At 35.6% G+C, this 141779-nt stretch overlaps 9 protein-coding genes, 6 long non-coding RNA genes and 3 other non-coding genes across 52 annotated transcripts; 13 read left to right on the forward strand and 5 right to left on the reverse strand.

Moving 5' to 3' along the window:
* Positions 1–18924: 18924 nt before the first annotated feature.
* Positions 18925–28364, forward strand: LOC112289860 (uncharacterized). 6 transcript variants are annotated; one of them, XM_090254927.1, is made up of 23 exons: positions 18925–19086; positions 20184–20459; positions 20700–20779; positions 20886–20978; positions 21290–21391; positions 21512–21634; positions 21958–22019; positions 22266–22346; positions 22738–22792; positions 23117–23185; positions 23371–23559; positions 23825–23876; positions 24137–24179; positions 24657–24753; positions 25143–25367; positions 25520–25654; positions 25816–26037; positions 26263–26444; positions 26592–26691; positions 26952–27011; positions 27133–27219; positions 27366–27485; positions 27765–28364. In XM_090254927.1, the coding sequence occupies exons 2-23, from the start codon at positions 20417–20419 to the stop codon at positions 28071–28073; spliced, it is 2529 nt and encodes an 842-aa protein (XP_090111053.1). In that variant the 5' UTR covers positions 18925–19086; positions 20184–20416; the 3' UTR covers positions 28074–28364. The 6 variants fall into 6 exon arrangements, with proteins under 6 accessions (XP_090111053.1, XP_024391291.1, XP_024391296.1 ...); XM_024535523.3 differs by having other exon boundaries at positions 19020–19275; XM_024535528.3 differs by lacking the exon at positions 18925–19086 and adding an exon at positions 19103–19275 and having other exon boundaries at positions 22266–22350.
* Positions 28365–36971: 8607 nt separating this feature from the next.
* LOC112289323 (serine/threonine-protein kinase STY8) lies at positions 36972–45480 on the forward strand. Of its 2 annotated transcripts, XM_090254924.1 has the most exons (14): positions 37028–37786; positions 37913–39086; positions 40451–41045; positions 41313–41387; positions 41887–42021; positions 42210–42403; positions 42548–42640; positions 43125–43223; positions 43468–43525; positions 43767–43895; positions 44089–44150; positions 44367–44438; positions 44764–44866; positions 45090–45480. In XM_090254924.1, exons 2-14 carry the CDS (start codon positions 38713–38715, stop codon positions 45171–45173), a joined length of 2073 nt encoding a protein of 690 aa, XP_090111050.1. In that variant the 5' UTR covers positions 37028–37786; positions 37913–38712; the 3' UTR covers positions 45174–45480. The 2 variants fall into 2 exon arrangements, with proteins under 2 accessions (XP_024390227.1, XP_090111050.1); XM_024534459.3 differs by having other exon boundaries at positions 36972–39086.
* Positions 45481–55814: 10334 nt separating this feature from the next.
* On the reverse strand, positions 55815–56255 carry LOC149988040 (uncharacterized). Its single transcript, XR_016505821.1, has 2 exons — positions 56145–56255; positions 55815–55926 (listed from the first exon to the last, which is right to left on the reverse strand). It is a non-coding gene; the product is annotated as an uncharacterized LOC149988040 (long non-coding RNA).
* Positions 56256–57194: 939 nt separating this feature from the next.
* LOC112289955 (peptidyl-prolyl cis-trans isomerase CYP40) lies at positions 57195–61752 on the forward strand. Of its 14 annotated transcripts, none has more exons than XM_090254934.1 (10): positions 57195–57587; positions 57967–58243; positions 59004–59382; positions 59624–59748; positions 59855–59942; positions 60068–60120; positions 60307–60487; positions 60828–60865; positions 61063–61138; positions 61432–61752. In XM_090254934.1, the coding sequence occupies exons 2-9, from the start codon at positions 58046–58048 to the stop codon at positions 61114–61116; spliced, it is 1116 nt and encodes a 371-aa protein (XP_090111060.1). In that variant the 5' UTR covers positions 57195–57587; positions 57967–58045; the 3' UTR covers positions 61117–61138; positions 61432–61752. The 14 variants fall into 14 exon arrangements, with proteins under 14 accessions (XP_090111060.1, XP_090111056.1, XP_024391497.1 ...); XM_090254930.1 differs by having other exon boundaries at positions 61436–61752; XM_024535729.2 differs by having other exon boundaries at positions 61495–61752.
* A 3254-nt stretch (positions 61753–65006) lies between these two features.
* Positions 65007–67715, forward strand: LOC149988041 (uncharacterized). 3 transcript variants are annotated; one of them, XR_016505824.1, is made up of 4 exons: positions 65048–65410; positions 66229–66305; positions 66786–66964; positions 67382–67416. It is a non-coding gene; the product is annotated as an uncharacterized LOC149988041 (long non-coding RNA). The 3 variants fall into 3 exon arrangements; XR_016505822.1 differs by lacking the exon at positions 66229–66305 and having other exon boundaries at positions 67382–67715; XR_016505823.1 differs by lacking the exon at positions 66229–66305 and having other exon boundaries at positions 65007–65410; positions 66786–67416.
* Positions 67716–68337: 622 nt separating this feature from the next.
* LOC149988042 (uncharacterized) lies at positions 68338–68898 on the forward strand. The gene is made up of 2 exons (XR_016505825.1): positions 68338–68473; positions 68677–68898. It is a non-coding gene; the product is annotated as an uncharacterized LOC149988042 (long non-coding RNA).
* A 615-nt stretch (positions 68899–69513) lies between these two features.
* Positions 69514–72664, forward strand: LOC112289719 (uncharacterized). Of its 4 annotated transcripts, none has more exons than XM_073537790.2 (3): positions 69514–70996; positions 71739–71831; positions 72035–72664. In XM_073537790.2, exon 1 carries the CDS (start codon positions 69818–69820, stop codon positions 70895–70897), a length of 1080 nt encoding a protein of 359 aa, XP_073393891.1. In that variant the 5' UTR covers positions 69514–69817; the 3' UTR covers positions 70898–70996; positions 71739–71831; positions 72035–72664. The 4 variants fall into 4 exon arrangements, with proteins under 4 accessions (XP_073393891.1, XP_024390970.1, XP_090111063.1 ...); XM_024535202.3 differs by having other exon boundaries at positions 72123–72664; XM_090254936.1 differs by having other exon boundaries at positions 69589–70996; positions 71469–71831; positions 72035–72440.
* An 11652-nt stretch (positions 72665–84316) lies between these two features.
* LOC149988043 (uncharacterized) lies at positions 84317–87347 on the forward strand. Of its 2 annotated transcripts, none has more exons than XR_016505827.1 (2): positions 84317–85186; positions 85352–87347. It is a non-coding gene; the product is annotated as an uncharacterized LOC149988043 (long non-coding RNA). The 2 variants fall into 2 exon arrangements; XR_016505826.1 differs by having other exon boundaries at positions 86214–87347.
* Positions 87348–88314: 967 nt separating this feature from the next.
* On the reverse strand, positions 88315–92164 carry LOC149988044 (uncharacterized). 2 transcript variants are annotated; one of them, XR_016505828.1, is made up of 2 exons: positions 88598–92164; positions 88315–88409 (listed from the first exon to the last, which is right to left on the reverse strand). It is a non-coding gene; the product is annotated as an uncharacterized LOC149988044 (long non-coding RNA). The 2 variants fall into 2 exon arrangements; XR_016505829.1 differs by having other exon boundaries at positions 88315–88406; positions 88598–90887.
* Positions 92165–95857: 3693 nt separating this feature from the next.
* LOC112289321 (uncharacterized) lies at positions 95858–100951 on the forward strand. 5 transcript variants are annotated; one of them, XR_016505830.1, is made up of 5 exons: positions 95859–98419; positions 98546–99052; positions 99184–99367; positions 99823–100072; positions 100709–100951. XR_016505830.1 is itself a non-coding variant. In XM_024534457.3 (4 exons), exons 1-3 carry the CDS (start codon positions 97010–97012, stop codon positions 99337–99339), a joined length of 2064 nt encoding a protein of 687 aa, XP_024390225.1. In that variant the 5' UTR covers positions 95858–97009; the 3' UTR covers positions 99340–99367; positions 99823–100169. The 5 variants fall into 5 exon arrangements, 3 of the variants coding, with proteins under 3 accessions (XP_024390225.1, XP_024390224.1, XP_090111064.1); XM_024534457.3 differs by lacking the exon at positions 100709–100951 and having other exon boundaries at positions 95858–98419; positions 98555–99052; positions 99823–100169; XR_002971831.3 differs by lacking the exon at positions 100709–100951 and having other exon boundaries at positions 99184–99447; positions 99823–100169.
* Positions 100952–112019: 11068 nt separating this feature from the next.
* On the forward strand, positions 112020–117187 carry LOC112289290 (uncharacterized). Of its 3 annotated transcripts, none has more exons than XM_024534392.3 (9): positions 112020–112794; positions 113493–113658; positions 114120–114251; positions 114456–114542; positions 114778–114991; positions 115480–115611; positions 115707–115804; positions 116225–116345; positions 116587–117187. In XM_024534392.3, exons 2-9 carry the CDS (start codon positions 113626–113628, stop codon positions 116724–116726), a joined length of 957 nt encoding a protein of 318 aa, XP_024390160.1. In that variant the 5' UTR covers positions 112020–112794; positions 113493–113625; the 3' UTR covers positions 116727–117187. The 3 variants fall into 3 exon arrangements, with proteins under 3 accessions (XP_024390160.1, XP_024390159.1, XP_090111065.1); XM_024534391.3 differs by having other exon boundaries at positions 112181–112794; positions 113481–113658; XM_090254939.1 differs by lacking the exons at positions 112020–112794; positions 113493–113658 and adding an exon at positions 113819–113951.
* A 3533-nt stretch (positions 117188–120720) lies between these two features.
* TRNAQ-CUG (transfer RNA glutamine (anticodon CUG)) lies at positions 120721–120792 on the reverse strand. Its single transcript has one exon. It is a non-coding gene; the product is annotated as a tRNA-Gln (tRNA).
* Positions 120793–121443: 651 nt separating this feature from the next.
* LOC112289676 (uncharacterized) lies at positions 121444–125369 on the forward strand. The gene is made up of 7 exons (XM_024535096.3): positions 121444–121880; positions 122315–122440; positions 122892–123273; positions 123630–123768; positions 123898–123959; positions 124237–124375; positions 124786–125369. Exons 1-7 carry the CDS (start codon positions 121568–121570, stop codon positions 124984–124986), a joined length of 1362 nt encoding a protein of 453 aa, XP_024390864.1. The 5' UTR covers positions 121444–121567; the 3' UTR covers positions 124987–125369.
* Positions 125370–125539: 170 nt separating this feature from the next.
* On the forward strand, positions 125540–126287 carry LOC149988045 (uncharacterized). Its single transcript, XR_016505831.1, has 2 exons — positions 125540–125691; positions 126112–126287. It is a non-coding gene; the product is annotated as an uncharacterized LOC149988045 (long non-coding RNA).
* Positions 126275–128828, forward strand: LOC112289482 (photosystem I chlorophyll a/b-binding protein 2, chloroplastic-like). 2 transcript variants are annotated; one of them, XM_090254941.1, is made up of 4 exons: positions 126275–126494; positions 126922–127100; positions 127388–127914; positions 128156–128828. In XM_090254941.1, the coding sequence occupies exons 1-4, from the start codon at positions 126436–126438 to the stop codon at positions 128168–128170; spliced, it is 780 nt and encodes a 259-aa protein (XP_090111067.1). In that variant the 5' UTR covers positions 126275–126435; the 3' UTR covers positions 128171–128828. The 2 variants fall into 2 exon arrangements, with proteins under 2 accessions (XP_090111067.1, XP_090111066.1); XM_090254940.1 differs by having other exon boundaries at positions 126294–126494; positions 126919–127100.
* On the forward strand, positions 128726–128828 carry LOC112290080 (U6 spliceosomal RNA). Its single transcript, XR_002972043.1, has one exon. It is a non-coding gene; the product is annotated as a U6 spliceosomal RNA (small nuclear RNA).
* Positions 128829–130114: 1286 nt separating this feature from the next.
* LOC112290081 (U6 spliceosomal RNA) lies at positions 130115–130217 on the reverse strand. Its single transcript, XR_002972044.1, has one exon. It is a non-coding gene; the product is annotated as a U6 spliceosomal RNA (small nuclear RNA).
* On the reverse strand, positions 130115–132527 carry LOC112289979 (photosystem I chlorophyll a/b-binding protein 2, chloroplastic). Of its 2 annotated transcripts, none has more exons than XM_024535798.3 (5): positions 132406–132527; positions 131919–132098; positions 131673–131710; positions 131018–131544; positions 130115–130787 (listed from the first exon to the last, which is right to left on the reverse strand). In XM_024535798.3, the coding sequence occupies exons 1-5, from the start codon at positions 132462–132464 to the stop codon at positions 130773–130775; spliced, it is 819 nt and encodes a 272-aa protein (XP_024391566.1). In that variant the 5' UTR covers positions 132465–132527; the 3' UTR covers positions 130115–130772. The 2 variants fall into 2 exon arrangements, with proteins under 2 accessions (XP_024391566.1, XP_090111068.1); XM_090254942.1 differs by having other exon boundaries at positions 131018–131562.
* Positions 132528–141779: the final 9252 nt, after the last annotated feature.

Raw genomic sequence — 141779 nt, forward strand, 5'->3', positions numbered from 1 at the left:
GCAAAGCTGAAATTGCTCTGGCTTCAAGAATGTCATACATTGTTGATCAAACGCTGCTTCTCCAACCTTTGGTACAAGATACGATCTCCTCGATAAGGCATCAGATAGTCCTTGCTGCTTTCCAGGTCGATAAGTGATAATAAAATCGAACCTAGATAGCAACATACTCTATCGAGCTTGACGTCGATTTAAAACTCGAGTCGACATGAAATACTCCAAATTCTTGTAATCTGTGTATACAGTCACTGGATGTGCAGCTCCTTCAAGAAAGTGACGCCATTCTTCGAAAGAATCCACTATAGCAAGAATTTCCTTATCGTGGATCTCATAATTGATTTCAGTAGCAGAGAACTTTCGAGAATAGAATGCAACCAGATGGAGCTTCTTGTCTTCTCCCATTTGTGAAAGTACAGCTCCCAAAGCAAAATCCAAAGCATCAATTTCTAAATAGAAGGCCTTTGTAAAGTCTGGATGTACCAAGATTGGAGCCGTAGTAAATGCGGTCTTCAGGTTTTGAAACGCCTTCTCTGCTAGAGGTCCCCATTCCAGCTTATCCTTGCATGTCAATCGAGTGAGAGGAGCAGCAACTTGAGAGTAATTCTTGATAAAGATCTAATAGAAGTTGGCAAAACTAAGAAAGCATTGTACGTCTCTAACCGTCTTCGGAACCTCCCACGACACAATTGCTTCCACCTTCTTGGGGTCCATCTTCAAGCCTTTCGTAGTCGCAACGAACCCTAGAAACTCCATCTCTATTTGGTGAAATAAACACTTCTCCAACTTGGCATATAGTCCTCGCTCGCGTAGTTTCTCCAATACCAAACGAACGTGTTTTTCATGCTCTTCCTCATTTTTGGAGAATATCAAAATATCATCCAAATAGATGACAACAAAATCGTCAAGGTACTCTCAAAAAATGTCATTCATCATATGTTGAAAGATCGCTGGAGCATTGGTAAGACCAAAGGGCATGACATTATATTCAAAATAGCCATACCTTGTACGGAACGCTGTCTTCCACTCATCTCCTTCCTTGATTCGTACGAGGTTGTAAGCTCCCCTTATATCAATTTTTGTAAAGATCCTTGCACGTCGAAGTTGTTCTAAGAGACCAGAAATCAAGGGTAACGGGTAACGATTTTTCTTTGTTACCTTGTTGAGGCCTCGATAGTCCACTCACATCCGCAACGAGCCATCTTTCTTCTTCACAAATAAGATGGGTGCTCCAGCTGATGATTTTAAATGACGGATGAAGTTCTTGGCTAGATTCTCGTCGATGTACTTCTGCAACTCTGCCAACTCCATCTGCGATAGATTGTAGATTGGGCCAAAAGGTGGTTGTGCTCCTTCCTGTAAGTCTATGGTGCAATCATATAGTCTGTGTTTCGGTAGCATGTCGGCATTTTTCTTTTGAAACACGTCTTTAAAATCCTTATATTGCTCCGGTATACTTGCTGTCGAGATCTTCTCTCCGGTAGTTGGAGCCGCGTAAATGACAAACGATGTGCCTCCCTTGGACAATCTTATAAACACTCTTGCTCCACTAAATAAGGATTTCTCTATTCGGGATTTTCTACTAGGCTTGCTCTTGGGTGGTTTTGTGGGAAAGGTCATCTTCCGCAAGTTCCAATCTATGGATGGATTATGCTTTTCCAACTAGGAAAGACCAAGAATAACAGGATTTGATGGGATTCTAATAATATTGAAAATAATATGACTACTATGGTCCTTAAACGTCACTTCTATAGGTTCTGATTCATCGGTGACACTACCAGATAATAAAGGTCATCCATCTATGACCTCAACATGAACAGGTTTGGATTTTTGTACAAAAAGGATCTTATGATGCCTTGTGAATTCTTCGTCTAAGAAACAAGCAGATGCTCCTGAATCTAATAATGCTAAGGTTCTCAGTTTTTGAGGGCCAATAAGCAAAGGGATTGTAAAACAAAGGGCAGGTTGAGCAGAAAGAAAGGAACCTGGTTGTTATTACAATATTTCACTGTCTAGCCGTACGGTTCTTATTGTGGCTGGGCATCTTTGTTTTCCTGAATAAACGCACCCCTAGTCTTGATAGTACGTTGATTTTACTTCTTAGGACAGTTTTCAACTTTGTGGCCTTCTTCACCGCAATACAAGCATAAACCTTCCTCTATACGCCGCTTTTTTTCTTCTAGAGTAAGAGATTTGACACGTACCGCATCAATTTGCATGTCTTCTACCTCTGAATGTGAATTCACGTTGCTTGCCGACATAATTGGGGTGTGGCGAACCGTATGTTGTCTTAAACGTTGGTCTTGGCGACGTTGGAATAGGCGGTTATCGCACTTCACAGCTTGGCTAATAGCTTCGTTGAGCGTTTGTGGATCAGGAAGAGTTAACAACAAATCCTTCACATCGTCCCTTAAATCCCAATAGAATTGACTCATCAATGCTTCTTCGTCCCAATTGATGTCGCATGCTAATTGCCTGAAGTCCGATGCATAGACTGATGTAGAACGCATCCCTTGTCGTAGTGACCGGATCTTTGTTGTAGCCCATCGAACCTTGTCGTGTTCACCAAATGCTTCCGTAAATGCCTCCAAAAAGGTTTCAAAGTTGTTTAGTATGGACGATCGTTTTTCAAACAAAGGAGTAAACCATGATAGAGCTTGTCCTGTAAGTAAGGTTCCAACAAGCCCAACACGTGACTCCTCCGTTGGATAGCGTTCGGGCTGTAAAACTGTTATCAACTTGAATTGGTTGATGAATCCTTGAAACTTGGAACGTGTACCATCGAACTTGTCCAGAAGGCTAACTCGGGGTTCCTTATGTTGTAGAACCAGCGGTGCTTGTCGAACCTGAGGCAAAGTTGCTTCTCCAAGTGTAGAAGTTTGAGGCTGGTGCAACTTAGATTGTGCCATCCCAGATGCTCCATCATTATGAAGCCTTGCCATGACTCCTTCAATCTCTGCAGTTCTTTGTGATAACGTAGCGAGGACATTCATGATAGCATCTAACTTAGACTCTGAACTTTTCGTCATACTAATGTCTTAGCCCTCAACCATTCTAAGAGAAGGACAGGAATGACTCTACAAGAAGACAATATTGGTTTAGAGGAGGATACTCCGCAACCTCTAAAATGCCTTAAGAGCTTCAAGAAAAGGAGTAATCCACTCTCTCTAAGAAGAATAAGACTCCAATATTGTAACAAAAGAAGTATCAGTTTAGACGAGGGTAATCCACAACCTCTAAAGTGCTAGTACACTTCTAAGCAGAGGGGTAATCCACACTCTAACAAAGAAGAAACTAGCTCTGATATCTGAGGTGAGTGAAGTCTCGACAAACTGTCAGGGACACAAAATACAGACTTGATATCTACCAAGAAGTTCAAGAAGAACTGGCAAGAACTAAATTAATCAGATGAATACAAGAACAACACCAGAGAGGTGAGCTAGAGCTCCCAGAGATGTGTTGTCGAGACTGAAGAACTCTTCAGCCTCGATTCTAATATATACACCTATTTAGGAAGCTTCTCAAGCAACTTCTACCAACTAGGAAGCTTCTAGAAGGTTCCAGAGACTTGCTTCTAGAAGGTTCTAGAAACTTATCTCTAGAAGGTTCTAAGGACTATGTCCCGAACATCTTCTATCAACTAAAAAGCTTCTAGAAGGTTCCAGAGACTTGCTTCTAGAAGGTTCTAGAAGCTTGTCTCTAGAAGGTTCTAGAAACTTATCTCTAGAAGGTTCTAAGGACTATGTCTCTAACAATTGCACAACTTTTTGGCATAGATTCTGGACTTCTTTTGTATGTGTAAGAATAGTACTTCTCTGATTGGCATTAGTGATGCATGAAATTTCCATCCTAAGAATATTGACAAGAATATGAAGATTTGCAATAATTGCAAATCTATTCTTACTATTTCTAAGTGTAGCTTCCATAATATATATATTTTTATTTCAAACGACTTAATAAATCTATAAGTCAAATTAAAAGATGATAATTTGCAACCTCTAATATCAAATGAAAATTTCTACACTAAAAGTTAATCTATTATCTTTAAGAAAAAAATTTATATGTGAAACTAAATGTTAGTTCAAGGTAGATAGTTTGCAATCTTTAAAATATAATAATAGAAGTGAAATAATTTATATACTTCTAAAAATAAGAAAAAAAATAATAAATTATTATTCTTATCAATCTATCAAAGATAAGTATTTATAAATAGATATATAAATAAATGAAATAAATATCAAAAAAAGTTGAAAAAATGATAGTAAGTATATATATTTAAGAAGAAATTAGAATAGGTATTGTGAAAGACTAGAAATCTAGCATCTTTTGAAACTAAAATAGAAGCAAAAAAAGAGTTGACAAGAGTAAAGAAGGCTTTATTCTTTCATTTATATATATTATCTACATAAGAACTACATAACAATGTTTTAAAGGACATCTAACATGTGTCCAATTTGTGAGACACATGTCTTGACTTGCAACACAAGTTTCTTATATATATGCTATATTATTAACATGTACTATAAGCTATCAATACATACAATATGTAGTTAACTTGTTGATCAAGTTTCTAACCTATCAATCATTCATATATATATATATATATATATATATATATATATAGAAAGATGAAATTACATCTATGAAGCTTCTCTATAAGATATTTTGAAATTAATCTATTTTTATCTACTTCTATTTGTTTATATTATCAAAATAACTATTAGAATAAATATTTGTATCTATAATAGCCAATTCCAATATAAGTTCAAATGCTTGATTGTATGAAAAGATTAAAGACAATCAAGTAAGAGAGAGATTAAGATATTAGCTTAGTTTTTTTGATTTATGAAACAATTGCATTGAATGAAGGATAGCAGTCAATTTTTGAAGATCAATTAGAAGCGGCAAAGGAAGAAGTTGTATAATTGTTAACTCTTGGCAAGATTTAATTGATGGTGTGTAGTGAGATGAGTAGATTCATCAAGGTTGAATGTGAGTAAGTTGAAGATTATTAGTGATTAATCAAGAAAAAATGTAGTATATTGAGTTTTTTATAAGTACTTAAGAGTTAATTCTTTTTTATCACAAAATAATCCAAAAATTATAATGTAAAAGCTCTAATCTATTGAGCTTTGAAAATAAGAAGATGGACTAATTTTAGAGTAGACAATGCCCCTCAAAGTCAGAGATACCAACTTGAAGGGCATTCTTGTATGTGGATTTTTTGCTTTATTTTGTGAGAAATCTTTGGCTCTTCTCATTTATGTTTTTTTGCTCTTGAATAATGGTTGTTGATAATACAAATTCTATTCTTGAAGAGAAGCTATGCTGGATTTTTTTTGAAGTCATGTTAATATTTAGCTGCAAAAATAGTGTCATAGACACATTATACAAGAAACCAAATAAAAAGTTGAACAGAAGAGTTTCAACAATAAAACTAACACAAATTTGATCAAACTTAATAAATACAAGATGAATACCAAAAGAGGTGAGGTAGAGCTCCAAAAGATGTATTGTCAAGACTATAGATTCCTTCAACCTCAATTCTAATATATACTAGGTATTAAAAAGCTTCATAAATAGTTTCTATATTATCTAAAGATGAAGCAATCTTAAGAAGTTTTTCAAATAATTTCTTTAATCTTCTTAAAAATTTTGAGAACCTATTAAAATATTCTAATAATCTTCTAAAATTCTTTTAGAAATCTTTTTAGAATCTTTTAGAATCTAATAGAATATTTTAAAAATATTCTTAAAATCTTCTTATTAGATGTTTGTAACATCACCTCTCTTTTTAACTCTAAGTTCTACAAAGAGAATTGGTTTCATATTTTCTTTTTTTGATACATGCAACATTCTAGTAGTAGCTTCATAAAGAAGTCATCTTAAACTAGATTTAGATTTTTGAAGATAGCATCAATAAAACTTTTATATCTTTTGTAATATATTAATTAAAATTTTTACTAGTTTCTCTATATGTTCATTAATATTATAGTTGCACCAATGAACAAAATATTTCAATTTTTATTTTTTTGTCAAGAATCAAGGATCTTTTTGACCTCATATTCTACATGATTATTTATTTCAATGTAAGGTAGTAATAATTATATTTCAATGCAAGGCAGTGATAATTATATTTCAATGCAAGGGAGTATTAATTGTATTTCAATGCAAGGCAGTATTAATTGTATTTCAATGCAAGGCAATATTAATTGTATTTCAATGCAAGGCAGTGATAGTTGTATTTCAATATAAGATTGGATGCACCTTCATAGATGTAGGTAGTTCCAATCAATAAGCCACTAGATTGATTTTCTTTTGAATACAAAATGGCTCTAATCTTTGATAGTCCAACTTATCTCAAAATCAATTAGTCTTGATATTTTGCTGAATAAGCTATATTTTATCTCCAATTTAAAAAGTAGAAAATTATTTTTTAAATTTTTCTAAAGATGTTTTATAAGAATCTTGAGTTTCTTGTAATTGGAGCTTCAAAATTATCTAGAATTATAATAATTAGTTTACAAAAACTTTAGCTGCTAGATTTTCATCTTTTGGTCTCCCTATCAAATCATGCTTTGGATGGTAATCATAATTGAAGTAAAATGATATTTATTAAATTGAAGCATGAAAGATATTATTATAAGTAAATTATACTAAAGATAAATATAAGGTCCAATCATCTTATTGATAGTTGATGATACATTACAAATACTACTTCAAAACTTGATTGATTTGTTTTATTTGACCATTTATTAGAAGATGAAAGATAAAAGAAGGTTTTATATTCATCTTCAATATCTCAAAAAAAGATTTTTAAACTTTGATATAAATTGAGGTCTTCAATCAAAAATGATGTCATCATGTAGGCCATGATATCAATATATATTATCAAGAAAGAACCTTGTCATTTCTTTTTTATAAATTATTTTTTTGCACAGGAAAAAATGTGCCATTTTTATAAGTTAATCTATAATAATATAGATAACATCAAATATAGTTGATGGCAGTAGATCAATGATAAAATCTATTGATATTAAAGACCAAAGTTGCTTTGAAATCGGTAGTAGCTATAAAAATCCATAAAAATGATGTCGAGAATTCTTAGATCTTGAATACATGTCAAATGAGAGAACAAAATCTTTTATGATCTTTCACATTTGATGCCACTAGAAATCTTGAGAAATAAGCTTCAATTTTTTGTTAAATCCAAAATTTCATACAACTAAAAAATCATGATAAGATTGAAGAATGCAAAGTTACATTGGTCTTCTTAGAATATATAAATGATCTTCAAAATACAAAAGATCTTGTACAAATTTGAATTTTTTGTTATTAGGACATTGCTTGATATTAAAAACTAAAGAATCTTTAGTTGATGCTATACAAATTTATTTAAGAAAACTTGAATCAATAAGTGTAATTATAGAAGTAGCATATAGATGGAATTATTTTGGCTTCAAAAGAATAGTATATTGTTGATTAAATGCTACTTCTCTAGCCTTTGGAGCAAGATATGATCTCTTTGATAAAGTGTATGATAAACTTTGCTACTTTTTTGATTGATATATAATCACAAAATCAAAACAAAATAATGACATATTTCAATAAGCTTGGCAATAATTCAAAATCCAAGCTGATATGAAATACTTCAAATTTTTTGATTTATATATATAGTCACACAATATATAGTATCTTTTAAAAAGTGATGCCATTCTTAAAAAGAATATATAATTACAAAAAGGTCTTCATTATGAATCTCATAATTGATCTTTGTACTTAAAAACTTTTTAGAATAAAATACAATTAGGTCGAGTTCTCATTCTTTCTCATTTGTGATAGTATAGTTCTTAATACAAAGTTAGAAGCATCAATCTTTAAATAGAATACTTCTATAAAATCTAAATTTAGTAAAATTTTAACTATAATAAAAGCTACCATTAAATCTTAAAAAGTTGTTTGTGATTAAGGTTCCTATTCTAATTTTTTTTGGATGTCAATTGAGTGAAAAAAGTAACAAATTGGGAGTAATTCTTGATAAATATCTAATATAAATTAAAAAATCTAAGAAGACATTATATATTCTATATTATCTTTGGACTTGTCCACTCCATTACAGCTTAAACTTTCTTATGATCTATCAATAGACCTTTACTAGATATAATATATCTAAAAAAAATTATTTTTGATTGATGAAATATAAACTTTTTTTAATTTGGCATATAATCTTGCATCTTGTAACTTTTACAATACTAATCACATATGTTTTTTATATTCTTTAGGACTCTTAGAGAAAATTAATATATCACCAAGATAGCAAACAACAAACTTGTATAAGAATTTTTTAAAAATATCATTCATAAAATACTAGAATTTAACTAGAGTATTTTTCAATTCAAAAGATATGACATTATATTAAAAATATTCGTACCTTGTCGAAAATATTATCTTCTATTCATTTCTTTTTTTATTCTATACCAAATTATATTTTCCACAAAGATCTATTGTAGTATAGATTTTAGTTTGACTAAATTGATCCAAAAGTTCTAATATCAATGGTAATGGATAAAGATTCTTCATTATTAATTTATTAAGGCTACAATAATTAACACACATTTGCAAAGATCCATCTTTTTTCTTCACAAAAAGTATTGATGTACTTATTAGAAATTTAGAATGTCAAATAAAGTTTTTTGTAAGAGTTTTGTCAATGTAATCCCTCAATGCCAAAAGCTTGTTTTGTAATAAGTTGTAAATTGGGTCAAATAGTGATTGAGTCCCTTCTTAAAGATCAATAGTACAATCATATAGTTGATACTTTGGCAATATGTCAATGTTCATCTTTTTTAAGATATCTTGAAATGCTTTACACTGCTTTAACATAGCTACTAACAAGCTTACTTCTTTTTGAGCTGAAATTGCATAAATAAAAAATAGCATTTCTTTCTTAGTTGTTTTTATCAAAGCCATTACTCTTAGCAATAAGAAATTTGATGTAATAACTTATTGATAGGTTTTACTTGAAAGAATTTTATAAACAATTCAATCTTATGATACCTCCAATCTACAGATGGATTATATCTTTCTAACTAAGAAAGTCCTAAAATGATAAGATTTGACATGATTTTAATAATATTGAATATTATTTTGCTATAATAGCCTTCAAATGATATTTTTAGTAATATGGTCTCATGAGTAATATTGCCTAAAGATAAAGGTTGACCATCTATTATTCCTACATGTACAAATTTTGACTTTTATACTAAAAGAATTTGATGAAGTTTAAAAAATTCCTCAACTAAAAAGTAAGTAGATGCTTTTGAATCTAATGAGACATTTGTTTGAAGTTTTTATAAGATAAAAAATAAAGATATAGTAAAATAATAAGTAGATTGAATAGAAAGAGAAGGACCTTGATGAATTTGAGGTATTGAAATGTCTAGCCATATGGTCCCTATTGCAGCTTGGTATTTTTTTTTTTTTTTTTTTTTTATATGTTTGAAGCTTTTTAGATACACTATAGCTTGGCTATAATAGGGACCATATTGTTAGAAATATGACTTGAAGGTCAAGCTACAATAGGAACCATATTACTAGATATATCATGATCATACTTTTAGTCTTAGTTGTATGTTTTTTTTGAATAATTTCTAAATTTGTGACCTTTTTTACCGCAATATAAGCATAAGTCTTATTGAAATTAATACTTCTTCTCCTCTACTATAAGAGGTTTGAACTATACTATATCAATTTACATATCTTCAATTCCAAAGTATAGAATTAATATACTTATTGAAGCAACAAAGATCTAATTTTTAATATGTTGTTTTGTTAAAGTCCATAAGCATTGATCTTGATAGAGTTGAAATAATTAATTGTTATATTTTGTAACTTAATTAATAGTTTCATTGAATATTTGAAGATCAAATAATGATGGAAATAGGTCTTTTATATCGTTTCTTAGATCCGCAATAGAATTATCTCATAAAAGTTTGTTCATCTCAATTCATGTCACAAGCCAATTGTCTAAAATTACATGCATAAATTGATGCAAAGCGTGATCTTTGACATAATAAATAAATCTTTATTATTTTCTATTAAGCCTTATTATATTTTCTAAATGACTTTGTAAATGCTTCTAATAAAGCTTCAAAATTGCTTAAGATTAAAGATTTCTTCTCAAATAAAGGAACAAACCTAGGTAATGCTTTTCTTGTAAGCAAGGTTCCAATCAAACCAACTTACAATTCTTTTGTTGGATAGTACTTACAAAGACTCAAAAAACTATTTTAATATTGACATATTTTAAAAAAAATAGTGTATTACAAATGAATTATAATAAATAATGACATGTAATTTACATAGTAATAAAGTACTCATTTATAGCTACTAAATGAGCTCAAGTTGAAAAGAATCCAATGGATAATTGTGGAGCTATGAGTAATCTAATTTGAAATAGTATTAAAATATTATTTTGAATATGGTATCTAATTATATATCAATACTTAATAGGACCTCTTTTGGCCTTAATAACTACTTCCAATTTCCTAGGCATATTTTTTATTAACTTTTGGCACAAAATTGCTTTAATATTATTCTATTTTGTAGTTATTCTTTTCCATAAATATCAAATTTCTTTTAGTTTTATCTTCTAAGTGTTGAGCTGATATTGTTGTGTGATAATATAATTATATGGTAAAAAATAAAAATACAAATGATGTTATAGAAGAGAATAGTAGGAAGATGTAATAGAAAAATAAAGATAAATAATAGAAAGGCAATAAAAGGTTTAGTCATAATGTTGTCTTTTAAAGAATGAGCTTCTATTTACTTTATAAGGACATAAATATCTCAAATCAAAGTAAATGAGATAAGTAATTCATATCGACATGTTTAGAAAGAAATTATCAATAGGTTCAAGTAAAAATTACCTCAAATTATCAAATATTGATATCTAGAGTGGACCAATTATCAACCTAGGTTGAAATCAGAGCTTGAGGCATAAAACCATATATCTACAGGAACTCCGGGGTTCTTTGATAGATTAAAGAGTAGAATTTAAGAACAGACTAGCAAAAAAAATTTAAAAAAATTAACATTGGTTTTATATCAATTAAGTGAATATGCAATTTTTGGAGTAGATTTTAAAAAATAAAATTATGTTTACAAAATTGAGGATTTCTTGAGTTTTGTGGTATGTATATGGATGAATTTTAGGCAATATACTATTGTTCCAATTATTAGTATGTGTGAAGATTTTGAAGTCAATCAAACAATTAGATCAAAGTGTGAAGATTTTTGTGGGTTGAAGTCTCAAAAATTGGAATTTGATGGTCAATGAGAATTTTAAGATCTTTAGTAATATTTTGATTAGATTGAAGAGAATATTTTTTGTGTGAAGACTAGACTTGATTTTCCATAGTTTAAATATATTTTAGAGGTAATTCAATAGTTCAAGAAGGAAATATTAGCACTAAAAGTTCAAAATTCTTATTAAAGTAGGAGGCTAATCAATACCTATGCAAAATTTAGAATTGATCTTCTATTTGGTAAGTTTAATCTTCTTCAAATTTTGAATTGCTTGTTGCTAACTTAGTTGTTGAAAGGTATATAAAATCTTAAATAAGATTAATAGTATAATTGATAGATATTGAGGTTCTAAACTACTTTAAGGTTAGGTTAATTTTATTAGGATTTGGTTTAGGATTTAAAAATTGGTTAGGATTTAGGATTTATTTAGAATTTAGTTAAAATTTGACTTAAGATTTAAGTAAAGACTATTAAGATTTCAATTAGGATTAAAGTGATATTTGATTAAAATTTTATTTAAGATATATTTTGGATTTTATTTTAATACTTCCTTTAAATTTCTTTAGGATTTTTTCATGCTTTTTTTGTAATTTTTTTGAGATTTTTATAGATTGATTAAAGCTTGATTAACATTTTTAAGATTTAATTAGAATTATTTAGGATTCTATTAGAATTAAAATCTTATTGTTGCAATATTCCTTCTATCTTCCATGGTTACGTCCTTAGTGCATTTTCGAGAAAGGCTTCATGTAATACAACATCATTTGAGGTGCTTCCAAAGATATTCAATAGAATTAAGATGACGAGATTGAGTAGGCCAATCTATTACTTTAATCCCATAATAATCAAACCACTTCCATACTAATTTTGAGTTATACTTGGAATCATTATATTATTGAAAAATCACATCTTCCTCAAAAATATCAAATTCTTCAATATTAGGAAGTAAGTTTTTTTCAAGAATTTCTACAAATTGCTTGGCATCCATCCTCTTCTCAACCTCTGCCATCCTTCAAATCTCATTCTATTCCATACAATCTCATAACATTATATTTTGACCTCCATACTTAACTGTTTTTTTGATCTTCTTGTCAAGCAAAGACGAACACTTTTGTTTCCACACCTACTTTTTGCCATTTGACCAAAATCTGTTGATTTTTATCTCATCTCACCAAATAACTTTCTTCCAAACTTCCATAGTCCATTCCTTGTACTTGAGTACAAAATCAAAGCATTGTTTCTAATGGTGGGTAGATAATAGTGGCTTTTTTTTCTTCACCATGGCTTTTGTATTCTATTTTTTGAAAACATTTCAAATAGTTTGGATTGTCACAAGATTACTAATAATATTGTTAAGGTTTTTAGCAACCTCAACAACATTTTCAGCCTTCCTAGTATTGATTTGGTAAGTGATTGTCCTTTCATTTACTGTAACAAGCTTCTTTAGTCTGTCTAATTTATGGTTCTTCTTATTAAAAGTAATCTTTTTTTCTAACCTAGATATTGTAGCTTTATTATAGCCAAGTTCAAAAGCAATTTGGCTATAAGATTTTTGAGAATGAAGAAGAACAAAGATGATGTTGTCTTAGAGAGAGTAGAGAATGGGTCTCATAGTTGTTCGAGGAATTGTCAAGGATACAAAAATCTAATAAAGAAATATATGAAGATTAAAGATAAAAAAAAATAAAATTCATAGCAAAAGTGGTTCCAAAGACTATTATTTATACTATAATGAAGGTTACAAAAGTTTATGGTATTTTCTATGGAAGTTTCTAGAAGTCTAAAGAAGCTTCTAAAAGTCTAAAGAGACTTCTAGAAGCCTATGGAACTTTTTGAAAAGATTGTGAAAGATTCTACAAGTATTTAGAAGGTTCTAAAAATTTGTAGAAGGTCCTAAAATGTGGTAATTTGGAATATGTCCGTGCAAAAATTTTAATTAAGAATAGTAATTTTATAATTGTTAATAAGCATTAATAATGTCATTAGATTAGTAATAATATTATCATAGTAAATTTGATGATGATAGAATGCTATAATATTAAGTAATTGATAGAATTCAAAATTTAGACACCACATTCAAATATTATTTTAATACTATTCCAAATTAGATTGGTCATAGCTCTGCAATTACTTAATGGATTCTTTTCAACTTGGACTCATTTTATAGTTGTAAAGGAGTACTTTATTTCCTATATAAACCACATATCATTATTCACTACAATTCATTTGTAATATACCATTCTTTTCAAAATATGTCAACATTAAAATAGTTTTTTGAGTCACTATAGATTATAGAAAAGTTATTAATCAAATTTAATTAAGAAATCTCTATAATTTTGAATGTATACCATCAAATTTTTCTAGAAGACTAATCTAAGGCTCCTTACATTATTGAATAGGTAAATTTTCTTGTTGAAATACAAGTCTCATAGTTTCTTTGGATGTAGAAGCTTAAAAAAGTGATTGCATCATAAGTTGAGCTACTCTAAGTCTATCACCATGAAACCTTGTAAAAAACTCTTTTGTAGTTCTAGAAGCTAAAGCATTTAGTGTGTTCATAATAACATCTAACTTAGACTCAAGAGACTCAATCATGTTAAAATCTTCACCTCCAACTATTTTAAAATATATATATATATTTTTTTTTAAATAATACTAGTTTAAAAGAGGATATTTTGTAATTTCTAAGTACTTAGATGCCTTCATGAAGAGGAATAATTTACTCTCTATTAAGAAGGATCAAGCTCTAATATTAATAAAAGAGCAATTTTGATAAATTGACATAGATACACTATAGAAGAAACCAAATAAGAAGTTGATCAAAAGAATTTCAATAAGAAAGCTAAGATAAATTTGATTAAACTTGATAAATATAAGATCAATACTAAGAAATGTGAGGTAGATTTTCAAGAGATGTATTGTCAAGTCTAAGGATCTCGTCAACCTTGACTCCAATATATAATAGGTATTAAGAGGCTTCTTAAGAAATTTTCATATTGCTTGAAGATGAAATAATCTTAGAAAGCTTCTTGAGAAGTTTTTCTATTGCTTAAAGATGAAGCAACTTTAGGAAGTTTTTCAAGTAATTTCTTTAATCTTCCTAGAATTTTTTAGAATCTACTGAAATATTTAAAAAACCTTCTAGAACCTTCTAAAAATCTTCTAAAAATCTTTTTAGAATCTTTTAAAATCTTTTAGAATCTTTTAAAATCTTTTAGAATCTCATAGAATATTTCTAAAATATTCTTAGAATCTTCTTATTAAATATATATAATAAGTAGTGAATAGAAAAAATTATGCTTATTCAAATGTGCATCAACAAGCCATTGAAAATAAGGAATATCATCAAGAAGTGACACTCTAGATGATTAGAGTTGGTAGTTGGTTAGAATATGAATTAAACCTCATTCATATATTGCTCTATAGTGTTAAAGTTTCAATTTGAAAGAAGAGTCCATGAACTCCACCTTTACAATTCTTTTTTTTAAAGAAAATCTAGATACAAACAAGATCTAAGTGTAAAGATTTAAAATTATGCAAGAGCATGGTGGTTGAGAAAGGTTCACTAGGAGCAAGAATATGCTTAACAAGATAGCTTTAATGCATCTAGTTGATCCTAGAATGAAGTATTAGATTAGCTTTATAAAATTTCAATGACATACCTAATGGAGAATTTATAGAGAATGTGAAGTAGGTTCCATTATATACTCTATTTAGATTTAAAACTAATATTTAGTATTCTCATGAGGATTATCTTAGAGAGAGAATTATATTGTTTGCAGTAGTTTTTTTTGTATATTGAATGAAGTCAAAGTAAAAAGAAATTTCTAATTTTGACACAATAAGAATGGAATCTGTTATGATTATGAGATATTTTAGTTCCGATTTGGATCTCTAATATTCATCCTAAGTTCTTCTATGGGACTAAATTACTAAAGATATAAGTATTTTTATTTCAATTGAGTTTTACTGTGTACTACATGTAAAACAATAGCCATTTTTGGTTTAATATTATACTATCTTTGAATAAATAGCTACTCTTTTTAAGTGATACAAGAGTGTATTGATGTTTGATTATTTGTATTCTATATCCTTGACAACTTGTGGTCTAATTTTTTAAATTATAGATTATTTTGGAAGAAATTTTTTAAAAATAAGAAACCTATAAGAAATTGTTTTTTATACATTTGATATATTTAAAAGAATCTATATGTTCAACATGCTTATTAGAAGTTTTACCAATATTTTTTGAAAATGATAGTATCTATGTAATAATGATATGATATTATTTTAATAGTATTTTGGTTTGAAGCTAAATATTAATAATTAGATCAATGAAATAATTTATCAATATATTGATTTATATGTTATTTTTTTGATAATTTTGCAAGTAATGGACTAGGAATGAATTTTTTGGCCATTGGTTCTTTATCTTATGAATAAATATTTAAGATATAATTCTTAAATTTATTTTATTATATTACATATTAATTTATTATTGATAATTTATCTTTGTTTTGAATAAAAGTCATCAATAGGAAGTGCAAAATCAGTTGTATATATTTATTATATTTTAAGATGGCATATATGCCTATTAATATCTCATCTATACCAATGTATAGGATTTTCTAATTTATTTTTTCATTGCTTTAGATTTGAGATCCTTTCTACTTTGAATTTTTAATTGTTCTCTGTTATAATTGAAAATATATTTAGTTTTTTTATTCTAATATGCTGACATACTATAAAATTTTGTAATAGATATGGTGAAAACATAATATATCTTTATTAATTATGATAATTATAATTTATGTGTAATTACATCCTTAACTAATCATTATTATTATTTTTAATAAATTTGTAAAATTTTGGATTACATTAAATTTGAAATTATAGTTATGAATATAGTTTTTTTATAATAATATTTCATTAAAATTACTAGTTAAACTATTATAAAAAAATGAAAGGATAAAAAATCTTAAAACCGCATTTTTTTAATATAATTAATTCATTTTATTAACATTGTGACAAAATATATCAAATTTGTTGAATAGTATTTCCAATGAGTTTTTGGGATGTCCATAATCATAAGTCATAAATTAATCATGATTCTCAATACTTATGAAAATTTAAAAAATAAAAATATTTAAATTTAATTAAATTTTTATTTTTATATTTTTGATATAAGAAAAATTAATATGAAGTAAATATGACATGCATAAATATGGATATAGAGTCTTTGTATAAAGATGTGGATGTGACTTTCTATGTAATATCGTGTCAAAAGATTACTTGTGGCAATAAAATAAATTTCTTGGAATAACATGGTTTTACTTAATTTTAAAATTTCTACTATATATAAATAATATATTTGACTAAAGCAAGGTAGAAATTATTTAAAATCCTTATCAAATTCAATCAAAATAATTTAAATTATCATATTTTTTAAAATTATATATATATGTATATATATATATATATATATATATATATGTATATATGACCAAATATATATAATTAATTATATACATATACATAGGATATTATTAATGCCACCATAAGTCTTGCTTCTACTATCTACCATTGACCACATGTCATTATAGTTTTTTCTAATATCACTACAACTTTCCATTTATTCAATATTATTTTAATCTATTTAATATATTTTTAATATAAAATAAACTTTAATTTTGATGTAAAATAATAATTATCATATTAACAAGAATAAGTTGTGGTTATATATATATAATTGTTAAATTGACATAAGCATTTACTAAATTGTTCTACCTATGATAACTATCATTAGAAAATAGATCATATCTAAATCAAAAATGCTTTGTTCCATGTTCTTATTTACAACTTTCACTTCTTTGTCCCTTATCATAACTTTCTTTATCTTTATTCCTTCTATCTCATCATCCTTCCTCTCAATCTTTCTTGTCTCTATTCCAACCTTCCATGTCCACATTTGTTTATATAATAAAACAAGATTTTATTATAATAAAAAATTATTTTATGTCTTCTTCTTTTTTTTCTTTTTTTTTTTGTTATTTTTTTTTAATGCAAAATAATTCTTATTTATTATGTAGATATTCTAAAATCTATTCTAATGATGGTTATAAAAGGTAGGTTTATTTAGTAAATGCATGGATCAATTTAATATATATATATATAAGATATTAATAATAAGGATTTTTATAATAATTATAGTATAAATAAATTGTGTGGTTTTTATAGATTTTATTTAATCATAAAGAATTCTTAATAATCAAAAAAATTAACAAATAATGAAACCTATTTTGATCAATTTAATTGACAATAAATAATTACATTAGTAGTTGTTTTAAATCTCAATTTATAATGGTTTTTTTTTTCAATATCAAAAATTTAGTATAAGAAGTTGCTATCATTTAACAAGAGAATTATCAAATTAAATGAGGCTTTTATGTAATTTTTTGTCCAAAAAGTTAGTCTTTTTCACATAGTATTGTTACATTCATGAAATGCTAAAAAATTGTATTATATATTGTTTCTTATCTTTTATAATATTTACTCTTCTATCTTTCATTGTATTTAATGTCCTTTTAATAATCCTTCAACTCCCAATTACCTTCAATACTTCTATTTTATATCTACTCTATCATTCTCCAAATTTAGATTTCAAATAAAAATCAAATATTTTATTACATTCAGATTATTTCTACTTATAATATAAACTTAATTATTTACAAAGTTAAATATATAAATAAACTTAATTATATATGAACAAACTTAAAGCATCAGATGAAAATTAATAAAAATAAAAACAGCTAAATTCAAGCATCTAACACAATATGATATTAAAGTGATACACAACACACACCATTAAAAATTAGTATACAAAATTCTTGCAAAAAGTATTTTCACTTGCAACTAACAGATTAATATATAAAGTCCTTGCTAAAAGTTGCATGCAACTCCAAAAGTTAGTCATTATGATTGAAGTATCCCAATTTAGACAACACAATTTCAACTTTTTTTAGGCATGAAAAATTGGACGTGGACGTGAAAATTTTAAGTGGATAAGAATATATGAATTGGACATCTGAATTGGACAGATGAATATATAGTTAAAGACAAACTCACATATGCTTACAAGCTCACTGCACAATATTGTCAAACTTCATGACATGACTTGTGCAAGAAAAAGCTCCTTCCAAATAATTCACGTTGTGTTTATTTATTTACTAATATTTTATTTCTTATTACTTTATATTCCCTTTCTAATGATCAGTACAATCATTTTATAGTTTTGCACATTGGTTTTGAGTACGCGTGCAGGCTTGCAACACACTTCGTAAGAAAACGTCGAGCGTTTTTGTGAAACAAACGTAGACAGGGATGTCGTGGTCGTACATGAGCTTGGTGAGACATCATCGCCGAACTGGTTTGTATGTGTCTGTAACGAGGGCCTCCCGGAGCAGGAGATTGAGAGAAACGCGTGAGTTTGAATTTTGATTCGAGAGTGTTGCGATTGGCTTTAAGAATCCTCGCAATCCGAAGGGTGTTAAGGTTCTAATCTGGGGATATTCGGGGAGATTGTCCTGTGCCTGAAGACCTGGCTGAAATTGCGGTCGTCGGGACTTCGACTCTGGCTTCGTGGCGAGGTCTCCGTCGTCGCGGTTTCACCAGCGATGATGAATCCCTGAGCTCCCTCTTCATCCAACTGGCGGAATCACAGTTTGCGGCACGCATCTCTAGGAGTGAAGCTCTAGAGCGTAAACGGTGGCGTGTTCTTTGGTGGTGCGGGTTCGCTTGCTCCCTGCCTTAGAGCGATCGTGAGTGAGCTCTAGTCGTCCAGTGAGCTCGGGTGGTGTTCCTCTGGGCTATTGTTGGCACGATGTGCTTGGCATGACTTTGATGATAACTTGGAGGCGGACAGGAGCATCTCCTTGTGTTGATTAATTGTGCGGGAATGTTCTGCTTACTATGGTTAGATTCCTGTTTATACTTCTGGTAGTTTCGATTTTTCTTTTCTTTTTTCTTTTCTTTTTTTTCTTCTTCTGTTGTATCTCTTGGCGATTCCGGGCATGATGAGTAAGGGCAGGGGATTGGTTTGGAGTGTACAATATGGAAGGAAAGGGGATTCATGGATAGCGTCATAGCTGTTGGAGCATGTCATCAATATGCTTCTCAAGTGCAAGAGGTAGTCAACAATTCTGAGAATTGTAAAGCTGGCACACCATTACGTACTTAATCTTGAAAAGTTTAGAAGGAGATACCAACGATTAGATCGCCAATTTTCATATATAGGACGGTATTCTTTTTGGCGCAGGTGATGGAAATGAACGATGTGAATAGAGCGGTGGCATAAGTTCTGAATTCTTACAACGTTTACATTGTACTTTTAGCTCAAGGTGGCTGAATAGTACATCAGGATACGTTTAATCCTTGAAGGACTGGATAGCATTGTATTGTTAAATTGGTACTATTTCGTTGAACAGGAAGTCGGATTGTTCAATGTCTCGCTAGCTGCTAAGTCTTTCAAACATTTGACCACTGTTATCAGTACCTCGGTACTAAGTGGGAAATCTGAAGTAGGATGCCGTGGCAATCTAGACCGAGGAGCACTGCACTTCGTATCCTGCATATGGATGAAGTGAACATGCCCTAATGCATACACTCAGTCCTGTTCTACCATACTTTAGCACCTTCCCTCTACTTAACAGGTTACTGCTTTTTTCACATTGAGTGCTGGCTCAAGTCGGTGCCTGTTTAAAAACTTGCATTCTCCTTGCAGCAAAAGTCTAGGTCTTACACTCCACATTGGTACATTAGGGAAGACGAACTCTTCTCATGTTATTTAGATATTAACAAGCTTTCTTTTATGTCTTTTGCAGATTATTGGAATTCGTGCTCTGGGCTCTTACTTAGGTGGATCTTACTATCCATGCAACATCACGACATGATACCAAAATAGGTTTCAGCCCCTGAAAAATTTACCATACCCAGGCTCTGGGCAAGGCCTTCGATTCAAGCTCTTACAGCGTATGAATTTGTTTTAAGAAGCAGATTTAGGCATTTTCATTTTGTGGAATATTTTTTGGCTTGAGGATTACTATACAAAGCCAAAATGGTCCACATAACTGAAATGCGAGTTGTCCTTCCACTGACAGGTGCGTAATAGTTGTTCTACCATTGCTCTATCAGGCGATCAATTCTACTTGTGCATGCATCTGCTATGAACTACAAACCATCGCCCTGCTTTGGTTGTGTCTCATACGGGGCCTTATGAACTCAGTAAAGCTTTGTCTTTCTTTATTTACCAGTTCTCACTGACGTGTAATAATTTGTTAAACAAGAGCACCTTTAGCTGTGCATACTCACTTTGTATTGAAATGGATGGCTGGGAGCAGTGGAGGAATTCAGGAGGGGTCAACGATTTGCCAACTTCAAGACTAATGAACTAAATACCTCTGAGGGTCAAGGCGGACAGGTGAGTCTCGCCTGCATCAGATTTAGCAATTTTCTCATGCGATTGCTCCAAGCTAAAGTGTCCAGCTTACGATTGTTTGCCTAAATAATCGAACTAATGTCCACAGCTTCTCTCAACATTGCCTTATGAACACGAGACATGGGGCGAAGGAATTTACACGCACAGTCTTTATCGCCTCGGAGACCGGTTGCCTGATTGGGTAAGTGTTCGAGGCTTGCTTCACCATGACATCCTTGTCTTACTATGAAACCCTTTTTTTGTGGATGTGGTGCAAACGTGAATGACTGTACCGGCTTCTATTTATTGTATATGTATGTTGCTATTTATACTTGTCACAAATCTTGTGTTGATCAAAAGGTTGTGTTCTGTATTTATCTGTAGCAAGCTTTGGTATAATTCTCCAACATTACTTGAAGTAGGTATTCGCTGATTTTGGTGCATTTAAACAGCTACAAGCATATGCAATGTTCCAACAAAACTCTAATGTATGGAGGGGTATTGCGGTGCCAGGTGACAAGGTTGATACCTTCGAACGCCCTGATACTTGATGAAAAGACCTGGATGGCATATCCATATATACGGACGACCATTTCTATTCCGTTCTTCAACAAGGTGAGTTTTAAAAGTTATAGCGGCAGAGTCATTGAGCTGCATCTGTTTTTGATTGGAGTACCACTTGTGTGTGCGGTATATCAGGGAAGATTAAAAGTTGGACTCTGAATTTGGCATCAGCTGAAAATAGAAATGCTCAGCATGCACGCAAACGACGATGGCTCAACGGAAAACATTCATAATCTTACGAAAACTGAACTTGCAATCCGCAAAGTTGACATGATTGACATAGCTTTTGACGATGTAAGTCATCTCCCTCAAATAATCACTCCTAGGTTGTTATGGGGTATGGATGACTTGAATTGGACTTTAGATGTGACAGTTCTGGTTTCGCATCTCAGGTAGGAGGGTATAGACACTTGAGGTAGACCGAGATAAACAATGTTCCTGCTTGCTACTAAAGAATATACCGCCTAGTTGGAGGGGTGCAGGATCGTGAAGTGTAGGATGGGTTCGAGGGTCATAATTAGGGCATGAGAACTTTTGGACAGTCCTCTAAAAATTTGATAGGCATGAAATAAGAAGTGTGCTCTGAAATACTTGCTTGACAATCAAATCTCATGCAGGTCTCGAAACGAGACTACCGACAAGAATTGGATCCAAAACTTTATGTTTCCAAGAAAACTGTGTAAGTTTGTTCTGTATCCAGTATGTTCTCATGTAATTTTACTAGAAAGTATGTGAATACATAGGGCTTGGAGGGGACCCCCTCGTTCAATTATCAGCTTGATAGTTTAATCAATAAGGAGAATTCCATCTTCCTAAAAGATTGGAAGTGTTATCGCCTTCGAGACAATTGGCTTCACTTTTCGGTATTTATAATAATTGATATTGGATTGATGTGCAATGAACAATGATTGCTGGATTGAAACAGACGAGGACCTCTCAGAAAAGGCTGGCGTGGTAACACGGTACCAACAATGTGTGCATACAAATTGGTCAAAGTGGAAGCCAAGTAGGTAACAGCTCCTGTCAGATCCTTGCCAACAAGGATATGATCAGCAGGAATCTCGCTTTGCAAACTTTCATAGACTTGCCATGTATAAAGTGTGTATGTTGAACTCAGTGTTTCAAAGATCAGGTAATTATGTTTGAAGCCTTTCAGATGCACTATAGCTAAGTCTGCATAGAAGATGTGGTACCATTTATATATTTTGGTTCAGATGTGGTGAAGAGACTGTTTTTGAGGATTTCGGTAGGATGTTTACAGATACATGTTTCCCATGCTGGTTGTTTGTTAAATCTTGTATTCTCTTTAGGAATCCATTTTGACAAGATTTCTGATTCTTTTTGATTCAAGTGTGCCCTGGATTTTTGTTTATGTTAAAGTCCTGTGCACTCTGCAGTTATTGGGGTGTACAGAACCGAGCTGAGAAACTGATGAACAATGGAATTCGTCAGGTACAGCATTCAACATGAATTGTCCCAAAATTGTCCCAAAATGAAAAAAAAAAAAAAAAAAAAAAAAAAAAAAAAAAATTGAATGACTTGACATTGGCTCAACAGACCCGCACTCAGCACTCAAAGTTATGCTTGACCTTCTCAGTGATTTCTTCTCTTGCTAAATATCTGTTAGCATAGGCTGATGTTTACAATCAATGTGTGCTTTATCTATGGAAAGTACTTGGTTGTTTCAGATTTTTATGTTAAGCGACAATTTCCTATTACAGTGTTGCGTACTGTAGGGCGAGACTTTCTCATGCACACGCGCCCTTGCATTTCCAGATCGTGCTTCTCACTCATCGCAATGCATTTTGTTGGCTGGATGAATGGTTCGATCTTACTTTGGAGGAGGTACTTCTCTTCATTATCACATACAAATCACAAGTATACCAAGAATTCCTTTTTAAGAGAATGTCTAATTGAAATTTGAGCTTATGTTCTTACTTTCCATTCCTCTATGAACTTAACTCTGTGCTTCTTTTTGTATAATAATCATCGATATTTTCCAATAATCAAAATTGAACTTTTTCACGCAGATAACTGCCCGAGAAACTCTTGGGCGCCAAAGATTAAAGGCAGCCGTAAAACAGCCGCCTATTATTGATCCTAAAACAGGCCAGGAAGTTATCATAGAGCCTGAAGGGCCGTCTACTAAAGACACTGATGGGCTCAGTGATACCAGTGATGAAACCAGTGACATTGAAGTTGAATATTTCGAGACTGAGGTGTGTATTGGCCAATTGACGCATGGTTTTGATTGGTGTTTCAGTTATCTGATTTCTCTTTTTCTGCAGAAAAGTATGAGTGCCGCTCTTAAACCAAATCGACACTCTTTCATTTCTTCATACAGAACATACAAACTGAATTTACATAGATGATGCAGCATATGTTCATTGCAATTTTTTAATTTCATTTGGATCTATTCTTATGGAATTGAAATGAATCTCTGATGTGCGTCGACTAATCGACGTGTCAACATGCATGGTGTAGATGGAGTTGGGTAATCAAGATGCGGAGCAGCTTGGTACCAGGCACATACCAGGTGTGCACCATGTAATGAATGAAATAGTTCTGTTTTCGGAGACCCTATGAGACGCATTATTGTATGTATAATTTACACACTTGGATCCACTAAAAATCTTTTGCTCTGTACAGTTGTAATTGAGATAAATGTTGTGTCTCTTTTTTCCCCTATGAAAGAGGATGTAGGCTCTATGATATTACGAGTGCTCAACGCATTATTATCCAGTTTCGTTATTGTTCAAGTTCATCATTGACAAGTGAAAATTATGGTGGAAGCAGGGAGCGAGACACTGTTCGCTCAGACTTCAAATATCCCTGACAGGTACAATACAGTTGCTCTTGAGTTGGTCGGTCGATAACATAATGTCCTTAAATTGCCTTCATCTGATTCACTGAATTGGAAACCATCCTCATAGGAATGTCGGAACTTAAAGTGCTGACTTCAGTGAGTGATTTCAAGCATGGAAAGCGCATGAGTGCAAACAAAGGATCTAGGAAATTTTCGAAAACTTCGTGATTGTATGAGTACTGAATGAAGCCAATGTCGATAAAAGCTATCTTATCGTCCATCAGTAGTTCCTTTCATGTTTTTCAAACAATATTGGGCCTCAAACTATGATGCGATCGAATTCATTTGACCAAATTTATTCATGGGCAGCATTTCTTCATGCCTGTGTTTGACAACGTCTGCTAATTGTTCTACATGTCATAGCCAAGAGAAACAATTTCAATAGGAATGTAATCAGCGATCAAGTATGACATGTAAAATCTTCACATAACTCCAGAATTGTGTGGGTAGATGTGCAGTATGTGCCACACGTGACATATCAAACTCGCCACCAGCTTTATTTTGCCTAACCTGCCAAGAATACTTCTGCCAGCAGTGTTTTTCTGATGTGAGTAAATGCGTTTTGCTTCACTACCAGAAGTATGGTGATCAGATAGTTATTAATTTGCAAGTGAAATTCCTCTGCTTGACAACTACAGGGACTCGTCATCTGGCGTAGATGCATGTGGTCTTCATTTGGCCTCATTATAAACCACCAAAAGCACAGTTTCAATTGGGGTGTACACGCCTCGTAGTATTCTAATGATAGTTAGGTGTTATATTTCATTCTGGACTTGCAATTCGTTTGCAGTTTTCTGCGATGCCAGTTTTTTCCAAGCGAGTATTCATTTTACGTCTTCTAGCAACGCGTGGCTGTTGACGCAGGGGCCGAGGATCAAGGATTGGTTGTTTCTCTTGATACTAATTCTTATCATACTTGTATTTCTAATCTTGCAGTTTCACGTCACCACAAGACTGAAGGCACACAACACACAGCATCTTTTGAATAGTTTGGCATCCTTGGACTTCAAAAGCATTACCCCAGCGGACAAGGAGCATCGAAAGAAAGATTCAGACCTCCGCCCGGCACATGGAATGCTTCAGAAGTCCGTTAGTGACGTGATACAGTCAAGTCACTCCTCAAGGAATACGCAGGAACCAGAGAATATCTACATTAGACAGGTTTGCTGCTGATAGATAAAAACTGTCAATGCGGCATTTTTTCTTTTCTTTTTTGGTTCTTGCTTGATTGCCTTCATTCTCCCTGTTTATTCCACAGTTTGTTTTGTTGATTTCTGTAGTGATACTATTGAGTTCTCAATGTGGTAATGCAGGATGAGAGGTTAGCTAATATTGGAAGCCCACCCAAAGAATCAGGAGTTGCTCGAACATTGTCGAAGTTTCGGTCAGTTAAAAGTGGTTTTGGTGCGCTCAACGCTCTCCATCGTATTAATGACTTGTCACTTCAGGTCGGTACTGCTTGTCCCACCTTTTACTATGTTCAAAGGTAGAATTGTAGAAATAGGATAAACCTGGCTGCAATTAACAACTAGATCGTTTGGAAGTGAGTGTTGTGGGGGATCTTGGTATAGTTCTTGGGAGCTAATATTTTATTTTGATTCTCATTTAGGACTACTCACAATCAGGTGCGTCATCTGTAAGAGGTGTTAGTTCAGATTCAGACTTGAGTGGTCTAGTTCACCGCCCAAACGAGCTGTCTGAAGAGCTTGTGCGGACTGTTGCTTCGCTTCATCAACGTGCATCTGAATCACATTCAACTGGTGCCTTAATTCGCACTACTTCCCAAGATTTTGGTTCTTCAATGCGAAAAATTGGTCGGCGATACTCACAAGTAAGTTCTGCCAGGAATGTTTTACCTGTTTGATTGACTGTCGAAAATTGAATGATGTGATCTTGTATGTCGCAGCTGTTTCTTAATGATGAAAATGATACTCAAAATCACTACTTGCAGATTCCTTACGTGCACTATCTTCAACTCGTTCGAACCTTTCGAACTCAAAAAGATATATCTTAGTGAATAACCGCATATGTGATTCTTTTTGGAATCTTCATGCAGGACATCACACTTCCAGATACCATGACAGAGCAGAAAGGTGAATCTGTGGCAGTGGATCCATATGGTATAAAAGAAGAAAATACTGCTTGGGATATTGGGATTTATGACGATAATTTGGAAGTGACTGTGCTCCCTACGGAATCTGAAATTAAAGCTTGTACTGCTCTCTATCAGCGATTGCAGTATGGCTTCCCACAGAGCTTTACATTGATTTCTTATTGTATATCATTGTATATCAACGCTTTTACATATCTATGAGTTGTACAGGTTTTCTTTTTATCTGTGCGTTGCCGTGCTGCCACTAAGCTCCCTTTCTTGGGATATATCAGATGTCTTTTGGAAATCTTGAAGAATGTGGAGCCGAAGTGTATGAACCATGAGCAGCGTTTGTCTTTCTGGATTAACATTTACAACGCACTCATGCTTCATGTAAATCTGAATCTCACTCTCTGGCACTTGATCATCCAGTACTTTTGTCGTTTATAAGTGCCCTCATTCAGTCTTTGGAACGCATCAGAACTAGAGGCGATGATACTTAGAGACGAGTATAGTAATGCTCACTTTTGTGTTGGTTCGTACACAAATTATTAGTGCAGGTCAAAGTGTCTCAACACCTATTGAGAGGCAAAACAGCTTTAAATGCTTTCTCATCTGAAATCTGATTGGAGTCTACTTATTGTGTGTATCAGGCGACTCTAGTACATGGAGTTCCAAAGAATCACTACAAGAGGATCACTTTGATGAACAAGGTGTGCTTTTTTTCTTGTGTTTCGATAGTCCTATTTTTTAGTCATTTCCATGCTGTCCAGAGCCATGTCTGTCAAAGTATTTTTTTTCTGTAAGTAATAGCTGCGTATCCTGTGTTGTCAGGTGACCTACATTGTGGGTGGATTTCAATATAGTCCTCTGATGATCGAACACTCGATATTGAGGGCTAATTCATACAAACCTCCATTGGTAACGTACATCGTTCCTTTTTCTGTAGTTACAATGTCCTACCAGGCAAATACGGTTCCCGAATTCTTAATGTATTTAAAACCTGGGGTTGAAAAATGAAACTTGTGGAATCTAAAATCGTATTTTATGATGGTGGGTGCTGTTAGGCAAATCTGTTCCCCATTCCGAAACCCAAGAAGAATGATGACCCTGCAGCATCGTCCCTTGACCAAGCAGAGCCACTTGTCAGTTTTGCTCTTTGCTGTGGAAGCAGGTCCAGCCCTGTTGTGAGTACTTCAGAACCTCAACCCTTTGTGTATAAAGCTGTCGCTATTGAGAACATTGTGATGTGATCCACTTGGTCACAGACAAGAGTTACATCCTTAGTATTTAGTGAGTTCTGGGTCTTGCTTTGTTCTGTGCTTGTGCCCGAAACTTCTATTGATTTTAACCAAGTTCAGATTTTCTATGAATAGTATCATTTTTACGAAGATTTCCATAAGGTCTCTCTAAATGGAACGTGCCACTGCAGTGCATATTCTTAATACTTGATTTTCATTCTGCAGTTGCGTGTGTACACCGCTGCGAACATCCAATCAGAATTGGACCAATCATGCCGGGACTACTTGATGGCAGCTGTTGGTGTGAATAAGAAAACAATTCTGATACCAAAGATCCTTCATTGGTATGCTCGAGACTTCTCTCATGATGCTGAGTCTTTAATTGAGTGGATCGCCGATAAGTTACCCCAGGAGAAACGAGCGGCTTTTGACGAATGTATCAAGAAACGGTCTGGGAAAGGCATCCGGCGGCGTATGTCTGTACAACCCTACGATTGGACCTTCCGCTATCTCTACGATCCAAAACTCTTGTAAGATTGTGTAGTTTTTCATGGTCATGGATACACTCTCAATCCCGATTCTGCTTGCCCTTGCTTTTTAATTCATTTATTCATTCAATAAAAATAAAAATAAAAAGCATACGCTTTGGTGTAGCATTGGAATTGCAGATGTAGCTGTGGGTGGTAGGCAAACTTTATGTATCTTTTTGAACACATTAACCTGTGTTCCTTTACTAGTACTGGAAACAGGTCTTACATTTTCTTTTGTAGATACTCACGAAGTTAATAAGATTCCAATAATCATTGTATGTTGCTAATTTTGTCACATTCTTCGCCAGAGCACAATCCTCTTCTATCTAATGCTGGTCCACATCAATTTACAGTCTATTGAGCTTGCATTCACATATGGATTTTTAGCAGTTTTCCTTGATGTGGTGTAGGGGGTGTAGTTATGATGAACTTCTCTCAAGTGCCTTAGATACATTGCCCGTCTTTGTTACATATCCATCATGCATGAAATATGAATCGCTGAAGCTGAAAACTGACCAAAGAGATTTTTCTTATTCTATTAACATATTCTACCGCATGAAAGTCTTATGGATTCATTAGGGGACAGACACCACTCCCTTCCTTCCCGAAAATCTCGTTGCGATGTGTGCACGCTATCAGTCAACAGAGATTCTCACACTTCTATTACAGACAATGGCACCACTCTTGGCGTTCAGAGGTCCACATTGCGCACTTCAAACCAAGGTTCACCCTCACGCATCCTCGCAGATCACCTAATTTAACCAGACGCCAAAGATGGAGAAAAAGTGCAGTACCTCTTACCCAACCCCATTAGCCGCAGCATCAATGAGCTCAAAAATAAAAGGTCCAGATCCGGCAAGAGATCATACAAGAAGATCCAGAGATGCTACAAAGATGCTCGGCCACACGAAAGCATGTTTTCGCTTATTTTCGGGAAGTGGATGACGCTCTGTTAGTTGTGAAGGGAACAAGGGTGTCAACGATTAGCAAGTTTTGGGGCATCGTATTGTGGTCATCGCAACAAAAATGAAGACATTCTGGCAATTCGTTACTGAGCATCTGGTACCTTTACCGTCGTCCCAATCCGGGATATGCTCCACTTTGCTGGTCCATTTGGTTCCTCTTTTCATAGATGGCGTCATTGGTCAGGCAGGCGCTGCTGGGTCCACTGAATCGGCCGACCACCCCGCTGTGCCCTTGAGAATTGGGATTGCCAACAACAGAGACAAAATTTCCATGTGCACCTGAACCTGCAGAGTCTCTCTCACAAATTACAATTCTGTACTTGCGGCAGTGTGCTGCAGTGAAGAATCATGTGGCTCTTGTACTGCGTCCAATTTTCAAAAAACTGATGTTCTTAAAATAGCGACATTCAGTGTAATACATATATGGTAGATTGAATGTGGATTAAGTTTTCCATAACATTCTATTGGTATCTTGGTATCTTCAATTGTTCACGAGTGTTGTGTTGAATAGTGTCCCACGCTTGCAACACTATCTCGGCATTTCCAGGAGTCTGAATCCATCCCTTAAATTAAAAAAACCCCGTTTTATTTTTATTTTTATTTTTATTGGTTCACAATGTGCAAGTCCCACGCTTCTCTATCTGTCGAAGTCCTTCACAGCACCCAGAAACCCTGTCTTACTTTTCTGTGGTAATGAATAGTTCCCCATAACATTCTTCTCGTTAATAAAGGATTGATTATCACTCTATAGGCTTAATAAGACTCGCGGTCTTGCTTTGCAGCGGTGATCAAGGTTGCAATTGAAAAAGAGGGGGTTCGGGGTTCTGACCGCAGGTTGGAAAGAAAACTTCCGAAGCGATGAAAAAAAAAAAAAAAAAAAAAAAAAAAAAAGAGGAGTTACTGATCAGAAACGCACGTTCAGGCGCCGACCACCGCTACTCGCGAGTCGTCCACTCGACAATTATAGCTCAAGGGATCCGGCGAAACGCGGCGATCAGGGCCAGACGTTTTTTCCGCAATTGCTGGCGTGAGGAGGGAAGGACCCAGCGGAGGGCCTGCAGCATCCCTCTTGCAGGCAAGGCACTCCGCGAGCGTGGATCCTCTGGCATCATTGGATTCCACTGCTGGGTAGATAATGGAAAAATTAAGGTGTCACTCATCTTCCAGGCCCCACAATCTCCTTCAGCAATCCACACTGCACAGCAGAGAAGCTACAAACAAGACTCCGTTGACCTTCACCGCGCAGAAGGTCAGGGAAACCTAATTGGAGAGTGTTCTAGTCTCCGCACTCTGATTTAGCAACCCATGTCTGCTTCGTTTCCTTCGATCACATCGAGGCTCTGTCACCGTCTCATTCACATTTCAGTATCGGCAACGACGTTGCCGCCCATTCCACAATGTGCAACCTTCGAATCGAAATTCAATCCTAACTTTTTCTTCTGCAATATACGTAAACCCTAGCCCTAATTTTCCTACTGCACGCGGCGTTGTGAGTATTGCGAAAAAATAACTAAAAAAACTAAAAACTAAACTAATCAAAGTAAACAAATAAGACGACTCTGGAAAATGAGTACATATATATATATATATATATATATATAATTGCCATTTTTTTAACTGCACGACGATGCTGCAGTAGGTGAATAAGATTTTGAAATAATTATTACATGGTTGCATGGTGTACAAATACTGTGTTAATTCATGCAGACATAGAAAAGTCTCTCTAGATTCTAAAATTTATTTTAAGGTTTTAAATTTACCGACAAAGTATTGTCAAAAAATACAAGCTTCCAGGTTTGATTTTAATCAAATAGGGAGCAGGCACTTATCAATGATTTTTCCTCTGTACTTTGAATAATGAGCTTCTTTTTTCTTTTTCTTTTTTTTATTTCACGCTACAATTTTTATGCAGCCAATTGCAATTAGGTTGATTTATATTTTATAAATGTTATATTTATAGTATGAACTTAGAAGTCATCTTACCAGCATTTGACAGTGGTGTTAGAATAATTGATTTCAAATCAAATACCCTGTTACCAAAATATTACAACAGAGAAAATAAAATAAAAATAAATCAACCAATGGTTTCAATACTGTTCTAAACATTTGCAACATTCGTTATGGTTGATGAATTACAGTGTCTGCCAACTCACACATCTTGAGGTTGCCTCATTTGATTGGATCTGCACAAGATACATTACAATACATTTGATATTTGCTTGCTAAAGCTCTAGACAATAAACACGATTAAGAATAAAAATTATGAATGTAACCCATTTGTTAACAGATATCAGAGACACAAACAAGGGAGGGCATTGTTGAGCATGGATAGAGCACACATCCCCACTAATAATAAATAAATAAAATAAAATAAAAATCATTGAAAGATTAGCAGTGACTCAATAAAGCATGCATATGTTGAGAAATGAGCACATGGTCAAACAATGGAGCAATTATAAGGACATAATACAGTAACAGTGTTGCCATCTGGCTTGCCTCATATTCCACTAGTACATACCATTCCTGTTCCTGCCTCTGAGGGCCCCACACTTTTCATATTTCTCTCTCTTCTCATATATATATATATAATACTACTACTACTAGAAACCCATGATATTGACCATGAAAAAACAATGGAAACTAACCTTCTGTTTGAAACTTCATATGATGTGAAACTATATGTTGCATGCTCTTCCTCATTGTGGTGCTTCTAGAGTTGTGTTGCTCCATGCCTAATATTCTTGCAGCATTACTCTTGGCAGTCTGCAACAACAACATGCAGATTTTGATCTCTAATTGATCAAAAGTTGAGTAATTACTTCACTTTTGATGAAAACAATGAGACATACAGCCAATTAGATATGGTTTTGTCCCCTCTAATTTATCTTGTTGGTTTATCCCCCTAAATTATCTTATGTAAGAGATATATATCTATTTATTCAACTATATGTGTTGTATGTGCAGATTTTCTCCATATATTTACACATATATGAAAACTTAAGTATAAAAGAAAGTGGGTGTTAGGTAACAATTTGACAAAAGAGAATGTGGAATGCATCTTGTCAAAACCTCATTGGAAAATAATCAAACAAATAAAGCACCCATTTTCTTTTTTTCCTTTTTTTGTTATAAATGATAACATATTTAACCCAAATAGTACAAAAAACGATTTTCTTAAATAGAATGAAAATTTTATTTTAAAAAGTGTAAAAAATTTTGAAAATTTTGATTATTATTATTTTAAACATAAAGTTGAAGTTATATCTTTTTTCCCATCCATATCTATTTGTTATTTATACACCACAGCTGTTTTTTTGATGTTCTGTTTTCAGAAAAACAAAATGCAACAGTACTAGTTCATTCAACGTAGCTAGCAGAAATCTTACATCACGGCATGATTGGTTATCAAATGATACATCTGAAACCCCCCCCATCCCCCGTTTGGCAAGAGAGACCACGTCAGCAAAGGGCAACGACTCCAAGTGGATCAAATTCTCCCAACACTCAATCCAAATGGACACGTGTCAAAATCCAATAGGGGCAGAAGTAGCAGAGACTGAAGAAGGAGAAGGAGAAATATACACAGAATTCATGGCATAACGTAGGAATACCTTAAACCGTCTCAAACCCTTAACCAACTCGTAGACCTTGTTAACCCAAATCCGCTTTGAAGAATGTAGAAAGATTCCAAGAGGATTCCAAGTCCACCTATGATCAGCTAACTTCACAACATTGAAGGTGGTGGTTTTGTGTGATGGAGGTGGTGGTTTAACCTGTTTTACAGACGGTTTTGTTCAAGTCTATGACTTGGTTTAGGGGTAAACTGCAAAAACTGCTTTGATCATTTTTATCAATTCAACCACTAATGAAGTTCAATTTTTTTCTTCTGGAGCACATCAAAACCTTATTTCTCCACCCAAAATATTTGTTCCAAAAATAAACCCCCGTGCTAGCTGAAAAACCTTCAGTCGACGGTTCAAGGTATTCCCACGTTAATACTGTCTTGTGGTATGCTTAGCTAACAGTATCCCCCCCCCCCCCGGGGACCCGTTTAAAAGTCAGCGGGTGAGGTACAGCACACCCTGACTGCGAAACGTTATAAAGTGCACCCAGAATCAACGGGGCAAGGCCACCAACCCACGGGAATCGGCACATTTGAAGGCGGGCACCCGTCCCCGTGTAGTACGCCACGTTGGCGCAGTAGCTGGGTGAGTTGTATCCCCAACTACCAAGCCTCATCCGAGTTGGCTGGCCCTTGAGGACCCGAAAGGGTAAACCCTAAAACCCCACCCTTTGGATCCGTGGTAGCAGCTAGTTTATTAGAAGAGGCTGTTGACTAGTTTAGAAAAGCCGAGTTGGACGTCTATTTCTGGGTGGCCGTTTTATCCACTTCTATCTGGGGGCCTGTTTAATGCTCTGCTTCTGTTGCTCAGTTTTGGTTGAATGTGATGGCAGAACTCTTTGCTTTTTTGCTACTTTTGGGTGCCAGGTTGTTGTGATTTTTGGGTTTCAGGGCGCCTCCACTCTGTAACATGGATTAAAATATTATTGTAAGTATTGATGGGCTGTACATTTTTGTATGTTCATTTCCTTGTTAAAGATGAGGATGACAGTGAGCGGCCTCTCATTTCTGTTTTGTTACGTGCACCAACAATTTCATGAATTTGTTTCTATTGTAATTGTATGTGTCCATGTGCAGAAAGTGAAGTTTTTTTTTTTTTTTTTTTTTAAGTTGTGAATAAAATCATAGTAATTGTTTCTAAGTATTTCATTACAAAATGAAAAATCGAATCTTATATTATAAAAGTATATATGTACTCACACATCAATAATATTTTTGTGTGATTAATTAGTTTAATATGTTGTACCAACAGATAACTCTGCAACTATGTGTGAGGCAATTGCATTGTTATAGTTGAAACTTGTCCAAGTGACACATTTCGGATTTTTTGAAGGATAAATATATATATATATATATATATATATATATATATTCTGCATGAAAAATTGGTCTTTTAAAGAAGATTAGGTGACATGTGATTTTCATTTACAATAGAGATTGTTTTCCAAACCACAATACAAAGGTTGATCAGAATATAATTGCACATGTCAACTAAAAATATTAATAAAATAGCTCTTATTTTAAATTTTTTGTACTGTACTATATATATATACGTATATGTGTATATGTTTGTTAAATATAATCAAAAATCAAATATTGATGGAAGAGAGTATAAAAGATTTGGAATAAGCTTCAAATTATTTATTTCAAATAACGACGAGCAAAAATAAAAGTCAACCAAGTTCTTATATATACTAAAGCATATGTATGCTAGTGACATTTTTCTTTACACAAATAACATATGAAATATTATTCAGTATGTGTGTCTATATATATATATACATTTCGATTCTTAGATAGTGAAGATTTTTAAGGGAAAAGAACACGAAAACAATAAAAGACTAAAATTTCTGTTCATTTCGAAAGCCAAATCTCTTTTTCTGAAATGTATATAACATTATATCATGCTTGGAAAAGTTTAAAATCATGATAACTTGTATTTCGACTATAAAAATTATTTAATTACTTACATATTTATTTTAAATGAATAAAACTAAAATCTGTGTTTTTAGGATCCAATACCTAATCAAGTGCAAAATGCATGGTGATACACTACATTTGCTCCATGTGTATTTTTTCGATGAACTATTTACTACTCAAATACTATATAAGATAATCTCATTTAATATGTAGATTTTAAAATTTCAAAATAAACACTTTCTTGTAACCCCAAATTAATAATTTAATTATATAAACAAAAGTTATGTCGGCACCCTATTTGAATCAATGAACAACTTGTTGCAAACATACAATAATTATGTCTTGTATGTACTTTTTGAAGATATTTCTGTCAGTGTGATGGAAAGGAAAAACAATTACAACAATAGTGTTTCTTAGCATGGTGTATTACAGATGTCATTTTTTTATCTGAAAGATCAACCACAATATTTACATGATTGCAACTGGGATATTGTGTTGATGCAAGTATTGCATATTGTATCATTCCTGGACCAATTGTTATCTAAAATTACAAATATTTGGTATTTGAAGGGGTCATAGAGTGTGAACTGATAGCTAAGGTAATTAGTCATTCATATTAAAATAAATAAATAAATAAATAATAGACGTAAATAAAAGCACATGAGTATCAATTACTCCTTGAGAATATGGATCATTCAATCAAATTATGGTGCCAAGTAAAAATAATAATCACAGAACAACAGAACAATCGTGTGGGCCCTGAGCAAATAATTAACAAGTATAGGTGCTCCTCTGCCTTGCAAAAATTTGAGAAACCCTAATTCCGAACTCTAGCCCTAACCCTAATTTGTGTTGCCAGTATCATCTGGTGGACTGGACATGGGATTCTGCCCTTCACATGGCTGGGCAAAATGTTCCTGATGCATTTGGTCTCAGTAGATGTCCAGAAACACCTTCCTGCCTGTTTTTGGACATTCACGGGTGGGACTCTTTACAATTGCCCTGCAAAGAATGAGAAATGGGCAACATGTGCCCCAGTGACATGGGAACTGTGCTTCCAGCTTGAATGTGCCTCCCAAAAATAAAAACCCTAAAAGCTCCAAAAAAGATGGATGCATTCCATACTGCGACTAGATGTAATGCACCCAACTTCCCAAATCATCATTTTGGACCAGGTTCAGTGCATCTCAACTTCCAAAAAGCACTATCCATTCTCCATCACATGGACTAGGTTCAATGAACCCATGCATTGCATTGTTTTTGTAAATAAATGTTGTGATGTTGTGAACATAACCTTAAACCTTGAAATTGCGATCTTTTGCTTTTTTTGAATATCTTACCTTCTTTTAGAGGAAGCGTAAGAAAAGCAAGTACAAGTACGGAACAACTGTGACTTTTATTACTAATTTTGTTTACTTTTACTGCCAATGTTGTTTACTTTTATTACCAATTTTATTTACAACTATGTTCCACATTGAATGTGTGTAACTGGAAACCAGAATAGAGATAAATCAACAAATAATGATCTTGTGTGGGATGGCAAAATTAACTTCATTAATGGGCTTTAAAAAGATGTTGCAAGTCATTGTTGTGTGTGCATGTGTATATATATATATATATATATGCTGTTGAAAAAACATTAATATATTTCAAATCCCCACTTCACAACCACTCACAAAGTAATGAATGCAACAGTACCATATTACTCAAACACTTTGTCATGTAAACCTTGTCATGCTTACAACTTCATAACATTTATTTACAAAAATTAACAAATCGAATTTGGATTTTTTTGCCTGGTTGTTGTGTAGAGTAGACATCTCAAACAACAGCTAACAACCTCTACAATCTCTACAATCTGTTGACTCATGGTGTTTTTTTTCTAAATGATTCATACAAGCAATGTGGCGTAAATTTGCTATAGTGTGGATCAAGGCATGCTCGTTGGTTTATTCACCAAGAGAGCAAAGAATTAAAAATATATTGACCCACACACAGGCACACACAAAGAAAGAAAGAAATAATAACAATGACAAATACACCAGCTCACAACTTGGATTTCCTTTAATTAATTTACTTTTCCCCCCCTCCAATTATGAAAGCAATGACTGTGTTTGTGGCAGTGTTGAATCCCAGCGAAAAGAAAGGGGAAAATCAGTGGTTAGGTATGGCCGATGTGGGTGCAGTAGGATTGTAGCAGCATGTTTATCGCCATTTTGTTCCTGCTTAACCAGAGACTACCAACGATCGAACCATAATTAATGCAGAAAGGGCTCAATTGAAGTGTTAAGTTTTTCGGAGGGCTAAGTTAGATTTTCATGGAATAGGGCCATCTTTTCACGGAGCAAGTGGAAGGTAACGTTTCCACAGGAATGTGAGCGTTAGAGTTGAAATCTGACTGAATAGTTCCCTAGAACAAGCAAAAATCTGGGCAACAAACCGGAACAGGGAGAGAGAGAGATTCCCAATAGAAGAACCACAGCGGCAGAGGGTCATTCAGTATATGTATATATATTATTGTGAGAACGTGGTTGTTGGACGACATCTACACTCCGGAAGTGGAGAGGGCGACGCGCAGGTGATGGCGAGCACGTGGAGGCGCGAGGATGAAACTACTTGAAACAGGCTGCGAAATGGAGGCGCATTGTGATCATAAAACAGCATCGTAGCCTATTGAAGACCAGGAGAAGTTGAAACGGATGCCGCGGGCTTGAGTGAGGTCTTCTCCACTGGCCAGCGGAGGAGGCGGGAGAGTCGGGGCCCCTGCTCGTTATCTTTTTGCTCGCAAAAGGCGAAGGCCATCTGGTTCCTCGTCGAACTGCGACGCGATCTAAATCGCGTTTGGCCGGGCAAATCGGCACTCCGTTCGTCCCTTTGTGAGTCCGCTCATCTGCAGCGACTCATGGGCGTGTGACGTCTCCTGCTAATGAACCGCTTCTCCCACTCACACTCGTGGACACACCAGAACTTTGTGCACAGGAACTCTCAATTTCCCTTTTGCTGGAACTCGAACAGTGGCAGTGGTAAAGTTATTGTAGGATTTTGATGCAGACGGTGCGGTGCTGACTGTCGGCGGCATTAGGGAATAGGGCATCAGGGGCGCGCGCTCGTGCGTTTGTGTGCGCAGTGGGTGATCGCGCAGCTAATTCAGTGGATCCTGAAGTTTTCTTTGCCGCACGTAGTCGGTACCTTGAACGCGGGGCGTGATCGGTATTTACATGTGAACCATTACTGCGGCTGTTGTCTTCGCTAGTCGGAGTTTAACATACGGGTGTGGTGCTAGACTATTTTACAGAGTACGACGTTTTGTTGTTGCTGACCGATGAATTTTTGCAGTGACCGTCTCCTCCATATCTAGGCGTTACATTCGGCGCTGAACTGAGGCTAGAGTGGTTCCTTTCCGACACCTGAACTGTGAACAGCTGCGGTGCTCCAAGTAATAGGAGCCTTCCCCATAACTTGAAGGCTTCATTAGTTGTTGGATTTCTTGCTTATATCTTCATTCCCTTTCACTCAAGTCTAGTACCCAGTATCTCAATACTTGCATAGTTTAGTGCCCTTTCCCGTCGGGGAAATTTAAGTAGGATCCCATGGCACCACCTTAGGGTCTTCTAGGCATTCACGTCTCCTCGAATTCTCAATGGTTGTCTAAGGATACTCTAACAATACTAGGAGTTTACTTACTACCCGTGACATGGGATCCTCAGTGTAGTTTATGAAACTAGCAACTCATTAACTGTACCGCCTGCAGCGTACATATGGAGGTCGTTACGCAAATGCACCTACATTGAGTGTTAGACTTTCTGGAAGGCGTTCATTCACACAGCTGTCTCAAGGGACGCTGCCCGTCACTGTAGTCAGGATTATACACGGATATTCCCCTATACTGTTCCAAGTCCTCGCATGATATAAGACAATGTGTGTGAAATCTGGTTGTCTTCGTAGTATGTCGTAAATTGTGAAAATAATTGTTCTAACGAGCGAAAGTGTGAGAGTACCTAGTGCTGCGCAAGTTTACCATCCTGGTCCAGAAGACGTATGCTGGAAAGGGGAAGCGACTGAGGTTTTTGGTCGGAAGACTCGAAGTATACACAATAGGTACCGTAGTGGTACTCGATTTGGTAGGAAATGTCAGCATGCTTAGTAATGGAAAAAGAGTCGGGTCATACACCGAGAATGGAAATGGATTGCTGGAGGCAGTAGGGAGCAGCTATTGTCAAGCGTTAAAGCCTTCTTCCCAATCTTTCCAGCTCGTTGTGAAAGGCCTTGAACCGAATGAAGATTGTGACAGTGAAAGCCCCCTATATTCCGAGGGGTCCTCTCGAGGATCCTTCGAAAGGATGGAAGACCCTGCTTGGTTCAATGAAAGTGGCAAGAGAAGTTTATCACCCTCGTCCATGAAAGCCCTAGAAGGCGTGGTCGGGCAAGTTCTTAAGAACGTACGAGCGGCTGGATACGGAGATGAAGTCTGCGCGAAGTTTCGAGACCATTTTGCTCGTCTACCTTCTCGGTATTCTTCTTTGATTAATTTCTCCCTCTTTCTGTTTGAGAGAACTTGTCCTCTTCTGCTGGGTGTGGTGTAAGATGTTTTTGTTTCGTAGCCAATCCGATCGATGGTATCGAGCTGAGATAGACGTCTGCCGGCCGTACTATGTCCTAGTTCGTAATCTTTCTCCACAAGATCGCTTGTCCTGTCTCTTATGTTAGGACATGCAGGCCTTAGTTACTATTGTCTTTTCATCAATACAAGTGCTTTGGATGGTGACTATGGAAATAGAAAGCTGTATTTTGGATCGTTTTTCTCGTAAGATTCTCTAGCTAGCGGGATCTTTTATTGTAGTTCTCTGTACGTGCCTTCGTCTGTGACGCTCTCTATCAAAGTCTGGCCGATTGGAAGCGATCGAGATTCAAGGGTTCAAATTCTGTTGACTGATCTTATTCTCTGTTTGATAGGTGAGGACAATGTATTATCTGATTGCATTGTTTAAGACATCTCATAATGTTTTCTGACATCACCTGATGAATGAACTTAAGTGCTATCTTGATCACCTCAAATCTGGTTGAGAAAGTTGGCTTCATTTCGAATATAAAGCAATCGCTTCCGGATCGGTGATCATTCTATCGGATTAACCAGAAGTAAGTCTGATTATAGGCCTTAAGTCCTAGTTCCAGACCTGTAGTCTTCTCAGTCGTTGAGCGTAACAATTCGTTGGCCTAGGTATCTGCGACTGGATTTGTGGTGTTCATGAGCCATCCTTGGAGTGGTTGGATGTCCTGTCAGTTGCCGGTGCTGTCAACTGCTACACGACCAAATATGGCTGAGATCATGACTAGCTTCAATTGAAGGGCGTCTTCTTGTTAGTTGGACCTGTAGTAAGTGCTCGCAAGTTCTAGAAATGCAACCACTGGCTTCATTAAGCAAGGGTCCTCATGATTTTCCAACAACTGGATGGACAGTGTCGCGAGGTGGAAGTAAGTGGTTGTAGCGTATGCCACTTTCTTGCATTGCGGTCAAGGTCACTTTGCGCCATTTGTAGATAGTCTTAGCAAGATACCAGGAATCTTCATGGCATTGGTTTGCTTCGGCTGTCAGGGTAGTAACAGCTGGACTGAGTAGCTTCTTATGAATTAAGGTCAGGAGAATTGTTTACTTAAATTGGATTATAACTGCACATGTAACAGGATAGGTTGTATAGTTCTGATTGATATAACAATATTTGTTTTGAATTTGCTAATGTTAATTCAGATATCGTAATGTTTATGATATGGTTTCCCTAGTGCTGAAGTCGTCATCGATGTGACTCTCCAGAAACTAGAGTTCCATGCTGTATTTTGTCTTCTTGAATCTTTACTTATTACTGAACGGCTCTGCAGGTATACCTTGAATATCGACCCACAGAGACACGAAGATGTGTTGCTACATATGGAGTTGCTTGATGAAGCGCAAGAATTAGAATTTGGCAACAGCTTTTACGCCGACACAGTTGTCGTTCCATTAGTGTTTGTGAGAAAAGTCCAATTGACGGGATTCGGAACTTCTGCAGACGATCTCTCACCTACGGACGGAGCTTTAGTACATGTGAAAGGAGTCCAGATTCCTAAACCAACATTTGGTTCTACGTCAAACCTTCTGGGCCTAGGTATTGGGAGCAGTCCAAAGGTTCATCCCTCAGAGCCCCTCTTTTGCAGGTCTAGGTCAACTCCGCCACGGGGAACACCTCCTCGTCATTCTTCTATTGGAAACACGCCACCCAGTGTCCATGGCTTACAGCATACAATACCTCGCCGGTCGTGGGGAAATTTTATAAACCCCTTGCACATGGAAGAAGGAGTTGGTTATACAAGTGACCATGATGATCTATCCCCGTCCTTTGGTTACGAAGTCACTATTGCTACCACTGACAGGCCGGGACTTCTGAAATACTTAACATCGGCTCTTAGTGATTCGCATCTCCAGTTGAATATTAAGGTTTGATGTAATCTTTGTGTCCGTCTTGTATGCTAGTGCATCCTAAGGCATGTCCGGAAGAATATCTAGCATTTGTCTGTTTGAATCCATGACAACTCCACTGTTTGGTATCCTTCGTGCTAGTTCGGAGCGTGGTGTTTCTGTTTAATCTCAAATCCTGCTTTTTCACTTGTATATTCTAAAGCATGATTCCTAACGTAGTAGTTTTGTTTTTGATCTAGACTCGTGTTCCATGTTATTTCTCACAATTAACTGATTATGATGCAGGAAGCTCATGTGTTCAGTACAACGGATGGAATGGCTTTGGAGGTGTTTGTTGTAGAAGGTTGGCCGGGCGATGAGGTGTGCTGTCCCTCCATTCATTTTTTTGCTGCGAACTTATCATAGTCTTCTGAGTACTTGACAGTGAATCTTAAACTATGATAAAATAACCTTGGAATACAATACGATCAACTAAATTCTCGTGGGATCTGATGGAAATTTCGTATCCTTTACTTTTTCCAATTCCTTTACTTTCATTCATGACAAATAATATGTAGTGTCTGTATTAAAATGTGGGTTCTTTATTGCTAGTGGTGTGTAGAACCATTTCTTTTCACAGGCCTCTGATTTCGTCTCACTTCTTGTTAGATTTGCGTGGCGACGCATTTAGATTCTCGCTCTGAATAGCAACGTGCAAGTAAACTCTGTGTCACCAATTGCTAACTCATGAATACCAAAATCACGGATACTTGTATCAGCTTGTGTGCGATATGCCAGTAGACATGACTGTTATTTGAACGTAAGGGATATATGTGTTTATAAGCACTTTTAACTCAGCATTTCGGCTTGGAATTTGTAGGCTGAAGAACTCAGGAAGGCAATTTTGGATGCCCTTGATGAAAAGATGGGAAGGAGAAGTGATAGAAATAGAAGCGAGTTACGAGCAGCTGCTGAAGCTATACAGTATGAAGATTGGGCTATCGATTATAATATGGTACGTCGGTTTTAACTGAATTTTAAATTGCTGTTCTCATTTACAGAAACTTTTGCCCAAGTCTTTCCCAGGACATCCGATTCTTGTCATGGAATGGTGTTGAAGTAGCTTCAATTCAGTTTTGCATACTTTTAGAGAACAGTTTTGTTTGAATCCTGTGGGTGTTACTGCATGATTTTTGTCCTCAGCTCCACATCGGCGAGAGACTTGGAACAGGTTCGACAGGCCAGTTGTTCAAGGGGAAGTACTTGTCGCAAGATGTAGCAATTAAGATCATTGAGGTAGATGAATGTAACGGCAGTGGCACGGATGGAGACACGCACCAGTCTCGCCAAGCTGCTGAGCGCTTGCAGATTTATAAGCAGGAAATATCAATCATGAGGTGAGAGGCGCGAAATCACTTGGATCATTCTGATTCGCCTGGTTTTAAAAAGTTGACTTGTTTGAAGAAAATGGGGAGTGATTTTACGCATTTATTGCTCATAATTAAATTGTAATGTTACCCTGTGAAACCACGTGTATGCAGATTGGTCAGACATAAGAATGTGGTGCAGTTCATAGGAGCTTGCTCAAAGTGGCCTCAGCTGTGTATTGTTACCGAACTGATGGCTGGCGGCAGGTGATTTCTTAGTACATGCTTGATACTCTCCTAGTGTTTCTTAAACGGACGATGCTAGTGATTCAACTGCGGCGCGGTATCAGTGTTGACTACTATCACAGTATTCGGTAAAAAATAAAAATCTGTAAATACCATGAATTCAAAATCTGTTCAGTTAAACGAAAAGCTGGTTTTAGTGCTTATAATACAATCCATATATATTAAAGCTGGTTTTATAGCCAAAGTGAAGTATGAAGCGGTCTCAATTGATATGCTAACCATTGGAGTTAATTTTTTGTGTTCTTGCATGAAAAGAATGTAGTAATTTCTTTTATTGATATTCTTGTACATTCACGTTGGCGGCGATAACGTAGCGATGCTTTAGAATGTGATTAGATTCACGCCTTCGTGTCCATATTCCATGATTGATGTTTTAAATATTTCCTGATTGGCAACTACATCTGTAACACAAATATATGACAATGTGAGGTTTGGATGGTCTCAGTGTCCGGGACGTGCTGGAATCAAGGAGGTCAGGCTTAGACTTTGCAACAGCCATTAAGGTCTTACGTGATGCTGCAAGGGGAATGGATTTTCTACACAGGTGTGTTGTATTTTCTTTTTCTGTATACATACATATTCACATGCGTGCGTGCGTGCGCGCGCACTTACACACACACACACACACACACACACACACATATATATATATATATATATATATATATATATATATATAAGCAAACATGCTGAATCTTTCAGAAACCTTTGATTCTTTCAAGAACCTGGAAAAGAACACACGATATGAGTGTAACATGCCTAAGCTTTGTGGACTCGTTGCTGAACAGGCGAGGAGTCGTTCATCGGGACCTCAAAGCTGCGAATCTTCTTATCGATGAATATGATGTAGGTTTCTGTTTTCTTCGCTTTCTTCCGACTCCACTACGCTTTTTCTGCAATGATCATAAGCTTCGTTCTGTGATTTTACACATCGAGCTTTTTACACTAGTTAAAGTTATTTTTGCCTTTTTACATAGTATTCTATTTCGAGGAGACGGCCTAGATATGGCCATGTGGTGGATAATTTTGCAGCATCAAATCAGGTGCCAGTGATTCTCATTAGAGTTTGAGACTTTGTCATGTTCAGGTTGTTAAAGTCTGCGACTTTGGAGTTGCTCGATTGAAGCCCCCGTCACTAAATACTGCTGAAAATGCTGAGAAGTTTTCGGCTGAGATGACTGCGGAAACGGGGACGTATCGGTGGATGGCTCCTGAGGTACACATTATGTCCTTCCAGACTGCCTTAGTTTGAAGATCTTCTGAAATCAGTTTGGCTACGGGTGTAAAAGGATTGATGAAGGTTATCTTCTGGACTTACAATCGTGAGCATCTTCTTTGATGGTATTATTGAAATTAGCCTTAATTACTTTGGAATTTGGATAATGATACCGTTGATGTGACTGCATCAGGTCCTGGAGCATAAGCCCTACAACCACAAAGCAGATGTTTATTCTTACGGCATCACAATGTGGTAGGGAATTGAAAGCGACAGGAAGAGAACAGTTTTCTGATATCATATCCGTATTTATAGAAAAATTGAAATTGTATGAGAGAAGTCTTGCTGCGCTCTTCACAGTTGTCCCAATCAGATTATTTCAATCACGTGTATGTCCAGTAAAATAGATAGTTAAAGTTCTGCAGCATTTTCCCCACCTAGACTAGCTGACAAATCGTGTGAGGTATACAGGGAGGTTTTGACAGGAGGAGTTCCCTATTCAGGACTCACCCCACTACAAGCTGCAATTGGAGTTGTCCAGAGGTATGCCTTGCAACCTATTCCAATAAATGACGGAGAGGAAAGCAGTAGGTCTAGCAGCCCGAGCTCCATCTTGCAGACATTGCAAACGGTAGTCATTGTGTAATGATGCGTCTTGTGCATGTCTGGGTTCAAGCCATAGCATCAGCCTGTTCTAGTTTTCAACTACAATTGGGTTGACTAGCACGCTGGATCTCCTATGTCTCTTGAGTGACAATGATAGTAGAATTTATAAGAGCTGAACAACACCAGAACAGATTCGAATCATGAAGTGTAATCAAGAACTGCATTCTGCACAAGTATTGATCTATCGTGTTTTTCTGATCAGGTGTCTCCGTCCAGAAGTGCCGCCTTACACTCCATCTGCTCTGGCAACTTTGATGCAACAATGTTGGCACGCAGATCCAAGGATAAGGCCGGAATTTAGTGAGGTTAGTCAATGCACTCCACTGTTACTGTATAGTGAACATTCATTTGAAAATTATGCCAGTGGTTAGTGGGTCTCTGATATCCAATATCATGAACCCCACTGGCGAGATACCCGAAGTATGGCTTGTTGATACAATATAGAAGGAGATCTGTAAAATTACGCGTAGATCTTTGGACTAAGCACAGCTGCTATTCACCTAATGCTTAATCTGTAACTTTGATCAGGTGCTTGATAGTCTGGAAAGCTTGGTCACACTAATCCCATCATACAGAGGAATTGCCTCGAGGAGATCATCTTGCCGCTACTGATGGATATGTCCAAGGATGAGACTTTAGTGTGGACACTTCAACGTCCTATGATGCCACACATGTTCAACATGTGCTGCTTGCTAAATTGTAGATGGAAATATAATTCTGTGGTGGTTACTAAGGCTGTGACGTGGCGGTGACGCTTTTTGCTACTTTTTACTTACTTACGAATAATAGAGGTAGAAGGTTCAATGCAGTTCTTAGATTCCCTCTTGTATAGAGACAGCTAGATTTGTAAAGTAACATCCTGAAATTACTAATTTGGTCGAAATCATAATGTATCTGAATATGGATATGCTTTCAATCAGTACAAGGTATTACAAATGAGGACTCATTGTTATAGTTAGAACTGGATTCCACTTCAGAGCTTCCGAAATGATGGTATTTGGTAATATACTTCATAACATGTGAGTTATGCATATCTTCAGTGTTTATTACCAGTGTAGGAGGGTTAAAAACATTTATGGTCAAATACACTAATAAACAAGGCGAAATTTAGAGCCCTTGGTTTGATACAAATGAAAGGTTTGTGAATTTTTAAGAGATTAGAATCATTGACCTTTTCTTCCTGTTCCTCCTCCACTACACAACCTTGTGCAAATGTGTCTATTCTAATAACTTTGCTGTTGCATCCTTTCATCATCTGTTTCCATTTAAATTGTAAAATCCCTATTTCCAGACTTTTTACAACACTCCAAATTTGCTAGGTTCAATTTTCTGGATAACATTTTAATTTGTTTCTTTACACAAAACAGTTAATCAATCTTAGAAATAGTTCAATGACAATAATAAGACATAGTAGGAATGGTTAATTTAGAGATTCAAGCAAGATAATGTATATATATGTATATATATACATACATTTGTGCAAATTCCATTATATTTATTTGTGATTATTAAATTCTATTGTTGTTATCTACTGTTCATGTTGGAAATGTATTTAACAAGATTAAGAAATAGTGAAGAACACCAGCCTATTCCAAGTAATCACTAGCATATTAAATAATATAGTATTTTTTCCAGAAACATTTATAAATATAAAATAGTCTTTATTTTAAACAATACATTGAAGTTTTTATTTTCAGTTTATATAAGGCCTCCAGTAAATAACAGTCTTTTTTTTCTTCATAACTTTGTTGTGAAAATTGACATGCAACCAAACCTGCTATTATACACACATCCATATATATATATATATATATATATAATTTGAAAAAAAACAGGACATTTCTTTTTCTTTTTTTTTAAATAACAATAAAACTGGTTGCAAAAGACGTGTTATTAATGTAAAAATTATAAAAAATTATTACTAATAATTCTTTTGGAAAAAAACGTTCTTATAATAATACATCTAAGTATAAATTTTATGTAGCTGTTGATTATTTGGTAGTGTCAAAAAATGTAACCTACAAATTTTTACTAACCTACACAAGTTACTCATAACCAATCTAATAATCGACTATGACAATTCTTACAAATATAATATAGGTTGGCATAGCACTTGTACTTAGAACAAGATTATTGTAATATCTATCAGTACATACACTAAAGTTCCTTCTTCACCTTATATTAAATACCTTCTATTTTACCTTAATCTTGGTATATTCTTCTTCCAAGAACTTCATTAACTTGGTCTTGTTGTCAAAGAGAACTTTTAGAATATATATATATATATATATATATTTGAATTTCATAAGTAATTTTTTATTGATTATTTATATTAATAGTCTATTGAATAAATTAATTAATTAATTAATATAAATAATTAATAAATTTATTATATTTAATTAATATAAATAAAAATTAATATAAATAATCAATAAAAAATTACTTGTAAATTTATTATATAAATAATCAATAAATTTATTGATTATTATTTTTATTGATTATTTATTCTAATGAATAATTTATATATAATTTTACAACTTATTTTCAAAAAAAGTTAAGATTTCTTTATTTTAAATTATTTTAGAAGTACAAGAAATAAAAATTCAATATAAATAATGTATCATAGAACAAAATATGACATAAAAAATTAAAAAAAATAAATGTTGATGAAATTGTCAAACTCAAGGTATTTAGAAATACTTGAGTAAAAGATTCAATTAGAGGTACTATTAAATTTAAGGCAATATTGTGATTTGGAGGAGTTTTTGGATTATTGAAGGATAGTGTGTTTATTTTAAAAATATATCCAAATACATATATATCTATTAAAGATATTAATTACTTTTTAAGTTATTATTTTATTATTAATCCAGATAGTTTTTAGTTTTAAGGTTTCATCTATAAGATATATATATATATATTTTTTATGTCTACAAATATAAAGCAAAGCTATAATAATTTAAAAGACGTCTTCACCAAATCATGTCAATATTTGTAGGTGGTATTATGTTGGAATTAGTTGTCTTTTCTTTAGAACTATCATTAATAATTAACTTTCAAAAGTTTCATAGTGTTTTTTAAACTAAGTAATGGACCTCCAAACTACTTATGAATTGAGTGTTTTATATAAGAGATGCAAAATCAAAGTTATAATTTCTTCTGTTAGAAACTATAGAAATTATTATACCTTATGTACTATGTCATGCTAAGTATAGTCATTCTTTTTTTGTCGATTGTTGTCATGTCATTGATTTTATACCTTTTATTTGATTTAAACCAATTTTCTATGTACTTGACTTCTTTTTATGATAAGTTGTAAATAATCAATTTAATCTAATAAATAATTAAGATTGCCTAATTCCTATAAAAATTTCTAAATTTATAAATTTTTATAAATTTGAACTACCACTTTATTTTTTTAAATTTTGAATACTAAATTTTTATATTTAGAATCATTGTTACCATACATTTAAATTTTTTATAAATATAAACTTTCTTTTTATTTGCTTTATTTTTTAAAACTAAAATTTTATATTTAAAATTGTTGTTATCATACATTTACAAGTGTGCTACAATGAATTTTATAATACTCTATTATTAAATACTTGTAGAAACTAACAAAAAAATAAAGAAAAATATCAATTCAATACTTTTACAAATGTCTTTATATGGAATATTTACAAAACAAAAATATAATGTATAAAAATATTAAAAATTATATACTAAGATTTAAAATTTATAAAAAATTTAAGCTTCAATATATAAAATATATCTACAAAATATAATTCCAAATTTCTACTCATTCATATATATATATATATACACATAGTATTTAAAACAATTTTTGTGCCACCATAGTTTTTGCAATTGCCAGTACTATTCTACACATGCTTAACATGTTTATTTAATCTTTTTAAAAATTCCAATAAAAAAATTAAGATGATAACTTAAACATGTTATATATACATATACTTAAATTTAACCAAAAAAATGATTGAAAAATTGATAAAAAAAAGTTGTGGCAGTAGCAAAAAGTATAGGGACATGTAGTGGATGGCAAATTGTGGTGGCAATTGCAAAATCTGTGGTGGTATTAGCAAATTCTAATATTTATAAAAAAATAAATTTTATGTATGTCACATAATAAATCATACAAAAAAAAAAAAAAAAAAAAAAAAAAAAACTACAAAAAATCATGATAAGAATAATAGCACTTGCACCAAATAAGCCAATTCCAACATTGTTAGACAACAAAATCAACTGTACAATGGTTCCAGTGCCCTTTACTTGGGATTAGTAGGATTAGGGTCTGAGTAGCACAAATCCTTAACTTGATTTAGGCTTTCCAAAACTATTTGTTAGGGTATGAGCTGCACAACATGGACAGCATCTAGTATTACCTGCATTGGAAACTACAAGAGATGGAGAGATGAAATTAGCTTGACAAATATCCTGTCGAACACAAGCTGAGCTTGCACTTATCCTGTCGATCATGTTGAATTTGACAAATGAGGATATGCTTCAATGGAGGATGTGCAAACATTTGTCAGATAGTCCAAATTTACAAGAGTTGGGTGTTCCTGAACTTGAGCTGAATAGAATAGAATAGAATGAATGAATAAATGATCAAACTTGTGGGTGATATACAACAGAACATAACAAAATTTCTTAACATTTCTTTAGTGGGTCCAAGCGGCATTCCTGATTGGACTCTAAGGAAGTGTGCTGTGAGAGCTTAAAATATGGGGTTGCTTGAGACTGGCTACTGCAGTGAGTGACAGTACGAAAGGGCATCCGAACAAGATGTCTTCACACCACCAACTTGTAAATTTCTGATGCAATGTCCGTAACCGGCCCAGTGAAAGCTTTCCACAACCCAGAAGTAGTAGTACCCACAAGTTCTGTCAGTTGCTATCATTCTTTAAAATCTCCGTTGAATCCATACACAGCCATAGTTTGAGCTTGTTCTCAACCCCCTGATGGTTTAATCGCACAGCCTGAATCCAAAACACAGCTGACAGTACATCTCTTTTGTGTATGGATCGTGATTCATAAGAGCCCTAATTGATAATGTGTTTGGGACTTGGAAGCATTTCCTGCGATAAGGAGGTGTTGCCAACATGGGCCAACTGTGCACCCAACTGTTGATAAACCTGAATACGGTACAGTAATAGACTTATCGTCTGTTGTGTTGGGAATGAAAATGTTAGCAGCGCTTTATGTTCAATTCCACTTTCTGTTGTCTCAAAAGCAGAATGTGTTTCTGTGGTCAGGGAATAAGTTTTCATGTGGATGATGTCATCTCCATTCGGAACATGTACTTAATGCTGAATCTGCTACATTCTACCCACACTTCTAGAGATTGGTTCTATTGATTTCTCCAGCGAGGGTGTCAACTTCTTAATGTTCGTGGACTGATACTCCAAGAGCAATTCTGGAGAAACATTAGCTTTTTTTCAACTGCACAGAAAGATGGTATGCTTTCTCGGACAACAAGCTGTGCCAGAAAACCTATCGTTGGATAATTTTTAGTCGACAACGAACAAATCACTGGTCACACCACAGGACACAAACTATGACAATTCTGTTTCTGCAATAGATCATGAATGTTTAGCCCTTCTGTGCTTGGTCATTTTTATTGCCAGTTCAATACGGCGTGGCTGTGCTTCTCCTTTCACATGAAGATTGATGAAAAAAGTATAATGCTATACAACTGTGTGAAGAACTTGAACCGATTCACTTCACAACGTGGCCAACAGACGTTTAATGAACAGGTGTATTCTTTATTGATCCTCAAGTCTGCTACTTCCTGTGAAGGACGGGCAAAAGATTCTCGAAGGATATAGAGAGTAACGAAATTACCCACTAATTGTCAGGTTTCGTGAGGAAAAAGAATCCTACAATCATGGAAATTGAGTTCAGACACACTTCCTCCACATGCAGAGGTACAGATTACTTCTAATTTTTACAAGATATCAAACGAACCTTTGCACATTTGCAGCTGCACACTTGCAGCTTAGGCTTGAATAGGCCTTGATCTTAGAAGTAACAATTTAGACGAGAGCTAGCGAACTACAAGAGGGACATTTGTATGGAATTTCTCTGAGCAGCACTAGTTCACATGACAAGCACTTATGCCAAAGGTGACAGAAAGTAAGACAGTGTAACTGTTTTAGTGAACAAAATGTCAAGTAAAAACACTTAAGCCTGCGTTCAAATTACGCATCGATTGCGGAGTGATATTACTTGGCTGTGAACGGAAGGCAAAAACTGCGGCATAGGAAATCATGGCAGTGAGGTTTGTGTCCAGCAACTGATGTAATCGTCTATGTTTTTATTATCACTTGCTTGGTGTTCTCTTGAACACCTGCATGAATTGCACCGGGACACGGCCAGCAATTAATGCTGCCTTCTGAATGCGAAGATGTAGAGATTATGAAGCTTACTGCAATATCGGAAGTTAGCAGTGGCGCATTCAGTTGGAATCACGGCATGTGCTCTGCTGTGAACACTTGCTATGCTTCCGGGTCGTGTATTCAAGCTCCCACTTCCAGTTTCAGCTCACAAGTCAAACAGGATTACCCAACAGCACACTGAGAAGTTGTGAATTTAATGCTGACAAATAAAATAATTTTTGAAAGGCCCTTATAAATTGAGTAATTGGAATGCAAACAATTCTCTGGTATTGGCCAAGTCATTTAGAGGAATACAAGGAGGTAGTACTTGTTTTTGTTTTTGTGTTTTTCTTTTAGTTTTTAGTTTTGTGTACTTTGTTGAATTTGATAGATGTTCAGTTTATGATCATGCTCATGAACTTGGATGGTGTTGTGGCCACTGTCTCAATCAAAGAGGGTAGAGTGATCTGCCTCTCTTTAAATTACAACAAGAACAAAAACATAATAAAATAAATATAAAGTGGAGTTGTGTTCCATCCAGCTAGAAATTCTGAACACAAGAATGTGTCCCCACATCAACGTAAATCCCCTCCGAATGCAATACTGAACAGATTGAAAGTTGGATATGCTGTTAGAGCAGTAATTCTGCTACAAGATTCTGGTTGTTTGCAGCTTGACTGACCCACTACGAGCAAATAAATTATACTCCAAATTCCCCAGTGCAACTCAATTACACACTCAATTTTCAGGTCCCTTCCAAAATCATATATTTGCCAAGAATAAACAACTAGTGTGTGTGTTTTGTGATGTATAACCAAGTCTCTCATTGTGAAAGGTGATGAATGGAAGTGTAGATTCTGAACATCTTCACAAATTCCAAAAGGAGGCTACTGTGGTAGAGGAGGAGCCCTTGTCTACGTGGATGTTGTGTGATCCTAACAAACAAATTAACAATCACATGGAGATTCTGTTAACCTGAGAAACTTATTTTGCTCATCCCAACTTATTCTCATGCACTGCAAAAAATGTTGAAATGGGGCTTAGAAATACGTGTCAAAGACAATGTCAAACTGCCAGAACGCATTTTTATTTTTGTACAAATGAATTGGTCCATGCCACCAAGTTGCAATTTCATGAAAAAAAAAGGGGGGGAAATGGGTATTTAATTGTTGCAAAAAAGTAATAAAAATATAACACTGCACATCTAAACACACTATTGAATCATTTCTCTGGTATAAGTTTTTTTTTTTTTTTTTTTCTTTTTTTTTTAAATCCACCCAAAAGAGAATACTGGAATACCTAGTAAATACAGAAAAAGATTTCCCACGCTCCTCATGGCTGATGTACCTTGTAAGTTAGAAGATGGGAATGACACAGCAAAGGTGGACTTATTGCCACACAGTAAAAAGTGCTTTCAACACCTCTGCCAACATACATTATTGTTTCAATTGCTATTGAATATTAATAATTCTAGAATTCACTTAGATACTTATCCTTTATTGGTTTTAGAATCATAGTTTTTTTTAAAAGTGAGGTTTTCTATAACTCAAGAGCAAAATCTCCCACAGTACCACCATTTATAGCCCAGCTTTGCTGCATTAGAATAATCTTAGCACTTCAAATTGGTTTTGACAGAAAGGAAGGGGATGTGTTCTATGAGTTAGAAGAATGAAACTGAGGAATTTTATAGGATGGGGACTTGGCAGAAGGTTATCATCCTTTGCAAGTAAGAGCTCCTCCTCCTCACTACAGGACAGGATGTTCAACAAAGAGCAAATCAAGGAATTTATCTGTAAAGACTTTCGGTATTTGTTCTAACTTTCCATCATGCATGGTACAACATTACCTTGGGATTAGGGTTGGATCAGTGGAGGGAAGTGCATGCCTGGTGATGCACTGAAACATGTGTTCCTCTTTTCCATGATGCAAGCATGTTGTGACTATTGCAAGGGGAAGGTGAGCACACAGAGGAAGATGAGAGAAGAGCATGCCTGGTGATTGATTGAAAGGCAATGGCCCTCTCACAGTCATGAATGATAGAGAGGAGGAGGGACTGTTGCAGTGAATGGCAACAATGTCATTCCCAGAGTAGGGACTTGAATGGTGTCAATTGGGTAGCATCGCAAGCAGGATCCTGCACTTGCCTGTTAAGCATGCTTGCCTCCATCATGAGGAGCCAGCCACAGTCAGTAGTGTAGAGAGAATGAGAGAGTGAGAGACCCAGGCAGGCAGGCACGCAGGTCCCACAATGCTCACACCACTCTCATCAATGCAACATCAGGATCTCATGACACCCCATCTCATTGCAACTTGTAGGCCTCCCAAATCATGGCCCTCTCCCCCCCCCCCCCCCCCCCACCTCACCTTCAGAATTCCATCCTTTCATCATGGATAGGTGGATAATGTGGATTAGTTAATTAGCTTCCTTTTATTATCCATCACCACCCACTGAAAAAAAATGAAGATTCTTGTACACACTTTGGCACTGCTGTGTGTGTGCAGTGGTGCAATAAACACCATATTTTTAATTCTAATCAGCATAATCAACTTGTGCAGACTTCCATATAACAAATATGTCAAGGCCTTACTGGGACAAGGAGACTATCTCCTCCCCCTCCTCAATTGAGTGTAACTTTACATTCCACTTCCATCCTATTTATCCTCAGTTTCTATTCCCGCCTCTTCTAAAATTGTTCAGATTTTAAATCTACAAATCACCCTGCAAGGGCTACACAAAACACTTCTACACACATCACACCACCCATCTTTGAGGGCCAGGGTTTCAAGTACCACAAGCTCTGAGCATGGAAAATGCCACCACAGAGTAAAATGAAGTGATTTGCTTTTGGTTTGGTTTGGTTTTTATTTATTTTTAATTGCATGAGGCAGTTTGTTTTAGCTTCATGGCTGATAATGGCACACACCATGTAACCATGATGAGATTACTTCATGTGCTCTGCCAGGTAAATAAATTACCCAGTGAATGACTTGTGCAGAATTTTAATATTTGTAAGATTAGAGATTCAAATGTCAGCCTCAGATGTGTAAGACAACCATACACATAACATGTAATGAGCTAGGTGCATGACATTGTCATGTGTAATGAAGTTCAAAATTTGTTTTCCCTTCTTCCAGTCATTACTTCACAGTAGATGAGTTCCTGTAAACGTTCCAAACTGGGTCTTATGAAAATTGATCCAGCTGCATGAGACAAATATAATGTTGTTGAAAATAGCTGCCAACTGATCTGAACCATCAAGCTGTGAGAGCAGCCTTTCAGAATTTAGTAAAACTGAGAGATAATGCTGCCTAATCACACACTTTTGATGGCAAAATTATGGTACACTTTTCATTCAATTAATGCTCCCTTTGGGTGGTCTCAACACTACTGCTGTGTGGTCACTGGCTATGCTCTCTCTCTCCCACCCATTCCATGGGACTGCCAGCTGAGCAGAATGGGGGTAGCCAAAGCAATTAGGTCTATCTCACAGCATCTCCACTAGGGAACTGCAACTAACCCTGTACCTGGACCAGAGCCCAATAATACAACTCTTCCCCCAAAATTAAATAACTTGGTACCTTCATCACATGGCTCAACTTGATGTGTGAACTCAGGTTTGGTATATTCATAATGGGTTATTAAAACACACTTTTGCAAACTAAGTAATGCAGCTTAATAGCTTAGCAATGCAAGTTAAGTATGTACACATGCAATTGCATGTAAATTGTAAACATCTGAACTGATGCCTATACATTAGTATGTACACTAGAACATCACATCCCAAGTCTACATACAGCAATGAATTTCATGTATATATATATATATATATGTATTCATATACATGTATATACTTCAAAAATAAAAATAACAATATAATACAGTTTCAGGCTTACACCATGCAAGACACAAACTCATCAATTTTTAATAACCACCTAAATATGAATTGTGCAGAAAGGTGCATTGTGAATGTTTAATTTTGCCACAATCACTTGAAATCCTCCTGCAATTGTCAAATTCATTTTTTGTTTTCAAAGAAATTTCTCATTCCAAGTCACATTTTCAACATTTCCAATTAAACCATGATTTTAAATATCCATTCCAATATCCTCCAACAGAGGCGCATTTATTTGTGAACTTTGAGAAGTTACAATCTAAAAAAAAAATTGAGATTAGTATCTACAAATTGGTGGTTTGTTGAGAAGAGATGCTGTTATGCATTGGATTGAGCCAGGAAAAGACTTGCACCCACTGGGTCTGTTGTGTATACAAATCCACATGTTGTTAATTCAGCTGCTTTTTACTGGGGGTGGGGTATAAAGAGACAGTTGTTAATCAAGTTGGTATGAAAGGCAAGGGTTTTGCCTGTTCACTTTTTATGCAATTTATGTAGCATGAGACTCCTTTTTTTTGCCAGAGGTGGTTCCTGTATAGTAGCTGACAAACCTTTTGTTTCCACCCAATGTTTCCAGACCGCAAGGTTTCAAAAGGATTTTAGCCTGAATTTATAGACATAAATGTAACAATTTTGTGTGTATGTTTAGCAAGTGGATTCTCAGATCCCTCCCTTCCTCAACATGAAAGCATGTTCTAAATTGAAGCTATGCAAGGAAGAAATTTAGAGCTCTGCATTGTCTGTGTAGTAATACAACAAATTCATCATAATTCACAGTGTAAACCTATTTTTGCAAACTCAAAATTAATTTTCCATCTTGGTTCTGACACATCTATTCAAAAACATTAGGTGACATTAATATCTTCATAAATATTGTTAAACTTTTAAGAGAGTGGGGCATGAAATGTGAAAGTAAGCTGGCTATAACCACAAGTTGATTTTCTGCATAATCTTTGGGACCAGCATTTAATAAGAACCAACAAGTGTGTGTATGTCCATATGCCTATTAGATTCAGAGGTTTCCAGGCTCACTACAATCCTACAATGTATGCCATAGAGCCAAAGCAAGTGTGCCAACTGTTATGAAGGAGAGATATGGCATCCAGGCCAACAAGTCCACATGTAAAGCACAATCCACATCATTCAGAATAACAATTTACCGGAAAGCCCAATAATAGAATATACAGCATTCAATATGAGGGATCGATGACACCCGCTTATACAAGTTCAAATACAAAAAAGGATTCTACCATATGGATCTATCCCTGGCTATACTTAGGAAGTGAGGTGAGTACCAACTGTGCCTGTTCCACGCGTTCACCACCCCGGATTACGATCTCGAATGGCTGTTTTCCGGTGGATATCGCAGTAAAAGGGAGCTTGCGTGTCAGAGATAATGGGCTAATCTCCATTGTTGATGACGTCGTCCACCGTTCTAATGAAAGGTGTCCATGGCCTCGCTCACTCCCCCACTGAACCCCACCCTTGTTGACCTAATTCTCTTTTTTGCACGAAAATTGATGTGGGTGCCCTACAAACTGAGTTTCCGGGGCTGTTACCACTAGTAGTTGTTACTAGATCGATACCCCACTTTGAACAATAGCTGTATTACTCTCTGATTTGTTACTTCTCATACCCAACTATTTTTTTTTTTTTTTTTTTTTTTTTCCTTCTTCTTCTTCTTCTTCGTCTTTTATCTGTGCCCAACATCTTAATCACTGCAGTACTGTTGTTTCAGATCAGATTTTAATTGTAAAATCCTCGTTTTTGAAGAGGAAGAGAATAATTTGATACCGTGTTACTGCAAGTGAATTAAGATCAGGTGCGCCAATTGTTGAACCAGCGGAATGCATGCATGCAAGCAAGCTTGCAAGTACAGTTCTAAGTCGGAATGGGGCTGTTCCAGAGGTTGCTGACTATGCCCTAATTTGAAAAGCAAGCTGTTTAAGAGATGGGTGAATGAAAGATGAAAAATCGGCGGGGAGAGGGAGGGGGGATGAATTAACTAAGGCAAGCAATGAATAGCAGCAGCACACTAATAATTCCATTAATAATGCCGGAATCGGAATTCCATTGGCATGCAAAGCTAGAAAGCTCCCCATCCGTTCCCCTACGTTCAAGGACACATGTCAATTAGTTTCTCGGGCTCCGCGCTGCCGATTTCCATCGATACCGACCACGCTCTCCTACAACCCAGCACGTCCCCCCCCCCCACCCAGCACCCAATTCCGTGGCGGAACGGGTATTCCTCTGGACAGGCCTCGGGGCAGATAACGCTCATCACGACGACAGTTTTAGGTGGAAACTGAACCTATAGGAGGGATCACCATCGACTAGCATTTTTAATAGGAATTTCGGAGGCGTGTGTTGCTTTTTGTCGTGTTTGTTTGTCGCTATTTTGTAATTTTTATATTTTCGTATTTCGGCGTAGTACAGGCTATTCTATTCGTATCATCATCGATCTGTCGGGTTCGAAGATTCTCGGAGCCGCAGGGAAAGGGGGCGGGATTCGTCGAGAGGGTTCCATTCCGTTAGCGTGCTGGCTGGCTGGCCCCAAGGCGAGGTTGGTATTGATAGGATGCCACAATACCTGGCGGCGGTTATAATTTTTGCTGCGAATTTTCGGGGGATGTGCAAAGTACGCACGTAATCGAGGAGGAGGAGGAAGAGCAGGAATCCGCTCAGATTCACTCTCATCGTGTCTTTGCTGCTGCTTCGAAGTTTTGGTTTGTTAGAAGGTGATCTGGATAGTTCGTTTTTTTCAGTAAGTTTTTGTAGTGGTGAGCGCTGCTGCAACTGATGTGGTGTGTGTAGCCTAGAGTTGAATTTCATATATCTGTGGGTTTTGTTGATCGGCCTTTCCAGTTGGTTAGAATCTGGAACCCTAGCTCGTCGGTTAGTTTAGAGTTTCGTGGGAGCGTGGAAGTTGGTAGTGCGTTATTTATTTATTTATTTATTTATTTGTAATTTTTGTTTTTGGTGTTTCGGTTTTTTGGATTATGGTTTTTGGAATTTGAGTGTGCGAGGGAATCCTTTGAGGGAGAAGAAACAGCGCAGTGTGTTGCGGGTTGCAGCGGCTCGTTGCTTCAAGGTGCTCTTGGTTAGTTGCGGGTGCAGGAAGTAGTGTGGAGTGCAGTTGACTGGGTGAAGGAGTTTGTTAAGCATCGTACAACGTGATCCCTTTCCGTCCACAAGCATGAGCGCGGAGACCGCAGCCATGGAGTCCAGGAACCCGAAGGTGTTTTTTGATATCAGTATTGGCGGCGATATGGAAGGTCGGATCGTATTCGAGCTTTTCGCGGATGTTGTACCGAAAACTGCTGAGAATTTTCGCGCCCTGTGCACGGGAGAGAAAGGCATCGGGAAAATCTCTGGGCGCCCCTTGCATTACAAAGTATGGCATCTATTCAGCTCCTCTTTCATTCACGACACGTATGGATCTCATGTCGGCAGTTTTCATAGGTCGTCCTACGTCAAAATGCTCATCGGATTACAGTTTATTATCGTGCTTCGTGCCGTGAATCTAGTGGGTAGTGTGGATTCCGTAAGACACGAACATTTTGAGAAGACGATGGTGTTGATGGGACGTCGTGGTGAATTTGTCCAAAAAGATTTTGGTAGAAAGCGCTTATTGCTGTAGGATGGTCTTCCTGGCCAGATTGCCGTCGTAAATCGTCTTTGTAAAGTTTAGGGACCTCATCTCATTTGGAACAGAATACACAAATTAATTACACAGCTTACTTGCGAGGGAGCGGGAGATACCATCTAAGTAACTATTGCAACCATCTACAATTCTATGCCTCTCTTCATGCCCCACCAGTCGTGCTCTAACGGAAGGCAAAGCTGCTGTCTCCGCTAGGAGGATAGTTGCAATTTGTAGGTGTTATATTGTCGTATTCGTAAGTCTCTTTTTTCACGCTACTACGTCTTGAGAGGACACTCCTCTAAGAATGTAACGATTCGTAGACACTGCCCTGGTAGCGTTTGTGTAGTTAAGATGTGGAGAACATGCGGTCGTGGCTAGTTGAAGTCTTCTTCTGTCGCAGTCTGCATAAATTTGTGATCCACTGTGGGTGCATAGCTTGGTTGCTCCTTACTGCTAATTGATCAACTTCTGATAGTGTAATTTGCCGTGGATGCTCTTCTATCAACAGGGCGCCGTTTTTCATAGGGTAATAAAAGGCTTCATGATCCAAGGGGGAGATTTTGAGAATGCAAATGGAACTGGTGGCGAGTCTATATACGGCAAGACTTTTGATGATGAAAACTTTCAAATGAAGCATGAACGGAAGGGTATGCTGTCTATGGCGAATGCTGGTCCAAACACCAATGGATCCCAGTTTTTTATTATTACTAATCGAACTCCACATCTCGACGGAAAGCATGTCGTGTTCGGAAGAATTTTGAAGGGCATGGGAATCGTGCGCTCCATTGAGCACCAGCCAACCGACAGTGCCACCAATTTACCCTTAAACGAGGTGCGCATTGTGGACTGCGGTGAACTGTTGGAAGGTGCAGACGATGGCGTCGTGGGTATGAGCTTGGGACTCTTTAATGCTCTTCATCCTACTTATTTGTCTTCTCATTTTACCACTTTTTGTTAGAACTCGGTGGTTGTGATGGTAAACCTCGTGTGTGTTTTTTGGGCGGTGGGACCCATATTTAAATGCCGTGGCTGCATCTCCTGCTTTCTTAAGAGGAGAGGAGTGTTTTGCGATATCAAGGACTAGTGAGCTATACGGAACGTTATAGTGATGGATAATGAAATTTTCAGGATTTGCACAAGACGGAGACACATATCCTGATTGGCCTTCCGATTTGGATACGCAGCCAGCTGATGCAGCCTGGTGGGAAACAGCTGTTGGTTCAGCCCGTGCTTTTGGGAATGAGTTTTTTAAGGTGATAAGCAGTTTCATTAACCCTCAAAAATTATTGGCTAATGCCTCTTTGAAGTTTCGTGGGGTTTATAGATCCATTGGTAACCTTCCTTGTATTTTCGAAGCAGAAAGGAGATTACAAGACTGCTCTAAGAAAGTATCGTAAGGCGTTACGATATCTAGATGTATGTTGGGAGAAAGAGGAGCTTGATGAAAGTAAGTTTTTTAGGCGTACTTTTTATGGATGGCATTTTTAAAGTATCGTTTGAAGGATTCCTTATTCACTAGGTGATTTGTTTTAATTGTTTTCTTACATAGTGTTGTTACACGTTGGTTTACAGCAAGAAGCAATTCACTGCGCAAGATGAAATCACTTATATTGACCAATAGTGCTGTGAGTTAATTTCTCAAGACTCCTCTCAAATAATTCGTTCTGGTATTTGAATATTTCTGTTTCTTCAGGAGTAGTCAATTAGAACTGTAAACACTTAGTTGTCAAGGTGTAGTATCTACATTTTACATTATCGAGTTTTGCTTGTCTTATGTGGTTTTATGTTGTAAAATCTGCCTTTTCTGGCAGGCTTGCAAGTTGAAACTTCAAGATCCCCAAGGCGCCTTGACCGATTGTGAATATGCTATGCAAACCGGAGTTGACAATGTTAAAGCACTTTTCCGTCAAGGCCAGGCTCATTTAGCGATGGGCGATATCGATTCAGCATTGCTGAGCTTGACTAAGGCCTCTAACATTGAACCGAATGATGGTGAGTGAATTGGTATCTTCTAGATTTCATTGCCTTTTTTTTTTTTTTTTTTTTTTTTTTTCTTTTTTCCTTCTTCTTCTTATTTAAATTAATGCTGTTTATACGAACTTATTTTTGTAGAAGGCATCTGGAACAATCAGTTGCGGATGCCACTGGCCGTTCTTACATTTTAGATCGCCATATTGTAGGTTTGGAAATTTCTCAGGTGTGCGTAGAATTAGGAAGTGTCCTTCAAAATATCCGCAGTTTGTCGATTTGGAAACTATTAGGATTCAATACGAATTTAGGCGTCCAATCTCTTCTGTTACTTGCTGACTATCTGTAATGTTTATCTGTACAGCTGGGATTAGAAGAGAGCTTCTAACTGTTCGGAAAAAGGTAGGTTATCTTTATTTCTCTACCAACTCTGGTATTGAGCAATTTAAGTTCAGTCTAATGTTTTATTTATGGACAATGGCGTCCCGTGATCCGGGCAGTTTGGTACTAAAACGTGAAGGATTTTCCTCTATGCATGGTTAGGATGTTCGTATGCCGTGTAAATTTTTTTTCTCGCTAACATGCTTTGCGGCTTTCAGATCAACGAGAGGAATGAGAGGGAAAAAAAGTCCTACGCACGAATGTTCAAATAGAGGGATTTTTCAATTTTGCCAGGTGATTTATTCCTTCTCGAAAATACGCAGAGAGGGTTGTCCGTCTGAAATATGTCCCTTCACCTTATGGAAGTGCTCTCCTGCAAACTACTGTAGAGCAGATGAATAGGACATTACCTTCTTTATTATTCACATCAATCTTAAACGAATCAGCATGTGCATCAACCATATGTAGGTGATTATTTCATCTTTCGATTCCAATATCATGTTATTTAAAAAATTTAATGGCCGATGCAATCTGTCACCGTCAGAGCTAGGTATTTCGTTCTAATCTTGACAACAGTGTATTAGAAGACAGCTTGCAGGTTTTGTCGCTACCTTACAATGGAAGATTGATTTAAATTTCGCGAATGCCAGGGGTGCAATCAGACGCAGATGCAGATGCAAGATGGCTTCACACCAAGTGCGCAGTCACGGAATTGGCATACATGTTGAAGGTTACATAGGGTTTGTGATATCTTTCCAGACTTCGAAAGGCGTCATGCATAAGCTGCATCATTTATCATCTATGCAATCAAGTCCCACATGATTTTCTTTATTTCATCTGGTGAAGCATTTATGGCGAATGATTAACATGGCCATCCTCCTCGAGAGGATAACATCAGTTCCTGTTTACGGAAGTTTAGTGCTTGCGATCTTCAACGTTGGTTGATGTTCAAGTGAGTCGTGCTTGTGTAAGGAAACTTTGAAATGTCGACGACTGTGACTTTGTTCCTGGGTTTCGCCAACCATCTTACTGAGTTTGGCATTGTTTTGAATCCAATTTAGAATGTTGAGGCCACCAAATTTAAATCCAAGAGGATGCTGAATCGCCTGTCGACCTCTGTTTTTTTCTACTCCACTGTTGGTAGGTTTCTAGCATCGCTTGTCTCTACTTACACCCGCACTTAAGCAGAGATACAATTGCAACAGCACATCCAACTTGAGATCTGTTCAGCATTACATTCTTACAGGATCCACATTGGTGTGGGTACATATTCTTGTGTGAAAACGAAGTACAACAAGTGAACGAACCCACGACAAAACCGCAGAAAAGCATCACCTTCACTCCGTGTATGCCGTGTGCTGGTCACAGAGAAGTACTTCCGTGATCCACCTCATGAGCCTGTCCTATCCAATCCACACCAAAGCTCCCCGCCTTCAAGTCACAGTGATGCAAACGCTACAGACCCAACTGTCAAAACACTGGATTCACGCACAAGACTACATCTCTTGGACTAAGTTAGGTCCCTGCTCCACCACTCCCCCCCCTGACAAACAATGCCTGACAATCACAAACAACATTCTAATCAACACTTTCACCTCTCTACGAACACTCATTGCAGGATGCTATTCTAACACGGAAAAACCCTCTAATTCAATCTGACAATACGAGAGATTGGACAGGATTGCTGTACTCTGTGTGTGTGTCGGATGCCAGCTTATTATTCTTCGTCAGAGTCCATTCTCATCACAATCAACTGTTGTGAAACATACACACACACACACAAAAAAATAAATAAATAAATAAATAAAAACAGAAGAAGGGGGGGGGGGTAATTGGGTTTAATTAAGGTCTCTAAGGGTGCTTGCTACCAATCAGGTGGGTGTCTGTTCTCAGTACTGTTGTGGTAAAACAATTTTTCCTTTTTTTTCCTTTTTTTGGATAAGTATTTGTTGCAAATCTTGTCTGTTGAATTCACAACAATTGACAACTTAACTTTTTTCAAAGACATGTGGAATCTAGCTGAAAACATGTGGTTAAGAGAAAGCTTGTCCAAGAACACACTATACAGATGGAGGAATATATATATATATATATATATGTATATATTTGTTCGTAATAAACCATGGTTACAACAAAGAAAAAAAGTAAAATAAAGAATGAGAAATATACATAGTGTGTATGTCAATCATAATAAGATATGTTTTCATTATGATTATTATTTTAAATGAATAATAAGGTGGTATTATTACAGTTATAATTTTTTAATTTTTAATTTTTTAATAAAGTGTGCATTAAATGAATCATATGGAATAAGTGATGGTGGCATTAAGTCAAATGATAGAAACCAGGACTTGTATGTGGATTTGTTTACTCTTCATAATTCATTAAATTATAGAGTTCTTTTTGTGGCTGGTGCATGGTAGTGGCTTAAGATTATAGGAAGCCCACTTGTGCATGGAAGTCATAAAACTATGTTATATAAGAATCATGTGGATTCAAAGTCAAACACAACTTTGGAAGGGATACAACTTTGTACAAAAAGATCAAAAAGTGATTATAGGAATAAATTGTATTAGAATATAACTAAATAGCAAACAAATAAATAAATGAAAAGCAAAGGAAATCATATTAAGATACAAAACAATTCACAAGCCATATCATACACAGGATTTAGGAAGGAAATTTACAAGATTGAAAAATGATCTTAGCCTCATGTTTTACTAATTTAAAACATATTAGCCTTTTTTAAGGTTACTATAAAATTTTTCTTTAAGTTTTTAGGAAAAGCTTTCTATTAGAACTTATTGCCTAGTCTATTTACTAGAAATTTTTATTAGGTATTTACAATATATATATATATATATATATATATATATATTGAATGGTTTATATATTGTAATTTTTTTTTGAAGAACCTATTAGATTTGGTAATTTCTCTACGGTTTGAATTACTTTTTTGTAACAATATTTTAGACTTGCCACTAAATCAGCCTACTTAAAATGTTGTATATGTATGTATATATATATATAGATATATATATTGATATATATATATATATATATATACTAGAAACATGTTTTATTCTAATATTTTTAATGAATTAATCTTAATTTAGAAGATCAAGTAGAAGGAAATCTAAAAAAGAATTTGATTCATAAATTTATATTAATTATAAAATTTAAAATAAAAAATAATAAATTTCTTAATTAATACAAAAATTGATTAATAATAAATAAAACCCTAATCTTATTGTGACAACTATGCTAAAGTAAGACATTGTTCTATCTAAAAATGTTGGACACCTTATTGGTGTACATGCCGATATAAATTTTGATGAAGGTATATATACATTAAATATGGATAAGCATTGTGCATTTCTTTCTAATGGTTGATTACAACACAAGAAATGACTGCTAAATGAAGGACGAATTTTTAAAGATACATTGTGTTCAGGTTCATGCAACATGGTATTATGAATAATTCAGAAAAAACTCATCCCAATTGAACGATATAGTTGCCTTTTTATTTTTATTTTGTTCTTCTATTAACATGCTTTGTACTATGCTTTTAAATATACTAAATAAAGCAATGATTGTAAATGATTTGCATTATCATCAATCAGTAAATAATATAGTACATTTAGAACATTTAGGGGTATTTTATTGTGAATTGTTAACAATTGCTTTAACAAAAATAAATTATTTTATTGTTTTTGATTGCTTAGATATTAAAATAATAACAGTAACAATATTTCTTAAAATATAGGAATTGCTTTAGTAATTTCTGACATGACTTTTCAATTTTTTTGTAAAAGCTACCTGATATGATAAGATAAGCCAACACAAATATTTTGTAGACAACAAACACTATTCACTCTACTTTTTGATAAATAAAAAAGTCCCACCTTTTAACTTTTTTCCTCTCTCAAGATAAAGACCTCCTCAGTCATCACAATCTGACTCAGCCTTAAACGAACGGGTTCAAACAGACGACTCTGCCTTGAGGATGAATGATAAACGGTGGAATCCAATTCCATCATTCATGCATATTTTCATCCATCCACAAAACAACAATTCATCTACACAGCCATATATTCATTCATCCATAAATGAAGGGAAGGGGTTTTCACAGCATCAGTTGCCGCCTCGTTTTGCAGCTTGTTTGTTTGTTTTCTATTTTTAGTTTATATTATATATATATATATATATATATATATAGTTTTAGTTTTTTATAGTTTAGTTTTGTTATTAGTTTTTTCAGTTATTTTTTAGTTATTTACTTATTTATTTTTGCTGTTGTGTAGTCACTTAGGATCGTGTTTTGAAGGCGATGACGCCGAGATGTCGTTGCAGTGTGTGTGTTTTGTGCATAAATCAGGTTTAAGGTTTGCTGCTGCTGCTGCGGTGACGGAGGAGGAGGATGGAGACGGCCTCTGCTGGAGCGCCGCAGGGGAGGGTGGGCTCGGGTGCCCTGATGAAGAAGCGCCTCATGATCTCTCTCCCTCTCCCGCTTCACCGGGACCTGGCGATTTTTTTATGGAATTAGACAATGCAGGATCTGTAGAGGTGTGTATGTCGTCTTACTGCTGCAACATGAGATTTTGTGAGATGTTTCGGGTTTTCATTTGCTCTGTGCGATTTTTTTTTCGGATTGTGTGTTTGTCAAATCCTGTCGGCTGTAATTTTTGATCTGGTTTGTTATGTTGTCAGAAAGGTAGGTTACACGCAACTTATACGTCATATTTGAATCGTCTGACTGAATTTGTGGTTCTTCGTGTTCGATGGATGTGCGTGAAGTGCATATCCTTGGCTGAGTCGGTTATGTGATTGGTGTTAATGGTCAGCTCCAGTGATAAATAATGACAACTGTTCGTTCGCCTAGGAACTCATTGTCAAAGCGCGGGTACTATTCAAACTTGAGTGTAATTTTAGACACTCCCCTTCTGTTTTTGGCTAAGTCAATAGTTCTTACTGATCATGGCGAAAATAACGCACCAATAGAAGGTGCCTTCAGCACTCCTGAGATTAGTAATCCTGTCGCTGCAGTAACTTCAGTCAACAGGAAAGCTAAACACCAACTTAGATGTGAACGGAAGGAGGTTCGCATCAGCATTTTATTATCTGATTGCTTGAGCGGTATTTTGGACATTGTTAGGTTGCATGTCAGGGATTAGGATGTGCGGATGGTGGTACCTACTTGAGTAATTGGTTCGCGTTGCACATATGAATTTCCGAGTGGCCAAAATCCTTTCTCCAGCATCCGAGGGTTTAGCAGTTTGAACAGAAAAATTTGGTGACATTTGCAAAAGCTGATGCTCAATTGCAACTACTAAAACTTCTGGTGCGCTTTTAAATGTATTAATTTTGTAGTCCTTGTATTTCAGACATGCTGCTGCTGTACTCGTCCATGAAGTTAATTGATTTGAAGCGGTTGCTTGACTTAGAACATTATTTAGTCAAGGTCATAATTTTCAATCCCTTTTTCTTGAAGATACTCAAAGAATTTCTTTGAAGCGTTAAGGTGTTCTACCTTTCTGGTAGTAATATTAGCTGGGACTATTTTTATGTCTGGGAGTTTGTAACTGTTGTTATACTGCAGTTATGTTGTGCCACACGATCGATTTGATCTTTTAAATCCCATTGACATGGATATGACATTATCAATTGATTTGATGTTGCATTGGTTTGTCTTTGGCCGACCTACACAGTATGCATTTTCACTTCTAAAGTATCCTGCCATTGTTCTATCACAGGACCCCACTACAATGTCGTCCTTTAGAATATAGATTTGTTGGTGATGTTGAACAATCGCTCTGCTTCCACATGCGTGCTCCACACAAGCAGTAGTTAGCTTGCTTAGTTTTTCAAGTTTATGCAGTGACCAGGTTTCCTTACCTACATGAGCTCTGTGAATTCTGAAGATCTGCTGAATTTTTCGCAGGCTAAGCCGGGAAGTTGGTTGCAAAGCTGTTTGGTGTGGAGAATAGAGATGACGTGAAAGGGAGATTATGCTTTAAGCTCCGGCTAATGCATCTGAGGCTAGTAATGGGCTAAGCCACCGTAGAGCACTCCAGGACAATTTAAAATAAATCAATGATGAGGTGAAGGAACCGCTTTGAGGTAAGAGATTGGATGACTTTGGAAGAAAGCTCTATTCGGTTATTGTAACAATGGTCGGGAACCTACCACTTCAACGAGTTTGGGAGAAACTGGATATGGTATCACATGTGGAGAAATATCTATGTGGGCGAATTTGCTTCAGATTAGTTAGTTTGTTTCAGTTGTGCAACGTTCTCAAGTATTGATTGGGTCTACTCCCACTCATCTCTTTTCTGTTTACACTTCATGTCCTTGAGCATATAGCTACATCCTGCCAAATATTGTTGTTTACAATCAGTGCATTAGCTTGGGATAGTCTTGTTTTCTAGAAGTAAAGCGGAGGTGTATGTCGTCCCAGTTGAACAGCAAAATTATCGCTTGTTTTTCTTCAGTTTTATGTAATTAACACTTCTTCACTTGGGTATCCGCGAAATTCAGAGGCGACCTGAGGAGGAAGGCATTTTTCGAGTCCAGATTTGTGGTTCAAATGCTGGTACTTTAGCTCTGGCTGCTGAGCCGATAGAGCGAGAATGTTCTGTTGATTTCGATAATCTGTACATTGGATGCCCCATTGACGTTGTGGTGAACGAGAGTTGGGGCTCTTCTCTGCTGACCAAGTCCCAACTGGTGACAAATTTTGAAAACAGCATCAAGATCAATTAACCAAGCCTACTGTTTGAGGAGCTGTTGCTTCTCAAGATATCAAAGTAAGAATTGTTTCTAACTTTGATGATGCAAATATTTATTTGCCAGATGGGATAGCTTTCAAGATCGCCCGTCTTGTTTGAGAGCAGTGTGATTGCCATGTCCTCATTAAGATGATGAGCACTAAAATTCTGAAGATTGTTTTAAAAGGAACACATGGTCTTTTCCAGCGTATTTAGACTCGCATTGTGTGTCAATTTAAACGATAGATGGATTTCGTGCCCTCACAGTGCATTCACGGGTTCTTTGCAGTCGTTATCATGGTAATTTTTTGAGGTGACCTCTTGACTTCGTGTTATTTTGAGTTTGCATTTCTCATCTCGCCAATGTATGGCTGAACATTTAACGTCACATATTGGGGTTTTGATAGTTTAGCAACAATCTATTCTTGCTCGGTCAGACATGTCCATGGTGTTTGCATCACTATCAATCAAAGCCCACCCAATTAGACTAGGAATTACGAACTTTGCTGCGCCAAGATGGTGCTTGACAGTTTAACATTTTTGTTAACGGGCGATGTATTCATGGAGAATTTTGCATGTCAACTCCAATCGTGGCCACTGAATGTGCATGATGTGTGTAATGGATTAAAATCTACATGTAAGAAACATTGAAAAAGCTTCCAAAGAATTTAACTTGATTGGGTTGGATTAACAGGTGTGAAGACAGAAGACATTTTCATTTGGAATGCCTAAAATTGTGCATATCGTCATATTCTTTGTGGTTTACTTGATTATTAGCGTCGAGCTGAATCTGCTTCTACTAAACTATATCGGGTGCAATCACCCGGAAACTCTAATGTAATCAGACAGTGGAAGGCAGTGTGTGAGTTTTTCCTCAATTCGAAAAGTTACCCGTTGTATTCAAACACGTAATTGCTTAAAAGTAGGCTGGTTGTGAAGACTAATTTGGCGCCATGATGCGTGGGCGAGAACAATCCTTGTTGTAACAATCATTAGGCCGCTAGTAAGTTTCAAAGTAGACAAGACTGCAGTATTAATAAATTAGTTACACGTATTTCTTGGCAGGTTCGATCGACACAAATGGTCCTGGGCCCACATCCTTCAGGATTAGTGTTTTCCCCTGAACACAAGTCCAATGCTTATGATAAAGCTGAGAATGGCTGAATGTTACAAGTTCACTGCACACGCTTTCTTCTCTCAAAGTGCAGGCTTAATGATTTACACCCATGTGATCCTCTGGAGATATATATTCATTTCTTAATAACATAACAAAACGTATTTATACTATTCTTTTCATCAGGAATTTCTTTTCAACTGATTCACTATGAAGGCAGTTACTGCACTCGATGCTGGCATCCATTCCCCAAGTTCTAGAGCAATCATACCTCCGTTCCACTGCAGAGAGTAATGCAATGTGTACATGAAAATGTTTCTTTCTCCGTCCCTATGGTGCTCTACTGTTGCTCTCTGCACCGTTGCCTTCACACAGATAGGTCTCAATTCCATAGTTGTCAGAGAAGCCAACGGGAAGAATGGTTGTCAGTCTCGTCCTACTTACGCAGGACTCTGTTGCTGTTGAAGAGGGTATCGTAATGAGTATTGATGCTAAAATTCGTCAGATTTCAGTTGGATGCGTTTGGATTGACTGCAAGCTGTATGTTCATTAATTCCTCACACTTCCCTCTCAGACCAGTTGTGCGTTAAAGTCAGTTTTTCCCACGGCAATAGTTGCAAGGTAAATAATTTACTGCGCAGATTTCATTGAGTTACTGGGTATAACCCTGCAGACCTATCTGGATTCTGGACGCCAGAGTAGATGTCGGACTAAAGTGGTGTCGGACTAAAGTGATGACAACCTGCACTAGAGGACATGCACCAACAGCGCGATGCCAGAGGGGGGATGGCAGCGTCGGGCGGCAGTTGAGGACGACGCGATGAGTCGCAATGAAGGATGCTTGCTGTATCGACTCTAGAAACCACTCGCACCCCTCACTGCCTGTTTTTGGTGTTCGAAGCTTGCCCCTCTCGCAGATCTGGTTCGCAACCTGCAACGGTTGCTCCAGGTGCTCGAGAGCCGTTTAGTGCGGAACTCAAACGCCCAGGAGCCCCATCTTGACCAGTCTTAGTCCTCCTCGTTTTGTGGAAGTCTTCCTTTCGGCAGCCAGTGCAGACATGTGAGGCGTTGAGTGTTGGCCCTTCCTAGGTTATGTTAGAGGAGATGGTTCCTCGCATGCGTGGTTTTCTCGGGAATGTGAGGTTATTGGAAGAGGAGGCGGAGCGTCGAGAGATGAGGAACGGTGGAGGGGTTATGGCGAGAAGAGTAGGATGGTGGTATCCCAGGGAGGAAACGTCGCACTTGTGGTTGTTGGTGGTGGTGGTGGCATTAGTTTTGGGCTTGGGATCGGGAGTGGATGCTCAAGCAGCAGGTCAATATGCAAACCAGACCTTTGCATCAACGATGACTGGTGACTTGAGTTCTTACGACCAAACTATTCAGCTCGCGGCTTATTCAGCGTTTGCGAGTTTGAGTCCGGGCACTGGGATCCCTTACCCCGCTAATCTATTCGGGGACTTGGCGAATGTGACTGTGGAGGCTGTTCGGCTGCGCGTGGGCAGTTTGCGGAGGTATGGCGTCACGCTCGGGAAGTTCACAATACCTCCGGGCTTGAGGATATCTAACGTCTCTTCTGTAAGGGTCATATTGGTTTACAGAGATTTCGGCAATGTTTCCGTGTATTCTCCGTCGGTACCGGGGCAGGTGTTTGTCAGCTCGTTGGTTGGGATCAGGATGTACAATGGCGACTTGTTGGAGACAACGACTCCTTTGCCTGCTCTTTCTGCTATTGCTCTCGAGAACCCCGTACAGGTGATCATCCCGCCCAACTCCCAACCCTCCTACTGCGTCGAGTTTGATGCTTCAAATAGGACTGTTTTAGCTACCGACGCAACCGCGACTAATGCAAGCTCTCCAACGTATGCGTGCTTTTCGAGAACTCTCGGCGACAACTACTTCGCATTAGTTGGATTGGCTCCTCCCGGGAAGAAATCCAATACATGGAAGATTATACTTGGAACAGTACTGGGAGTGGTGGGTCTCATTCTACTTTCCTCCCTATTTATTTTCTGCTGTCGGCGGCAGCTCCGGAAACGTAAGATCGCGAAAATGCAGGCACAGACTGAGAAAGGAGAGACATTGCAGTCAACGGTTGTCGGAAGCAGTAGGGCCCCTGTGGCGACGCAGACAAGGACGCGACCGATGCTTGAGAGAGACTTCAATGTGACGTAAGAAGCCTATCGTTGCGTCGATGGATGATCGACCAAGGAAGTTTGCAACTTTCGCGGCCACTGCTTTCAAGGTTTTGCCCTAGTATTGAACATCGCGCAGGTGAGACGGGGACTCACAGGATTACACTTTCGTTTTTCATGCTGAAGCGCGGATGATAGAATATTGCTAGAAAATGGTAGAGCCCGTCGCAATGTTGATAGTGCTCAGCTCTTTGATAATGATCCAACAATAACTCGCTGCATGGAAGTAGTGGATGTCAGTACATTATATTCTCAAGGAGACTTGTGCTACGGCTGCAGCCCTGATGCTTGTAAATTAGTGTTGTGAGTTGAATTAGGTTCTGGTGGTGACCAACGTAGAAGTTTGGTCCATTTATTGGTTAGGGTTGAGCATGCTGTTGTTTTCGTTGCCAGCATGGAGGCTTGGATGGAATATCATTCTTTTTCCCCCTGAGAGTGGGCATCAATGCAATTCACCGTCTTGTAACATGTTTCGGGTTTTTTTCCTATGTGTATTATTTATTGACTTCTCTCTGTGTCTTACGCACACAAATGTGTACGTTTGATTATAGAAGCAAACCTATGGAGGTTTGAAATGTGTTGGTTTGCAGGCTCACCAAGAAGTTGACTTTTGTCCGTGAAGCCAGAGCTTTCACTGCTGGAGATGATGTCCGCATGAGATAATCGGTATTTGTATAGATTAGTGAAGGATTGTGGTTCTTAGACGTGTCCCTTCTCGGGTTGGTCCCTTCTCGGCGTGGCTGGTGAATGAGTTTCACCCGCAACTATTGTACGCAAGGATGTACGAGAATATCTTATTGTCTCAGTAATCAATTGTTCAGGCCCATTTCGCTGGACCAACGCGGACAAGGAGCAGGTCTCTGTAATGATAACCGATTGCTTTCCAAAACGCCTATTTGGCCGCTCGTCTAAAGGTATCTATCACCTTTCTTTATGCCACGCAGCAAGCGAACTAGCATGAAACGTTTTGCACCTTGACCCTAACTGCGCTTTGAGCACATTTCTAGTCTTCAGTGTAATTGTTTGGTCGATCGACTGCCATTCCGAGGTTTTTTTCAAGTGGAGGCATGGCTGATTCAGAGAATGTTAATGCGTTCACAATGTTCGTTTGGAACAGAAAGTGTTGAAAGTGATGACGCTTTTCCATATGGGAAGTTGAAACAGTTGATATAGCTGTTAGCAGATTGATATTTAGCACGTTGCAGATGGCGGAGGCCTGGTGGGACACATTTGAGCAGTGGATGCTCGTCGGAAAGAACTCCTTTAAAATTCGAGCCACAACTTACATACCTCTGTAATCCCTTCGTAAAACTCCCTTCAGGTGCACATCTGTTGATGTATGACTATGAGGCTCTTCATCATGTCCCTCGTAAGAATGCCTTGTTTCTTGGGACACTAGTTTGATTGCTCATTCAATGCTAGGGTTTTAGGTTGAGGGTTGAGCATCTCCAAGGATTTTGCAGTTGACTGTTCAGAAATGATAAAGCCCACTCTAGCCTTAGCGCTGCTGGGGATTTGTGCCAGTTGTAGAATGTCCTCGGGATCTCCAGACATGTGCATTCTCCATCACCCTAATCGTCTACGAATCGATCAGACATAGTGTTCAGATTTCAGGAAAGATTTTCGGCAGTGGAGTAGCGTAAGTGCTGCAAACTTGCGGAGCTACTCCACATGCAAACATCTCCATCATGGCCTCTGTAATTTCTCACCGACTTTCTCATACATGGACCATGGTTTTGATGATCAAGGATTTGCGGTCCAAATGGTTCTCAGTGCAGTGTCTAACTTACAGATGAATTCACCAATTCGTCAGAGCTGGAACTGTGCCATCACATAAAAATCTGCAGGTTTTTACATGGAAAACCGTTCTTTTTCTTCCAGGACCTCTGCTCTCTTGTAGCTATATTTTCAACAAGGCGGCCACTGTTGACATTTGTCGGTACTCTTGCCATCTCGGTCGGTGGTTTGAGGTTACCGAACAATGACGAGGTCTTCGGAACTTCCACCTGTGGGCATGTCAAGTACTAGTTTGTTGTAGTGCTAGAAACGAGCTTTGAAAGGGTTTATTTCATTTAAATTCGATGCTTGATGGCTCCGCTGTCAGACATGGAAACCAGGTTATTTGCTGTTTTTGTCACTTATTTACCCATGCGTTTGGCATAGTTAACTAAACAAATCAGTAGTTTCTAACACTATTAAAGCAAATTCAAGCTCAAGGAGCAAATAGGGTCAAATATAAAGCAGAATACTGCATAGAAGACATCTCATGAGCGAAGTGGTTCATTCATACGCAGACGAAAAACTAAGAATTCTGACTTTTAGAGTAATTTTATGGCATTGGAGCCAACTAGAACAACCAGCTCGCAACTGAGACGTCTAAACCACAAACGCTGGACTATTCAAGTACCACACCTACAGGTGAACTTCACATAAAGTCCTAGGGCTGAAGTGTTTGTGGTAAAATAAGACCCGGACAGACACCTACTGAGATAGATCAACCATAACCAACCAAAAAATACATCTCAAGTATAACACACAAGTTGATGGTATATTCTACACCTACCTATCGGATTACGTCATGGGCTTCCTTGGCACCAGCACGAGCAACGTACTCAATCAATCCTTTCATTATTGGCAGATAGCAGAAAACTGCAGTCTCCACGGTACTTGCAATCTGCAGCTTCTCTCTGTTAATGGACGATATGGTACCGCCAATGTGCAAAAATTGAAAGCACCTAGATGTAGTGGGCTTTGATACCTTTCTGATGTTGATATTCGAGATGCTTTACTTATACTTACGGAAACCACATCTGCAACTTGCCAAACTGAACATGGAACAATTGGCATAGTTGAGAGGATGAACCTGTTTATAAACAGCTACACCTACAGTACATCGGGATTAGCACCGCAGGCGTCTTAAATAAAAACACCTCTCATCCAGTCGCTGTGTGTATGTATCTCAGGGATCTTTCATTGATTTCACCAGTTTTGTAGCAACCTTCATCTAAGTTACAACTCATTGAATGTTGCCATTTCTAGCATTCTTCCAAGGCTCGTAGGAAAATCTTCGAAGGATTCCGTGACATTCTTGTCGTCATCATAAAAAAAAACGAACTGCAATATGCCAACCTCACACCCACAATATACCTTCGGAACTATCTACAGAACCATTGCAAAGTTTACGGGCACCATACACCAATTATTGATTTTGAGAATTGTGGAACAGAAAAATCACAGCATAAGTATGATAATGATAAATATCATTCAGTCTCTAATACTGACTCTGTTGCTCTCATTATGACCTGACAAACTTGCACATCTCTGATGCAAAAACAATCCTTCAGCTGTAACCAATGACAATCACACAGGATCTTGAATCTGATGATTATATGTATAATGATAATAATCATGTGAAACTCCGAATACCCATCAGATGAATGACCATAAAGAAGTATTAATAATTCCTAAAACCCACTAGTCAATGAATTTTGGAGTAGGTGTGGTTGCATCTTCCCTACTATGCTCTCAATTATTAAAAATGGCAGTAAATATAACCGCTGGAGTATTTGAAACTTTATTCTGAACTTTTCAACGGTCATCATCATGGTTTGAGCAAGTTGCACCTGGCCAAGCTCCTTGCATTCAGTCACAGATTCAGTCAAACCAGAACCATCTTAAATATAAACAAGTCTTTCCCCCACATCGTAGCCACGCTCCTCCATGGGGTTCTAAACCCATAACTTGCGGCCTGCTTACCAAAATTTACAGTTAATTGATATCTTTTACATTCGTAAGTAAACTCAAACAAGCAGTCTCTGCTTATTAATGCAACAATCAAGCTCCGGTAGCAAGAGAAAGGCCTAATTATTTGGGTACAACTGACATTTCACTTAAGAACTCTTTAACTACGAGAACCCGGAACACCCACTAGACTGATTGTTTGTGTTGAAAAGTCGGTCAAAGCCATGGAACTTGTACACGAGATCAACAATGCAGCATCAGCATGCACAAACAAACAAGGAACCCATCTTTTGAAGTCTTGGCCTATACAAATAGTACAGTCCATTACTTTGCCTGTTTGGCAACTTGAAAATGTCAGTAAAGTAATTCTGACTAACAATTTTCAACTGCGATTGCAAAAACACTGTTGAGTTGTAGGATAACAGCTGGTTAGCATCTCAATGATGATTCTTCAACTACGGATGTATTCCTTGACCAGAAAATAAGTCGATAAGTGCTTCAAGATTCTCGTGGATGAGAATTTAGGTATTTCACTCTGCTCATGAAGAATATATCCTTGTCCGAAGATAGTCTGCTTATCAGCAAGCAAAATATCGCTTATCGTGATTGTCACGTAACCCAGGAAGTCATGAGCAAACCGACCATCTTCTCAAATTGTAATTAGTTTAATAGATTTGATGTAAAGGAACGATTGCTTGAAAGTTCAAAATTTGGGATAGAATGTGCAATTCTCACATTCAATTGCTTTAACGAAGTGAGAGGCATCAAAGCTACACTTTAGCTTCCTCGAGAAAGAGCTCAACATTCATGATGTGAGAATTGTGTGAAAACCCACATGTAGGAGGAGAAAATTTTCAATCCTCTTCGAAGTCTTCATCTGTTACAGAGTTCGAAGTCTTCAATTGTTGTGTGATGCAAGAGCGTACAAAGGTGCTCCCTTGGCGAACCATAATATTTGGCAACAGAAATTAGGAACCATTCAATGCACATACAGCCCATCGAGGTACACAGAAGCTAACTAATTGATTTTGTATTGAGGACCGAATCTGCACACCTACCTGTAGAACATCTGCCCTGCAACCATTAGTAAATGTTACCCACTTTAGTATGAATTTTAAGAGAGAGTTTGATTGAAGTAGGCTCTTGAGGTAAGCAATACGTTTGAATCAAATTTCAAAAAATTTTGACAGGACAATACAAGCTTCGAAAGTATGTACTTACATAACAGACTCTTGCTCGAAAGCGCCACGAAGAGGAGCGTAGACTGCTTTCTTCACATTTAAGAGCTACCAAAGATGGATAACCAAATCCGCCAACACCAACTACTTTCTCAAGCTTTGGGTGCTTTCCTGCTGCACTCCACACATACCTGGGTAGCAGTAAAAAATCCTACCAGTCATCTACATGATGCACCAAAATAGCAAAACATTGTCACCCACATTCTACATTGTTGTGCATGTGAACAGTTGTTGTGATAAAATATTCTTGAGTAGGCAAAACAATAAAATAAAACCTTGTAACTTGCTTGCAAGCATTTTTTTTTATACTTCTCTGCAGTATTTTGCAGAAATGTGAGGTATTTATTGCAACCCTTAGCTTTGGAGTCCAAATTGTTTGGTAAAAATGAGACAAAACATATGGCAGCAAAGTTACACTCTTTCTCTATCACATCTTACAAACAAATTATACAACTCTTATTTTGAATGATAGTTGAAAGTATTGGAGATAAGTGTATTTGTTTTTAGAAAGATAACCAAATGAACTCTTAAAGAACATATTGTTAAATACAAGTTGTGGCAAAATATTTGTCCCACTAGCTCTACAATTTTTGGAGCTACCATGTTAAGTTCTAATTGAGAGATTGCATTGGATTTAATGGCACTAGCTATTTTTGCATCTTCAAAGAACATTTAATTTGTCTTATCAAACCCAAAAAAGGTCATGGTAGAGAACCCTTAGATCTTGTATTTATGAGCTAAATCTTGACATAGTTATCAAAGATATAAATATTAAATGTACATAAAAATCCAAATCTCACAAAAAATCACTTTTTAAATATTTTTATTGATTCCTATCTATAATTACTGAAAGACTAAAAAGATAGATCTTAAATGGAAGTTTGAATATATTAATAAAAAAAAGATCTAACAATAATAGTTGCAAGTGCAAATTTACAATCAAAGATATTTAGGCATAAACAAATAAAAAATAATATGTACTTGATGGACTTTGTAATTCACTTAATTAGAGTCAATTTTTTCTTTAAGGTTCTTTATTGCAATCTTTTACTTTGGTACCAACTTTTTATAATGACTACATGTAATAAAAAATAAATATCATCAATAGATATTTAATGCTATTGTAATTAAACAAATATTAATATGACATAATATATGGTCAATAAGCACTTAAGAAAATTTCCAAAGTGCATATACTCAATAAGCCATGTGTTGCTATATTGAATGATTAACTTATCAAAGTTGCTAGATAAAAGCTTTACTAAGATATTACATTTGCTTGATTCTTTATCTTTCTTTAAACCTTACTTTTTTAAGTTAGAATTTCCATTTAATTGGTATACAATAAGAATTTTTATTTATGTTTGTACAATAAAACAAAAAGACCATTTGTGCTCTTTAACATAATTAATACAAAATCATAGCATGGTAATAAAAAAAACATTGCATTTTATATTTTTCAAATCTTAATATCAATATTAAAGGTGTTACAAATATAAATAAAAAATATTTACTAGAAGATATAATCCAAAATAGATATAGCTTCTTTTGTACTATAATAATCTATTAGTAACTTGCCTTAATTAAAGACCTTGATAGTTAAAAATCCTTAAATTCTATTTATTGTACAAACAAAAATATTTAATTATAAAAAATTTACACCATTATATTTTGTTTTAAAAAAATATTCTTTTTTCTATAATTATTTTTTTGATTTTATTAAAAAAATTATAGAAGAAATAAGGCTAATAATAGCTAAATTATAAATAAATAATAAAAATTCAACATTAGATATTATAAAGGCAATGCTTGCCAACATAATAAGAATATGATATAAGTTTTGTTACGGATATGATATAAATTTTTTCATGGATATGTTGCAAATTTTTGTCACTAATATGATATAAGTTTTTATCATACAAATTTTTATCATATTTTTTACAATTATACACTATAAAAGCAATGCTTGTCAAAACCTTGATACAAAGGATATTTAATATAATATCCTTTTTCAATTCATAATAGTAATATATAATTGACAAAAATATTTTTTAGTTGTTTCTTCACTTGTGATAGATTTTATCTATGGTATAAAATGTACCATCTTATTGAAACAATCTCTTTATTTTGGCACATGATAAAAATGTCTAGAAAGGGCATCTAACAAACCTTATTGTTTTTTAAGCCAATATGTGATATTGAATACAAATCTCAATAAGGACATGCTCCAACAAACTTAGCAATGGTTTCAAATGAATATTGACATAAAGTAGTTAAGGTTCTCGTGATATGTATGAACAATCATTGGACTAAAATTGCCTTCTAAAAATGATGCTATTCTTTAAATGAATCAATAATTATAAGAAGTTCTTTATTATAGATCTTAAAGTTGATCTTAGATGTTGAAAATTTCTTGAATGAAAAACCATAGGATGAAGTTTGTCATTGGTTCCTATTTGTGATGATATTATATTCAAGGCAAATTCTATTATATTTGTTCCATAAAAAATGCTTTGAAAAATTCAATGTAATATAAAATTAATGCAGAAATATAAGTTTTTTTAAAGCTTTAAATATTGCTTCACCTTCTTTGTTCCACTCAATTCGTTCTTTATAAGTCAAATATATAAGTAAAATTACAACTTAAAAAAATCTTAACAAAGTTTTTATTATAATTGACCAACTCAAAAAAATATTGGATATCTGTAATTATTCTTGAAATCTTTCAATCTATGATACTTTAAATTTTATTAGAATTCATTATAAGGCCATCATTTGAAATGATATATTCTAAATAGTCAAGTTAAATTAAATGAAATATATACTTTTTCATCTTGGCATATAGTCCTGCATCTTTAAGAATTTCTAAAAGATAATAAATGTAAACTTTATGTTCTTCTATATTTTTAAAATATTTTTAATATTATTTAAATAAAAAATGAAAAAAATCATCTAAAAAATCTTTAAAAAAAATCATTCATAAAATGTTGAAAAGTAGCCAATGTATTTGTGAGTCTAAAAGATATGACATTGTATTCAAAATGTCTATATTTAATTCAAAATAAAATCTTCTATTTTTTATTTATTTATTTATTTTTTGATGCTTATTAGATTATATACTTCTTGTTGATTTATTTTGATATAGATCTTGGCTTGATTCAATTAATCAATAAGTTATGATATCAAAGATAGAAGGCACCTATTCTTGATGGTATTTTTGTTGAGTCTTTGATAATCCATACACATCTATAGTGATTCATCTTTTTTCTTTACAAATAAGATAGGAAATCCAGTTGGAGATTTTAAATGGCATATGAAGTTCTTAGCTAAGTTCTTATTAATGTATTCTTTGAGTTCAATCAACTCATTTTGTAATAAATTATAAACTGGCTCAAATAGTAATTGACATCTTTTTTGAAAGACAATTGAAGAATTATAAAGACCATGCTTTAAAAGAATATTTATATTCTTCTTTTCAAAAATATATTAATAATCTTAATATTGGCTTAAAATGCTACTTAAAGTCTTTTTACTATTAGAAATGGATGTGGCATAAATAAAAAAAAAAAAGACATTTTTATTTTTTATTTTTTTTATAGCATGCATGAAAGTTATTGCACTTATAAATAATGATTTAGTTTTAATAGACATATGAATTTTTATTTGGTTAGCAAAAGTCTTAATTATGCTCTAAAAATAAATTAAGATTATAAAAAATTTAATATATTTAAGGTTTATAATTTTTTATTAAATAAATCTAAATTAACTAGATTTAAAAAAGATCTAATGATATTAAATATTAATATGCTATTATGATAATTTTTTAAAAAATTTATAAAAATAATTTTATAAATAACATTTTCAAAAGATAAAAGGCAAGTATCTATGACTTCTACATGTACAAGTTTTTGTTTTTTTCTTTAATAAAGTTCTTTTATGTCTTTTAACAAATTCTTTAGTTGAAAAATAATGTTGGACTCTTGAATCTAATAAGATAGAGACTTTATGTTTTTTAGGTCCTAAAAAAATATCTATTGTAAAACAAAGAAAAGATTTTAAAGAGAGAATAAGACCTTTATTAGATATTGCATAAGATTCTAGTTACGCAATCCTTATTGTAGTTAGACAAACTTGTTTTTCAACATATTTTCTTTTTTGACTACCATACTCTTCATTTTTTAATTGTGTTGCTTCTACAAAAATAAAATTGAATAATGTACTTATATTTTCTACAATATAATTATAATTTTTTTTAATAATTTTAAATCTTTTTTTGTTTAATAAGAAGTTTAAAATATACCATGTAAATTTGCATGTCTTTTACTTTCATATATATATATATATATATATATATATATATATATTGAAAAGAAATTAATATTGCCATTGAATAATAAAGATATTGAAATCCACTTATGCACTTCTTAGATCAAAACTTAAAAAGTTGATTGTCACATTTCAAAGTAAAGTCAATTGATTGACTCAATCTTTGAAAATTAGGTAATTCGACCATGAATTTCTTTACCTTATATTGTCATCCATAGAAAAATTGCCTAATGATTAAATAAATTATTATACTTGATATAAATTATAAGTTATCAAAATTGTAAAGCATATAAACTTATTGATCAATAGCCTTAATAAAAAATATAAATCTTATTGGTTGCAATAAAAATTACATTATGTTCTCTATACAAAGATCAAAATTCTATCAAAAGCTTTCAAGTATTTTGATTTTAGATTATATTATTTAAAAGAATATGAAAATCATAATAAAAAAATTTAAAATTATTATTTTAATAAACCTTGTCATAATGAAGTTAAATAACTTTGAGATTGAAGTTCTATTACTAATTATACTTCATTAATAAATCCTTGAAACTTTAGTCTTGTACCACCAAACTTCTCAAATATGACAACTATTGATTCTTTGGCACTTGAATAATGTTCCATCATAGAAAAAATAATATGATTTAGTGTAGATGTCAAAGTAGCTCTAATAATCTCTATATCTTTACTTCTAACTATTTTGTTTACTTCTTCTAGTAGTAAATTGATTTAATGCATTATAAGCATTAATTCCTTTATTTACTCTTGCATTTGTGCTATTGCATTCCTTATTTCAATAAGTTCTTCTATAATAATACAATGAAAAAAAATATGTCTAATATTATTCAAGACAAATAAAAAAAATGACTTAAAATTAAAAAATATATATCTAAGTTTAATATTAATTTAGGAGTAAATAATTTATAATTCTAATATGCTTATGTCTTAATAAAAAAAAGAAGTGATTTTCTTTTAATTAAGAAAAGACAAAGCTCTAATATCATAAATATATTCTTATCAATTTATAAAAGAAAAAATTCAAAGAATACAAATAAATAAATGAGATATTTTACAAAGAGAGTTAACGTATATATATATATATATATATATATATATATATACTCACAAAGAAACTAGAATGGCTATTGCCAAAGACTAGAAAACTATAGATTCTTGAAACTAAACTAGAAGCAAAACAAAAAAAAAATAAAAATAAATAAAAATAAAAAAATGACAAAAGTGATGATGGCCTTACTCTTGTCTCTTTATATATTATCTAACTAAGAGCTATTTTCCAACATTTTATATGACCTCCAACATGTGTCCAACTTGCAAAAAATACATGTTTAACTTGTAAGTTAAGTTTCTTATATATGTACCATATGACCAACATATACCACAAGTGGTTAACATGTCCAACATATGGCCAATTTGTTGGCCAAGTTTTCAACCTATCAATTACATATAGACATGTATGAAGTCAAATTTGTATCTATAAAGATTTTAAGAAGCTCCTCCACAAATAAATATAATATATCTATTTTAATTTACGTCTATCTAATTCAAATTATGTAAGTAACTATTAATATTAATTATATTTGTGACTATTATTAATAATATGATACTAGGTTCAAAAATTGTAGATTTTTTTTATTAAAAAATATCAACATTTATTATAAAAATAGCCAAAAATAAATTTATTATCATATTACAAATAATATTTTTAATTTATAATAAGCCAATCATATATATTTTATTCTTGAAATTTAAAGAACTTAATTTTACAACATTTAAAGAAGGTCCGTATAATATAGATATAGATCTACTTCTACATAATACAAATGCAAGTGCTACCACAACCAATATGGCTATTATCAATACTAATTTCTCTATTGTAAGCTTTCACATACTCTTTGAGTTCTAACTAAGCAACAAAATTCTAAAAAAGTAACTGTAAATTATCAAAGCACTATTAACATAGATCTTTTAAATCCTTAAAAAATAATGCACTCACATCTCAATTAAATTCACTTTCTAATATAATAAATATAAATCAAATACTTAAATTCTTCTTTAATTCTAGTCTCTTGCTAAACCACATGCCATTGATACTTTTATTTGTTGAAAATCTCATCACTACTTAGTGTCATAATAATTATTGATGTATAGATCTATTATATATTTTTTTAGATTTTTAATTGCCAAAATTGGGCACATAGCTGTGAAAGGCGATGTTGTGTTTCACAAGTATCCAAAAAATCCTAATAGATTTCATCCATACGAGAAGAATATAATCTGAATTTCAATTCAAAAATGCTAAAAACACTCTTCTTAGTAGTCTCAAGAATACATAAATCCCAATTACCTTGTTACTTTCATATTTAAGCAATTTAGATTTTTCTTGTAAGCCCCAATCCTAATTAGTGAGCTTTAACAAGCTGTAACATCCAATCCGACCGTCCACTTGATGTAAAATTTTGCATGGAGTTGTCAATGTAAGTCTTCTATATGGTTAAGAATTTTTAGTCCAATCCAACTTACAAATTGTGAAGAAACCTCCAAAAATTGCACTAATGTCACTCGGCCGCTAACTTGAAAAGTGAAGCAAAAATCCCAGCAATGATTTCTTCCTTTCCAACTATTAACTTTGACTCAAAATTGGTATATAGCTTGATCTTCAAGTCTTTCAACACCATGCCAAATTTCACCTTGATCCAACTGATAGATCTCTAGATATCACAGAAACCCTACTCAACCTCAAACTGCCAACTTCCATAACTCTCTTATGCTAAAAACTAGATATCTCTAAACCACGCTGTTAGATTATTACAAAATTTTGTATATACTTAGCACACCCAATGATCCAAATATTACCAAATTTTCAATTGTAGATGATACACCAATCGCACGAACTAGCCAAAATTTCTAGCCCTAATTATATTATATAAAATCCAAATCACCAATACAAACCTTGACTTTGAATAATAATTGCTAAGTCTTTAAAAACCCTCCCAAAAAAAATCCTTATGCCTCTAGAAAGAACTTCAAGCTAGCTCTCAAAAATTATCCTCCGATCTTCAAATGAATCCCTATTTTGCCCTAGGCCATCGTTTTTGTGGCTAGAGGTCTGATTTCGACCTTGTCTCACAAACGGCCGATCCCTAGGTATCAATCTAACCTATCCTAAGGATTTTTTAGCCCAATTCTACTCTCAACTTAACCCTAGTACCAACTATATTAATTATTTATCTCTTCTAACTTGATTTTATCAATTTATGGTCTTTCTAAGGTAGTAGAAGAGTCTCTACAACCTAGAAGGTAAAATTACTAACTAACTTTCAACTTACTAACTATTAAGATAAGAAAATAACCTAAGAAGCTTTTATAAAAGCCATGTTTAGATACCTCAAATTATAATTGAACTAAAATAATTAGATATTAATTAGAAATTTAATTTTGATTATAATTTCACTATATAGTCAAATTACATCACGACAACAGGATGTTTGAATTCTATCCAACTAAAAAAACACTAAAATATAGATGGTCTAAATCTTCATGACGTGATGCAAAGACAGGATGAATTAGCAATATTTTATTTTGAAGAATTCACATATGTGGTAGAATGGAGTAATTGCCAATGAAATTCATTCAAGACTATCATATTTACAAGCAACTTTAAAACAATATTATATAATATCTATGTTTTAAATCACACGCTGTATTAAATATAGAAGAAATTACTTTCATATACTTCAATTTATTTAAAAATAAATAAAAAAGAATAAAAATATTATACAAAATATTAATACTAAAAAATTATAATTTATTTATTTTATAAATCAAAAATATATATTTTTATTAAATTCATGATTTTTTAATTAGATTCTAGAAGCCACACATTTAAAGCTTATAAGATTGTATAACAAGATATATTTTTTTCTAAATTAATATCCAATTTTAAATAATAAATTAACTATAATTAAATGTAAATGTTATAATCAGGTTTATTTAAAATAAAACAAAAAAAATATTATGTCAATTTTATGTCAATAAGAAAATGCACCATCAATAGAAATAACAAACTTAAAAGTAATTGTATTTATTTTTGTGATGATTGATTAAGGGATCAACTCCATTTAGTGCAGATGAATATTATTTGTTAAATTTGAGGAATTCTATATGACACTGGGAAAAGAAGTAGCCAAAGTGACATCTACTATTTAATTTAGGAAAATTAGAAAAATAAAAAAACATATTGTGGTGTGTCACAACATATAATTGTAATGACATGTAAAATCTTGTTTAAAAATATTTGTATTACTTTATAGATTTCCAAACATAATTGTGACTGAAAACAATAATAGTAGTCAAAATTTTGAGCAAAGAAAAATATTTGAAGAACAATAATACCAAAAAAATCATAAATATCAGTAATAGGGTTTTTAGGAATGTTACCATCAATATTTACATGTTTTTAAACCTATCAATTCTATACATCCCACACATGCAAAAATAAATAAATAAACACATACATAATTAAATAAATGGATATCCAATAGTATAATTTTCATAGAATACTACAACACAGTTCGGTCATGTTGGAAGTCTCATTGTGATTCTGACGATTGTATCGATAAAAAAAACAAGGTAGTGGCACTGCAGAAGCTACAGAATGAAGTGTTGAAGTGCACTGAACTTGAGCAAAATTCACTCCATCCAGCAACACTAAAGCCATAGATTAGCAACTTGCAGAATCCAGTTGTTATGAAAGCTAAGGGCTTCACTGTACATGAAATACTGCAGTCTATACTTGTGGATGGTTGTTTTCAGATCTGCCTCCCAAACTGTGTATCGTGGAACTTCTTTTGCCTAAACTCAGGCTTTGTTATTGTGGCTTATTTGTGCTCAAAAGTTTCAGTTTTGGAGACGTTGTGGAGGTTCTGCAGCTCTTCCATTTGGTGGGTTTAATTCTTGTGAAATCTACTCTGGCTTGGTTATGATGGATTATACATTAGCGAGGTCTTGTGTGGGTAAAAGAATAACTGGCTTTGTATGTGTGCTGATTTGAGGAAATCATGTACTGCTTTGCTGGGTAGTGAAGTTCTGCTTCTATGGTGATGCAGGAATCTGTAGCGGATCCGAGCGTCTTAAGTTTTGATTAGTGATTATAATCTGCTAGAAATGCAAACATCTTCAAGGTAAAATTGATTGAGAATTATGTTGGGCTCTCTAATCGAGAGAATGAGATAGAAGCAGTTGTGTATGAGCTGCGGAAGGGGGGGGGGGGGATCTCGAACCTCAAACAGCGAAGCGTGAAATTTAGGCACTGGCCGAGAGCAATTTTGCCCTAGGAACGGTGGTGGAGTTTTTATTTGCAAGGGTAATAAGCAGAATGCCACGATGGAATTTGAAGAAAACGTGGCAGGATTTTGCTTGCAAGCAAGACCTTCTCATTTATCCCCACTGGAATGGGTTTTAAGGCTCATTCTAGCCTAACGAGAGATGCAAAACATGGTCGCTTGGGCTGCTTGAGAGTTGGAAACTTTGAAAAGCTCCATCACTATACTTTTTCTTCGAATTGAAAAGATCGATAACATCTGTTAGGGTCTTTAGGAAGAGTTATTAGATGAGAAGGATGAAAATGAAAACTTACAAAACAAGCTAGTGTTGTCTTTTGCTGAGAGAGACTACCAGCTATTACAAGTCGCTGCTTTTAAGAAGAAACAGTTGGCTGAGCTTCACGAGGGTATGGAGGGAAACAAACATGCAAATACAATAAAACAAGTCACTGTTAATGAATCGGAAAATGACCGCTCAACGCTGGCATTTACTCGTAACAATTTGAATATACTCGTGCAGCAACGTTAATGGGTTGTCAGGGAGCGTGGAAACCTGCACAGGAGCCTCCAGGAATGCAATGCTGAGATCGTAGAGCTGAACCATGAAACTGTTTAACCCTAAAGCTATCATCCACGTTGAGCGCAGGTACAGCGTAAATGCTGATTCCGAGGCAAGCTCACAGCTAACATTTCTCCAAGAGGAGCTTGCGAAAACCGGTGAAAAGTCCTCTGCTGTTGTTAAGGAATGACGGGAGCATCAAGTGGTGTCACAAAGGACTGGAGTAGAAAGATTCTGAGTTGTGAGGTCTTTGGAGAAAACAGGTGGAGATGCAACTGAATAGTGACAATGTTATCCGGATGGAATGTAGTTTCATGATAAAAGAAAAAAAGAAAGAACGAAGCAGAGATGACATTTAGGTAGATGCAGATGCCCAAAGAAAAACGGAAGTCGGAGTCTGACTTTTATGAATCCTCCATGGGGAAAGCATAATCACTGGCAAAAAGATAGGTCACTATTTTGTGTCTCAAGCTCATCAAGACATCCTCCTACTAACAAACAACTTTGTTCTAGTACCGAGGTGTCCAGCTGAGTACGAAATTGCATGTGTAGGGTACAGTTATTCTTTACTTTCAGATATGAATGCAAAAGGTTTGTACCGATTTGACGTAACTTCCCACTATATGTTTACCCTCAGTTGTGCAGTAAATGAGACATGCGTGGATATTTCTGACCTGAGATCGACGCTTGCGCGATTCTTGTGAACTTGCTCCAGATTTAGGAGCAATTTCCAGAATTAATTTAGCGACGACATCTTTTGCAAAGCACTGAAAGCGGTGTAGGAATTGCATATGTACACTAGTACTCTTCTCGTTGCCTCTCTTTTTATTTTAGGGTATCCGCGGGGCACTTAGTAAGTCTAAATTCTATTCATCAGACCATGGATTCGGCGCATTAACAAATTCAAGGTTCCCACAAAAGGCCACAAGAATATTTGCTGATGAACCTGATGGATTGTAGTGTATAAATTATTTTCTACATTTTTCAAACTTCGTATATTGACTGAGATTAATTGCAGACATTTTATCATTGAAGCAGTATGAAGATATTAATCTAAAACGCTGTATTGATTTCACAAGTTTAATCCGGGCAGGATACGAACAAGACAGCCCCAAATTGAAGCAATGCCTTGCAATGTATTGATTACTGATACATTTCTACATAGCCATGTGTTTCTACAAAGCCATCTGAACCTCATACTAACCACCGTGTGGGTCAATGGATTGATCAAAGTTTGTGGTTCTTACATCTCTAGCAGAATCTTTCACAACATCTCGATGCCTGGCATGAGGTGATTGTACCCGATAGATCCGGTAGAGTTTGGAGCGAATTGAAATTCAGACGACCTCTACATGTTTGTAATTAAAAAGATGTATGTCCAATGGTGTACCTTCCCTATTACAGAGATTGACAGCAATGTGGAGGCGTTACACGCAGGGATACGGTGTCCAACTGTGTTTCCTCGCAATGTCTCTGACAATGTGCACTTCACTTAGCAGTACAAGATATTGCTCCGCAACATTTTTCCTGCCATCCACTTCAGCATGCTTGTGCCTACTGCACTTTTTGTAGCAGCATACATGTGTATTCCGTGTTATGTTGTATGTGCACCGAGGATACCCGTAGGTGTCTAAAAACTGCAGGGTGGACTTGCAATGATAGATTTCGAGGGCTTGTAGGTTACTACTGTAATGCACATGTTATTTCGGGGTAATGAGGTTATTGAGTGACTGTATTTTTTGAATCATTTATATTAAGTTGGTGTAGATGTGTTCAAGATCCGTACCCAAGGTTTTGGGTGATTCCGCCAGCAATATACTGCTGATTCTGATCCTACGTAGCTCCAATGTGGCTGAGGTGTTTAATTTTTATGATAGCAAAGAGAAATGAACAAAGAAGTGCATAAAAATAAATACTCAACTTCTTAAGTTAGTGGGAAGTCACTCGGAAATCATTTGAAACAATTGAGAATGGACCTTCATCATCCAATCCTGTAATCATACTTCAAGTTCGAAGAGGTTGAAACAGTATTCGACAAATATCATTTCCTTGGTCATTGTAGAACCCTTGATATTTTTCATCAGTGCAACAGTCCCGAGCTAAACTTGTCTGCTTTTCCATGGGTCTCGTTTCAGTAAAACCATGACAAGATACGACGTGAATGTTATGTTTCTAATAGCCGAATGGGTTGTGCTTAAGACGATGTTTCATTCAGTATAATGTCCTTGCTTTGCTTTACACAGTAAAATGAAAGACGTGTGGCGAACCGTCTGTGCCCCTCTGCTTACACAAAACAAGGCGAAGGAACACATATTTCAAATAAATAAATAAATAAATAAAAGAAAAAGGTAGGACGTCGAGGTCAAGAAGTGGTTGCAAATTGGCATTCCGGCTCAAATTAAGCCACAAAGCATGGAACGCTAGCTCGCAACAATGAAATCCTGTTTTGAGGGCAGAAATCAACGACTCACTTTAGCACATGACAGTGCAGTCGACAGACCATTTTGAAGGGTTTCCTTGTTTCCAGCCTCAGTCTCCTCCCCACTACAATCACACACACCCTGCCAAGCCTCTTCCACTGACAGCCAATTCCTGGGCAACGCCATAGCTCCATTCCTGTTCAGTTCAAACACTCCTCTTTCCCACAAAAAATAAAACTGCACCTATAAATACAAATATATCCCTTTATTGGAATCAACCTGGGCAACACAACCCATGATTGGAATGAGTAAGAAAAAGCTGTTCCGACCAGGTTTACCTCGAGGCACGAGCCAGGGGAGGAACAGACCTTGCAGAGAAAACGAAAAGCAAAGCAAAGCAAAGCAAATGCAAAAACAAATGCAAACTCAATTGTGGATGGGTCCATGAAACCTCGAAAGAATGGGCACGGAAAGCATTTTGCACTACATTAATGTCCATCTTGCTTCTCTGTTTTATTGTATTGGAAGTTACCCACCTGGCTCATCATTTGAGTCCTTTGTATTTGTATGGACTCCCGCTGTTGTGGAAGGACTGCAAGTAGATTTCGGCTTTAGTTTTGTAGTTTTTTGACAGAATATTTATTGGATTTTCTTTTGGATGGATTGATATCTTCATAAGACATTTATTCATAGATTTCTTTTTGTTGTTTTGTTGTTGTTGTTTGGCAATGTAGCTATTGTTTATCTAGAATGCATTATTTATTTACTTCAAATTTAATTTAGGTTTTTTTGTTACAAAAATAGAAATTATCCAATGCGTTGATATTATGAAACAATGTACAAAAAGATAGCTTAACTCCTTGTACCTATGTAACATCAAAATATCTTAAACCATGTCACAGTCATGAATCAACTCATAGATCTTGTCAAAAGTTGCTCTTGTACAAACATAAAACCAACCATTTTTCCTATAGAAAGATTTCAAGTCCATTCTAAGCCCACTAATGATTGGCAAACTTTACAAGGATGAAGTTAGTGGTTTAGTGTGATGGATGTGGTGGTTGAATGTATTTTTATGGATGGTTTTGGCCAAGCCTATGTGTTGGTTCAGGGACTCAAAGAATAAAGTTATTTGAAACTTTATATCCATTAAACTACCACAGCTTTTGTAATTTTTTTCTTTTGAAGCATATAAAATCATATTTTTCCATTAAAACATATTTTTTCCTAAAATAAACCTCCCTAAAATAGTTAAAAATACTTAGGTTGATGGTTTAAGGTATTCCAAGATTAGGAGAAATAATGTGTGATGTAATTTCTATTGATTTCTATTCCTCCAAAGTTTCATTTATTCTCAAATGAGATTTTAGTACATTAAAGTTTTATTGATTTACTTTATGCATTTTTAGACCTAATTAGGTGTTTTTCTTTCTAGATATTGATATATTTTTTAACAAGGTATATCTTGTGTTTAGAATAATTTTCAATTTTTTTTATGACTTTTCAATTAATTTGTATGTATTCTATTAAATCCCTCATAATCATACTTTTAGTGTAGAAATCACTTTATACCTCCTATTCAAAGGTAAATTGATTTATTTAGATCTACATAATCTATAAGCATGGTTCTTATAACAATGATCAGATTGTAATGAAGGTTTCTAATTGATGAGCAATATGTTTTAAAAATAGCTTGCTTCTTTGTAAAATCTTTTAATAATATTTATTTCTAAAAATTAGATGTTGATTTATAAAAAATTAAGGCAATTCAATTCCAAATTCTACAAGTTTAATGGTATTTCCAAAATTTGTAAATGGTAGTTTTGGGTATTTAGAATGAGTATAAGATGCAATAAGTGTCAATATATAAATTAACTTGCACTCTTTATGTATTAACAACCAACTCCTTTGTTCTATAGAAACCACATATATATTACTTATCTGCAAGTAAGAAGTTTGGACCATATATTATCATTTTTAAAATAATAAATCATGTTCTAATAAGGTATTTTATTTGGTTATTTTTAAATTAGTGATATGAGTGCTTTTTTAAAGTAACTTTGACCCAAGTTCGATTGAGTATTCATAAATATTTTACTTTTGTCTGAGAATAAGAGTTGGAATCAAAAATAAAGCTACTAATTGGAACTTAGAATAGATTGATGAATTTGTTTCTTCTTTTTTGTTGGAATTTTTTTAGAACAATTATTAAAAAAAATAAAAAAAATAACTACTTCATTCTTACTACTCCTAAAGTATTGAATTTTTAATTAGATGATAGGATTTTATTATAGTAGAAAATTCTTATTTGGACATTCATAAAAAAAAAATGATCTTTGCAGGTAGAGATTTAAAAAGAAAAAAATAAAAAAATAAAAAACCATTTATCTTCTTAAATTTTATTTTTTTGAGTAAAAAATTAGAAAACTACTTGCAATAATTAATCTTTTTAAGGCATATAATTTGATCTAATCTTGAAATTTAGCTGAAATAATATCATATTGAAGTTTAGTGTTTTATGTTCTAAAAACAATAGTAGTATAAAAAAATTCCAAATTTTATTAATGTTGGACATGACTTTGTATTTAGATTTTAACATTTATAATTAAAGGTTATATTGAAATTTTAAAAAGATTTTGGCTCTTTGAATTCCATTTAAGTATAGTATTGCATCTAGTTGAAAATTTAGGTGAGTACCAATGAGCTGGAATTTTAGATCCAACCATAAACATCTATTTTAAATTTTATAAAAAAACAAGTCAAGAAATCAAGACTATAGTATGAATATATTTGTGTCCTAAATTTGTCAATTTTTTTAAAATAATTTTTGCCAAAATCCTAGTTGTCATTTAGAATTAGTATCTAAATATGGTCTAAGAGCCAATTTTTTTTATGCAATTGATTTGGCATTTATCATTTTGTATCTAAGAAATAATTGATTGATAGCACATCTAAGTTGTGAGACCTCTAAAACCCATTTGGTAAGAAAAACATCTTATGTATGTAAGAATAAGAAAAATATAATGTGTGGTAACTTACTAACATTATTGAAGAAAGTCTAATCCCATTCAAAATCATTGGTCTAAGGTAGTCCAATGTTTTTTTATTGAATACTTATTAGTATATTGCTTTGAACCAATTAACTTCTAAAATTGAGGCTAAACTAAATTTTTTGATAATTTTTATTAATATTTTCATATTATTTTATTTATTTTTAATTATAATAGTTGAATTTTTTATATTTTGATACATAATTTGTGGATTAGAATTCTAAGGAATATTGATACCATTAAGTTTATGTTGTTTGAATGTATCTTAAATGGCTATGTATAAAATATTACCAATAAAGAATAAAAAAATATAAAGCAAGCTAACATCTTTATTTCTTTCTTCTCTTTATTGGATATTGTTTTGCAATAGAACCATTTATTTTAATTAAAGTCCTTGTGCCTTAAAAATTGAATTTAATCATACAAAAAATCTAAATATTAAATCCAATTTTTTCTATATTATGTAAAAAGAAGTCTCAAGAGACTATATCAAAAGCTTTGGAGATTAAGTTCAAAAGCTTTGGAGATCAACTATTGATTCTTATGTAAATAGTATAATATCTAAGATTTATGTTAAAGAAAGAAAAAGAAAAAATAAAGAAAGAAAAAAAAAATATTTGATCAAAATGAATAATTTTTATTAGTATATATTAAAATATATTTTATATAATATTAGTATGTATTTTTATTTTTGGTATTTAATAAGAATATAGATTGGTAATTTTTAATTTAGTCTTATTTTTATATTTATAAAATAAAGTGAGATATTCTTTAATTATACTTTGAAAAAATTTACCATTTGTTAGATATTGCTTAATCATTGTAATATAGTCTTTTTAGATAATATGCCAAAATGTTTAAGAAATTCAATCCTAAAAATGTTATCTTTAACTACTTTTTTAAAGTATTTTAAAGTTTAAAAGTTAAAATTAATTTTTCATTCATTTATTGATGACTTTATAAATTTATTATTTTTCTAGCCTTAAGCTTTACTAAATTAAGGCAATCTTTAATATTGTGATGTATTTCTAAATAAAAATAAAACAAAAACAAAACAAGTCAATAGGTTTAGATTATCAATGAGTGTAGTTTTTTATTTTTGTATTTGTCACAAGGTTGTTCATATTGATTTCAATCTCTTAGCTAATTCTAAAGTCTAAAATAATATAAAAATATGTCTCACACATGTAATTTATTTTTGGACCAAAATCCAAAATATATTCTAGCCTAGCTATAATAAGTGGAACAACTAAGAAGAGCTCTTCTAATAAGTATTTTAATACAACTAATGTTGATATCTTAAATGATCCCAAATAAGCATAATTGTTTTGATTCTATATGGTGCATTAATCAAAGTATGGATTCCAAGAGTAGAACATATAGAAGTAGATATTAGATCGATATGGCAATTGAATTAAAACACAACAAGTTACCTCTTTGAATGAAGTTTTTCAATAAAAATATTTTTTCCAAACAAAAGAGCTTCTCCTACTAATTTTTTAAGGCTTTGAGTCCATTATTGTCAAATTTACTATCTACAATACAAATAATTATAATATTTTAATATATTTTATCTATTTTTTTCTCATAGGGTTTTGATCTAAGGCAATTGCATGTAGTTTTGTGCATGAGAATTATTCTATAGGATTTCTAAAAAGCTTCAAAAGGAGAAATTTATCTAGTGTATATTGAATCAAGTATGGTTGGCTATTTTGGCAATATAATTCATAAAAAACAAACATCTCTTGGTTTCCATTTAGGTTCATGAGTAAGTTTATGCTTTAGAATTTTATTGCAATACCTCTAGTTATGTAAGCAATCCTTATATTACCAATTGTATTCCTAATATACTTAGCATTAGTCAACATTGTTTATTATAATATTATCTCTAAATACCGAATTTAAAAAATTAAAAATAGAATAAAATTAAAATTAAAATCTTAATACTTCTTTATTTACATAAGAATCACTTAAGATAACTTACTAACAAAATGTTATTGTATGGTGTAGCCATGACCATGCTTATGATGCTCTACTATTATAATGGCATCCAAAATCATAAAGAACTTACTTTATACCAAGCTTTTCTTGTCTCATTTTTATTTTTATGTAGTCGCCATTACTTGTGTCATCACGCTTCTTGTTTCTTTTTTTTTATTATCTTTCTATTTGTTTTTATTTTATTTTCCTCTCAGTTATTACAATTAAATGCTACTATTCTCCTTTTATTATTACCATCTTCTTCTTTGTTGCTTTTACTAATATTCTTCAAACTTACACACTTACTATGTCTCTTTTATTCACCTTAATTGTTATTTTATATACATTAGTCCATATTATCATACTTTTATTAGCATATTGACTTATCTCTATAGCTAAATTATTCTTTTTAAAAAATAATTTGTTATCAATGTAATATTTTTTTAAATAGATAATTATATTGTAGTTTATTATAAGACTTAATCAAAATTGACCTAAAAATATTAATATTTAATGATATAAAGATAGTTATATTTATATCAACTATGTTAATTTACAAGATTTTATAGTTTTTGGGACACAACTTGAAAATTGATAGTTTTTAATGTTTAATCTTTAGCTGGTATTAATTTTAAATAGAAGTGGCAAAAATTGATTTATAAGGCCTACAAAGATTTTTTCCAATAAAATATTTATCTTCAATATTATAAATAATTAAAAGAAAGTTTTTATTTTTTAATTTTAAGATTAAAAATGCTACAAGTCTTTGATGGTCTAATTTATTATAAAGCTATTAGATCTTAAAAAATAAAAAATAACATCTATATTAAAATTATAATTTTAAAAAATATATTTTTTCTAATTATAGAATAATTGTGACAACAAATATATTTTAAGTTGTGCAAACATTGAGTATAAATAAATTTTTATCACTAAATACCACTTTATTATTTAATTATTTAACAATCTTTTAACAATATTAAAAATAAAAATATTTGAATCTAATATTTAAATATATCTATATATAAATTATCTACTCTTATAAATTAAGCCAAATACAAAATGGCAATAAAGATAACTATCAAAAAAATAACAATTTATGAATTATTGAATTTAATGGTATTTTCAAACAAAGATAATAACAGAATTTGTTTAATAATATAATTTTTGACAAATTTAAATAATATTTGGAATTTTTTTAAAAAAATTAAATATTTTAAACAATAAATGATATTTTATTTTATTTTATAAATATTTAAATAAAAAGATCTAATACAATTACTTCTTAAAAGCTTCAAAATAATATTATTATAATTTTTTATTCTTTTATAAATCTTAAAATTAAATTCATATTAATTATAGTTTTTTCTTTGTTTTATCTAATTATTTTATGTGATACACAATTGTGAATGAATTAATTAGATATTATAAAATAAATTTATTTATAAATTAAATGATAAATATATGTATTTAAATAGAAAAAAATAACATCCATTGTATGAATATTGAAAGAATTACTTTATGAAGTGTAACAATATTCATGAATGGTAGATAACAAATTGACAACATTAGTTGAAATTGTTGTGCTTTAAAACAAATGACATCTAGAATTCATTTCTCTACTATTGGATCTCCGACCAATAAAAACCAACCACATTCATCAAGATTACCATATTCTTCATAATGGGAATATATATATATATATATATATATATATATATATTATTCATTTATTTATTTTGACTAAATAATATAATTTTCTATAAACTCTTTTAGAAAATCTGTAATAATTTGAACATATCAATATTCAATTAAAATACTAGTTATTATGTCATTTATGAGTGTTACACCATAAACTTGTCCCAGAAGTTGAATGATTTTGCATTTTAGAATGACAACATGACATGCAATAGAAAATACAAAGCATGAAAAAAAACTTTGACATTTTAACTGAAACTTGCACAAGTAAATCCTTGTAGGACTAATAATACAGTTTACAAGGCAACCACGTGGCATTACTAAAATCCCCAAGTGTTTCTAAAGTCCCGAAGCTACCACTCCCCTTCTAAAACAAAATTGCATTGTGTACGGACAGTAGAATTACATCAACACCCTTGGCAGCGGTCACGAAATGAATCTGAACCCCACTGCAAAACCGAACCGACACAAAATGCCACTGAAGAATGGGCTTTGGTGGACTAGCCAATACCAAGGCTGGACTAGAAATCCCATTCAAATCCCTCCTCGCTCGCTCGCTGCATCGTTTGTCACGCCACACCCACACCAACACACATGCACACTTAAACTCGCGTATGAAATGTGGCCTTGTTTCGCGGGATGTGTAAGAGCAGCTGGGGCACTTGAACGTGGGGCTCCTGAGTATTTGCCGACACCTTGGGAAGCCGGAGCTCCGTCCAGTCCACCTCCTCATCTGTTTGTTGTATTCGGATACTACCTGGATTAGAGACTGATTAGCTGGGGCTCTAGCTGCGAGTCTCTCTCTCTCGCTCATTCTGGCTCCTTTGTAGTACCCTCCGCTGGGTCAGGATGCAACGGTCGGTTGTTGATCACAGCCTGCTGCTGCCGTGAACAATGTGATCCTGTGGGGAGGTTGGAGCTTGCACCGCGTCGTTTGGGGTTCACCTCCCTTCATACCGGGGATCTGCCTGTGGCAGCAGCAATGTTGAGTGGGGCTAGACTGTTGGATCATGTGGAATTCTTACATTAAATTGGCATCATTGGTATCTTCGCCTCGTAGGAACTTTGATGAGAGAAGAGTTTTCATGAGTTGTACTTGGTGATGTGGGGTTGATCTGGTGCTCATTCAGCACGGCAGTTACTTCCTAGTTTTCGGACGGGGCGACTGAGATGAGCGGCGTCTTCGATGTGGGAATTTTTGTTTCTGTGTCGGGACGTGTTCTTGGAGAGGGGGGGCCTGTGTCGAGGCATTAGTCATCGATCGGACGCAGGGAACAATGTTGATGTAAACAACCTTATTCATACTTGTTGATACTACTCTGAGCCAATGTAGCCGTGGATGGTGTTTATTCCCTTCGTCTAATATTATGCATGAAGGTAGCGCGTAGCAGCATTGTCCGTGGATCTTAATACTGCACGGAATTCCCAAGCTTCCAGTTGGTAGTGTCAGTGATCCATCACTACAGGAATTATTTAATGCAGCGAGGGCTCAGTTTTCGAACGATCATGAACGCGGTATAGGGCATGGAGTTGAAGATTCTTTCGTGCTCCACCCAGCGGTAGGATTGTTTGAATTGCCCTGTGGGAGATGTACCAGTATGCTGTGTGAAGACCGAACCGTCTCATTTTCTTTCTCCTGTCAGATGGTATTTTATTCTGCAGCCTGAACTGGGTGATCGAGAGCAGTGAACTGCGAGCAGAATCAGAAGTAGTTGAAGAGCTGGGTGGAGTGAAGATGGGGCGATTGAAGAAGATGAAGCAGCATGAGGATATGAAGCGAGCGACAACCCGCAACAGAGATTCACCGTCTAAGAATGCCAGGTCCTCAGGCCAAGAGTCGCAACCCGGAAATTCCATATCCTTGCAGCGCCGTTACGATTTTGTCAATGAGAGTGATTCTCACAAGGCGAAGGTAGTTCAGTTGAATCCCAAGTCAACTCCGATGGGCAGTGACGATGAGCAGTTCTTTTACAGCAGATACTCTTCTGAGTCGTCGATGATCTCCGACAAATTTCCCACGAGTGGCGCTGCGCCTTCAATATGGGAAGCAGCACCAAGCAATTCCAAGGAGCAGGTGATCATCTATAGCGATATGCCCATAGCACCTCTAATGTCCAGTCCAAGCACCGGAGATCACACTGAATTGGTGCGCGCACAGTCTTTGGGTGCAAATAGCGATCATCTCCATCCGAGCGGCACATTGTTGCAGCAGAATGCAGGGGGTACAAGACTCCCCAGTGGATTGCTTTATCCTTGTTCAACTCCGGAGGGCAACCGTAATAGCTGCTTGCTGAATGCAGCACATTTCACATTTGACGATAACATTCTTTCCCCAGATTTCGCAGGCATCAGTGAGGGGAACACTTACACAGAGAAAATGTTCAAGGAGTTAGTAGAAGAGTCGAAGTTGAATCACAGTAAATCAAAGAACGGATCAAACTCCAACAGCAAGCTTGACGCTTTTACTATTAGTTTGAGAGTCCAAAGGGATGAAATGCAATCTCCTGTGAGCACATTGGACTGTCCCACATCGCCCCAATCCCCAGAGCGCTCATTTTCTGGAACGTTGAAGCGTAAGTCATTGCGACGTAGAAGCGACGAAAATAATAGCATTTCTACCCAGTTGCCCAAAAGCCAATTTGCTCGATACTCGATGTCGGTAGACCGCGCTGTCGATGACGAATGTCTCGAAGGCCCGAGTGAAGTTGCATGGCTTGAACCTTCTCCTTGCCATCCTGATATTGCTAAACTGCATTCCACACTTGCCTCTGGTAGGAAAAATCCCTCTTACGAACGCTCGTCGTCGAACAGTAGCACTTGGAGTATCTCTCTTGTGCAGAATCCTGTCAAATCAGTCTCGAACATGGTGGGCAGGAGGCATCAGACGAGATTTTGTCGGCTCAAGGATGCAATCATGTCAATATCATTTACTAATGGCGACGATGGAAGTCCGTCATCCCGTTCGAGAGCTGTGAAAAAAGGGAAACGTTCAGAGGTGAATTCAGGGCGAAGTTGGTTGGGATCTGGGAGAGGTAGCTCCTTGTGGGCTTGCTCTGGTCGGTTACAAACGGATGTCACGGGGGAGCCTGATCAGCATGAACTATACATGGAACAAGAAAAGAAAGACAAAAACATAATACAGCAGGTGCACACTCTCTTTTGAAATGGTTGTCTAATTCTCACGTCTTGGCTGTTCCATAAGAGTCGCTTCTGTAATTCCCTGGATGATTGATCTTGCCCTGACTGCCATGTTTGTTACCCAATTATGAAGGATTTACAGCCAAAAGCCGATGAGGAAGAGTTTCCATTCGACTACCCCATTGCCTCCACATTCGTCTTTCAAGAAGCTGAGAAGTCGCCGACCTCACCCGCAGTCGTTTCTAGAAACTCTGGGAGCGAAGATCTCCAATCTTGTGACCACTTTGACGACCCCGATGACAGATCTTTTACAGACAGCGAAACTTCAAACACCTGTTCGTTAGATAGTGGGAGACTCAGTGGGGTGCTGGATTACCCGTCAGAGTACCTCCCCACTCGGAAGATCGTTTATGTGGGAAGGATTGTTGACAGTGTTGGCTTGTCAAATAGAGCCTTGAGCGGCTTATCTTCGAGAGCGTTGAGTGGGTTTTTGGAGATAGGGAGATCGGGAAGGTTCAGTACAGACTTACAACGCGGGAGAATTTTGGACAAGGTGCAGCATCCGCGCACTCCCGATGTAAGGCTAAGGATTTTCAAGTCGGAGAAGCCATCGAGACGATTCATGTTGTCGCCTTGCTTGGTACGCTCACCATGCATCCAGTTCTGTCATGAATGTCGTCTGATCGGTAGGATTTGAATCTCATTCTTTATCGATCATTTCAGATGGACTTTAGCTCCTAACAATTTTGCCGGTTTCGTTTCATGTGACAGCCCTTTCTGCATAGATCGAACAAGCGTGTACCTAGAATTCAGCAGGCACCAGTGTCGGGATCCAGCCGAAGGTTGCAACCTGTGAACAGTTTCACTGCCCGCCTTGGTCCGGTCGCTGAGAATCCACCCCTTTTGGACAATCCCATATCAGAGTAGTTGCGGTGTCTGAAGACTCTCTCAAGAGGTGCTTTCTCTCCTCCAATCAATCATTCCATTCCTCCAACCTTCTCTGGAATCACCTGCGACCTTCTCACGGATTAGCAGGTCCGACGCCACTAATTTAGTGTGATGAACTCAAACCGAAGCTTGAATTCTTATGTTTGGCGAGCATTGAGTTTGTAACCATGTCATTTGATCTATCATGCCAGCGTATAATCAGAACAACGATGTTGCCAGTTTTAACCGATTGACTAATTTCTGCAAGCAAAACTACACGAAACCAAGATAGTCCTCCGAAGAATAGACAAAGATGCATTACTTGGCGTTTTCAGATCTGTGGACGTCCCATACCTCCTGTTATATGACATCTGACACTTCCTGTTATATGACATTGGCAATACTGGAGGTGTAGTACCATGCGATCATGTGTGCCTTCTGCTCAACTATTGCTCAATACTCCTGCTGGTTCTGTTTCTGCAGGTCAAAGCTGGAGCTGAGCTGGAACGGCTAATCCTTTGCCATTCCATGCTAGCAAACAGCAATCGGCGTTTTCTTGTCTGTTAAATGCTCAGATTGTACAATGGTAGTAATTTCCTTAATCTTATTTTGCACAGATGTGATGATCATGGTTGCTTGGCGCCCACTTCTGCTTGGCCATTGCCAAGTCCTGGCGCCCACCATAGTCACTGACATTCACGATACTTACTTAAAATGGAGAGCAATGCAATTTGTACGATTTTATCTAAACTGCCTAATGTGTTCTTCATAACTAATAGAATGACATGGTGCATAATTCACCGGACACCCGATCTGGGGTCAAATTTTAAGTGTTTGTGCATGAATCTGCTCTCATGTTTTGGCCTTTAGTTTTGATCCCAGACCTGAGCATCTGCGTCTCTTTGTCAGTCGATTAAGTTTTTGATGCTTCGTAGGAAGCAGGAAGATAATTTGGATTTGAATTTTCAATAGTTTTAGAAACTTTGGGAGCTTTTTATTTTAATTGATGACATAAGAAAGTCTAAAAATGAGCTTGATTTGGATTCAAAGGTTTGTAAAACTCATTTAAGAATTAATGTTGCCAAAGCTTCTTTTCATTCTAACAGTTTTAGTTTACTTTTCTTATAAGACTCACTGCGTATATTCTAAGCTATCATGTTAAAGATTCGGAATTGGAAGTTGTCCTATAGAAAGTATTAAAAAAAATTAATGTATTTTGGAATGTAACCCATATTTATTTGAAGTAATAGATAGAATATAGTAAAATACTATTTACAATAACAACCTTATCTATGATATTATTGTATACAAGTATTTAAGTTTATTTTATATCCAATTGATCAAAAATTAGTCTATGTCTTGCTTACAGATATTTATGCCAAAGAGAGTAGCAAGTAATGTGGATTTTATGATTTTGAGCCAATTACCATCCAAATGAAGGTATTGGATTTATCTTGCCAATACAAAAAGTACTTGACTAATTAATGTTTAATCTATATACCATGCTATATTATTAGAGGATGTCAATTATTTTAATCATGAAGGATTTTAAATCATCTACATGTTAGCATAGGATCCGTTGTTTTTTTCTCTATAGATATTTCAAAACTACAAATATTTTTACTCTTGAATCTCTTTTTGAAATTTTATTGTTGATGTTTTTCTACAATAAAGAAGAAGTATGGAACTAGTAGAAAACCTTGCTTTACACCTCTTTGTAACTAGAAACAATTTGTTGTATTACAAATAATATATACTAATTTTTTAACATTAATAAATTATAGATAGATAAATATATATATATATATATATATATATATATTTTCTAAATCGACCCACCTATCTAAACCATCATTGCATCCCATGTTCCCTGTCCTTGTTGCCCCGCTCCCAGCCTCCATCCCCGATCCCTTCATTGCCAGCCCCATCCCCATTCTCCCCGTTTCCAGCCCTTGTCCATGTTCTCGGCCCCCAGCCCCGACTCTCCCTCCTTGTTTGTGGTCTGTAAGCTCAATTGAATGGAATCGCAACTGTGAGCGATGTCGCTTTTCTCCCGATTGTTCTACAGGTCTGCGCCAGACACTTGTGGTGCTGCTTTGCGGTGACAGTCGACAAGAAGGCCTGGACCGAAGACGTCGAGTTTTGTCATGTGTTGGCTGGCATGAACCCCATGGTGATCGAGGCTCTCTAGGCATTTCCACCCTACAAAGATATGGCCGCCATCTCCGAAATGGTGCAGCCTCATCCGGGAGGTCTCAGCATCCAGGAGATGAGTTCCAAAGATTCAAATCGCAAAGCACGTTGCTCTATGACACTCACGTAACTGGAGCCTGCTGATTACGCGCGACCAAACCTTGTTACCAAGTGTTCACAGTTTGTGACGGCTTTCCTTGACCCAGGCCTCGCGGCAGAACAAGTTGTTTGTGTTGGATTACCGAGAACGGTTAGAACGGTCTTTGTGCAGGGAATCTGTTACTGTATGTGTGTGTGTATGGTTGCATTGCTGCTCATGAGCCCGAGCTTACGAGTGGGCCGTGTTATAAGGACGCTCAACTAGGTTCAGAAATTGCGAGTATTGTTTTGAGTGAAGCTTAATCTGCCTGGTTTATTTGCTGTTGTTTTGGTCTCTTTTGTCTTCTCTTACGATAGGAGTGTGATCGTTTTGCTGGGGTTGGTTCTTCACAAGAGGAGAGATGTTTGGAGACATAACTCAGCTGGGTTTCTAGGTACTAATTTTTGAGGCAATATAAGTAAAACACTTTTATACTCGTGCAACCGCCAGCAGTTGTCCGTGTCATTTAATGTGTGGAATATCGTGGTTTTCAGTTTTTCTCGAGAGTAAAAGAATCTGCGCGTATTGAAGAAGTTGTCGGTTGTGGTTCGATTTGGAGAATGAGGCAAATGCCAATGCTCGATCTAGAGGGAGATGGAACGGCAAGATGCCGCTGCTATTAATCTTCTCTTATTTGAAAACATGAAAATGGGTCGCTGCATTGACAATTTGATGAGCTCCTAGTTTCAAAAGGTTAAACGGGGGCTCTCACAAGTCATTTCATGGTTTTGCAATCATCTTTGTTCACCCTTGTCTAAATTTCAACGATGGTTGGTCAGTTAGCACACCAAATATTGGAGATATGAACTTCAATGAGGACGTAACATTGGCACACATTGGCGACTCTGGTTTCGAAACTTCTAAGTCAATGATATAGTCTTTACTCCATCTTGCAAGGCATCCTTACACCCTGTCAATACCGATCCTCCAACTCCCCCCCTTTGTTATCATCAAACCATTGTCCCGTTGGAAATTGCACACCACCCGCAATGACAATCCAGTTTTTCTTCGAGAGGCCTTAAGCTTACCAGCCTTAAAATTCTTTCGCCTCGTCCCCACATTTTATTCCTCAATCAAGCAGATCTTAATCAAAGGTGAAGCTACACAAAACATTACCGATGTTTTAGAAATACTAATACTTGCCTCAAAAAACCGCACTCTCTCAATGTTGAACCCAAAGGTAAGATGCACAGAGCAGACGGTCACAAGACATTCCACGACGTGATCATTGAAAGCAGTCTTCCTTTAGAGATGTAAAGATGAGGAATTCACCACCATTACTCACATTTTGCCGCTTTCAGCAGCGACTTGTGCTCCGCTTCGCTAAGTTGATTATGATGATGGAAGAAATACCCCGTAATTAAACGGTTTTTCACAAAATCATTGGGTAGAGCTTACAGTGACCAAAGGCGTTGTGAGCCAACGTTGTACAGCAGCGCAAGCTTGATCGATTCAGGAGAGCTAAGCTGTGGCATTGGACCTCCAATTTGCGAAACATCCACAACGGTGCACGCTACTGTATTGATCCCCCAGGCATTCTAGCTCCCGGGGTTTTATCGAGTGGGGGTCAACTGGAGACATGGTGGTTAAATTGCTCAGAAGGTCAGAAATGGGAGCTGGGGGGCGACTACAACCACGATCACTCAAAACGGGGGATGAGAATAAGGACTGGAATGTGAAGGGGGTCGGGATTGGGGCTGCGAATAGGGACTAGGGCTGGGCACGGGGGGAACTAGGATGGGGAACAGGGGGATGCAATGATTTTTTTAGACAGGTGTGTCGATTTCATAAAAGTTTAGGTCATTTTAACATTTCTGTAACATTGTAAAGGAATTGGAAGTAAAATCTTATTTTTTCTATTACTTTCAAGAAGAAATCTTATTCCACCTTATTATATGCTTTCAAGAAGTTCAATTTCAAAAATGAATGTTGTTCAATAGAGGTTTTGGTCCAATTAATTATTTTCTATGTTATGAGAAGATGTTCCAATATATAGTTCAAAGATAGAAATATTTTTTAATTAAAGCATACAAATTTTATTATTAAAAAAAAAACTAAATTTTATTTTAGAAGTTTTTTGGAAAATAATTACTATAAATATTGAATAATAAATTATAATTTTTTAAAGAAATATATATATGATTATTTAATATATTATATTAAATTGCTAATTATTAGAGGTTGTTCAATTACTCTCATTGTAAAAAAGTAGAATATTGCCTCTAATTACTTTAGTAGAAACTTTCTCTTTAAAATGGCATCATTTAACTTTTAAATATAATAATCACCAATAATTTTTTAATAATATTTTTTAATTCTACTCCGACATCATCTAGACATAGTGTCTTTTTATTTTATTTTTATTTTTATGCCTAATTTATCTCTTCTAAATCTAGTTTCATAAGATTCATATTTTTTGCTATAAAATCTTTAATAAAATCTTTGCTAACATGTTTTTCTATTGTATTATAGTAAAGAATTAAGTTGCATTGATTTTGGTATAAAAAATATTAAAAAATTATACAAAATCTTGTAAAGTAATAGTAGATTAGTTAATTTTATTTTATATTTTTTTATTAATTTTAACTAGTTAAGTTTTGGCTCTATTCATAGACAAATTTTAAAAAATATGTTGATATTCTTATCTTATCTTAATTTATATTTTATTATTGGTATTATACAACAAACTTCTCTTATTTTTATTTTTATTTTTTGGTTTTTCTTAGCTTTGTTTCAATTCTTGTTAAGTCAATTTGTATTGTAAGTCATTTTAAAATGTTGCATGGACTTTTTATTTTACCTATAATATATATTTTTTTAAAAATCTTAATCTTCACAAGATATTTTTTAAAATTTAACAAATTTTCTTATTTTAATAAGAAAATTGCTTCCAAATTAATATGATCCCTATATTTGAGAAATCTTGACTTAGATCCTAGAATCATGTAGATAATATGCATTGAATTTATAATAAGATTTTAAAACTAAATATGAAGTTTAATAGAAAATTCTACTTCTAAATAATCAAATCGAGTCTCGTATATATATATTTTTTTATTATATTATAGTTTCTTCAATAGCCTCTTTGATTCTCAAATAAAACATGTTTCATCATGTTAATATTTGTATTCCATATTTTTTATTATTTCATGAAAATATCAAGTGTCTTTCTAGAGAAAAGAAATCATCTAGATTTAATTATTTGTATATTTTAGCTTCTTTTGTATCAAGTGTCTTAGTACAATTAGAAAGTTTTTCTTTTTATCTTTTTGTCATAATCTCATCACATCCAATCATCAATTATCAAGTTTATGTTATTAGATAATAAATTCAATTTAAAAATAAAAAAATGATTTTTTTCTTAATTTTTTTTGATGCATAAATATTTGTTACTTCTAAAAGTCTTCCAAGTGACTATTATCTTTTGATGTCTATAATATTATTTATTGTTGGATTACAATATAATGTCTTCTTATTCTATGAAAGCTATATTTTCTTATTACCTCTATTGTATTGTATTGTATCATTTTATAATTTTATAATTTTTTTAATAATTCCAATATTTAGTTTTTTATTATATTTTGGTGCTTACTTCTACAATAGAAATATTGACTATTAATCTTTTACATTGTAGTTGAATATTGAAAGATCAAACATGTTTTTTGTAACTTTTTAGTATCAATTCTTATTTTTACTATTGACTTTGTTTTGCATGTGTGTTTATGTTGTACTTTAAACATTTTAATGTACTACATATAAGGCCTTTATTAAATTTGATTTTTATAATTATATTATATCTTTAAATAAGCATTGTTTTGTATAATAGGTCCTATTTTGTAACCCATCAACAATAAGTAGATTACTCCATGGTATATTTTTTTAAATATATACATTATTCTTCTTTAGAACTACATCAACTATGGATTTTCAATACTTTAAGTATATTTTTTTGAAGTAATCTAGATTAGAATTTTTAACATTTTTAGACCTTAAATACTTTTGATATTCTAAATTTATATTTTATTAAACTATAGATCTTAAGATTAGAAGATATAGATTCCATGGTTTTTTTTATATAAAGATAAGTTTGGAATTGTTTTTGCATAATAACCTTTGTCTTTGCTACTAGATAAAAGAAGCCTTTGCTAATGACTTCATACAATTTTAATAAGGCATATGCCACTCTTTTTAAGTCATGAAGCCATTATTAAAATTCCATTATTCAAATTTCTTCAATAAAAATATTTTGCCTACAAATTAATTAACATGCTTCTATAAAAAAATAAATATAAATATTTTGGCCTCGACTATGTCTATATATCTCTAACATCCAATTAGAAAAGAAAACCATAGTAACAATAATTATAACTTGTAAGAAGATTCTCACAAGGCATCACCTTTGTTAAGTATAGTTGCCCTTCTATTCTCTCAATGCTTTAATAATTCAAATGCACATTTTTGGACTTGTCATGTATCTTGTCATTATTTGCATTGGATCTTGTTCCTCATTTGACTCACAATTACAAAGTTGTATAGCATTGGAAGTTATTATCATGAATCTATTCAAACCCAACTTTAAAACCACAATTTGTATTCATCATTATTTTATTTTGTTTTATTTTCCTCCCATTATACAAACCATATTTCTCAAAACCAAGCTATCACCAAAAACAGTCTGCTTTTGTTGCTAAATGGCACGGCCACGACTAGCTCTAAAAACCTCAATGCTGTCTTCTCTAACAAACACAGCACCGCATTATGTTCTAAAACTGATGAAAGGCAAATGTCTGTCTACTTTTACTGAAGAAGTTGATACAAATTGAAGAACATCTCAGAGGAGCTCAGTTACAGAATGTGAACATCATAGTTCAGAAACACTGGGCATGTCCTGTTTGTTGCATTACATGATGTTAGTTTGACACAAGCTTGAGGCAGAACATGAACCTGGTGTTTGCAGCCTTGCAAGTAGGAAGGAAGGTACGATGTGGTAACATGAAGTATAATTTGGGTAGCTGACTTAATTAAGATGCTGGCAGGTATGTTTCAAGCATACAGAACGTTTCTGCGAAGAATTCAATTTTATTGAAGTACTCTCTGAGACAGTTGCATGAAGTGTGAAATCGGTTTGCATTCGCAGCTTACAACCAGCAAACAGCATTTGAATCCTCTGCTCAAAAGGTTCGCCATTCTACAAGTGCTCTGGTTAATTCATTTTTGTTGTTCTTCTCACCAGTTTATTTGCACGGTGATAATTTCGGGTGGACCTTGAAATCGACTGCCGTAACTGGAGAAGAGATTTCTTCTTTTGGAAAGAATTATTGTCGTCTGTATCTAGGCAAGACAGGTAATTCTAACTTTAAAATGCTCCAATTATACTCTTCAAATTCGTCTCTCCGGGATTTTGCATTGAATTCTAGATCAAAGCAGCAAGTTCAAACTTTTTAAGGGATGAAACCTGTTCTCTTCAGAGTATCTTTTGGCCCATTGTTGTTCTTTCAGTCTCCTGTTAAATTGCGAGGATCCCAGCTTGCGTCAAGGTAACATCATTCGTAGAGTTTCTTTATACAGAGCATATCCATGAGCAGCATCATGCGAAAGTACAAGACACCAAATTGCATGGATCCCTTGTTTTATCTTCCAAGTTTTGTAGAGTGTTATATTCACACCTTCGGGAATGTCCAAATTTGGAAAGCATTGTGAAGAGTTATGTTGATTGTTTAATCAGTTAAGTGGGTGGGTGGCCCCAAGCCCAAATGCCTACCCCCTCCAGAAATGCCTCCGAATTTTAGTGTAAGTGGCATCCGTAGCAGCTGCGTTGGAAGTGAATTCCAGGCCGAAGTGAACAAATGCCACAAGGAGCAGTTTGGAAGTACGCTGCTGTTGGTCGGTCCGAACTTAGAAATAGTTCCTCTGGTACTTTGTCAACAAAATTCTGAAGCTCGGGAAATCTTCCTGGATGCTTTAGTATGCCTTGAAAATGAGCATGCGATTGTTGAAAGTAATAACACACCAGAATATTGTTGTACCTCGGAAATCATTACAGATTTTTAGTTTCTGTGTTTCTATTTTTGTGATAATTGCTGGCCGTACCACAATATTAGGCTGAGTCTGTTGTAATTTTTCTTGCATGATTGCAGGCACATAGAGTACACCAGATCTAAACCACAGACAAAAATAACTTAATGGCTTGCAAATTCTCGTTTTAATCGGGGATGTCATTGAAAAGTCCCAAAACATAAAATTCGTCAACACCATGAACAACAACGTTTCCACGTTCCACGGTGTCATTGACTCTTCAGCTTCATTTTGACTCAAAACCGAAACTCGCACAGAACCACCCAGCCACGAAATCCGCCGAGATTTATGCAGCCAATTCAGGGATAACGAGGAAAGTCAAGACCTAATTTGCCCACCGACATCTTGGAATGCATGGAAGGCTTCTTTTTCTCCTCACGCCTTCACACCAGCACCAGTGCTCTGCATAATGCCGAATTCTCGCTGTGGAGCCCATCGTGAGAACTCAAACCACTCGCATTGCCTTCCACCATCATTGCTGCTGCTACTGCTCTTCCACACTGTCGACTTCAAGCCCTCGCTAACACGTTCAGCTAAATCCTTTCCTCCCTCCCTCGCAGAAGCCTCCAAGTGCGGCAATTCTGAGCTTCACGACTCTCAAAGCTAATCCTAGAATCCAGCAAACACGAGCCCAGGTATGTGAGAACGAAAATTAGGGTGCAGATGACCTAATTCTGAAGACCACGTATGCCAGGCGTGCCACGTCACGGATATCCAGCTCAGCTATTTCTGTCCAATCAGATGTTGATGCCTGGCAAAGTTTCGAAGCTACGGAAAAGGAAAGAAAAAAATTGACACCTGGACCGCCTGGAAGAACGTTCCCACGCGAAACGGCCCTTGATAGCCAAGTGGCTGTGAAGCCTTTGGACTGGTTCATACTCTTGTTCCCTCTTTGGGGAACGTGGGGAATTTTGCGAACCAAAGGGTGGGGAAATCCAAACTGCGGATTGGGAACGTGTTCCCCGTTTTCGTTCCATTCTTCGGTCAACTTTTGGGGGGTCCCAATGTACTTCAAATTTGTTTATTATTGTCTTGTAACCTACACATTACTGTATGTTTCCACAAACTTTGTAAACAATGAAATGAGTATATATATATATATATATTAGTGTTTTAAAAAATGTACAACGAAATTCCATCTTCTTGAGAGTGAATTTGAAATGAAAAGCATGAAACTTATGCAAGGAGATCATAGGTTTTGAATCATTTGTGAGTTAGAATCGTTATTTGGTAAATTGTAGATGAGTTTCGTTGTCATTTTTTTTGTAAAAAATACTTTTTTGTTTTTTGTTTTGTTTTTTTTTTCCTGATATAATATCATTGAGTCTTGTTTGATATATTCAATGATACACTATCAACTTTGGTCAATCTTTTTGAATATTCAACAATACAAAAAAGATTGACAGTGGATCTTGAACCCTACTGTTAGAAGGAAAAAAAAAAAAAAAAAAAAAGAAAAAAGAGGGGGGGGGGTAAACATATTATAATTTATATGCTGCCACTTAAGAGGAACATGACATACTAGTGATGTGCTTGAATCATGATGATATGATAATTGGATGCATAAGAAACCCAATTAGAGGTAAAGAATTTTATGGACCCTGTTTTCTAAGGAACATTTAAAAGAATACAAGAAAAATCACTTTTTAAGAAAATAATTGAAATGAACCCAATTAGCGGGGAAGTGTGAGTGGAATTTACCTAAAACTGCTCTTGAATGTGTTTAAAGCATGTTTCAAGTGCACCAACATGTTTTTACAACTAAATTCTCAGAAAAAATTTAACATAGAAGAAAGACTGATCATACAGAGTCACCATACAGAGTCACCAAGCGTGTGTGTGTGTGTATATATATATATATATATATCTAGAGGTGTTGTTTGTGTTAATATTAATAGTTTGTTCCTCACAAGCATTTGCTGATTGATGGCAAGTATTATGTTAGGCTATTAATAATTAAAACCTTGAACATGTAGTTAAACATAGCTTGTTTAAGAATTATATATATATATATATATATATATAGACACACACATACTGTAGCCCTAATTTAATTAATAAAAAATACCATAAATTCTTAATAATATCATGTTTCATTGACTTGTTGTACTGGATTTGTTAAAAACATTTGACATATCAAACTGGATTTTTTTTTGAAGATTTCAATTCTTTTTAAAGTGATTTCATTATTTCAAGTCAACAGAACGACTCATCTACTAATATTTCAAAATAATCTTCAGTATGATTATGATGAGCAACACCAAAACTGTGAAAGAAGATCAATTGTCCAATGTAAGATCAAAACTGATTTTGATATTGAATAAAAACAAATGCATAGGGTAATCATGGTTATTTCATATGAAAATTATGTAATGAAATAATGAAGTGATTTTTTAAAAAAATACTATATCAAAATCTAAAAAATAAAACAAACAACTCATAAATATCTCACAGATATCTTATAGAATCAATTTTAATATTTCACTCTTGTCAATATTTTCCCAAATCATGCTTCAATAATTTTGTTGTGAAAATCTAACATAATTATACTTTTTACTTTGTTTATTTAAAAAGGAAAACGTGAATTCGGCATAGACAAAATTTTGACTATGATTTTCATCAGGTTCACTCTTATTGGAAGTCAACCCTCTACAAAAAAAAACAAAAAAAAAACAAAAAAAAACAAAACAAAAAAAGAAGAAGATAAAGTAAATAATAGGAAATAAAAAGTAAAAAAGCAAAAGTATAATTTCTTTTTGGTAAGACCCCATATTATTATTGGAAAACAGTCCATGAACACCTTCTCCTTTCAAATCCATTCCAAGTCACACAAACTGCAAGGGCTCTGCTGACTTTTGCTTTTTCAGTCTTACTGCCTTTCCTAGAACTTGTGTTGAGGTTTAGACGTCTAAGGTTATTGTTCTTTTCATCACCTTTTTTATTCTTATTTTAACAATTTGTTTATAAATAGATATATGCATATATATATATATATATTCAATAAGAAGATGAGCTTGAAAATGATATGCATGTTTGAAGAATGGGTTTAAGAATGTGCAATGGAATGGCTCAAAAAAGTTAAGATAGTAAGTCACTTTTTATGATTCATTAACAAAAGAAAAAGACGATGTTATAGCTACCCACTTTGTACATACATGAACTTTTCTAGTACTTTTATGAGTACAAAAACATTTTTTTAGGCATATCTACCTTTTAATTTAACCCATTTAAAGGTTTTAAAATTATTTTTTAATTATGCATAGAATAACAAAGAGGAATTAAAGTAATGATGAAGTTTCATAATTTTTATATACACTTTTTAGATAATATTTACAAATTTTGATTCTTTTCATTAAAAAATTCTATACATAACATAGTTTTGAGTTTTGATTTCATATATATATATATATATATATATGTACACACACATACATTATGCTTTATTTTAATGTTACCTTGTGAAGGATAATCACGCACAATTTTATTTGCAAATAGGGTAGCTTCATTTATCCGACACAGTTTTATTTTACAATCCAACATTTGCCCCTCGATTACACATTCAAATAATATTTATGTCATTATTATTTTTAATATATATATATATATATATATATATAAAACCTTTGATTTGCTTCAACTTTGTAAAATTCATTCAATCATACATAAACCATTCAACAACAAAAAGAGAACAAAAAAGAAAAAAGGAGCAAAAAAATAGACACAATCAACAGAATGTGTTTAATGCTCATTATGTACCGAACTGTAGCTCGCATCTAAAAGTTTGAGAAGCTCGTCAAAGTCAAATATATATTCACACACACACATACCCCCACACCCCAAATATTATATTAAGAGAACATACACACAATCCAAGGAAACACTATATTAAGGACTATATAAAAACATACAGGCCGTTCAGCCTCTTATAATCCGACGGATCGAATCTGGATCACGACGGATCGCTATTGAAGAAGAGGAAGGGCGGGGGCGGGGGCTGGTGAGCGAGTGCAATAACGGTAGCGGCCGCGCGGGACACGATCGACGTCCATCGCCCCCCCCTCCACGACTTCGACGACTTGATAATGGATCGTTCGTTCATCCCCGTCGTCGTTGTCGTAGTGTTCGTCGTGTTTGATTTGTTTGTCTGCGGAGTTACGTCGTGGATGCGTGTGCAGCATGAAGGTCCCACTGCGATGCGAGCGAAGTACTGCAGGGAGGGAGGGAGGCAGATTTAAGGAGAGAATTGGGTCAGTGCCCTTTGTTGGCCGGATTTTAGTGGGATGGGCGCTCATCTGGAGATAGAAAAAGTGCGACGGGGGCCGAAGTGGGGCCGTATACGGTCAACTGTGGACAGAGCAGAGAGCGAGAGAGCGAGCTTGAGAGCCGGTGAAGGAGAAAAGTAAGACGACGACTCAGGGAGGGAGGGTGCGCATGTAGTAGAGAGGAAGGAAGAAGGAAGAAGAAGGGGGAGATGTTTGATTGTGTACTTGGTTGGGTGGGACTAAGTTTGAGGTTGAGGTTGCTTTCATGAGTGTGTGTGCCGTCGTAGAGAGTCGCAATTGGGTGCTTGATCATCGGGGGGAGGACGACGACGACAAGAGGATTGATTCGTGGGACCGATTTTGAACCATGTTGCGGAGACATTGTGGGTCGGACTTGTGTTGGGGTGGTATCGGTTTCTGTGCCGCGGACCTACGAGGTTGTGTTGCTATGGGTGTGTTTGTTAGCAACCCATGCGTTGAAGGAGGTCCGCATTGAAGGCCCCGTTTGTTGGGTGGAGCTTGGTGAGTTTCTTGTGCAGGCTGGAGTGCGCAATTGGCCTGTGACTTGTAGGAGAACAGTGCTGCTTCGTTTGGGGTCTCGCATTTGAGAGTTGGTGAAGAGGGCGATTGGATTGTGGAGTTTGGTTGGAGGTTATGGTTCAACTCCTTCGGCATCTCGCGGCGGGCGGGTGCTGGAGCACCCGATGTACCCTGCATGATACTTTACTGATCATTGCTGGGAGGCGACCTTTGTAGTTAGTTTTGGTGCATTTGGACCCACCCGACGTACGTTTGCGAACCCACCTTTACACACTTGTATGTCTTCTTGTTCGTTCGAAGGCTTCCAGGGGTTACTTACACGTAATTTTCCTTCACGATGCGAAGACTTTGCCGAATTGTTTCGGTTGTACCAACAGATCTGTGGAGACAGACGACTTTGTTCTAGTAGAGTGATGATACTTGGAACATATTTCGCACTGTGGCAGCGTTCGTCGTGTCTTTCTTCGAAGTCCTTGCATGCATCCCAAATTGTTTAATTTTGTTGCCTAATTGCACCAATCTTTTCTTGCTCTTGGTAGTGAAAAGGTCCCTTGCTGTCTTCATGATCGCCTCACAGTGGTCAACGTATCCAATCGTAGCAAGTGTTGGAATTAAGTGAACAGTGTACTTGTAGTTGTTTAAACTGTGCTGTCCGATTTAATTCTGACATTAGGTTGACATTTGTTCCTACCCCTCTCTACCTGATTCCTAGTTATAAATTTTTGTGCCCTTTCAAGTAGCACCTTTCTCATTTTTAGAATTTGAATCGTCACTAAACATTCGTTCCACTTGATGGGTACTGATAGAGATGTTTTATGATCTCTCTTTCTTTCTCCTTTTTTTCATTTGGATTGTTATTATACTTTTATTTTTAAATAATCTTGTTTGGTGCTAAGGAAATACTGTCGTAGTCGTTTGAATCTTCCTCGCAGTGTTGTGTGCAGTTCCTCTGAACAGATGTTAGACGCTCTGTTATTGATGCTTGGAGACGGAAATCTCTGAATGGGAAGATACCATGGAATGAACTGGCGCATGAAGTTAATTTGAAGCATCGTGTATTATCGAAGTATCTGAAAAATGGACTTTTTAGGATGGTCGTCAAATTATGTGGTACAAACCCTACTCCGTTTACTACTGGATTCTTCTGATTTCGTAAATATGTACTAGGGTGTCGGAAAGGCATGATTCAGCTCTTCGATGTGATTTTGGTATAGTTAGGAGTAAGTTTTGTTCAATTAATCTTTCCAGTTCTGACTGAAAGGGATTTGCAGAATTGCGTATTTAAAAAAAATAAAAAACAAGAAAAGAAAAGAAAAGAAAAGAAAAGAAGGAAAAAAAACAATGAGATGTCGGGAGGTGCTCCTTGAGTGGGAAATTTATGCAATCGATTCGTAATTTATAAGGTTTTGTGGAAGTCGCTCGGGCATTTATAAATATGTTGATTCAAATAAACTCTGCAGTCTGTGATCTACTTCACAGCCTTTCTCGTATTAGAGTTCTGGGATCGCTGCTATGAGATGTGAAATTGAGTACGCACTGGTTTTGTAATCAATTACACACATCCATTGCAGGCAAGATGTGCCGTCTCAGTCTTCGAGGCAGCAGGAGGAAGCCTCGGATGGCATGATAGCGGCACTATTGGCGAGCTTCACATGCGTCCTCTAGGAGATGGGATGATAAATTTTCAGCTCCATGATTTGCTGGTCTGTTTACTTAATCCTTTCACCGAATTTTTTCATTCTTGCATGTCCGAAGTTTTACTCAGTTGGAATAACATTGAAATCAAGGGTGAAATCTTTCTCGAAGTGATTTTGTAATCTTAGGCGTGAGATGTCATTGAATTTCGAATTTAGTTTGTATCTGGAAATCGTTCAAGGCGCTAATGATTATTGATGGTCATTGCACAGGACGGTCAGAAGTTGTTCGAGTACACAATGCGAAAGCCACAATCTTTTACATCCCCGGTGGATCGATTCTTTGTCATTAGTTTAGAGGTACTGTTTTTTCTCTCCTTATAACTGAGTAATATCAATTTTAGCCTAAGAACTAAAGTCATAATGTACAACTTAAAAATCGTGGACAACCGTCATAATTTAATTTTCCGAAAACGTATGTAGTGGACATACAGAACTGATCTCTTTGCTGCTCTCATATCTGAAGTCATCGAACGGGATAAGGAATCTTCCTTTTTGCATTTCTTACTAAAATGCTGGACCGTGTTGTGCACAGAATGGCAGCTTTCGAGGATTCGGGTTTGCTTATTCGTCGGCAGCAATTGAGATGAAGGACAGGGTTATCAAAGCAGTTCAACCTTACAGTATAGGAACAACTCCAATTCCCATCGTCGATGAACTTCCAACTGAGAGTTCGGGGAAGAACTCTGTTGTTTCTTATCGCAGTGTGCCAAGGCGCTCCACCTCAAGTAGGCCGTTCAACAATGCAGGTAATGAAATCGATGCAGAAGAAGGGACAGTTTAATGAGGCATTTAATGAGTACAATCAATTATGAACCACAGTAGCTGCTTCATCACCTTGAGACGATAAACGTGGTCATGAATGTGCCTGAGCTAAGCGACACTGGCCCATGTAATGTTCTATACTAGCCAATGTTTCGGAATTTAGACTTTCGAGAAAAAACAATGATTTGTTTTATAAATACTTTTTTACCTAAAATCATATGATATGCTCGGAACATAACAGATTGGATGATTTACAATGTTTAATTGATAATCATAAAAGGATGTTTTTATTGTTTGGTATCTGTTCTAGTTGAAATTTTATTTTGGCCTGTGAAAGTTGATATCCTACTCTACTAGTAGATGACATTATTTTTCGCCAGATTGTAATTTGTATTGCTAAGAGCGTTCACTCCAATTTTTAAGCGTTGTGATGATGCTAACATACTTCTCATTATCATTGAACCATTTTCAGAGAGGACTACTCCGCAAACAAGAGACACGCTTCATTCACAACTTCTTGAATCGTCATCATTTTCTGGGAAACCCAAGAAGAGGAGGTCCTGGAAAGTGGGGAAAGCTGTGACCGCATTGTCTCATCTTTTTGGTGAGCATACCTCCTAAGGCATTATTAAGCACTCGTGCCTTGCTGCGTTGTTCATGTTCTGTATTGAGCCCGTCTGATCATCATCTTACTGGCAGTCTGGAGAAACAATGAACTGGACATTGGCTATCCAACGGACGTAAAACATGTTGCGCATATTGGCTGGGATGTCCCTTCGATAAATGGACCAGGATGGGTACATATCTTCTTACTTACGAAATCATTCCTTGTGTATATCTCAGTAGGAATCCAAATAGCTCCGAGTGACAGGTGAGAAGTATCAACCAACAGATGTGAATTGAGAAATAAATAACAAACTGTCTTCAACTGCGCCGCATACATCCAGCCCCTGATTTTTAAAAGCACTCGACAGTGGTTGTATTATTTGAGCCCGTTAAGTCTCATGTATGACGATACGCTTTATTACAAGATATATTCTTCAGCATTAATTGGCTTGTGAGAAAACGGTGTACTCATTAAGGTTATGGTATCCTTCTGGTTTTAATAATCCAATGATTCCTACGGGAGTTGTTGGCATCCAATTTACGATTTTTTCGGTTTCAAAACTCTTAATTTTATAGATCGCGAGCACTAAGCTTTCTGGCACGGTTTGCAGATGGACGAATTAAGACCAGGTCCAGATTATTCATCCGGACCACTTTCAGAGTTCGGACAACCTCTTGGTCCAGAGTGGTATCATGATGCAGCGTCTGCTTCTAAGTGGATCTCATCTTTTGGTAAAATATCTGCTGATCCTCTTCCTCATGCATTCATGGTTTGCTGGATATCATGGCAGTGTGACGCTTTAACAACACACGATTTAGTCCCGACGTTGGTTTTCTTCCTCATAGACGATGTGTACATTTCTTCTGACAAGGGTGGCGGTACTGATGTAGACAATCCAGCTGTGCTACCACTTGGTAAAACCAATGAACGTCATGCCAAAGCACACCAACAACTGTCCTTTGGAATGTGCAGGAAACAGATCAGGAATACCTCCTCTTCCTCCTAAACAATACTTAGATGCACTTGAAGCAAATTCGAAATCAAGAAAGTTCAAAGAATCAAACCTGCGACAGAGAACGAAATCTGCTGCTCGACGACAACGGCAACGGTAACGGTAACACCCAGCTTCTCACCAGCGCCATCTTGCAAAGCCTTGAATTTCTGTAGAAGCTTTGTGCACACAGCGACCATCAGGAGCACTACTACAGTTGTAAAGCAGGTTGCAAACATTCATGGGTTCATCTCCATGTTTGTTTTCTTCTGGAGGTTGTATCTTAAACTGATGTTTCAGACCTACAGATTTTGAGTTGCAGCCTCTGATGCGACGATGAGAGTTTGATTAGGTTTGGTAGCACCTTGTAATAAGACCTTGTATATATGTAGGATAACTGTTATATATCCCTTCTTCTACTCCTTTCAAATATCAACTTAGTTTCAAAAGAAGAATTCTCAATTAATACATTTGACAGCCATGACTGCTGTGAGTGTGTGATGCCTTCATGCCCATTCACGGTGATAATTTCACTTTATTTTATTTTATTTTTTAAAATTATATATATTACTTGAAGGATCACTTTTGTCTTGCAGGAGTCGTTGAATTGTTCCAATATGGTAACAGGATCTTTAGCTATTGGTGTTCTATATTTAGCATTAAAAGTGAGAGCTCAATATTTTCAATAATATTCTAGTATATTTGTTGTTAATATTTTTTTGGATTAAACATGAAAATGTTCTTCGGGTTCATTGGTTATTATGATTGTGATTATTATTTATTTGTAATGGCTTAGAGTAAAAAGTTCTAAACCTTCTATCAATTATTATTTAATTTGATTGCTGAAAATGTATTCTAAATGGTAATTTCATGGATTGTACACCTTCAACTTTTGTCCTCAGTTGTTTGTGATAATATTGATTAATTTAATGAAATAATGAATTTTTCCTTCCATCCAATCATAAGGTAATAGTACACATTTTTACAAAAAAAAAAAAAAAAAAAAAAAAAAAAGTTGTTAACCCTGATACATTTAGATGCTTTGAATCTTTTTATTTGTTGTAATTACATTCTGATGAAGAGACCAAAATAATATTGTTTATTCTTTGTTCTAAAATACACTTCAAAGTTCATGCCTATTGACTACATAGATGTATATATACACACAGATACATACATGACACAATACATTCCTCTACTTGTGTATTTTTAATCATAAATTCTTATTGCTCTCCAAAGAATATTTTTATTTATTAACTTTTTTCAATCCTTCAGAGAATTTATCATTTGAGAAATTATGCAACATTCTTAGAAATTTGGACTTTTAATTTAATAAATGCACCATATATATATATATATACATTCACCCATCTTTAGTGCAATATTTAGTTTGACATAGAAAAAAAATCAATCTTGGACCTTAGATGATCAATTATTTATTCTTTTGATGAGTTAAATCATTTAGGGTGTTTTTGATATCTTAATGTATATTTTTGACAAAAAAATTGCTTGAAATTTGTTTTGCAACCAATTCTTACTTATCTAATTATTATTAATTTTTTCCATAAGCATTTTCTAATAATAAGAATTACAATAGTGAAAGTTGGTTAAAATGGAAGCAAAAAAACACATTCAAAAAAAAGATATAATAATGGCCAAATTGTCAATGAATGTATCCACCAATAAAATACATTGAATGATTTGGCACTATTTTTCTATTATAAAAATGACTCACAATGACTAATTGTTAGTTTTTTTATAAGATCTACCTAAAGATCTTTATTACAATGCTAGGCATGAATATTTGTCTATCACTACCATATACATTGTTATTTGTAAAATAGTGAAAAAGATGTGGATGTCTCCATGTGATGGTTTGGTTAAGTGATCTTGAGTATTAGTTACAATCTAAAAAGATATAGATTTTAATTCCATGGTCGTTACAAGGACTATTATAATACTATACATTAAATATTTTTTTCTTCATTTCATTAGATATGAAAAAAAATAAAAATAAATACTTGTCATGAATTTGTGAATTTTTAATTCTCCTATATACTAAATCTTAAAATACACCACAAACCAAAACTTCAAAATTTCTAAAATTTTATTTTATATAAATTTTAATTTTTTATATTATATTTTATTATTATAATTATTCATGTGTTTTTTTAAAGTTGTTTATATGATTTTATTTCACAGAAGGGGATAATTTATTTTCATTTTATTCAATGTTAATAAAATATTTTTATATCATCAATAATTAATTAATTAATTATCATTTATTATTATTATATCATACATCATTATTATGCATCAATAAATTATTTTAACATTTCACTCCCAAAACCAAAGCGAGAATTTCCCAATACTCGTTAAGCCCAATTCTGTAAAGGATCCACGTCAAGACGAGAAGCTGACGGACGACCTCGACGACGATGCCTCTCGTTCGTCATGAGCAACGAACTAACGATGTTCGTTGACGATGTTGTTCGTTCGCTAGTTCGTTCCCTCGTTCGTTCGTCGGTGCCTCAACTGTTTCGTTCGCTGCGCTGGCTTTGATGAGCCGGAGTTTGTTATCAGCTTTGAATGTCTCGGGGAATGTCGAGGAAGGGATGGTCTCGCTTGAATCAATGCCGCACCGAGCCACTCACCCACTCAATGCCTGCCCGCTTGAGGAGCATTTTTAACCCGAAGCATGGAATTCATTCGCTGTGTCTGTGTGTGTCGATAAGGAATCGTTTATTGAGTTGTATGAGACGGACGGTATTATCTCGCTTTTTGTGCATTGCGAGATTATTGTTTAGTCCTCATTGAAGTCGTTTCACCTTTGTAGCCGAACGGTGCCGCATCTTCGGGATGAAGGCGTCGTGCAAATGGATTTCTTAATATTTTATATCGGTCTTCTGTTCTGACGCCTTTTTCTTCTCTACCGGCGACTGCTTCAGGGTCAAGTGGTCGTGAATTACTATCGAAATTTTGGCTGAACATCTCAAAATAGTTTCAGGTTTGACCTCAATTGTGCCATATATTCGGTGATGTGAATGTCTCCGTGCAATTGAACGTGAGAATCTCCAAAGAGATTCGTTTTAAAAATCTTGTTTCCGAATTGTGGGAATAATTAGTGTAAAGCGGACACAACAAAACCTTCAAGGATTTTTTTACGTAACATACATGTATTCTTTCCTCGCAATTTTGTTCGTCTAATGGTTGACTATAATCACCACCTTCATTTGAAACTTGTGGAAATCAAGGTATATTTCCTGTTTAAGTTGTACAGTTGTTACTTTAACGATTGGTCTACTTTTTTACGTCTGCAACCATGTTGCAATCAAGTATGACGTCAATACTTTGTTGTTCTTTGGTATTGTATCGTGAAATGGTGGTGACTGGTTGTTGGTGTGTCCAGGGTTGTATGTTTAAGTTTGAAATAATGTCTAGTTGCAAGGTCTCTTATTACAGGAGGTGGTACTGTCGGTCTGTTGGTCAACTTCACTCAGTGTGCTCAAACTTTTTTGTAAATTTAGACACATAGGAATATACATAATGCATTGCTTTATTCTAAGGTTTGCAATGTTTTTGGGAAGACATGATTATATAAATATTTTTTAGTTGAATACGTTTAGACAATTCTGGTTGGATTTTAAAATGCTATGTTTGTTTAAAGAAGTGGCAGTTCAATATATATATATATATATATATATATATAACTCTCAAGTATTTGAAACCATTTTCAAATCTCCTTCAATGTTGAACCAATCGTATCACACACAGAGTCTGTAAACTTTACAAATTATACATGCATGATAAAACAAAATAACAATCCTTACAAATACACAAAAAAAAGTATTATAATTAAACAGATACCATTGTAACCAAGATGCATGTACTTGTGAGATAAGGTTCTTCGATGTCTACAAGCATGAGAAAGTGAATATCAAAATCTTACTAGTTTGATCGTAAAAGTAGGTGGTATAAAGAGAATCAATAAAATTAAGGCAAGTGTGAAATCAATTAGTTGATGAAATGGTTACGTAGTTGCATGATTCTTTCAAGAGATCCTAACAAACAAAAACACAACATTGCGAGGAAAACAACAATGCTGTCTCCCCGACAGGTCCCGGCGAGATTTGAACTCGCGTTACTGGATTCAGAGTCCAATGTCCTGACCGCTAGACTACGGGACCGCGAACTTGTTCGACGCGAACCAAAGATAAATTTTAATCTGTAGTAGTTAAGACGCTTCGATAGTTGAAACCCAAGAAGTAGGGTTTTGCGTGCAGTTATTAAATGGGAACATCGTCAATCCGAACTTGCTGGCGCTTCCCAGTTGCCTTGTGCTTGACCACAGAATGCTGGCTGTGTGACATGACTTTTACGTTTTTTTTTTTTTTTTTTTTTTTTTTTCAGATTCGATTTTAGACATTTATCTGAGTAGTGAGAATTTGTACCCTCAACTCAGAGACCCCGCTTCGGAGCAGCGAGGAAATTCGGTTTCTTCGGGATCTTGCGGAGGATGGCGGTTGTGGAGAGTGTGAGCGCGAGAGAGGAACAATAGATAGAGAGGCAAAGGATAAGCGTGAGTGGTGGTGGGCAGAGTGGATGCGCATTCGTCGAAGTGCAGAGCACGAGGCGGTGACGTGGGGGGGCGGGCGAGCCGGCGCACGGAATGTGTGGGCGAGGAAAGGGATGCGTGGATAGGTTAGGGTGCAGCAGGTGCGGGTGTAAGTGTGTGAGTGTGTGAGTGTCGGTGGTTGAGAGGGAGGGAGGGGGTCAATGAGTGCGTGAGCGAGGGGGGGCCTGCGGGGATGGAGGTGGCTCCCGGCTGGTTCTTCACTTCGAATTCGCATGATGGATCCAGGTTGCACAGCTGATTATTTCATCTGGTGATTTTGTTTTACAAGGAAGTGCTAAGAATCCGTTTAGCGTACGCTCAAAAGATAAGCTCGGAATTATCTAGTAATGGCTGCAGCCATGGCGTGTAAGAATTTAACCCGTTGTGCCGAGGCGCCTTTCAGTAAAAGAATTTCAAAAGCATTACTCGGTATCGAAGCCCGAAGCTCCCAGAAAAGTGTTTGGATATGGCAAGGGTCTGTGCGAATGTGTTGGACAAAAAGAAATCCCCTCTCGTCGCCACATGTGTTAAGAAAAGTAGAAGACAAGGTGTTAGAAGGTCCCTCATCCAGGGCACCAGCGATCTCGAGAATTTCATGTACACTAGACCTGGAAAAGAAAACTGGGAGCAGTAATGTGGCATCGGCCGCTCGGCTACGAGGTGTGTGTTTTTTCTGCACGGACTCTTCTTTTTAACCCTTAGTGTGTTCTTCCCGGATTGTTTCGATGTACTGTTCACTCTCGATTAACCTGTCTCTCATCTCCCGCGATGATAGATTGCGTTTTTTCATAGCAGTGGTTTTGTTAGTTGTATGATGATTGTATTGGCTCGTCCTAATTTGTGATAATTGCCAACTGAGGATGGACCGAGCTTCTTCTGTCTTTCATAAAGAGTATCTTGCTACTCTTTCATGTTCATCACGTGTATTGCGGTTGAGATAAATGTGTCTCGTTCATTTTAGCATCTAATACAGTCTGTACTTTTATTGATTTAATCCCTTCTGTTGCGTCCACAGAACATGCGTGTTCTTATGGAGCTTGGTATAGTTATAGAATATTTTGTAGTTTTCAGAGTGTCAGTGGTGTGTGTTACAGGGAGACGTTTCCCTCGGAATTCAGTGCTTCATGAAGAGTATCAGCTCGCATCAGTAGGCGCTTCTTCCCTTTCAAGAGTAGTAGGCACTGCCCATCACTCCGACACCAGCAACATCTGTCATGAAGGTCATACCCCGCTTAGTCTTTCTCGAGTGTAGCATTGTCATTTACTTGTACATCATGATTGTTCTATTTCCTTCGAAGATTCGTTCTATCAGATCCTTTTGTCCATGACACGCTACTTTAACATTGATTCTAGTGCAATTGCATTTACGGCTGTTTAAGAGTCACTAGTAGTAAACCAGTTTTCAGTACATTCGTGTGAGCACAAGTAAGTGTGAGATCAGCCTAATTTTGGAACAGCTTTATTTGCTTTAATATGAGCTAATTGCTGAAGAGTGTTTGCTGTCATGATACATCTGAAAAGTTGACAGAACCTCAGTAAATGAACTGAAGCTTCTGTGGACAACGTTGTTAAAAGAGTTACGTGATTCGTGTATTACTAGTGGCATTCAGAAATACTCTTTATCAATGTTCAGTAATTTAATTTTTTTTCGTATGATTTTTCTGCTTTCAGTTCGTGATATGAGCGAAGAAGATGTAGAGAACCTCAATGACCTTGTCGCAGGCAGCTTAACCAGCCCCCAAGATTCGAGGGGACCGGAGAACTCAAATTCTTTTGCAACCGGGACTACGCAGCGGTGGTTCCCCTATGAAGATTGTTTCAAGCTTGATGATGAGAGATCACTGAGAAGCTCTGAAGTTCTCTCAATGTTGTCTCCGTTCTTAGGAGATGAACGCAAGCAAAGAATTGAAGAAGTTGTTGCGAATCGGACATATTCTATATGCATAGCCGTTGAGGGGCTTTTGGACCTTGGCAACGTTTCTGCTGTATGCCGTTCGGCTGATGCCCTTGGGTTTCAATCCGTGCACGTTATAAGCAACGAGACCAAGAAGAGGTGAGCTTCTCACTCTATATACTTCAAGATCATGGAGTTTGGGGAGATAAGTGATAGCTGGGCCAAATGGGCGGTAATTTAAAAACTTATCAGCATGGTTGAATTCGTAACGCTTGAGTTTTGGTATTATCCGCAAAGATGAAGGTGCTGATTTTCATATTTATCATGGCTTTCTGTGCGTTACGATAATGTGAATACCGCCTTCCACATTGTTCAAACTGCAACATTCGTCATTCGAGACATTAAACTATTTCTTACACAGCTGCAGAATGGCACAAAACCGTCAATAGTCCTCTCTGTGTAGTTTGAAATAAGTGTGCTGCTCTTAATGTGGCCGCGACCGGAATATTTGACAGATATAAGAAGAACCGAAAGGTCAGTATGGGTACAGAAAAGTGGTTGGACGCAGAATTGTGGAGCAATACAAGCGATTGCATTGACACTTTACGACAACGGGGTTACCGAATTGCTGTCACACACATCGCTCCCGACACTGTGAGCCTTCACGAAACTGAACTTTGCCCGCGGTAAATGTGACGATAATATTAGGTCTTTTGCATGGTTTTCAAAGGTTTGTTCTTTTCCTTTCTTCTCACTTTTAAGATTGTGCCTGGTGACTGACAGGTGTCTATTTATGACATGGACTGGACCATACCAACGGCAGTTTTCTTTGGGAACGAGTTCATGTGAGTCCAAGAATGCATTGATTATAATCCTCAAAATTGTCCTGTTTATCCCCATTCAGGTCTAAACACATGAGATGCATGATTTGGAAGTGTCAAGATTATAGAAATATTGCATGTGTCGTTAGCTCACTTCTCGTGCATATTTTTACTGGTCACGAAGTCAATTAGGAACTACCTCGTATTATTTTCAGACCTACACAGGTTTTCTTTTCAATCAGTGAGGACATGTTAGCTGTTACGATTTTGAAGTCACTGTAGAGAGCACTTCGTCTTGCAGGGGCGCATCTGAGGAAGCGATAAAACAATCTGATGTACGATGTTGCATCCCCATGGCTGGCATGGTAGAGTCTTTCAATATTTCAGTTGCTGCTGGAATAATTATGCATCATGCCGCCCGTGACAGAATCATTCGCTCTGTAAGACTACTTTCTTATCCGTTTTGATTTGATGTAGCCATTTGGTTAGTCTTCCACGTATACTGAGTAACCTACTATTCTCTTTTTCTTTTACCGAGCCGTTTGGTAAGTGGACGTTTTCAGTAGAATGTTTCTTAGATTTGAATCATAATTTGTGTAGTTTAAGGTGGTGAGAGGTATTTCTACAATCAGTACCTGATAACAGACATCCTAGATACATCAACTTCTCCTCGATAGACTGAAATTGGTTTCTGCACTTCATACACTTCATGCATTTCATTCAGTTTTTGATCCCTGGTTTTCTTACTCGCAACTAGTCTACCAGTGATTTGAATGCCAGAAGTGATCTAGTGCCACTATTAGTATATTCTCATGCTCTACTACTGTTTCCGACATGTTTTTCGTCTTAGGGAGTACATGGAGATATATCACCAGAAGATAGAAGAATATTAGAAGCTGAATTCTGCTTGCGGCACAACCGTCATACTGTTCCACTCTTGGACCGTTTGCTGGAGAAGAAAGGACAAGCTGCAGATGGCCCGGAGATGACTGATATATTCAGCGAAGAGTTGCTCTCCGATATCGAAATGCCTGAGTATCTTAAAATGTAACAGAATCGAATCTGGCAACTTTTTTGATCTTCGGGTTTCCACCAAGAACTAGTTTGCCAACTCAAGAACGTGGTGGAACCCCTTATTTAAGAAGTGATTTAGGGACACTAGCAATTGAGTCTTGGCAAAAGTGCCTTGAGTTTGACCTGATAGCATGGGTCTCTACAAGATGAATATTAAATTTGTAGCCTGAAGGAGCACTGCAATCTACGATCCGTTTTATTGAGTAGAGTATTTTTTTTCCTGCTTTTCGTGGACAGAGTGACATACATCAGCACCGTAATAGAGTATTTGACAGGGTAAAAAAATGTCATAGCGAAGCGAACGCGTGCACATTCTTGAGATTTATTACAATAAATCATGTTCATCTGAATTCGAGACAATGCTCTTATTTTACAGATTGTGACGATTGCAAATTGTGGAATCAGGTTTCCCTCAAGCTTACAATGCTGTATTGCAACATTTCCAATGCGAGCATACGTGATAATCTACTGACAATATGTGATGAATGGGCACATCCGAAAAGATAGGTACGAGTTTGGGGACGCAGGTCTCGAACTCCCTATCCAGCGGTGGGTGCGGGAAATAGTGTAGGACTTCGAAATAAATCTTCAGTTCCAGAACTCTGGCATCACAGTTTTGCAGTAGACCTCCAACGCTAACTTGGTTTATTTGAAGACATGGAACCTCGATTTCGCAGAGCAGGTACCCAGCTCGCACTCTGACCCATTTACTTCGTCCACGCGTGTCTACAGACATAGATGTCTGGTAGCTGCCTCAGATTTTGTGAGCAGTAAGATTTTATAAGCAGCTTACTGTTGGGAGTCCCCAAAATATTGGTAAGAGGGGTGCAGGGTTAAAAACTTGGGGTTTTAAAAAAGAAACACAAAATTATTTATGAGCAATTTGACAGGGTTAATAATTTAGGGTTTATTAAAACGTTCTGGTGCGAGGAGCCATTTAAATTTTCTGTGCAACCAGCACCAGGTACCAGCTGGGTACCTATTCCGCTGTGACTGGAGGTGGAACTGCAGTAACCCTTCTACACTGCTGTACTGCTTATCCCATCATATTGTGAACAGTTACCATGCTTCAACGACATTTTTTGCTGCAACGATGCTGCAGGTTTGGAGACGGGCCAGAGCATCCGAAACGCTGGGGTGCCATCAAAGACATGGAGTGAGACATCAAGGGTAACGATGACAACGTGGGTAGCCAATGACGTGGAAGAGCTGGAGATCGGAGCCAATGCGGGACCCTCGTCTGCTTGCGTTTGGGTCCCTGTCTAAATTCCTCCCCATTCTCTCTAGCAAGAGCCCCTGTTCCCTACAGCTCGGATTCACCTCTTCCTTGTAGCTGTGCGTACCAGCGACCACGGTAACGGGAAGTCAGTTTCCTATGAATTGTGAATATCCAACGAGTTGAAAGTACCCAGACGTTGTCGCACCTATGGCGTTCGCTGAGTGCTCCAAGTGCGGTGTTGGGTCCATTTCTGCCACCTCCACCAGGTATGTATGCTCATCGAGTTCAGTTGCCAATTGGATTGTAGTTCAGACAGGCATTAAACTTCCTTGTATGTTGTACTTCACTTATTGTAGTTAATTCGTAGTTTATGTAATCTATGAAATATGCTGGACTTAATCCCTATGTAAGTCAGTAGCAATGTAGGGGTGAGGATTGATTGCTGGTTTAGGTTCGATAAATTGTTCGGATGGTTCTGACCAGTACATTATGTTAAGCGTGGACTATATTATGAGTGGAGTCGCCTTGCAATTAGTATGTGAAGGATGATAAAATTCTGCAAGTTCCACAGCAACTTAGTCTGAGAAATTTCCAGCGTCTTCCAAATTTATTTGAAATCAAATGCAACCAATCCTGAGATTTTATTCACGATAGTGGCATACGAATCGATTTTCTTTCGACTTCGTGCAGCAGGGTAATAAGCAATGTGGCATGTGCCAAAGCTTTGTTCCTCTCGGAATGTGCCCTCCGAATGACCAAGGTAGCAGATACCAGCACGGGTGAAATGATGACCTCTGCTGTTGCCTCTCTTCTCATAACAAAAGACCATTGTGTTAACTATGCAACCGAGTCACCAAGTGGATTTACGGCAGGTAATGAATTGCTCGCAACGCCAGTTACGTAACTAGATATATTCTGGAATTGCTGGAACGTATTGTTATGTTTCGACCTAATCAGCATAAATATCAGGAAACGTATTTTTTATTCATGTATTCTTCAAAATGAGGGAATCTGGTCATCGGTCACGAACTACACCCCGATCAGTTTCTACCAGATGTTTCCATTTGCTGGCTTTGAACTGTTTTCTGAGCAGTATTGCAACTCTGCGAATGATCAAGACTGGACCAGCTAAAGAACTAAACCCAGTCACTCTTCGCAGGATCGGACCCGGAGACGCTGAAGTGGTTCGTGCAGGCAGAGCTTGTGCACTGCCGATGGGCCATGCTTGGAGCCGCCGGAATCTTCATCCCGGAAGCTCTGACGAAGATGGGCATCTTGAACACTCCGTCGTGGACCGTGGCGGGCGACGCCGACTACTTCACGGACAAGACCACGCTGTTCGTGATTGAGCTGATCCTGTTCGCGTGGGCCGAGGGCAGGAGATGGGCGGACATCGTGAACCCCGGGTGCGTGAACGTGGATCCCGTATTCCCCAACAACAAGCTGACGGGCACCGACGTGGGGTACCCCGGAGGGTTGTGGTTTGACCCGCTGGGCTGGGGCCAGACCAGCGACGCCGCGAAGCGGAAGGATCTGAGGACGCGAGAGATCAAGAACGGGAGACTGGCGATGCTTGCGGTGTTGGGCGCCATCGTGCAGGCGAACTACACGCACACAGGGCCCATCGACAACCTGGTGGCCCACTTGGTCGATCCCGGTCACAACACCATCTTCGCGTTGAGCAACGTAAGCGTGCCCCCCCCCCCCCCCCCCCCCCTGCGTCCAGAGCGCTATGCAGTTTGTGGAGAGGAGAGGTGGTTACGCGAGAATGTGTTGTGTAGTGTTGAGTGCAGGGAAAGAATGTGTGGTGCGGCATGAATTGGACAACAGCGTTGGTTGGTTGGTTGGGTGGGTGGTGGGGGCGTGGACGCATGTGCGGGCGGGGGGGGGTTTTAATCCTCGGTTGGTGTGTCGTGGTTGAACGCAGCTGGTAGGCAAGTAGAGCGGCGATGGCGTGAAGGGATGCGGGAGGGAAGCGAGCGCGAGCGAGCGTGGCTTAGAGAATGTGGGATGGAGTAGAATGAGTAGGAGATTGTGGATGCGATGTTCCTGAGAATTTTATTTATTGAACGTGGGGGTGCGTGGGTGTTGCGGTGAAAACGTTGCACGAATTTCTCGATGGTTCCAGGACTACTGCTGATGTGCAGATGAATCACGTTGCGCATGTGCATGTGTGTGTGGGTGTGGAATGTGTCTCATGGTTGCACTGATTGACGTGTGTGAAGGGGCATGGGTTCGTTGGAGGGTTAGATTTGGAGTGTCACAGTTGTGGTATCTGAAAATTGGCACATTGGTTTCGTTGGCCAGTGTGGTTGGTGATGAATGAGTGAAGGAGAGGGTGCAGTTGGTTCAGATGGTGTGCGCATGGACACTTTGCGGCGGCGGATGGTGGCATGTGAAGCAGTGCGCAACGAACGGGGAGGTGGTGGATGACCCATATCGATGGGAGGTGGGTGCGAGGGGCGGTACATGTGGTCGCGTAGGTAGTTGAACTTGTGTCTCTTCGGAGACATCTGATAAAATTGGAACGATACAGAGAAGATTAGCATGGCCCCTGCGCAAGGATGACACGCACAAATCGAGAAATGGTCCAAATTTTTTCTCTCCTCTCTTCCCCACTGTCCCTCTTTTCTGTTTTGCCCGACTTGCTAAGTCAGTCGTCTTGGTTGTCGCCTCTTGGCAAATATTGTGTTTAAAATGGGGCTTCGAAAGAATCTCTGCAGAGTAATTTTCATATTCTCATATTCTTTGTGTGCAAAAATCTGCTTTTCTTCATGATAATATATATATATATATATATATATATTTTTTTTACAATCCAAATTTATTTACCTCAAGGCTAGGTAATTAATAAGGAGATCGAAGAAGTCCATGTCCATGTAAGTTCACCTTTATTTATCACTAAGTGAAGCAAGAAGCATTGGCAAAAAAGTTTAGAAGAAATTTTCAAGTTTTGTCAATGTAAGAAAAAATGATTGATGATATAAGATGTTGTGGTATAACAATAATGGATTTGTTGAATTTTGCATGATAGCAATCCTGGTAATTGTGCATGTTGAAGATGTTACTCACAAAATCCTTTCATAGAAGTAATAACTAATGGTCATAATAGCTTTGTGGTATTTAATATTATTAAATATCCATTAAATATCCATTTTTTTGCAGCATGCAATAAAGCTCTTGCACCTACAAATATAGGTTTAATTATATTAGACTTATGATTTTCTACTTGATTAACTACACTCTTAATTATACTTTTAGAAAAGTGAAGGATATAAGATATTCAATCTACTTAAGGATTCTATTTTTTTAACCATGATAAACTTAAAATGATTGGATTAAATGGATATTTAATAATATTAAATACCACAAAGCTATTATGACCATTAGTTATTACTTCTATGAAAGGATTTTGTGAGTAACATCTTCAACATGCACAATTACCAGGATTGCTATCATGCAAAATTCAACAAATCCATTATTGTTATACCACAACATCTTATATCATCAATCATTTTTTCTTACATTGACAAAACTTGAAAATTTCTTCTAAACTTTTTTGCCAATGCTTCTTGCTTCACTTAGTGATAAATAAAGGTGAACTTACATGGACATGGACTTCTTCGATCTCCTTATTAATTACCTAGCCTTGAGGTAAATAAATTTGGATTGTAAAAAAAATATATATATATATATATATATATATTATCATGAAGAAAAGCAGATTTTTGCACACAAAGAATATGAGAATATGAAAATTACTCTGCAGAGATTCTTTCGAAGCCCCATTTTAAACACAATATTTGCCAAGAGGCGACAACCAAGACGACTGACTTAGCAAGTCGGGCAAAACAGAAAAGAGGGACAGTGGGGAAGAGAGGAGAGAAAAAATTTGGACCATTTCTCGATTTGTGCGTGTCATCCTTGCGCAGGGGCCATGCTAATCTTCTCTGTATCGTTCCAATTTTATCAGATGTCTCCGAAGAGACACAAGTTCAACTACCTACGCGACCACATGTACCGCCCCTCGCACCCACCTCCCATCGATATGGGTCATCCACCACCTCCCCGTTCGTTGCGCACTGCTTCACATGCCACCATCCGCCGCCGCAAAGTGTCCATGCGCACACCATCTGAACCAACTGCACCCTCTCCTTCACTCATTCATCACCAACCACACTGGCCAACGAAACCAATGTGCCAATTTTCAGATACCACAACTGTGACACTCCAAATCTAACCCTCCAACGAACCCATGCCCCTTCACACACGTCAATCAGTGCAACCATGAGACACATTCCACACCCACACACACATGCACATGCGCAACGTGATTCATCTGCACATCAGCAGTAGTCCTGGAACCATCGAGAAATTCGTGCAACGTTTTCACCGCAACACCCACGCACCCCCACGTTCAATAAATAAAATTCTCAGGAACATCGCATCCACAATCTCCTACTCATTCTACTCCATCCCACATTCTCTAAGCCACGCTCGCTCGCGCTCGCTTCCCTCCCGCATCCCTTCACGCCATCGCCGCTCTACTTGCCTACCAGCTGCGTTCAACCACGACACACCAACCGAGGATTAAAACCCCCCCCCGCCCGCACATGCGTCCACGCCCCCACCACCCACCCAACCAACCAACCAACGCTGTTGTCCAATTCATGCCGCACCACACATTCTTTCCCTGCACTCAACACTACACAACACATTCTCGCGTAACCACCTCTCCTCTCCACAAACTGCATAGCGCTCTGGACGCAGGGGGGGGGGGCACGCTTACGTTGCTCAACGCGAAGATGGTGTTGTGACCGGGATCGACCAAGTGGGCCACCAGGTTGTCGATGGGCCCTGTGTGCGTGTAGTTCGCCTGCACGATGGCGCCCAACACCGCAAGCATCGCCAGTCTCCCGTTCTTGATCTCTCGCGTCCTCAGATCCTTCAGCTTCGCGGCGTCGCTGGTCTGGCCCCAGCCCAGCGGGTCAAACCACAATCCTCCGGGGTACCCCACGTCGGTGCCCGTCAGCTTGTTGTTGGGGAATACGGGATCCACGTTCACGCACCCGGGGTTCACGATGTCCGCCCATCTCCTGCCCTCGGCCCACGCGAACAGGATCAGCTCAATCACGAACAGCGTGGTCTTGTCCGTGAAGTAGTCGGCGTCGCCCGCCACGGTCCACGACGGAGTGTTCAAGATGCCCATCTTCGTCAGAGCTTCCGGGATGAAGATTCCGGCGGCTCCAAGCATGGCCCATCGGCAGTGCACAAGCTCTGCCTGCACGAACCACTTCAGCGTCTCCGGGTCCGATCCTGCACATGTTCGCAGTACTGAGGAGGTCATTCATTTAATTTGGAGACCACTTTGTAGAAATATAACTGCGAAGAGTTTTGACACAGATTACTGCATTCACGGGATACTCTTAGAGCAAGCTGCTTACCCAAACCGAGGGGGTCGAAACCAAAGTCTCCGGGAAGGCTGCAGAATTGAAATCGAAAACGTGAGATTGCGCACGAGTGACATGTGATTGTTTAAGCATGTCCCATTTAGATTTTAAGAGATAAACCTGAAAAATGAGAACTGACTCTTGACGGCAGTTGTACTATGCCAATCATAGAAGATAACGAATTTGAATAGTTTAACCACAGAAATGTAACGTTCTCTACATGTAACAGAAAATTGGCACCTTCCATCAAGCCACTCTGGTGCTTGGCTGCCGGGAAACCACAACGGCCTCTCGTTCTGGGGAGCGGCAACAGCGGAGATTGTCATGTCACCATTGGTGTAGGCAGCTACCTTGGTCATGCGCAATGCCCGTCCTGAGAAGAACGAGGCCTTGGTAGAGGCGACATTGGTTTCGAACTTGCTGCGATAGGGCGAAAAGAGACGAAACTCTGTGTTAAAAGTCAAAGAACAATGCACCGCAGCCACAAACTTTGCAGCGGCACTCGAGAGATAAAAACATGAATACAAACAGGTACAGTATCAATTAACTCAGAACTGATGTGCAATCGTTGGAATCTGAAGTCGAAGGCATGTCGCAGCACACAGTAAACTATCGCGCAAGCCATGAAGCAATCGGTTCGCAACGTTCATTCCCACACACTGTGCGTTGAATCCCGTCAACAACAACAGAGTGAGAAAAGACCCAGCTGAGGCTAACTAACACAAACCTGGAGGAAGTGGCAGCGATGGACCCAACACAGGGCTTCGCACACACAGCAGACGCCATTGATGCAACGGCAACGAGGTCTCCTCCGCAGCTACAGAAACCTGGTTGGGGGGCATCGACTCTTGTTTCTTGAGTGAGAGATTGCAGTTCAGCTTAGCAACAAAAGAAGAATGCGAAGCTTGTGGATGAGACGGTGGCTGCTGCATTGGCTCCCGTTGCAGCTCCGTTCTATCTGCAACGCCCTCCCCTCGTTGGTTGCCCACGTCTCCTCCTGCCCAGGTCCAGGTCCCCGCCCTGCAGCGTTGCGTTGAGCACAAGATTTATCCCCACTTGCCCACAAGATTTATCCTCACTTGTCCACAAGTGGAAAAGTGCCCAATATTCTTTATTAGTAGTATATCTCCCAGTAAGTGTGGGTTTACTGTTTAATCAAGATTATTTCTTGTTCTCTCTTTGCTGTCCCCTTGTGTGTAGATTTGAGTTATTCTACAAGTCTTCCTTGTTCTTCTGTTCTTTTAGGAGAGTATTCTATCTGTTGTCAAGGTCTTTAAATTTCTTTCTTAACAACTCTCATTTTTTGTACAAGTTTTTTCAATTTTATTTTAGATTAGAATTTGTTAATTTAGTGGCTACTATGCATGTATGTGCTTCTAACCTATTGTTTAACCTCCTAGCCTATCCTCTAATGATTCTAATATTGAACTATTGTTGGTTTTCTTTTTTCTTTTTTTTTCAATTCCCTACCTTAAAGTTGATCCTTGCTTCTAATATACTGGATATTTTGAACAAACCAACTTAACAAAAATTTTGAGTTGGATATATATATATATATATATATATATACACAAATAAATATATATAAATAAAAATAAAATAAAACTAATATTACCATATATCTAATCTTTAAGTCTTTTAATAGCACATGATACTACTGAAGAATATTAAAATCTACATCACTATCAACATTTCATTTGGTTATGACATGCATTTTTTATAATATTAGTAGTGCAAAGTGGATTGCTACAAATTAATATATATATATATATATATATATCCAGTATTAAAATATTCTTTAAAATTTCCATGTGGTAATGTTAAATATATTAAAATTATTTTATAAGTTAAAAATGAGTTTTTGACTAAGACTATAAAAATATATATATATATATATAAGAGAATGTTAAATTGAACCAAGTTTTTACTAAATCGACCCACATATCTAGACCATGATTGCACCTCCCTCTCGTGCGTCCCTGTTCCCATCGTTCCCATCGTTCCCTACGTTCTCAACCCCCCCGTCCCGGCCTCTCCAACCCCGTCCCGGACTCCCCAACCCCGTCGCTTGTCCTGTCCAGACCCCGTCCTGAAGTGTGTAAGAGGTTGCATATTTGTGCTTTATTTTAGTGTGGAGCACGGAGCGGCGAAGTTCGCTGCCGTGCATATGGTTTTTGGGGCCAATAATGTAGCTAAGTTGCTGTTGCACATACCAGCGCCGCAACGCAACGATACGACAGACAAGGCATAGCATGTCCCACACGTTAAAAGAAGGAACTTGATTAAGTGTAGCAGTGGTGTATCCGGAAGTTCTTGAGAACTGTCGCTAAGTCTCTGCCTTACAGAATCCCAAAGGCGATTAACATCTCTCAAGTTACCAAGAGATAAATACCTGCACAATAAGCAACACTTTGTGAGAACCGAAGTGAAGGAATTACAGTAAAGAGTAATATAGGTGCTTAAGTGGAAGACTTACAACAAGACGGCCCTTGCAACCACCAAATCTGCTTCGCCAGGATAGCACTGCATCATTAGAAAACAACAATATAATGGTAATCGTGAAGAGTTCTTACAAAACGAGAGAGAAGACTTTCTACGAAATAGGTTTTATTACACAAAAGGGAAAGGGAAACTGGCACGAAGTGATCATTAAAGGCCACTTAAGCTCAGCGTTGGCGGTCGAGATTTTTAGATGATGATACTAACACCCAAAGGAGGAGCACGTACAAATAAAAAGAATTAGTTGCATGTAGCTACAGAAATACAACTCCTTGAGCACGTTAAAATGCTTCAAGGCATGTAAGCGATTAGTCAGGAATTGATGAGCAGTACCTTGTCCATACACTCAACCACTACTTTAGCGAATGTCTCAGGCTGATTCCCTCCCACAAAATGTTGTGATGCTTTCATCATTTCCTGCAGATACAATACCCAAATATCAAAAATAGAAATGCAATAAGCAAATTCAGCCTGGGAAAGCTGATTTCACATCATCACAGAGCTTCCATGAAGGCTAACTGCTTCCTATTAGAATCAACTGCTTCAGTATCCTTAAGCTGCTCTTCCATAGCATGCATGCTATTCAGCTTGCTGTGATACATATTAGCAAGGTCTGGGTTTTTTGCCATCCTCGCTATTACTACTCTCCTCTTGAATTTACTGAAAAAACGTATCACAGACGGATTTACAGAGATTTTTCTTCCAGGCTGTCATATGGCACAATCTCTCTCTTTCACACAGAAGTCATGCAATGCTAGGTCACTGAAGGATCAGGAACAACAAGGTACGTATAGAGCTAGCGCTGTTAAACACTGGAGCTCCTCATGAATGCAAGACTTCAGTAGGAATTGGCACATGCCCGAGCTTACTTCACCAAAACTTGTTTATTCGTGAGTCAAATTCTAGGTCGAAGCTGCCCGTCGCCCTACATTATGGTTCATTGATCAGCTGTGAGAAAATCTCCTCTGAAGGTTTGTTTCTCTTCCATGAGCAAGACCTTACGAATTCTGACCTTATCTTTTCCTACGCGATCGACTTGAGTGATACTCAAAATGAAGCTGCACGTCTACGTGTTAGAGGCTCGGAACCTAGCAGCTCGAGATCAAAATGGTCTGCGCGATCCTTTTGTACGCCTGCAACTAGGCAACACAAAGACAAAATGAGCTGTAATTCTTAGGAATCTGAATCCAGTATGGCACGAAGAGTTTTTTTTTCAGCGTAGTAGGCTCTGATGAGGACCTGCTTATCACGGTTTGGGACGAAGACCAGTTTTTAAATGACTTCTTGGGTCAGGTAAAAATTCCTGTTAGTGAGATTTTGACAGCCGAGAAGCAAACCATCCCCCCGTCACGGGGGACGGGACAGGGGGTCCGGGCGGGGAAACGATGGGAACGGGGTTGGAGAGGCCGGGACGGGGGGTTGAGAACGTAGGGAACGATGGGAACGGGGTTGGAGAGGCCGGGACGGGGGTTGAGAACGTAGGGAACGATGGGAACGGGGTTGGAGAGGCCAGGACGGGGGTTGAGAACGTAGGGAACGATGGGAACGGGGTTGGAGAGGCCGAGACGGGGGTTGAGAACGTAGGGAACGATGGGAACGGGGTTGGAGAGGCCGGGACGGGGGTTGAGAACGTAGGGAACGATGGGAACGGGGTTGGAGAGGCCGGGACGGGGGTTGAGAACGTAGGGAACGATGGGAACGGGGACGCAAGAGAGGGAGGTGCAATCATGGTCCAGATATGTGGGTCGATTTAGTAAAAAACCTGGGTCAATTTATCATTCCCCTATATATATGTGCATAAAATGTATGTTATTTTTAAATTATATTTTTATTCAATTACATACATGTATATTTATATATTTATACATATTTTGATTTATGTGTAAATAATGTATTGATTAATATATGCAACAATAATATGAATTTATTTTCATGATATAAATATTTTATTTATTATTTTTTAAGTAGTTAAAAGATCTTAGAAATTTATTCTTAAATACATATTGTGATTGAATCATAAAATATTTTTTTAATTAATTTATTTCAATATCGTTAAATTCTTATTTAATTTTTATATATTTTTGAAATATACATTTTTACTAATTATTTTTAGACTAATATTTTAAATTATAATTAAAAATATTATTCGAATAATATTTCTACTTATCAATTTTTTTGAAAAGGTCTTAAAAATATACTTGAACTTTTATAAAGCATAGATAAAAGAAATTTTATTTTTTGTCTCTTTATATTTATTCTTATTCTAGAGGTTATAAAGATTTTTTTTTTTTTTTTTTTTTTTTTTTATTGAAATATAAAAATAAGAAAAAATTAAAAGTATTAATACAACATTTGTAACTATCTATAGTCTTTAAATAATTATTTTATAAAAGATAAGTGATAAAAATATATTTTTGTTTTTATACATAGTTTTAAAAAATATATTTAAAAAAAATATAGATTTTTTAATACAATGTCTTCTTTGATTTAACAATAATATATTTTTACTATTTCTTTACCTATATTTTTAATATGTTTATGTTTTTATATATACAACTAAAGTTTCTTTTAATGTTTTTGTATGATTAGAAAATATTTTTTGTATATTCTCAAATATCATCAAGAAGATCTTAGTTGTACAAGATTAAAAAATACAATGAATTAGGGAAAAAAAAAGAAAACACTCTGTTAGATTTATAATTAAATAAGTAGCATTAAGATTATACATAGCTTATAATATTTATTACTATAATAACTATATTTAAAAATATTTGGATTAAATGTAGATTTAAAGATTTTAAATATATAAGAAAATAATATAAATACTTCCATATATATTGTACAAATTAAGAATTTCCATAATAATTTATAAAATAATCTTTTAGTTAAATTTTTATAATAATTAAAACTAAAAATAATTAAATAGTTAGTCTAAGAATAAGTGGATATTTTAGAGACATTATTTTCCATCTTAGTCAATTATATATTGTTAGAGTACTATTAGAAATGCATGCCATTAGATATAGAAAGAATGTAAAGTATTTAATTTGTGGTTGCCAAGTTACATGTTAATAACATACATGTGTAATATATTTTTATGCTGGTGTTTTGTACCAAGCTAATTAAAAATCAGATAAAGTAAACTACAATTAGAAATATATATATATATATATATATATATATATTAGAAACAAAAGGTATATACAACTTTGCTATTAAATTATATATTTATGTATATATATATATATATGCATAATATTTCAATCACATTTAGGTTAAATTTAGATTTAGACCAATTATTTATGACATAAGTGCTTTTTTTTATTGCCTTGAGTGAATCATTTTTGGAATATATCTAATAGTTAGACATATTGTTATGATTCTAGTGGAAACTAGTCAAGTTTAATTTAAATAGGCTTTGATTAATTTTTTTGTTTGATTGCCATGTCACAAATTAACATCTTTTAAAGAAATTTTAAATTCAAAAAGTAAAATTTAAAATAAAATATGCATAATAATAGAATCATTTACATTTCTTTTATAATATTGATGATGATTTTTTTATTTATTATAATAACTAAAATAGGATAAAAGATCTCAATTTTTTTAAAAATAGTACATTGCAAAAGAATAACATATAATTGTTTATGTATAGATACAAAGATTCCAAGATCTATTCCTATATTTTTTTAATAATTTCTTAATTTTTTTAATTCTTATTGTAAATGTAATTTTTATTAGAAATTATCTTTGATTAAAATTGAATGAAATTTATAAAAATATTAGGCATATTAAAAATCCTTAGAAAAAAAGCCAATTAATTCTTGTGATTTTTAATTAAGAATCTTACTTCTTCAACTTCATCAATCAATTGTAAAATGACTAAGTAACATCTATTGCAAAGTCTTCAATACTAAACAATGTTTTGTAAGATTATAATAGAACATCCAAACTTTAGCTCCAAGTTAAATGGTAGCAATTCAAATAGACTTAAATTATTTAGATACTTAGTTGGATAAATTTTTTTATTATTAAGACCATCTTCTATCACAACTGTATTCATACTAAGATGAATACTTAAAACTTTAGAAAATCTTATGACAATATGCAAGTTTAGATTATTAAAATTATTGTTTTGTACAAATAAAATTGAATTATTGATTAGATATTCATTTCTACTTTTCTTGTCTTTGTCCAATCTTGAGTAGATAGCTTAAATGAAAGATTCTAATATTAAATCTACTTTCATATTTTTTTGGAAGATTCATTGTATTTATTTGATAGATTAAAAAAAATCTGTTTTTAATCTACAAATATAAGAAATAATAAAGGTGAATGGTAAATAAAAACTCTTCAAAAGTATATTAATAATACTATCAAAAGCAAAGGTCTTCTTTAAAAATCAATACTATATTAAGGCATATTATAGAATATCAATAATACTCTAGTCTAAGAACAAAACATAGAATAAAAGAAATGGCCTCCTTCAAAAATCATTAGAATGCAAAGGCATTCTCTAAAATATTGATCATGCTCTTAGTCTTGAAAGAAAATAAAAAATAAATAAAATAAAAAAATAAAATATCCCTCTAAAAAAATCAAGAGCATACTAAAGTAATATTTTAAATATAAATCATGCTTCCAATTCCATGGCAAAAGACACAATAAAACAAAAAGCTTCTATTAATAATCAAAATGTTCAAATACTTTGTAGATCATGAATTATAAATGTACAAATTATTGATACATTTTAAATTTGAAAATCCAAAAAAATAAAAGAGGTGAGTACTTAATTTTTTTTAACAATATGTTACAAGTAATTTTAGAAGTAAGCTCTTCTTCCTCGTTTTGAAAAATCAATAATATGTTAAAGCACTTTATAAAGCTTTAGAAAAAAATACAAAATAAAAGCAAAGGTTTCTTTGAAAAATCAATAGGATATAAAGACACTATTTGGAACATGAATCATATTCATAGCCTTAGAAAAAAATAAAAATAAAAATAATAATCTAAGTTAATTAAAGAAGCTTTCAACCTTAAAAAAAAATAGACAATAAAATAAAATTTTTCTTTAAAAAATCAATACCATGATGAAGCAAATTAAAAGATCTCTTAGTTTCAAAATAAAATAAAAAATAAAAAATAAGGCTCTTTTTAAAAATTAACAACATAGTAAAAATTTGAAGAAGCTTTTGGTTCTAGGATGTTAATGAAAGATGTATGCAAGCACAAAGTAATAGAAATTATTGTTGTAAGAATGCATACCATGGAATTCTAAAAACTTGGTCTTTCTTTCCAAAAGAATCATAAATAATACATATAAAAATTATCTTAAAATAATAATCTATAAAAAATATATTTTTTTATTTTATTTTATTTAATTAAAATAAATAAAAATAGTGCATCATGAAAAATTACTAAAAACATATTAAGAATGTTATATACATATTTTAAAGAGCTATTCAATAAATAATTAGGCTTCTTCAAATTCATTTCTAAATGCATATTTTTATAAATTTATAAACTTTAATATGAGACCAAATCTTTAATTGTTGTAAAGAAGCATAAAAAATCTATTCTCTTGAGCCTTTTATGACATTCTATAGAACCTCTAAAATGTGTTGATTTTATACATTACATATTTTAACTTACAAGGTAATTTTTCTATATAGGTGCCATATAATTAGCTTGTTCCACAAGCTACCAACATGTGTGGCAAGTAGTTAACTTATTGACTAAGTTTCTAACCTACCAATCAACTATAAACACATGTAAAGTCAAAATAACATCTATAAAGCTTCTAAGAAGCTTTTTTAGAAGATATTATGAAATTAATCTAATTTTATTTATTTCTATTTATTTATATTATTTACATAATAATTAAAATAAATATATATATCTATGACATCAATCTCTTTTTTAGAGACAAGTTCCACAAGTAGTGGTAATCACATATTGAAGAAGTTTAAAATACAGAAAATTATATTTTCCACATACTCTAATCTTTTTTTCCTTTGAAGGTTGTGATAATTGGAATGTCTCATCTCATAAGTCAATAAATAATGGTCCTTTAGTTGAATTTGCTAGCTCTTGATTTTCCATTTTTTTTACGCTATAATTATATATAAACTATAAATAAGTATAGAAAGTAGAATGTAACCTTGTTAAATTGTGTTTCTTTTATAGCAAAGATTTGCTATTATTTATTTTAGTTTTGATGGATGTTGTTGATGAAAAGCTTTTACCTTCTTTGCTCCATTTGTAAGATTTTTTGCTGACTTTTATGTACATTTGCTAATATTGTATCTGTGCCAATGAATAAGATATTCCAACTTATATTGATGTTGCCTTAAGTTTAAGGCTTCTTCTACCTTAAATTCTTTATTATTATCCACTGTTATTGAAACAAGACTAAACTATCTCAAAAATCCAAGTTTCTTCTAATGCACAACAACATAAAGCCTCATGACAAAATATGATAAAAAAAACTAGAAAAAAACTAAATGAAACTAAACAAAATAGGACATGAAAGACAAAATTGAGTATACAAAAACATAACAAAACATATATGAACAAAAAGATGCAAAACCAAACTTTACTAAGAAAAATGATCCGAAGCCATACCTGAGCAGATGCTCCAAAAGACCCTGTCCAATCCTACTTATACCTTGTCCTACCACCTTAGACTTTCTAAAATGTTCTTAGGTGGTGGATTCTATGTAAATAATTGCCATAAATTCATTTTAGAATATTCTATGATGGATCCTACTTAATCTACTAACCTAACTCCAATTCTAAAAACTTGTATGGTTCTTATCATCTATATAATTATCTTATCTATACCTTGTTACAATTAATCTCTTTCCACTAATATAGAAGGTCTTTATTTTACTTTTAATGGTATCTCCAAATTGTCTCTTAGTAATGGATGAGATATTATGCATGTTCCTATGTTACATTGTAAACAGAATAACCTTTTTAAAGAACCTTGTACTAAAGTTGTAGACGTCCACTGCCACGACAAAGGTAGCAATGTTCCAAAATATTGTCCACTTCATATTTTAGTTGATCATCAATTACAATTGATAGTAGTGGTGGTTGGTGTCAATTTCAAAAATACTTTGGCTCAATATAAAATTTCTTTAATTGTAAAACATGGAAGTTTGGATGGACCTAAATATGTGGCAGAAGCTTGAGGTGACATACAATATCAGAAATCATTATAGAAATGTAGAAAGATCTAAGCTACTGAGGTGTTAGTTTACAGATTTGGATTGATGTAGCAAGTGACAAGTTGGCATTGGAGAATAATACTTGATCACCCTCTTAGAAGGTCTTATATAATCAATGATTATCTGCATATTACTTTTGTCAATTTTATGTAATAAGAAGTTGGTGTTGTGCATCTTATAAGATTTTTGTAAGCCATTGTATAAATTCCTTGATTTTTGGATTATTGATATTGATGGGATGATAGAGAGTTGCTAGCATAATTGAATATTGTCCAATATTAAGGAAAAATGGTAAATGATTGATACTTGTTTGAATACTATCATTATAAATAAACTCCAAGGATATTAAGTATTCATCCCAATCATTATG

This window comes from Physcomitrium patens, chromosome 12 (assembly GCF_059467195.1).
Source record: "Physcomitrium patens ecotype Gransden chromosome 12, ASM5946719v1, whole genome shotgun sequence".
NCBI lineage: Eukaryota > Viridiplantae > Streptophyta > Bryopsida > Funariales > Funariaceae > Physcomitrium > Physcomitrium patens.

Excerpts from the sequence above, each read along its gene's own strand:
- LOC112289860 (XM_090254927.1), top strand. The coding sequence starts at position 20,417 with ATGGTCCACATAACTGAAATGCGAGTTGTCCTTCCACTGACAG. Across the intron at positions 21,635-21,957 it reads TTGACATAGCTTTTGACGAT|GTCTCGAAACGAGACTACCG; the intron begins GTAAGTCATCTC and ends AATCTCATGCAG. Across the intron at positions 27,486-27,764 it reads GAAGCAGGTCCAGCCCTGTT|TTGCGTGTGTACACCGCTGC; the intron begins GTGAGTACTTCA and ends TTCATTCTGCAG.
- LOC112289323 (XM_024534459.3), top strand. The coding sequence starts at position 38,713 with ATGCTTAGTAATGGAAAAAGAGTCGGGTCATACACCGAGAATGGAAAT. Across the intron at positions 44,151-44,366 it reads TCTTACGGCATCACAATGTG|GGAGGTTTTGACAGGAGGAG; the intron begins GTAGGGAATTGA and ends TGAGGTATACAG. Across the intron at positions 44,867-45,089 it reads TAAGGCCGGAATTTAGTGAG|GTGCTTGATAGTCTGGAAAG; the intron begins GTTAGTCAATGC and ends AACTTTGATCAG.
- LOC112289955 (XM_090254934.1), top strand. The coding sequence starts at position 58,046 with ATGAGCGCGGAGACCGCAGCCATGGAGTCCAGGAACCCGAAGGTGTTT. Across the intron at positions 59,749-59,854 it reads TTGGGAATGAGTTTTTTAAG|AAAGGAGATTACAAGACTGC; the intron begins GTGATAAGCAGT and ends TTTTCGAAGCAG. Across the intron at positions 60,866-61,062 it reads TTCTAACTGTTCGGAAAAAG|ATCAACGAGAGGAATGAGAG; the intron begins GTAGGTTATCTT and ends TGCGGCTTTCAG.
- LOC112289719 (XM_073537790.2), top strand. The coding sequence starts at position 69,818 with ATGTTAGAGGAGATGGTTCCTCGCATGCGTGGTTTTCTCGGGAATGTG.
- LOC112289321 (XM_024534456.3), top strand. The coding sequence starts at position 97,010 with ATGGGGCGATTGAAGAAGATGAAGCAGCATGAGGATATGAAGCGAGCG. Across the intron at positions 98,420-98,545 it reads ACAAAAACATAATACAGCAG|GATTTACAGCCAAAAGCCGA; the intron begins GTGCACACTCTC and ends CCAATTATGAAG. Across the intron at positions 99,053-99,183 it reads TCATGTTGTCGCCTTGCTTG|CCCTTTCTGCATAGATCGAA; the intron begins GTACGCTCACCA and ends TTCATGTGACAG.
- LOC112289290 (XM_024534392.3), top strand. The coding sequence starts at position 113,626 with ATGGACTTTTTAGGATGGTCGTCAAATTATGTG. Across the intron at positions 114,252-114,455 it reads TTCAGCTCCATGATTTGCTG|GACGGTCAGAAGTTGTTCGA; the intron begins GTCTGTTTACTT and ends GTCATTGCACAG. Across the intron at positions 115,612-115,706 it reads CGCATTGTCTCATCTTTTTG|TCTGGAGAAACAATGAACTG; the intron begins GTGAGCATACCT and ends TCTTACTGGCAG.
- LOC112289676 (XM_024535096.3), top strand. The coding sequence starts at position 121,568 with ATGGCTGCAGCCATGGCGTGTAAGAATTTAACCCGTTGTGCCGAGGCG. Across the intron at positions 122,441-122,891 it reads CAGCAACATCTGTCATGAAG|TTCGTGATATGAGCGAAGAA; the intron begins GTCATACCCCGC and ends TTCTGCTTTCAG. Across the intron at positions 124,376-124,785 it reads GTGACAGAATCATTCGCTCT|GGAGTACATGGAGATATATC; the intron begins GTAAGACTACTT and ends TTTTCGTCTTAG.
- LOC112289482 (XM_090254940.1), top strand. The coding sequence starts at position 126,436 with ATGGCGTTCGCTGAGTGCTCCAAGTGCGGTGTTGGGTCCATTTCTGCC. Across the intron at positions 126,495-126,918 it reads ATTTCTGCCACCTCCACCAG|CAGGGTAATAAGCAATGTGG; the intron begins GTATGTATGCTC and ends GACTTCGTGCAG. Across the intron at positions 127,101-127,387 it reads ACCAAGTGGATTTACGGCAG|GATCGGACCCGGAGACGCTG; the intron begins GTAATGAATTGC and ends CACTCTTCGCAG.
- LOC112289979 (XM_090254942.1), bottom strand. The coding sequence starts at position 132,464 with ATGGCGTCTGCTGTGTGTGCGAAGCCCTGTGTTGGGTCCATCGCTGCC. Across the intron at positions 131,711-131,918 it reads CCAGAGTGGCTTGATGGAAG|CCTTCCCGGAGACTTTGGTT; the intron begins GTGCCAATTTTC and ends TCAATTCTGCAG. Across the intron at positions 131,563-131,672 it reads TTTCGACCCCCTCGGTTTGG|TACTGCGAACATGTGCAGGA; the intron begins GTAAGCAGCTTG and ends TGACCTCCTCAG.